Below are 144,179 nucleotides of genomic sequence, written 5' to 3' on the forward strand. Positions count from 1 at the left end.
GTAGTTGGGGTCACAGAGAGCTCATAAAGCTATCTTGTTTAAATACTTTGCTCGGTTTGAATGGCATGAAGTGCTCATTATCCAATTCAAACACTTTTTCTCATATATAAAAATGAGTGGATTTCACTGCTCTTCCCAAAATGCCAATTTCAGGTTTATTTTTAATAGAAATTAAAGCAACATGTCACATGGCAATGATTGGCTGGGCTAAGTAGTGGCTGTGCTCTTGAGATGGTGGCATGAGCTCTCTAGTTTGCCATAGAACTCACGTCACCCTTGAGTTTTCCTGCGCATTCCCTGTAGGAATTTGGTTTTGTGACCTCTAGATGGAGGCTTATAGAGGTAGTTTATTAATTTCCCCAGTAAACATTAATTGAACACCTAAGATGGCTAGCCATCCATGCAAAAATCCCTGTCTACATAGAGCTTAATTCTAATGTGGGAAGACAGACAATAAATAAGCAAATTATAGAATATGTTAGAAGTTGATCCATTGAGAAAATAAAGCAGAGAAGAAGATAGCAAGTGTGCATAGGGGGCAATTTTAAAATAAGAAGGGCAGACTGGGCACGGTGGCTCATGTCTGTAATCCCAGCACTTTGGGAGGCTGAGGTGGGTGGATCACTTGACGTCAGGAGTTTGAGACCAGCCTGGCCAACATTGTGAAACCCCATCTCTACTAAAAATACAAAAATTGGCTGAGCGTGGTGGTGTGTGCCTGTAGTCCCAGCAACTTGTGAGGCAGAAGCATGAGAATCCCTTAAACCCAGGAAGCAGAGGTTGCAGTGAGCTGAGATTGCGCCACTGTACTCCAGCCTGGGTGACAGAGCGAGACTCTGTCTCAAAAATAGGAAGTGCAGGGAAAGGCTCACCATAAAATTTAAATCAAGATTTGGAAGAGGTGAAGGAACTGTCATGCAGATATGGGAAGAGCATTCTAGAGGGAACAGTAAGTGCTAAGGCCCTGAGGCCATGGGAAGTTAGGGCAGTAGGGCAGCTGTAGAAAGAGTGATGGCTGGGGTGACAGATGCTGCTGTGTGCTCCAGATGAGCCAGTAGCCCACTCTGAGCCTTACCTTCTTCACATGAAAATGTGGGCTTGAGCAAGATTTCCAAGATTCTATTCTCTCTGACATTTGGTGATGGTAGGGCAAAGCCCTTCTCTTAGGGAAAGCGGGAAGCTGTTTGCCAGTGGGAATGTGCTTACGGAATTAAAGAGTCTTTTATTATTTCTCTTAGAATCTGTAAAAGTTGGCTTTGGACTCCTCTAATAAGGGAGAGCCAGGCTAGGGTTTGGCAGCTGAAATGCACATGCTTATGCTCTTCGAGGGCTGAATTTCCGATGTACCTGGGGCACAGATAGGTTGGAAATGAATGGAATCAGCAGAAGCGATTGCTATCATTTTTTATTACTGTTCAGTGTTTGATTTCTGCTGTAGCCCTGGCAGATGACAACAGATTGCTGGGCATGAACAAGAGAAGATTATTTTCTATCTGATCATTCTTTGTGTGTATTTGGGGTGACCGAAGGTTTTTAATATTGAAAAGTCAAACAGCCTGGACTGTTTCACCCACCATCAGCTTAGCCTATTATTTACAGTCCCATTCCTTTAACTTTCCAGTTCTTGGGGAAAAAAAAAAATCAACTATCAACAGTTTGGACAGATAATGTGGGAAGATGAAAGCTGGTGATAAATACACATCTTCCATTGCTCTTAGATATTTTCTGGAGTCTTGGGTTGACATACAGTCTCCTATTTGTGCCTTACATGGGTGAGCCCCATGAGAAAGGTTGATGGAAATGGCGAGTATTCTTTAACCATGTCATGCCAAAGGTTTGGATGCAGCAAGGGACAAAGTGCCTGGAAGAATTATTTCTGCATCTGGAGAGTTCTTTAAAATATACAGATAATTACTTTGAGATTTCTATAATTTAACCACAAGTGTTAAAAATATATTTCTGAGGATTGATTGGATGTTAAGGACCCGGTGTTTACATCTGGGAGGTAGGTCAGGGACAGGGTTGGTGACAAGGAAGAAAGGGACATTAAGACTGTGAATGGTCTGGGATTTTACCCCACTTGCCAGCTGACCAGTTAACCTGCCACAGTTTCATGGATGCTGGTGGACTCCTGGGTCAGAGACAAAAAACTTTACTACATTCCACATTAGCAGAAACCGGAATATCAACATTTGTACCAGGGCAATGTGGAGAAGGCCAGGTAATGCCTGTGCATGCGGTGAATTGTGTTACAGAGGTACCCTGAGCTCAGGGAATCTAAATCTTTCCTAACAGGCAGTGAGCATGGCTGGGCTTAACTCCAGAGGCAGATGTCATCTTTATGACATGGGCGATAAACAACCTTGCCCTTTGCTCTGGAGGGAGGCACAATTTCTGTCATCCAAGGCTGTGCTCTATACAAACATCCTGGGAAAAGACAGTCTCCAGCAAAGGCAGTCAGACACATGGAGAATTGTTTTCCAAGAGGGACTTAGAAATATTTTGGCCATAAAGATGCAATTAACTCCCTCCCTGCCAGCTCCCTTAGGTGAGTTTACCCTTTGGATCATGGTAGCTTTTTTTCTTGAACTTCCAAGGAAATCCAGGGAGACACATTTCTATCCGAACTCAAGGCACAGTTCAAACCCTTCCTGGGGGCAAAGGCTGAGAAGAAATGTGAAAGCTCTGTCCACTTCATGACCTGTATATCTCTTTTACTTCGCTGCTCATTGAAAGGTAGTTGAACATTCTGGCTATTAGAAATGCTAATTTCACATCATCTCTAACCTCGAAGACACTGCAAGTTGTTGCCTGGGTCAGTCCTTCTTGATTGGGACGGACTTTACATTTTGGGCAGCTAAGGTTTGGAAGAATTAAGTGTCTTCCTCAAAGTCATTCAGTAAAGACCTAGTGGAACCATGATTCCAAGTCAGGTCCACGGAAATGGAAAATTTCCTGTCATTTTCCTCAAAACCAGAGTTTTGACTAGGGAATGTTTTCAGACAGGATCAACCAAGAAAAGTTGAGGGGAAAATAAGATGAAAGATGGGTGATGGTCCTCAGAATATCTTTCTTTAGCAGTTGTCCAGAAAGCAGTGTGTGAAAGAGATTGCCAGTTGCCTACCCAGTATCCATGTTCTCTCTCTCTCTTTTTTTTTTTTTTTTTTTTTTTTTTTTTTAGGATAAGGTCCCTGTATATTTGAGTATGGCAATTTGTTGAACTTTTATTTAATTTTTAATTTTAAAATTTCTAATCTTTAAAGATTTTAATTTGTTTTTAATTGAAAAATAAAATTTGTATATATTTATCATGTAAAATGGGTTTTGAAATATGTGTCCATCATGGAATGGCTAAATCAAGCTAATTAACCTATGTATTGTCTCATGTACTTATCTTTTTGTGGTGAGAACATTTAAAATCTCTCTTTGCATTTTTCAAGATACCCTGCTTAAAAAAGCAAACATATTTGTTAGCTTTCCTTGAGGTTGGGGTGGTCAATGAGGTGTGAGTGGAAGTCATTTCCAGCAAAGTTCCTTCAAGGGGACTCACCTGGCTGGCAGGAGGCCCATTCCTTTTCCCCTCTCCCTCCTCCCTGCCTGGAACATGGCTAGGATAATGAGTCCCAGCGACAGTCCTGGGATGGTGAGGAGACCTCATGGATGGAATCTGAGTGGAAGACGGTGGAGCAGAAAGTGAGAAGAAGCCTGGGTCATCGCTAACACCACAGGGCACCACACCAGGCCTGGAGAACCTGCTTTTGGGTTTCTTCTGTGTGAGTGAAAAATGATGCCTTTTTTTTTTTTTTTTTTTTTTTTTTTTTGCCACTGTATCTTTCAGGAGCAGATGAATGTTAATTTTTAACAGACAGTGGATGCTTACTGATATCTAACTGTGATCCCTGAATGTTCATTGTATCCAGTCAAGTTTCTTAGTTGCAAGTAATAGAAACTTTGGCAGCCTTTAGCAAAAAACGGACTAATAAACTTCTAAGAAGGTTTACAGGGTCAAAAAATGGAAGTGGTGGCTGAAGAACTTGGAGCAGGTGGGCACCAGATTGTTCCAGAACATCTTTTAGTGGGTTCTGCTCATTGTTCTCTCCAGGGCTCCATAGGAATCAATGGATCCTAATTTCTTGTCTGTCCTTGTGTCACTGTCAAGATTCAACATCTCAGGGAAGCAAGTATTCTACTGGCTGAGCCAAGGTCACAGGACGGCCCTGTATCAAGCTGCTGAGAGGAAGGACAGAGCTGAAGGAGCCTCATGGAGGACAGCCCTGTATCAAGCTGGTGAGAGGAAGGACAGAGTTGAAGGAGCCTCAGGGGGCCCCTCCAGCTTCCACTCTGGGAGGGCAGGCACGTGGTTTTATTGTCCCACAAAGACTGCGCACAGTGAGGGCCAAGGTGACTCCCTACAAGGAAATCAGAGCATGGTTGGGAAGTGACACCACTGAGCACGTCCCACCATTAAACAAGATTCAGTGTAGCAGGTTTGGCGCTTTCTGTGATGAGGTGAATTGGTCAAGATAAAAGGCGAAGATTTTTTACACCATGAAGGCTTCAGGGATGAGCAGTGTCTTACAGACCTGATAACAGCAGTGCCTTTGAGGAGGACAAATGCTTCATGCAAAATAATTCTTTTAATCTTCTCCGGTTGATGTAGATGTAAGCAATATTTCATGGTAAAAATACTAACACATCTATTTCCTTGGTTGCCTCTTTTTCTTCCTCTAACTGGCTGCAGTTTCTAATTCACACTCAGGAACCTGCCTGCAACAACTACAGGTCTTCATGGATCTCCCTAAGTGGGGGCAAACAGTCTTGTTCCTCTGTGTTGGGAAACTAGAACTCCGGAAAGATCAAGTGCTGTCCCCAGGGCCACAGGGTATGAGGGTGGGCTGGGGAGGTAAAAACGAATTACAGAGTCTGTGGCTAAGGTGGCTGTAGGTCGTCAGTTAAGTGCTGGCTGCCAAGGAGAGCTGGCCTCAGTGTGAAGAGGCTCATGAGTAGAGAAATGAATGTGATTCTCTAGCCTCAGAAAGTCTAGGTTGTCATGAAATATTAGTGAAATATGTCAAGGAATGTAAAAACTTGGAAACTTAGACCCTTAGGGGCCCCACCAGACCTCAGTTTCTTGTTGCAGCTGTCTCAAATGCAGCACCGGGATGGGTATCGACAGGAAAGCAAAGGCCGAAGTCTCTATCCTGCTGAAAACTCTTCACCGGCTTCCCAGAGTCAGCAGAATAAAACCCAGTCTCCTCATTCCGGCCAATGAGATTTAAAAATTTTTTTTGAGACGGAGTCTCGTTCTGTCACCCAGGCTGGAGTGCAGTGACATGATCTCGGTTCACTGCAACCTCTGCCTCAGAGGTTCAAGCGATTCTCCTGCTTCAGCCTCCCGAGTAGCTGAGATTATAGGCACATTCCACCACGCCCTGCTAATTATTTGAATTTTTAGTAGAGACGGAGTTTCACTGTTTTAGCTAGGATGGTCTCGATCTCCAGACCTTGTGATCTGCCCGCCTCGGTCTTCCAAAGTGCTGGGATTACAGGCATGAGCCACCACGCCCGGCCCCAATGAGATCATTCATGACCTGTTGCCTTCCCATGTGCTCTCCTCTTTCCCTCTGACTTCCTTGCTGCTGCAGCCACTTTGGCCTTCGTTCCGTTTCTGCAAGCTTGTCCCCGCCTCTTTGTATTTGCTGCCAGGGAACGCTCTGCCCCAGAACCCTGTCTGGCTGACTCCTCCTTGCCATTCTGGTCTCAGTTGAGATGTTGCCTCCCCTAAGCGGGCTCTACTTCCTGGTTTCCATTCTTGGCTCTACCATGGGCTGACTGTGCCATATTAGCCAGTCCTTAACTGCTCTGTGCCTCATTTTGCTCAGCTGCAAATGGGAATCATGTTAGCCTTGTTATATGGTTACTGTGTTCTGGTTTGCTTCTGTTATAGTACTAATCACTGTTTGAAATTATTTTGTTCGCTGATTTATTGTCTGTCTCCTCTAGGCTATTAGCAGGTTGAGTAATTGGATCTACATAGAACCCAAAGTTTATTCATTAGGCAGGCAATGATGGAGCAAACCCTTACAAATGCATCTTCATATGTCATCCTGGACCCTGGATTTCCCGCCTGAGTGGTGAAGGAGTGGGCCACACCAGTGGTTCTGTGGATCAGAATCACCCTGGGACCTGTTAAAACTAAAGGTACCAAATAGAATTGCCAGATGATCCAGCAATCCCACTTCTAGGTATACATACAAAAGAATTGAAGCAGGACCTCAAAGAGATATTTACACATCCATGTTCATAGGGGAAAAAAAAGCTGAGAGGCAGAAATAACCCAAGGGTCCATCGACAGATGAATAAACAAAATGTGGTATGTAACCAGGTAACTATTGTTCAACCATAAAAATGAAGGAAATCCTGTCTCATGCTACAACACGGATGAGCTTTGAGGACATTATACGAAGTGAAATAAGCCAGTCACACAAAGACAATATTGTATGATATATGAGGTACCTAGAACAGTCAAATTCATAGAAACCGAAAGTGGAATGGTGATAACCAGGGGCCTGGAGAAGGTGGAAGGGGAGGAGTTGTTTAAAAGATAGTTTCAGTTTTGCAGGAAGAAAAAGTATTGGAGATCTATTTCATGATGATGTGAATATACTTAACGCTACTGAACTGTATGCTTGAAAATAGTTAAGATGGTAAATTACAATAAAGGTAGATTAAGTTAAAAAAATAAAGATGCGGCACCTAGATTCTGAGTAAATAGATTGGAGTGAGTGGGACATTGACATTTGCAAAACCTCCCAGGGAGATTCTGACACTGCTTAACGTTTAAGAAGCTCTTGGCCGGGCGCGCGGTGACTCATGCCTGCAATCCCAGCATTTTAGGAGGCCGAGGTGGGCGGATCACTTGAGGTCAGGAGATCACTTGAGGTCAGGAGTTCAGCCTGGCCAACATGATGAAACCCCGTCTCTACTAAAAATACAAAAATTAGCCGGGCGTGGTGGCACGTGCCTGTAATCCCAGCTAGAAGGGAGGCTGAGGCAGGAAAATTGCTTGAACCCGGGAAGTGGAAGTTGAAATGAGCCGAGATCCCGCCATTGCACTCCAGCCTCGGCGAAAAGAGCGAAACTCCGCCTCAAAGAAAAAGGAAAGAAAGAAACTCTTAGTTAATACTAGAGTTGACCCCAAAGTTAAAGGTGAGTCTGTGGTTTGGATTTGGGGCATTTAAAACTTGCATCACCCCTGACATAAAAAGCCTTAATTATACGGAGAAAAAAAAGTTCCCCAAATCCTCACGGGCTAATTTTGCCGGATGAATCCACTTCTCACCTGCATTCACGCCTCTTGCCGTCTTTCTGGGGCGCAGAGATTAGGTGGGCAGAGAGCACTGGAGCCAGCCCACCGGCGGTTTTACTCCTGGTGTCCACAAGGTGGCAGGCCAGGCACTTGGATTTGCGCAGCTGAGGGCGTGCGTAGCCGAGGGCGTGCGTAGCCCGCGGCCGGAAGTGCCCGGGCAGATCGCAGACGGGACCCTGCGCTTGCTTTTGCTTTTGTATGATTTGGGGGCTGGTACCTGGGCTAGAGCTGAAGCTGGTAGGTCAATTTCCTGGGAGCAGGGGTGCGTCTGTTCTCAGAGAAGGGTTTGAGCCGATTCCCACGTACGCCCTGGCGGCCATAAGAGCGTCTCAGAGGGACGCAGGACCTCCAGCGTGTGCACGAGTGTTCAGGGATAATGTGAACAAGCTGTTCTGGTTTTTTGTTGTTGTTGGAGGGCAATGTTTTGGTGATAGTTTTAAATAGTAAAAGGTAAAAGGTAGAATAGATGTTTTGTGTGGTTTGAAAACTCCTAAGTGGAGGGCAGAGGACTCCAGTTAACATGCACTTGCTGTTGGATATTTTATGGGCATTTAAAATATATAGACTTGCTGACCCACTTCAGGGCTTGACCCAGCAAGGGGGCGCAGTCCATAACAGTAAATAAGTCAGCGAGTGTCCTGGTGACACGTTGGGATGAAAAGTGGAGGGGGAAGTTTTATATGCTTTTAATATGCTGTTTTTTCCTACCTCAAGCTAGGACAGTGGTTTCCCATGGGTACAAAATGCTTGCACGTGGTTCAGGGCTCCTGAAGACTGGGAGGAGAAAAATGATACACGAGGAGGCAGCCCAAAGAGCAGAGGTTTGGGGTTAGATGGGCGCGGGCTGCACCTCCAGCTCAGCCTCCCACCAGCTGTGGGATTTGAGACTGGTCCCTCACCCTGGCTGAGCCTGAGTTCACTCCTCTGCGATGGGGATGAGAATGCGGGGGTGGGGTGAGGAGTAAAGGAAATGCAGTCCGTCTGTTCCCTCATTGAGCACACGCAGCTTCACCGCCTATGTGCCAGGCACAAGAAGGATGCTAAGGCAATCAGGCATGGTGATGCCTCCCGGGCAGATATGCTGAGGGGTGTTTCCAGTTCAGCAAGAGAGACAACGGTCTGCATGGGGTGCCCCGGGGTGGGGACTGGCAGGGGAGGCAGCAGGACAAAGGCAGGGAGGGTTAGAGGGTGTGGATGTTCAGGGAAGGAGTGGAGAGAAACACAGATCAAGCGGAGGTAGCAGATCGGAGACCAGGGGATTTGGAGTGTACACTGTTTGCATCATAAATAGAATTATTTACCATGATTTTAAAAAATGCAGAGCTTTCCCTTGGAATTCCAGGTATTCAGCTCCTCTGGAAAAAAATAGACTTGGCTACACCGAATCAAAATTTCCACATCAAACAATGGTCTGAAACGATGTAGTGGTTGCCTTCTTTCTACAGCGTGTAGGCTGCAGTCCCCACCACACCCTATTGCACAACCAACTCTACCTGCTTCCCTTGTTGACTTGTAGTCCTTTCTTCTGTGCAACCTCTGCTATAGGCTGTCTAGAGCAGCTGCACACAGTGGGTCCTTGATACCTGTTGTTTCCCTTCGCTTCTTGAGGGCCCAGATGGCCTCACAGGTTGCTTAGAAGAATAAAGGAGCCACAGGTGTAGTCAGGATTCCATTTACTGGGTCTTCTCTTTCACTTCGGGGGTATTTTCACCTTTGCAGTGAACTTCTGGCCACAGCTAGGTGTTTGGTGAATGTCAGGGAGGCTTGCTGAACTTACAGTCTGTAGGGCCTTTTTTGTCAGCCATGCTTGGCTCACTTGAGAGAACCACATGCAAATCCCTCTCCAAAGCACCATTTCCCCACAAATAATAGAGGACTGTTGTTGAGAGGACGGAGACCCTGTGGTTCTGTAATACTAGCATTTTCATGAAGGAAAATCACAGCCCCACCCTGAGCACAGCTGAGAACATGGAACCTATTACTGAGACATTCTGGTTAAAATAGAGCATTATCCCATAAGATGGGTCTGCCTGTGGGAGTCTTTGGAAAACCAGGTGAGAGGGGTTTGCAGGTCCTGCTGGAAATGAGTCCGTAAAAAAACATCCTTCCATCCAAGGATGATTAAACTCAATCATGAGGCTCTTAGGAAGCCCTAGCCTCACCTTCCTAGTGGGAGGTAAAAGTGGATAATTCACTGTCACAAAAGAAAGCGAGGAGTGAGAATGGGGTGAGGGCGGTAAAGTAGAAGAGGGAGGGAGGAAAGATGGCTTCATTGTGGAGTCCAGGGTCACTGGAAGAGTCAGGGGGAATAGCTACAATCAAGGGGTCCTTCTCTGGGCTTGAGGGTGGTGCCATTTGTAGGGGACAGTGGGTTGATGTGGTTGTGCCATTGAATGTGAACTGCACCCCAAGTCAGAAACCAAGAGATGGGGAGACAGCTGCTGGCAGATGAGGCTGGGACCAAAGGACTTGGGGGAGACCAGCAAGCCCTTCATTCTCAGACAGTGTGGGAGGCAGGGGCTGCCCCTCCTCTTACACTTAACTACCCTTTCTTCCCCGATACATTAAAAGATATTTTTGTTTTGCAATTTATTAAATCTCAGAAGTATAGAGAATAGTGTTTCCTGCATATTAGAATCACTTGGGGATCTTTAAAAAATTCCAAAGCAGAGTCACTTTCCCAGACCATGTAAATCACTATCTCTGTGGGTGGAACGCAGGTTTCAGTGTCTTTGACACTCCCTGGCTGGTTTTGATGCACAGACAAGTGTAGGAAGCACTGGCGTTCCTGCCTGTTCCTGTCACCCAGCCTCCCCCATAACCAACATGTGGCCAGTCTCGCTGATGCCGCAGCTTTTGTGTCCTAGGTCCCTAATTTTCCCACTGCCCACCTTCCTTCCCAGATTCTTCAGAAACAATACCAGGCTTCATGCTACCTCATTCTTACATGCTTCAATATATAAAAGCTTTTTAAAAAGTGTAAAACAACCTTATCACTCCCCGCTCCACAAAATTAACAGTATTCCTTAGGATCATCTAATATTCTGCCTGTGATGCTCAGTTTAGCTTTGGAGACATTTATTCATCTCCTTTACCTTTGATTTTAATTTGATTCTGAAGGGATAAAGTTTCCCCCTTATTTGGGGGGTAGTGGTGTTGGTGAAAGGGACTGGCTCACCCCTGATAACCTGCCTCTTTTCCTTAGGGTGCCTGAGGGTTCCAATCCCTTCAGGGACAGCCCTGCCCACATTGTTGAGGACAGTCATTCAGGCACAAGAGGCTCGTACAGTCATTCGGCAATCATTGATTGGGAGCCTCTATATATTCAGACACTGTGTTAGGTCCTGGGGGATTGAGTCTGTCTTTGTCATCATTCTGTTTAGCACACTGTAGGGACTCAAGAAGTATTTAGTTCAGTGATAAAAGTATATGTTTTTGTTACCATGATGGTCAGCAGCCAATCCATTGCTGATGTATTGAGTCTGGGTATGCAATGCCACTTTATAAATCACATATACACAGAACTTCTACATCGTACCTCTTTACCTCTGGAACTTCTACATTGTACCTCTTTACCTGGGAACCTATGAACATTTTTTTCTATTAAGTAATTTTCACAACAACTTCATATGTGGTTCCCAAATGAGATGAAACAGCATGGCAGAGTTAAATCATCGTAGCAGGGAGTGAGGGCAGCCTGAGTGGTTGAAATGCAAACACGTTGTCTAAGCCTTATTCCAGCCACGAGGTTTCAGCCGTCTCTTTCTATCAAATCCTTTCAAAGGAGTGCTAACATGCAACAGAAATTGGTTGGTTTGAAGCTGACCTTCTTGTATTTCTTTTACCCAGCTTCTAAGTGTAACACTTAGAAACAGCAATAAAATGTCCAGGAGGCAACCAATGTAACCAAGGGAGAAAGTGGGATCTCACTGACCCACACGTTTTTCTTTTAGACTGTATTTTTCTGCTTAACACACTACTATGTTTATTATTTAAAAATTCGAAAAATATGGAAGGAAGATTTGAGGAACTGAAAATCACCCATATGTTATCATTCAGCGATAACTACCATTGTCTGCCAGAGATAATTGACTGGGTGCATTTCTTTCTAGTCTTTCTTTTTTCCTGTGCCTAAATATGGACTGTGTACTCTGATTTAATTAGAGTTAGTGTTAATTTATTTAAATATTAGAACTTTATGCTTTCATTAGCAATTTTTGTTTTGTTTTCTCCTTTTTTTTTTCTCTCATTATAATCTTGTAAAGAATGTAAGGAAAGTATTATTCTAATTTTACAAAAGAGAAATCAAAGCCCATAAAGAAGTGGTTTTTCATCAATGGCCCAGAACTCCTCACTCTTTTTTTTTTTTTTTTTTTTGAGGTGGAGTGTCACTCTGTCGCCCAGGCTGGAGTGCAGTGGTGCCATCTTGGCTCACCACAACCTCTGCCTCCTGGGTTCAAGTAATTCTTCCGCCTCAGCCTCCCGAGTAGCTGGGACTACAGGTGTGTGCCACCATGCCTGGCTAATTTTTTTGTATTTTTAGTAGAGACGGGGTTTCACCATGTTGGCCAGGCTGGTCTTGAACTCCTGACCTCAGGTGATCCACCCGCCTTGACCTCCCAAAATGCTGGGATTACAGGTGTGAGCCACCGCCAACTCCTCACTTTTAATTCAAAGGTCTTTTATCTTCTCTACCCCCTTCCTGCCTCCACATTTAGACTGTTCTAGAAGGTATCTGACTTAAACCTTCTGGAGATGGGAGGAGAAATAACAGTAGGTCCCACTTCCATAAATAATCCTAAGGATTTCCCCACTGATGGTTCATGCCTCTTGTATCCAAGACGAAGCAGGTTTAGAGAACACATCTGACTGGACTGTATATTTGCTGGGCAGAAATGAATACAGCAGATTGCGGTGATTGTTGGTTTGGATTCTCTAAACCATTTTTTTCCAGCAATATAACCGGGAGTTGACTTGAGTGGAATAGGAGGGGAAAAGGACTTCAGAACTAATATTTTAGATGGATGGTATGTAAGTCTCCATTCTTTTATTTTTTTAATATACTATTTTGTAGAGCTATTTTAGGTTCACAGCAAAATTGAGCAGAAATTAGAGATTTTCCATATACCTCCTGCCCCATACATGCATAGCCTCCCCCATTGTCAACATTCCCTACCAGAGTGGCACACGTTACAACTGATGAACTGACATTGGCAAGTCATTATCACACAAAGTCGGTAATTCACCTTAAGACTCACTCCTGGTTTTGTACATTTTATGAGTTTGGACGAATTTATAATGACAGGTATCCACCATTATGGAATCATACATAAAATTTTTCTGCCCTAAAAATCCTCTGTGTTCTGCTTATTCATTCCTCTTTCTCCCTTTAATTCCTGACAACTACTGGTCTTTTTTTTTTACTGTCTCCATAGTTTTATCTTTCCCAGAATGTCGTATAGTTGGAATGATTCAGTATGTAGCCTTTTAAGACCGGCTTCTTTCACTCAGTAATAATATGCATAAAAGTTCCCCCTATTCTTTTCAAGGCTTGATAGCCCATTTCATTTTAGTACCAAATAATATTTCATTGTCTAGATATACCACTGTGTATCCATTCCCCCATTGAGGACATCTTGGTTGTTTCCAGGTTTTGGCAATTATGAATAAAACTGTTATACACATTTATGTACAGGTTTTATATGAGCATAAATTTCAACTCCTTTGGGTAAATACTAAGCACAATTGCAGAATTTTATGTTCAGGGTATATTTAGTTTTGTAAGAAACTGCTAAACTGTCTTCCAAAGTGACTACTATTTTACATTCCCACCTAGTAATGAATGAGAGTTTCTGTTGCTTCACATCCTCGCCAGCATTTGGTGTTGTCAGTGTTTTGGATTGAGGCCATTCTAATAGGTGTGTTGTGGTATTTTATTATTGTCTTAGTTTACATTTCCCTGATAAAAAATGATGGGTAACATCTTTTCATATGTTTATCTGTAATCTGTGTCTCTTCTTTGGTGAGGTATCTGGTTAGGTCTTTGGGCCATTTAAAAAATTAGGTTGTTTTGCTTTCTTATTGTTGAGTTTTAAGAGTTCTTTGTATATTTTGGATATTAGTCCTTTATGAGACATGTCTTTGACAGATATTTTCTCCCAGTCTGTGGCTCTTCTTACTCTCTTGATGGTGACTTTCACAGAGCAGAAAATTTGAATTTTATTGAAATCCAGCTTATCAGCCCTTTCTTTCATGGATTGTTCCTTCGATGTTGTATCTAAAAAGTCTTTGCCAAACCCAGGTAATCTCGATTTTCTCCTATGTCATCTTCTGAGAGTTTTACAGTTTTGCATTTTAGATTTAGTTCTTTGATCTATTCGAGTTAGTTTTTGTGAAGGTTGTAACGTCTGTGTCTAAATTCTTTTTTTTTTTTTCATGCGGGTGTCAGTTTTTCTATAACCATTTGTTGAAAATATTATCTTTTCTCCATGTGTTGTCTTTTATTTTGCCATAAACCAGTGACTGTATTTATGTAGGTCTATATCGGAGCTGTCTATTCTGTTCCACTTATCTATTTATTTATTTATTTATTTTTTGGCCCATACTACACTGTTTTGATTACTGTAGCTTTGGTCATCAAGTTCACTTGTTTTAGTTTACTTTTACTACTGTAATTCTTGAAGCTGAGTAGTGTCATTCCTCCAACTTTGATCTTCTTCAGTATTATTTTGACTATTTTGGATCTTTTCTCTTTTTGTGTAAACTTTAGAATTAGTACCAAATAATATTTCATTGTCTAGATATACCACTGTGTATCCATTCCCCCACTGAAGGATATCTTGGTTTAGTTGCTTCCAGGTTTTGGCAATTATGAATAAAACTGTTATATACATCTATGTGCAGGTTTTTGTATGAGCATCACTTTCAACTCCTTTGGGTAAATACCAAGCACAACTGTGGAATTGTGGAATTGTTAATATCTTCAAAATAGTCTGCTGAGATTTTGATTGAGATTTCCTTGAATCTATAGATCAGTTGAAAATAATTGATATTTTGACAATATTGAGTCTTTCTATCCATGTCCATGAACATGGAATAGCTCTCCATTTACTTAATTCTTTGATGTCTTCATCAGAGTTTTGTAGTTTTCCTCATATAGATCTTGTATATATTTTGCTAGATTTGTACCTAAGTATTTCATATTTTTGTGTGCTAATGTAAATGTATTGTTTTAAATTCCACTTGTTCATTGCTGGTATATAGGAAAGTGATTAACCTTTGTATATTAACCTTGTATCGTGCAACCTTGCCATAATTGCTTATTAGTTTCAGGTTTTTTGTCAATCCTTTCAGATTTTTCTACATAGACAATTATGTCATCTGCATACAACAACATTTTATTTCTTTCTCATTCTTTATGCCTTTCATTTCCATTGATTGTCTTATTGCATCAGCTAGGACTTTCAGAATAATATTGAAAAGCAGTGATGAGGGGGAGCATTTTTGCCTTGTTCCCAATCTTATTAGCAAAGCTTCAAGTTTCTTATATCCATTTTTTCAACAGATATTTATTGAGTGCTGTGTCAGGGAGAGCCAGAGAGACAGAACCAATTCATATATATATATAGCATATATATATGAATTAGGGCTCACCCTAATGACCACATATATGAGAAGGGATTTATTAGGGGAATTAGTTCATGTGATTATGAGACTCAGAAGTTCCATGGTAGGCTTTCTGCAAGCTAGAGACTTGAGGAAGTTGGTGGCATGACTCAGTCCAAGTTCCAAAGCCTCAGAACCTGGGAAGCCAATAGTTTAACTCTCAGCATAAGGCCAAAGGTTTGTGAACCTGGACTTGGGGCAGGGGAGTGGGAAAATTGCTGCTATTGGAAGTCCTAGAGTCTAAAGGCTGGACGACCTAAAGTTCTGATGTCAAAGGACAGGAGAAAGAAGGGTGTCCCAACCCTGAGCCGGGGGTGGGGGGTGGGTGTGGGCAGGAGGGCAGGGAGACAGAGAGAGGGGGAGAGCACAAATTCACCTTTTCTCTGCCTTTTTGTTCCATCCAGGCCCCCCGCCAATTGGATGGTACCCACCATGTTGAGGGTGGATCTTCTGTACTCAGTCTACCAACTTACACGCCAGTCTTCTCAGGAAACACCCTCATTGTCATGCCCAGAAATAATACTTTACTAGTTACCTAGATATCTCTTAATCTAGTTGAGTTGACACCTAAAATTGACCATTACAAGTGTCAATTCTGTCCCAGGCATTATTTTACGTGCTGGGAAGACCACAGTAATCCAACCCTACAAAAGTCCCCATGCTCCTGGGCTTATATTCTGTTGGAGTCGCAAAGTTAGTAAAAGGAAATGTGGCATGTATTAGGTTGCCATGGCTGAAATAATAAAGTACTACAGGCTGTGGCTTAAGCAACAGACATGTATTGTCTCACAGTACTGGAGGCTTGAAGTCCAAGATCAAGGTGTCAGCAGGATTGGTGTCTTCTGAGGCCTCTCTCCTTGGCTTGTAGATGGCCATCTTCTCCTTATGTCTTCACATGGTCATCCCTTTGTTCATGTCTGCGCCCAAGTTTTTTCTTCTTATAAGGACACCAGTCATATTGAATTAGGGCTCACCCTAATGACCATTTTCACTTAATTACCTCTTTAAAGACCCTATCTCTAAATACAGTCATATTCTGAGGTACTTGGGGGTTAGGACTTCAACACATGAATTTTGGGAGGGACACAACTCAGTCATGACATGGCATAAATTAAAAGATGGTTTTGATGCATAATGATTAACCATATTTAAAGCATAAAAGTTTTTGTATTGATTTTTCAAGTTGGGAAACAGTTGCTTGTCCACTGACAATTGTGTATGGCCCATGAGGGCTTGGTAGGAAGACTGGCCTTGGCCAGCAGAATGGTATAGGGTTGTGTATGGAGTAGCTTTTTTCTCAACTTCCCAGGCCACATAGTGATTGAATCTATGGCCCGGACTTGGTTAATATGCTAGTCTAAGCATTGTATTTTAGATGTTTAGATGGGACTGTTTAGGCTATATTAAGTCCAGAATGAATATATATATATATATATACACACACATATATATATATATGTATATATATATATATATGCGCCATATATATGTAATATATATGGCCTAGCTTGCCAGAAATCAGTAAATTTATTTTCATAAACAGCTCAGGGAAGAACTGCAACCATACCACAGGAGTGCATTAAAGCCATTTTTTTCCCCCTTGTAATCACCTCCTATTTTCCTAATGGTATTGGAGTGTGTGTGATTCCTGCTGTTTTATATATTTTTCTTGCCATGTGGCTCATTGGTTTCTTTTTTTGTTTATGCTTTTGTGGTCTTACTGAACAAATGACTTTCTGTGACATAATGAGTTTCTGGGCCTTGACATACTGAGCATAAATCCACCAAATCTGCAACTCCTTGCTGTGGAAGATTCCGCTTGGCTTCTGAAATAAGATGAAGGTGCTGAAATAGTTGGTTAAGTACATAGGAGAAAGTCTCATGGTCCTCTGGAGGCTTTAACACAACAGATGCCTGGACTGACTTGTGGTGCGTGAACTTGGTCCGTCTATCAAGTAGGAAAAACCATCCGTCTGCCAATCTAACAACAGGGGCTTCTTTCAGGGGAACTGAGAGACTAATTTGTTAGTGAAGGGCTTTTCAGGGCACTGAGTGATGAACAGGGGAGTATCAGTGAAGCACCACATGGGGTTGCAAAGGCTGTGTCAGTTTTTTGCCAGAGGAGCTAGTTGAAAAATGAAGGATTTAGATAAATCAGGGGAAGCAGGTGGGTTGATTTTAGAGGTAAGGTTAGGAAGAGAAGTTTCCTTTTGTGATTTCTGTTTTCTTTTTATTGTCTTGAAAGTCTTGATTGGAACTTTGTCTCTATTCATTGATTGATTCCCTCATTTCTGTATTTATTCATTTATTGAACATCTGTTAGATACCAGCAACTGAGCTAATAGGTAGGCCCTTCTTCCAAAAAGCCTGTGTTAGTCCATGACTTCTGGAAGCAGACACCAAGACAGGGCTAAGTGTGCAAACATTTTATTAGTGGAACTGCTTCACCCTCTTAGGCACTCAGGCTAGACACCCTAAACATTTTCTTCTTACCTCTCTTTTTCCCTCAAAAATCCATGCTCTCCCCTCAGTGAACCACAAGCTCCTATCATTCTGTGTCTTCCCAATTTATCCTTTCTATTCCCATGAACACTCCAAGTTCAAGGTTTTCTCGTCTCTTGCCTGGATGATGTTACAAATGGCTTTATAACTGGTTTCTCCACCTCTAATAGCTTGTCTCTTAGGTTCACCCTCCACAACTGGGGTTATCTTTCTCACCTACAGCAACAGTCATGCCTCTACCCTGTTGGAGTCTTATCAGTGACTTCCCACTGGCTATAGTTTGGATTCCTTGGCTTGGAGGTTGCATCATTCCCCAGCTGGCCCCATCTGCATCTTCCACCACACCTCTTCACAAACTATGCTGTCGTCAGTTGGAGCATGATGGCCTTTTGCATCTTCGTGCCTTGGATCATGTGATTTCTTTAACCTGTCAATCTCTTCCCCGCCTTCCTTGCCCTTCAAAATACTGTGTTACCCAACAGGCTTCAGTTCAAGGTCCACCACTGTTGTGAAATCTTGGTATGTAGTCAGTATAAATTGTGATTCTTTACTGTAAATCATAGCTTTTCTTTATATACTGCTGTACAGTTGGTGTTCACATTTTCTAGACTGCAAGCTGTTGAGTACATCAATCGCCACCTTTTATTTGTCTTTGTGTGTAGCCTCGCGATTAGCATAATTCTTCTCATGTATGCATTGCTCAGTGAGGGTTTACTGGGTGAAGGGACTACCATCCTACCATCAGACAACTCCATTTCTCCCCTGGGAGGCCCCACCATCCACCTTAAGCACAGCATTTTCGAAACTGAACTCCTGAGTTCTGCCCACCTCACAATAGTCTCCCCTCCCCAGCTCCCTAGTTCTGTCAGCTGCTACTGAGTCACTGCAGCCCAAAGGCTCAGCCATCCTTAATTTGTCTCTCCTTTCCACCATAACACTTGTTAATTCCAAGGCCTTGCACATTTCACCTAAGATGTGATAAATATGTGGCCCTTTCTTTCTGATGAGCCTTGCCCTTATCATTTCATCTCAGCTTTTATTTTATTGATTGATTGATTGAGATAGAGTCTGGCTCTGTCACCTGGCTGGAGTACAGTAGCTCAATCTTGGCTTACTGCAACCTCCGCCTCCCTGGTTCAAGTGATTCTCCTGCCTCAGCCTCCTGAGTAGGTGGGACTACCGGCGTGCGCCACCATGCCCAGCTTATTTTTGTATTTTTAGTAGAGACAGGGTTTCACCATGTTGGCCAGTATGGTCTCCATCTCGTGACCTTGTGATCTTCCCGCCTCAGCCTCCCAAAGTGCTGAGATTACAGGTGTGAGCCACCGTGCCTGGCTCATCTCAGCTTTTCTTAGTAGTGTTTTAAGTAGTTTCACCTGGTTCCGTTTCATAGCCATGGTTTAGAGTAGGTGTATGCTGAACCAGTCTAGAGCAAAGAACATAGAACAGGCCGGGTGCGGTGGCTCAAGCCTGTAATCCCAGCACTTTGGGAGGCTGAGACGGGCGGATCACGAGGTCAGGAGATCGAGACCATCCTGGCTAACAAGGTGAAACCCCATCTCTACTAAAAAATACAAAAAACTAGCCAGGCGAGGTGGCGGGCGCCTGTAGTCCCAGCTACTTGGGAGGCTGAGGCAGGAGAATGGTGTAAACCTGGGAGGCGGAGCTTGCAGTGAGCTGAGATCCAGCCACTGCACTCCAGCCCGGGCGACAGAGCAAGACTCTGTCTCAAAAAAAAAAAAAAAAAAAAAAAAAAGGAGAACATAGAACAGAGCTCTCTGAGGACCAAGAACCATGTCTATAATTCAGTGAGCATGGTAGGGCCTCATTATCAAAAAATGGTTTTTATAACTTTATTTCCATGAAAACAATACATGTCCACTTTAGATAATTTACAAAACACCAATAGGAAAAAAGAAGAATACAAAAATGACATACAATTTAAGCTCTATACATTTTGGTATATCCCCCACACCCTTTCTTCCATAGCATGTATGTGCATGTCTGTGATGTATGTGTGTGTGTGCACCTGTGAATGTACATGTGCTACCGTGGGTTGCATCTGGCTTCAAGTGACAGAGAAACCAACTACAGTGTCTTAAGCAAATAGAAGTTAATTTTTCTCAACTAACAAGAGATCTGAAGAGAGTGAGAGTTGGCAGGTTTAGTGGTTCATCACGTCAGTGCTGAATTCTCTGCAGTTCCCTTGCCATTTGCTCAAGAGCTGAAGATGGGGGCTGAAGTTCTAGCCGTGGTAGCTGCATCAACTTCAAGAGGAAGGCAGAAAGACAGCATCTGCAGACTTGTCTCTCTTTCATTGATCAGAACTCTGTCATCGGACCAGTCCTAGCTGCAAGTGAGGCTGTGAAATGAACATTTAGCTTTTACACCTTTACTGTACAGCAGACAAGAGGCCTGAAATTGGTGCTGGCTCTATTGAACTACAATATCTGCCACATGGACAATGCTGCATTTGATACCCTTCTTGCTAAATATTTATGTATAGTCTGGATTGTAGAATTATCACAGGATAAATTCTAGACATGATTCTTTCTTTCTTTCTTTTTTTTTTTTTTATTTTTTGAGACGGAATCTCACTGTTGCCCTGGCTGGAATGCAGTGGCACCATTTCAGCTCACTGCAATCTCCGCCTCCTGGGTTCAAGCGATTCTCCTACCTCAGCCTCCCAAGTATCTGAAATCACAGGTGCCCACCATCACGCCTGGCTGATTTTTGTATTTTTAGTAGAGAGGGATTTCACCATATTGGCCGAGCTAGTCTTGAATTCCTGACTTTGAGTGACCCACCTATCTCAGCTTTCCAAAGTGCTGGGATTAGAGGCGTGAGCCACTGCACCCAGCCCTAGACATGAATTTGTGGGTCAAAAGATGTATAACATTAAAAAAAAAACTTTAAAGGATTACTTTTGAACTGTGTTGATAGCAATAGTGAATCATGGTTTTTATTGAATGTCCAACAAACTTGACTTTGTGGATATAATCAAATATAACTTCATTGTTATTTCTCACTGCCTTTTTAAATTTCACTGGGTATGCTGGGGTGGGGAGTAAATTTCTCTTGCCTATGATAAAAATTTGGGCAGGTCTGTGGCTTTTCTGCTCACTCTTAGGCAGCAAACCAATAGTTATACTAATTGCAACCACAATTCAGAAAGTAGAATCTCCAGACCTCAACAGTAATCAAATCTCTGAATATAATTAGCATGAGATTTTGTGCCTCCTGCGGCTGGACCCCCACTGTGGCTGACCCTTTGCAAGAGCAGAGCCATGTCCTTCTTGCTTCTCTGCTCTTGTCTCTATACTGGATAACTGCTGTTCCCAATCACTGGAGGGGGAGGAGAGGGAGGAGGCACAGCAAATCTCCTTGCTGAACTGCCATCTTTGTCACACTCCCAGGCCTGGCAGATATTTTGAGCTGACTCTCACTCCCACGGATGTGAAGATGGGGGCTGCAGTTCTAGCCATTGCAGCTGCATCAACTTTGAAAAGTTATTTTGTTGATTCATTGAGACAGAGTCTCGCTCTGTTGCCAAGCTGGAGTGTAGTACCTTGATCTCAGCTCACTGTAACATCCGCCTCCCTGGTTCAAGTGATTCTCCTGCCTCAGCCTCCTGAGTAGCTGGGACTATTGGCATGCACCACCACACCAGGCTAATTTTTGTGTTTTTAGTACAGACAGGGTTTTACCATGTTGGCCAGGCTGGTCTTGAACTCCTGACCTGGAGTTTTCTGGAAACCCCTCTGCCTGGGAAGCCCACTGACACTCCCTTGATGCAAGCTGTGCAATTCCTTCCCGCTATGCTGCCCTCTTTCCTGTTCTCTGAAATTCCTCCACACAGCATCTCACACTCTCCACACACTCCTGGGCAGCCTTTGGGCAGGATTTAAAATGGCTCCAGGCTAGCTTTCCCTCAGGGTCTGCATCCTGTCCCGGTAAACCCTGGAGGTTCAGGCCAAGCCCAGCTGTGTGCTCTCTCTGGTTGCCACATGCCAAATGCAGCGGCTGCCTGCTCAGTTTTCTGTCCAGGGCACAGTGTTTCCTCACTACAGGGATGCTCTTCATGGTCTTTGAATCGATCAACAGAAGCACCTTCTCCAGAAAGCAAGTCCTGCTGCCTCTGCATGGAAGGGTTAGGGTGGGACTCCCAGCATCGTGATAGTTCTCTTCCAAGCAATTGCTTCACACATTTCCCCCTTCTCCTCTCTCAAAATTTTATATTCCCAAAGCAAGTAAAGGGTAAGGGTAAGGGGCTCAAGAGTTACAAAACTGGTTCTCAGCCATTTCCTGTAAATTCTGTATTGGAGGCTGCTCCATACTCACTTTGCTATCAGATATCTATGATATTGGCATTTTGGTTGGAGCAAACAGGAGGAATTTCAGAGTAGCGTCTTCTTCCAGTGGAATGCAAGGCTGTAGAGATGAGGACCCCCTCCTAGAGATGGAATGCTTGTGTCCACCCAAGCTCATGTGTTGAAACCTAGTCCTCAATGGGATGGTGTTAAGTGGTGAGGCTGGTAGGAGGTGTTTAGGTCATAAGTGCAGAGCCCTCATGAATGCAATGACTGCCCTTATCAAAGAGACCCAAAAGTGTTCCCTTGTCCACCACATGGGGACACAATAAGAAGACAGTCATCCAGAAACGGGCATGGTCTTTCGCCAGACACTGAATCTGGTGGTGCCTTGAACTTGGACTTCTCAGCCTCTAGAACTGTAAGAAATAAATGTTTGTTGTTCATAAGGCACCCAACCTTTTTTTTTTTTTTTTTTTTTTTGAGCTGGAGTCTTCCTCTGTCACCCAGACTGAAGTGTAGTGGCACAATCTCGGCTCACTGCAAGCTCTGCCTCCTGGGTTCACGCCATTCTCCTGCCTCAGCCTCCCGAGTAGCTGGGACTACTGTGCCGGCCACCACGCCCGGCTAATTTTTTTTGTATTTTTAGTGGAGACGAGGTTTCACCGTGTTAACCAGGATGGTCTCGATCTCCTGACCTTGTGATCCGCCTGCCTCGGTCTACCAAAGTGCTGGGATTACAGGTGTGAGCCGCCGCACTGGCGCACCCATTCTTTTGGTATTCTATTATAGCAGCCTGAACGAAGCAAGATAACTCCCCCGCCCCCCGGCTCCCTTCAAGGCTTCTCTAAAGCTCAGACCAAAAAGGTTCCCACTCTCCCTGGAATCGAAAAAATAAAAAGCCAGCAATTGTCCTGGCGTAATAAGTATGTGTAATGATTTACATAATCCAAATGGCCGTGAGAACTGGAAACCAGCTCGTACAAGAGGTTAGGCAAATCCTTGCTAAGGAGGATAATGCTGCAAACTGTCATTGTCTATTTAAACGTCACGGGAAGTGCCTTATGGAAGAGGCAGCTGGAATTACTATGTTCTTTCAGGGAATGGAGTGTGATGGCTTCTCACACGTATGGTTGTCCAAATGCAAATACAGTGGCTGTCTGCATAGCCTGGTGTTGGAGGGTGTGCTGAAAGCCCAGGAGTGGATTTCTGCATCATAAAGGAAGGTGTGATTTGGCCAGATCAGTGGCCCTGCCTTATGGCAGTTCAGCAGCTCCTGCCAAGTTTCTACTGTTGAGTTTGGGGAGCTTGCTCCACCTTGGACAGAATGCTGCCTGCAGGACTCTGACGGGCTTTCTGCCAGAAACCTGGAGCAAGGGGCTGCCGTTGGGGTAGAGGGCTGAAGTGGTCTCTCTGCATGCGAGCTCATATCCTGTTCCCTTCCCAGGAATCCTGATGTGTTCTCCCTCTATCCACACAGCCTAACCATTTTCCAGGTCTTCAGCTCAATTCCCCCTCCTCCATTAAGCCCTCCTTGATCACTGCCTGGAAGCCCTCTCCCCTTGAGGTCACACAGCAGCATTGCTACTTCCTTTCGTTGTTGCTGTGGCCCTTGAGTAAGGGCATCTCTGCTGTTACCTTATGCGCCTTCTGGGAGGAGCTGAAGGTACCCATGTGATAGGTAAGAGCCCTGGGGGCCTCTGATCAGAAATCAATTGGAAGCTGGGCCCTCTGCTGTGGGATTCAGTTTGTTAGATATTTGAGCCCTACCCAGCTTGAAGTTTACAGATTGATTCTTTCTTTCATTCTCTCTCTCTCTCTTTCATTCTCTCTCTCTCTCTTTCCTTCTCTCTCTCTCTCTCTCTCTCTTTCTTTCTTTCTTTTAACCTGCAGCAGGTGTTAACTGAGCACAAACTGTGTGCTGGGCTCAGGGATAGGCCCTGAGACACATTAGGAAGAATGATAGTACTTGTTCCTCCAAGAACCCAGTGTTGAGGGAATCCTGCAAGATGTATGTGAAATGAAGTAGAGAATTTCATCCATTCCATTCTAGGGGGCACTTTCTGGCAAGATGAGAATTCAGAGGCTTGCACTGGGCTGTCCTTCCCTAAGAGGTGAGGCCAGGAAATTCTCTCATCAGAAGCAAGGGTGCTGGAGCAGAGAGGCTAGTGTGCATGGGAGAGAATAGTATAGCAGGGAGGGAGGATGAGAGAAGGAGAGATTTTTGGCAGGTGCTGTGGGTGGGAAGCTTTGAGGAGAGGAACAGATATCCAAAGAGGATTTTTATGAGGGTTTTCTGTGGATTGTGTGGTATAATCCCCAGTTTCCCCAGGCAGTGTCCTTTAAGGAAAATGTGGTAGATTTGGGGACTTGCAAGTCCAGGCTGGGCTCAGAGAGCTTCACAGTGGTGACGGGTGGTGAGGTTGATCAGATGACCCTGGGCTGCTCACCTCTGTGCTGGTTTCTGTATTGCAGCCTGTATTTCCAGTATTACCCTTTGGTTAAAATGTGCTTTTAGCAAAATTTATGCATCCTCAATGATTTTATTTCACGATTTAATCTTTTTAATATGTTCCATTAGCTAATATTATTTACTTTTGCCTTTTTATCTGTAGTTTTTATTGTATTATTTGTCTTTTATGATGTGATCTTAGTGTTTATTTTATCTTGGCTCTCTTACAGCTCTAACATTTTAAGTGCACTGTTCAACTCATCAAATTTATTTTCCAGCATTTTTTGATTTTATTGGTTTTCATTCCAGCGTGTTTTAAGCTAATGTTTACTTACAGCTTTTTACTTTTTACTCCTTTTCAAAACTGTTTTTATCCTTTTAGCTTATTTCATCTTGTTACGTCACAGAGAGCTGTGCTGATGTCTTGCCTCTTGGTCCTACCTATTTATTCTTCCACAGTCCCTGGCAAAGCAGGTGGCCCTAAATCTTGACAGAGAGAGTGACTGAATGCATGACTCATTCATGTTGAGTCAGTCACTGAGTTCTGGCCATTTCACCTTCTGAGCATTTTAGCTCCGTCCCTTCATCCGCTCTGCCACTGGGTTGGTACAGGCACCACCATTCCTCACCTGTGGCCCTGCTGAGGCCCCCTAATGGCTCTTATCTTCTGTCTTTCTCCCAATTTAGTCTCCATCCTGCAGCACAGTGATAGTTTTTAAATGTGGAAAAAATACCCAAATACTCTCCCATTCGTTTTTGGCTACTAAATTAGGATATTTAACATTGAAAAAAAAAGTATGAATTTAATAGAACTTCTTCAGTTCTTTTTTTAAAAATAATTCATGTGATTAAAAATACATCTACTATGAAAAATTTAAACTTACACAAAAATAGAGTGAATAATATCATGAACCCTCACATACCCATCACTTGTCTTCATTATCAACAGTTCATCATTTTTAAAAAATCAGTCTCCCTTTTGGTTTTTATATTTTGCCTGAGTAGCATGTTTTTATATTTTGCAATACCCAGACATCATGTCATTTCAGTGCCATCGTTCTTAAACACAAACCTGAACTTGGCACTGGCCTGCCTAAAACCTCTCAATGTCCCTCCAAAGCCACCAGATCAGGTATCAACACCATCGCCTGCACCTGCCAACCCTGGGTTCACAGCAGCCTGGTCTACCTCTTCTTATGTCTCCCACACCCAGGCCACGGAACCCTTTGCTTCTCAAACTGCCATCCCCTCTCTGTCTGCAGCCTTTGCGCTTGTGGATATCTTTGCCTGGAGTGTCCTATCTCTCCCATCCCTTTCCACCCCTGTGCACTTAGATGTGGGCATCGAGGCCCTGGGCTCAGGGGAGCCACCCTGACACCCCTTCTCTGACTCCTCTCCCTCCTTCCTAGTCCCCCTATAACACCCTGGACTCTCCTGCCATAGAACTTACTATGCTTTTGCAGTTATTTGTTTACATATTTATTTCCCATTTAGGCTCTGAACTCCGTGAGGGCAGGATGTTCATTTCTCCCCAACTTTTAATTATGGGAAATAATAAATGGAGGGGCAGCTGATAGTATCCTCAGGGTTGTTCTGGCTGCCGGGGATTGGGATGCTCCAGTTTCGCTTTGTTACTCATTCACTGCGCATCTAACCATTCATTGTCATTCACATATCACCATTCACTGTGCCGAGCTCGGACAAGTTTGGTGAGAAGGGAGGGTGAGCCAGATGCATCCTTGGGTATGCATCCCTGCTTTCCTGCCAGGTAGGGGACTTTCTGAGGCGTGAGAGGCCTCTGCAGACCCCAGTATGTGGGGCTTCCCTGCGCCAGTGCCTTGTCCTGGAACCTGGGAATTGGGGTGCATGGGTGGGGTCTGCACATGCAGGAGGTGACGGGCAGAGACACAGCCTGGCTCTTCCTACAAGATGTTCAGGGCTGGCCTCTGGAAGTCAGTCGGCAAGTCTGACAAATAGCTCGTGGGTCTCTGTGGAATTGCTTTTTGTTAGAGGCATAATCGTTGGACCACTTTGCTGTTTTAGCCTTTGTGTAAGAACAGAGCATGTTCCTTCAGCGGGGCTGCATCTTATCCATTCGCCCTGCACATATGTATATCTGGATGGATTCGGCGAGGCCAGTAAATGGTCTCTCTGCTTTTCCAAGATAGGGCAGATTTTTACACCCACATATAATCTCTTTTCTGAGAATATTGTCCGAAAACTAGGTCATCTATTATAAAGAAAATTAGTAATTAAATTTAGCTGGAAGTTACAGTATTGGTGGTTTCATTTTAGAGAGAGTGTGCTTCCCTCATTACTTTATTGCTACAGTTACACTGGTTGGTTTTTATTTTTGGGGGGGTCATGGGGTGGTGGTGGCAAAGGTTGTATTTCGTGAGTTAGATGATGAATTCTGGACTTGAATTTTTAGTTGGCAGAGTCCCACGTCCACGGGCAAGTTTTCTTTCCTCTGTGCCCTTTTCAGGTCTGCCTGTCAGAAGTCAGCTCTACTCCCTGTGCAGTCATTCAGCTCAGCCTCCTCGGGATATCTTTTGACAAGAGAGCCATATAGACAGACGAGACTAGGCTAGCGAGAGGCAGCTGATTTCAGTGGGTTTTCCTGTATACGGTTCCTGGTTCCAGCTGGATGGGACCTAAATGATCTCACACTGTATCCCTCCCTTCTCGTTTTCCGATTAGAAAGGGCACAAAGACAGAAGCCCGGCAGAAGGTCAACTTGCTAGTGGAGCGTCAGAGGTCCTGGGAGAGCCCAGGTCAGATGATGCCCCCTTCAGTGACCTGTCATTTGCCACGTCTGATGGGTGGCCCTGAGGTCAGGGAAGCTGGGAAGAGTTGGCCCCAGCTGGGATTTGGCGTCATCATGCCCACAGGACATGCTGAGTGACAGGACAACCTTGGAACCAGGCTAGCAGGCCCTTGGTACGTGGGTTACATGACCTCTTCACTTTCTCTTAGTGCTGAGATTCACATAGATCACCTGACCCCAGAAAGCAGGCCCAAAGTGCTCATGGCTCACCACTTGCTCTCCTCCTTGCCCCTCACCGTGAATGTCTTTGACATGAGGCTAGCTGCCTCTCCCTCCTTCTGCTTAAACATTCCAGAGAATCATCCAAGTAAAGACCATTAAAGTTCCCAGAGGTGACCATTCACCGTCTCCTGTAGCTTCTTCGCTGGGTACTATTATCGTTAGTGTTGGTGAGGAAAGCCTACCATGAAACTTGTTGCTATGTTCCTTTAAAAAAAAAAAAAAAGTAATTTATTTCTTCTGAAAGCCCACAAGTATGATCCAGTGTACTGCTTCCTAATAAGTACTTTTCATGCTGGCTAACTCTTTCTTAATTAGGTGGTGCAGGAAGTAAGCAGCCAACCTGGTGAAGCTGTGCTTGTGTCTTTGTGTGGATGTCACCTGTTCACTGAAGCTGGAGGCTGGCTTTGGATTGAATCCTTGCCCAGCAAGGAGGACACCAGGGCTGTGCCTCAAAGTCCCATCTCAGTGTGGTTCATGTGAGGTCCTTGTAAAGCTCACAGTTTAGGAGAAAATAATAAACAGCGGAATAAGAGCTCAGCTCAGGAGATTTCTTAAAGAGCGAAGAAGGATCCCACAGAGCACATTTTAGCTGGTTAATAAGGAAGCTAGGTACAAAAGGTCCGTATATAACCTGTTCCCACACTATATCAATATATAATTACCACATATTTTCCAATCTGCTCCTGGGAAATGTGGCAGGTAAAATAGATTGAGAAGAAAATAATGGTGCTTGCTGCACAATTTACTAGATTGATATCTGTTAATAGTTGAGCAGGCTCCTTGTAGGATGAATAGAAAGCCCCGAATGCTCCAGTTCAGTCGAAACAAAGTGACTGTTTAAGCTCTTTGTTCTTTTAAATAGCTGGTGTGCACTCGCCTGCATAGGGAGAGCATAACATGTACATTTATTAAGACTTCCCTGTCTTAGGGGTGGCAGGTCTTGCTAGACTTGATCAGGCTACGGGAAGCCCTGTGTGCTATGTGGAAAATGACCCCCTTTCCATTCCCCGCCCTGCCCTCCCACCCCAGGGACAGGAAATGGAGACTTTCCCCATTGGGCCGGTGGATGGAGGCCTTGGCAGGGATCTGTGGCGCTCGAATTAGTCTTGCAGGTTAACTACGACCAGACCAAAACAGTCTGGAATCTCCATTTTGCCCCCCTCTTTCTTCTTCTTTCTTATTAAGGAATACAAACAAGAATATTTGGAAAGCCGAACTGCAGCCCTCTAGATCCCTACTACTTTTTTTTTTGTTTGCGTATTACCTTTTGGTTTTTGTTCTTACGAAAATAATAATATAAAGATATGTTTTTATACTTACAGTTAATGTACACATGATTTTTGGAATTCTAATCTCTTTCTGCCAGATAATGTATCAAATTTCCCCAATGTTTTACCCAGATTTCACACTAGTAATTTTAAATTAAGACAGCCTAACATTTCATCATGACCGGAGGTCCCCAACTCCTGGGCCATGAACGGGTACAGGTCTGTGGCCTGTTAGGAACTAGGCCATACAGCAGGAGGTGAGCAGCAGGTGAGTGAAAGAAGCGTCATCTGTATTTACAGCCACTCCCTATTGCTCACATTAGTGCCTGAGCTCCGCCTCTTTTCAGATCACTGATGGCATGAGATTCTCATAGGAACATAAACCTTATTGTGAACTGTGCATATGAAGGATCTAGGTTGCATGCTCCTTATAAGAATCTAATGCCTGATGATCTGTCACTGTCTCCCATCACCCCTAGATGTGACCATCTAGATGGAGGAAAACAAGCTCAGGGCTGTCGTTGACTACATGATGGTGAGTTGTATAATTAGTTCATTATATATTACAATGTAATAATAATAGAAATAAAGTGTACAATAAATGCAGTGTGCTTGAATCATCCCAAACCATCACCCCCCACCCCCAGTCCATGGAAAAACTGTCTTCCATGAAACTGGTCTCTGGTGCCAAAAAGGTCGGGGCCACTAATCATGATGATATATAAGAATTTAGCCAGGTGCGATGGCTCATACCTGTAATCCCAGCACTTTGGGAGGCCAAGGTAGGTGGATCACCTGAGGTCAGGAGTTCGAGACCAGCCTGGCCAACATGGTAACACCTCATCTCTACCAAAAATAAAAAAATTAGTCAGTGGTGGTGGGCGCCTGTAATCCCAGCTACTTGGGAGGCTGAGGCAGGAGAATTGCTTGAACCCAGGAGGCAGAGGTTGCAGTGGGCCGAGATCGTGCCACTGCACTCCAACCTGGGTGACAAAAGCGAAACTCCATCTCAAAAAAAAAAAAAAAAAAAAGAATTTAAATAAACAAAGACTTTCCATGAGATGCCCAGCGTAGTGACTGTCATTTATTTATTAATTCCTTTGTTTAATAATTCACTGGATAAACATTTTCCTAAACATCCATTCTGTGCTAGGCATTGGGGAGAAGGAGGTACATAAGGCATGGTCTTTGCCTTTTTGTTTGTTTGTTTGTTTTTTTGTTTTTGAGATGGAGTTTCACTTTTTTGCCCAGGCTGGAGTGCAGTGGTGTGATCTCAGCTCACTGCAACCTCCACACCCCCATCCGCCTCCCACCCACCCACACCCCCGATTCAAGCAATTCTCCTGCCTTAGCCTCCTGAGTAGCTGGGATTTTAAACACCCACCACCATGCCTGGCTAATTTTTGTATTTTTAGTAGAGACAGGGTTTCGCCATGATGTCCAGGCTGGTTTTGAACTCCTGACCCCAGGTGATCCACCTGCCTCAGCCTCCCAAAGGGCTAGGATTACAGGCATGAGCCAATGCACCTGGCCTGGTCCTTGCCTTTAAAGAGTTCTCTGGCTAGTGACACACAAGCATAGGATGGCCATCCCGGCAGGTATGCTAGAGGACAGCACTGTGTGCTCTTAGGCTGCAGGTCAGTGGTTTAAAGGGTGGAGGAATGATCTCACTTGAAGTAATTAGCGAAGGTCTTGGGGGCTGTGTTTGAGCTGGGCTTTGGTAGGTAAGTGAGGTTCAGCAGATACAGGTGGGGGCAGCAAGAGAGGAAAACATGAAACAGCATGGCTCACTCTGACTTGGGTGACTAGCTGCAATGTTGTCTGGACTGGGACACTCTTGAGGGGAAAGGGCAGTGCCAATAATAACACAGGACTCTGGGTGTATACTGAGCCTACTCCTGGCAAGTAGGCTTTGTGGATATTCTTAGTGGAATCCTCCTGCCAGAACCACCGGTGTATTAGAGCCTGGGGGTGGGTGGGAGTGTCAGAGAAACCTGGAGAATCTGCATTTTAACAAGCATACCAGGTGATTCTGAGGCAGACAGTTCATGGACTATATGTGTCTCTGTGTGTACACACACACACACACACACACACACACTGTTAAATTAGAAGCTCATTTAAGTTTACTTTTAAAACTTTTCACTGTGAAAATCTTTCAAAAGACATAAAAAGAGAGCAGAATCAAGACCCCATAACTGCTCATCCAGCTTCAGCAATTAGCAACACATTTTCCTAATCTTGTTCATCTGCTTATCCTGGTACTCTTTTTTTTTAAATGCTAGAATATTTTAAAGCAATTTTTAGACATGATTTTACCCATATCCAGTATAGACTGTGTTTTTTTTTTTTGTTTGTTTGTTTTTTTTCTTTGAGACAGAGTTTTGCTCTGTCTCTGTCGCCCAGGCTGGAGTGCAGTGGTGCGACCTCGGCTCACTGCATCCTCCACCTCAGGTTAAAGTGGGTCTCCTGAGTAGCTGGGATTACAGGCGCATGCCACCATGCCCAGCTAATTTTTGTGTTTTTAGTAGAGATGGGCTTTCACCATGTTGGCCAGGCTGGTCTCGAACTCCTGACCTCAAGTGATCTGCCTGCCTCGGCTTCCCAAAGTGCTGGAATTACAGATGTCAATATAGACTTTTTTTTTTAACATAATCACTATTTATCACACCTAACAAAATTAACAGTGATTCTTCACACCCTCCAATTCCCCATCATTGTTCAAATTCCCCTAATTGTCTCAAATGTCTCTTTGGAGTTGGTTTTTTAAGATCTGAAAAATATGCACACGCTGAATTTGGTTGTTAAAGTTCTTAAGTCTCTTTTAAGAAACTTTTTCTCCCCTGTGCTGTTTATTGAAGAAATGGATCATGTGTCCTGTACTGTTTCACGGATCACACTGGTCTGATCTTTCTTGTTTAGGTTATTAGCTCTATTTTGGAGGATTCTCTGGTGGCTTTGGGTAGTCCCTTGCACAGGCTCCTAACTATCATGAGAGAGGACATCAGCCAGGTGGTGAACATGATTCTAAGAAAACAAATGGTTTTGTTTTTTTTTTTTTTGAGACGGAGTCTTGCTCTGTCGCCCAGGCTGGAGTGCAGTGGCCGGATCTCAGCTCACTGCAAGCTCCGCCTCCCGGGTTTACGCCATTCTCCTGCCTCAGCCTCCCGAGTAGCTGGGACTACAGGCGCCCGCCACCTCGCCCGGCTAGTTTTTTGTATTTTTTTAGTAGAGACGGGGTTTCACCGTGTTCGCCAGGATGGTCTCGATCTCCTGACCTCATGATCCACCCGCCTCGGCCTCCCAAAGTGCTGGGATTACAGGCTTGAGCCACCGCGCCCGGCCAACAAATGGTTTTAATAAGTGACAGTCATGCTACAGATTCAGTGATGTGTGAAAGAGAGTTCTTGCTTTCAAGGAGTGAGAAATCTAACCGGGGCAGCAAAAATGCAGTCAAAAATTCTGGCTGCTGAGTCTTACACACCCAGGTGGGGAGCAGGTAGGTATCTGGGAATGTATATCATTTTTCCACCTTTATATGCTTTTTACTGTTTGATTCTGTCATGACTTTTTAAACCATGATAAATATGTAAACAATTCAGAGCTGAATAATTGCAGTGTTGACAATTTGCCTCTAGCCTCTTTTAATCTCAACTTTGGGAGGTCATCAATATCAATAACTTGGTGTATATCTGTCCACATCCTTGAACTGAATCTTGTAAGCAGAGAGGGCCTTCTCCAGGTGGCCAAGGCAGCCAAGGGCCTTTCTTGGGAGGAGGTTTCTAGGTAAGGAGGATTCCCTTCCCCCTGGAGCACTGGGGACCCCCTGAAGGATGAGCTAGAGAGAAGCGTGCTTGGATTTATGCTAGGACTTACATGGCCACAGCGTGGTCCAGGGAGACAAAGAGCCCAGGAGCCAGGCTGACAGCTGTGGGAATGGAGAGAGGGACACACATGGCAAAGGGGGTTAGGAGTATCTTTTTCTCAGAGATACTGTCTTCCCCACTATGAGGAAAATGGCATTTGCTGGCCTCCACTTCCACTTCACCCGCTACTAACCAAGTGTGTCCATTATGTTTGCTCATGCAGCCCTCAGATGGGCTGGCAGCAGCTGCTTACAAGCATGGCTCTCAGCAGGGTTCTGCAGTGGAGGCTGAACCCAGCAGGATGCATGGCCATGAACTCCTGACTAATGAGCACGGGAGGGGAGCAGCAGCCTGTGTGTACTCTTCCTGCCTAGATACCATGAAGAGTGATGGCTGGGAGGACCCAGGTTCCTTGGGATGCTGCAAGAGCTGTGAATAGCAGCACTGGGGATAAAAGCATAAGCTTTGGAGTTGGAAATAATCTGAATTCAAACCCTGGCTTTACCAACTATGTGATCCTGAACGTGACTAAACTCTCCTGATCTCCAGGTTTTGCATCTGTGAAGTGAGATTGGTGAGACCTGCCTTATTGGGCCCCTGGGATAATGAAATGAGAGTATACACACAAAGCACTTGGCATGGTGGATGGCACATGGTGAGCGAGGTGGTTCTTGTTATATTGAGACATGAATTTATGCAGTCCTCCCAAAGTGGTGAAACAGGATGGCTCTGGGGCAAGTCTGCTGAGTTGTTGAAGGCAAGTGGGCAGCTAGGCATGGTTCCTGACTAATGCTACCCCTCTGAGCTTCTTTATCATGTTGTGGCCATCCTTTCTTACCGCCCAGGCTGGCTGTGGCTCTGCGTTTTACTTTCTGCCCCTGCCGTGCAATCTTTGATGTGTGCTTTAATGAGATTTCACCCAGGCAGGGCCTGGCTGAGAGGTTTGCATTTCATATTTGTCTGCCTGTCAATCCATCAGGCCCCAGAGCGATGGGCACCCACCATGTCTCATGTAGCCCTGGGCTTGCTATGATCCATGCCTCGGTGCCCAAAGGGACACTGTATTTATAGCATCATGTCTGTTTGTCTCCTGCCTTAACCTTGAAGTGGTGGCTTTAGCTGATTTTTGTTAACCCTGCCTGGGGAACAAACTGCCGATTCTTACCATTCCTTTCTCCTCCTGTTCCATTTCTCTGCAAATGAAGCCTCTTTATCTCTAGGGAAGAACTTTATCATCTCCATTCACTCAAACCCTGATTGGAAACACTGCCTGTGGGGGTGGCAGGCTATCTGGAAGTAGAATATGCCAGAGATTCCTGGGTCTGTTTTTCCTGAAGCAGTTGCTTGTGCGTGGAATTGAGGAGAGGAGGAAATGCTAAATAGCCATCTTTTTCCTTGGGGTGGTGTGGTGTCAGCTTTGTTCATATTAAATCATTTTGATGCAGCTTCTTGCTTGGCATTTTTTGGAGTTCAGCATCTCTTTCTGGTTCCAGAATTCTGGATATTAAATTAGGCCCCTTGTTGGCCTTGCCCACTTAGATGCAAAGGTTTTCTGGGACAATGTTTGGAGGCTAGAATGTAGCCAAAGGGGTAGCAGGAGAGCGTGGACAGCACATTCTCTGGCTGCCCCTTTCTTATAATTACTTTTAAAATGTATTGACGTGATGGTTGTTAAGACTATGTTGAAAACATCTTTGGGAGCCACGTGAAATAAGCAATTGAAACATCCGTGGGAAGATGGGCAGATGAAGAAAGAAGGAAGCCTCTGGGGCACAGTATATTGAAGTGCTGGTTTTCTCCACCAACGCAGGATGCAGGCATGGCTCACGTGCTCTACCCACAGGTTTGTGCGTACCTGTTTTTGACAGTGGTCTTTATCCATGTGCTTTTGTAAACATTAGGACACAGTAAGCTTTTCTTTTGTATTTTCTTTAACAGCAACTTGACTTACACCTGACATTTTGTATTATCCTCATGTGCTAGAGAGTATACATTCAATAGAGAAGGAGGGTGGGCACAGGAGGTGGGAGGGGTGGGAGATACAGCTTTCAGTATTGATTGTATTCTGTGGTGATCTATGCATATGGGCCACCAAGCTTTGGGATAATTTGTTAACTAATACAATGTCTATTGATTAAGAAGAGGGTATTCAGTGTCAGCCACACACTATGATCAGAAAAAGAAACCTCTAACCCCAGCCCAAGACAATGACACTAATTTCCTCCTTTTGCCAGGTGAGCCTTCCCTTGGCCGTGGGTGGTGGTAGTTGTAGTCAATCAGTCAGGATAGGGTAGGTTATGCTGTGGTAACAAACAATTTCCAAATTTCTGTGCCTTAAAATAAAGAAGGTTTATTCCTTGTACTTGTTCACACTATGTGCCTTTTGCAGGTCACAGGAGTAGCTCTGCTTTTACTGGAATTACTCAGGGCCCCAAGCTGACTGAGCAGCCACCACCTAGAAAGTTGCTGATATAGGCGCAAAAAGCCAAACTCTGTAAACTATTTAATGAGGTTTATTCTGAGCCATTATGAGTGATCTTGACCTGGGGTACAATCTCAAGAGGTCCTGAGAAAATGTGCCTGTTGTGGTCAGGTTACAGCTTGGTTTTATACATTTTAGCGAGACAGAAGTTACAGGCAATGACATAAATCAATACATGTAAGGTATAGATAGGTTTGGCCCAGAAAGGTGAGACATCTCAAAGCAGGGTAGGTCATAGGTAGATTTAAAGGATTTTTGATTGGCAATTGATTGAAAGAGTTAAGATTTGCCTAAGCAGTTGAAATCAGTAGAAAGAAATGCTTAAGATAAGGAGGCAGGGTATGGAGGTCAAGGTTTTTGTTATGCAGACAAAACCCCTAAGTAGCAGACTTCCAGAGAGAATAGATGGTAAATATCTCTCTTCAGACCTTACAAGGTGTCAGACTCTTAGTTAAATCCTTCCTGGATCCAGAAAAGACCTAGAAAAAGGAGGAGATTCCCCACAGATGCAAATTTCTCCCACAAGAGATGGTTTTGCAGGGCTACTTCAAAATATGTTAAAGAAATATATTTGGGGATAAAATATTTTTATTGTTTTCGAGGCTTGCTCTCATGTGATGCTATACCAGAGTCAGGTTGAAATATGGTATATTTTATTGCTATACGGAGTCTGTTTTGTCGGTCTTAGGATCTCTATTTTAACCTTAATGCTGTCAGTAGTGCCAAACTCCAAAAGGAGGGAGTATGCTGAGGTGTGTCTGACTTTCCTTTTTGTCGTGGGCAGGAATTCAGTCTTTCAGGTTTCTCTTGGTCCAGAGAGGGTCCATTCAGTCAGTTGGGGGACTCAGACTTTTATTTTTGGCTTACATTGGTCAGTGTACCAAAGGGAAGAGTTCTGGAGGGACTTGCACTGGTAACTAAATGTTTCAGCTTAGAGGTGAAGGGGATCTGAATATGCTACCCCCAAATGGCTACTTTGGCATAAGAATTATTTTGATCTGAAGGCAATTAAGAAATAGCAGACAAAGGAGGAACCCTCTCTCCTCCACCCTTTCTTTCTAAAAGCAGGACATACATTTTCCTTTGTGAAGGTGTTCCCCCTCCTCTCTCCCATACCAGGAAAAGGGGAACAATCTTAAATCACCAGAGATTTACCAACTTTTATCACTGGAGACTCACCAACGACTCTGCATAACCAACATTACTAACATAACCTTATCTTCCATTAGTTTCTTCCATATATTTATTTTCACACAATTTATAACCCCTAGAAGCCCAGACCCTTTTTCCTCTCTCTTGTCACTGTTTGAAAATTTATTGCCCTTTGTTAACATGGTATATAAGCTCCCAAGCCTTTCTTTCTTTTCTGTAAAGCTCCTGTGAGCATAGGAAATAAAATGTTTCTCTTGTTAACCTGCCTTTTGTCAGTTTTAATTTCCAGGCCCCAGGCACTGAATTTAAGAGAACAGAGAAAAAGTTTTTTCCCTCTCCTACAGAAGTGACATCATGTCATTGACTAGAACGAGTCACATGGCCACACCTTATGCCCAGAAATTAGACAGAAATATGTGTCAAACAGTATTCATGACTACCCCAGAGGACATTTGTTGCTCTTTTTTGTCCACTGATTGTAACCACCCAATGGATTCACCTTTCCCACTGCTTAGAGCTAACTTATCAAGATAAGAATTGCAATAGAGAAAGAGTAATTCCTGCAGAGCTGCCTGTGCGGGAGACTGGAGTTTTATTATTACTCAAATCAGTCTCCCTTAGCATTCGATGATTAGAGTTTTTAAGGGTAATTTAGTGGATGAAGGGGGTTAGCCAGTGAGTCAGGAGTGCTGATTGGTTGGGTTGGAGATGAAATCATAGGCAGTTGGTGCTGTCTTGCACTAAGTCAGTTGCTGGGTGGGGGCCACAAGATCAGATGAGCCAGTTTATCTGGGTGGTGCCACCTGATCCATCAAGTGCCCAGTCTGCAAAATATCTCAAGCACTGGTTTTAGGTTTTACAAAGAGTGACATTATCCCCAGGAGCAATGTGGGGAGGGTCAGAATCTTGTAGCCTCCAGCTGCATGACTCCTAAAGCATAATTTCTAATCTTTTGGCTAATTTGTTAGTCCATCAAAGGCAGTCTAGTCCCCAGGCAAGAAGGGGGTTTGTTTTGGTAATTTACGGTCTTTGTTTTAAACTATAAACTACAAAGTAAGTTCCTCCCAAAGTTAGTTTGGCCTATGCCCAGGAATGAATGAGGACAGCTTGAAGGTTAGAAGCAAGATGGAGTTGGTTAGGTCAAATCTCTTTCACTGTCTCAGTTATATTAATAATTTTGCAATGGTGGTTTCATGATAATGCAATAGCAATCACATTTTATTAAGTATTTATTATATGTCAAGCACTATGTCAACCACTTGATATAAATTGTCTTGTTTATCTTCCCAACAGCCCCATGAAGTAGATACTATTACCATTTTCCCTATTTTACCAAAGGGGAAACTGAGGCACACAGAGGCTAAGTAACTTAAGGTCAGACAGCAAATGGTAGAAACTGGATTCAAACTCTAGCATGTATATTCAGAGTACCAACTTCCTACCACCGCAATTTGCTGCCTCTCTAACCTGAACTGGAGCCATTAGAACCATTAAAGATATTCTAAAAATACTGAACCTCAAGAGAAACATGGTTCAGCATCTTGGTATCTTCTCTCCTGGGAACTCCTTAGTTTCTAGCAAATTTGCTGAATTTCTACCCAGAGGTCTTTAGCTTCAAATATCAAGTGGTAAGGGGAGTATGGTGGGTGCTGGGATGGCAATTCTCAAGTCCAAAGAACATTTCATTTTGACAAAATGAAACAACAATAGCATATAACATTTATTAAAGGCTTGCAATATGTTAGACATTGTAAGTCTCCATTACATTTATTTAATCCTCATTACACTCCAGTCAGTATAGGTACTATTTCTATGCCCATTTTACAGATGAGGTAACTGAGGCGCAGAGAGGTTAGGTAAGTGGGATAAGTTCACATGAATGGTAAGCAGAGGGATCAGCACACCTTTTGGAAAGGTAGGAGATTAAAGAATGGTTGGATTTTATTTTCTTGCCAACCCCTTACCACAGTATCAAATGATTTTTAGGAAGAGTATCAACCCTTTCATTGGGTTGTGTTTCTTAATCTTCTAATTTAGAACTAGAGGCAGCAGCAAAATGGAAAAGGGGAAATGTGGAGACATGAAGAGAAATGGCCACTGAAAACTCAAAGTGGTGCTTCATAGGGGACACCTACTTTAGTGTTTAGAGACGGAGTGTTTGCATTTGGCATATCAGTTGTCAATGAGTGCTTAACAACCTGAAAATGTGTTCTCTTAGGTATCTTAAGTGGCTCCCATCCTGTCTCATTTACTTTACTTTGCCATACCTGTTAAGAAAGGGCATACTTGGCAGTGCTCACTCACAACAGCCTCGCTGTCCAGTTTTCCTAAATTCTGATTTGAAGGCTTTGGAATCAATGAGGTTGTTTGTTTATTGAAACAATTTCAAAATTAAACAAAACTTCCAAGTACATTACAAATAACTTTTCTTTTCCCGAACCACTTGAGAGTAAATTGCTGAACAACATCCTATGGCTCTTGAAGGCAGTATGCTTTTAAAAAGATAAATACAAATATTCTCCTTCATCAGTGTCTCTCAAATGGTCTCTGAATCAACAGCATTGGTGTTCCCTGATAACTTTTCAGAGACACACATTTTTGGGTCTCACTGCAGACTTCCTGAATCAGAAACTCAGATATGGGGTCCAGCAATCTGCATCTTTTAACAAGTCCTCTAGGTGATCCTGATGAACACTCATTTTGTAGAGTGTCTCATATTATCTCAATAGAACAATCAAAATCAGGAAATTAATACCGAGGCATTACTGCCTCTACTCCTCACAATGCATTTACATTCTGCCAATTTCCCCAGTTTTCACGTCCTTCATAGCAAAAGGATGACAGCCGGAGTTTCCCATTGCATTTGTTTTGTCCTTTCAAAACCCTTTAGCTTGAAACAGTTCTTTAATCTTTTCTAGGTTTTTATAACCTTGACATCTTTGAAGGTGACAGGACAGTGATTTTGTAGCATGTCCCTCAATTTGCCTTTGTCTCATGTTTCCTCATGATCAGATTCAGGTGATGCACTTCTAGCAGAAATATCATGAGTGTGATGCTGAGATCTTCTCATTGTATCCCATCAGGTGGTGGATGATTTCAATTTCATGTCTCATTTCTCATGATGTTTACTTTGGTAACTTGATGAAGGTTAAGCCCATCAGGCTTCTCCACTGTGCAGCTGATATTTTCATTCTGTAATTAACAAGTATTTTGTGGTGAGAAATGTTGAGATTATGTAAATATACTCCTTATTAAACCTTCCATTTATTTATTTGTTGTTTGTCCATCCCTCCATTCATTTGTTTATTTGGGCATGGGACTCATGGATTTCTGTTTTATTAAATGGGTTGTAATCCATTACTATCATTATCCCTATGTTCAAACTGTCTCAGATTGGGGTAGTGGAAGCCCTTTCAAGCTTGTTTCTGTGTCCTTTTCACGTGTCCTCATTTGCTGAGCCCTCCCTTGCCTTCTGGTGCAAAAAGATATTCCAGGATCATGTTACATTTTCTCTGCCCCAGCCCTAGAATCAGCTATTTCCTAAGGAGCCCTAGTTTCATTTTGTTTCTTTTCTTTTGTTTTAGTGGCAGATGATATTTCGAAATCAAGATCTGGGCACTAGATGTTCTCATTGCTACTGGGGTGTTAAACTGCTTCCAGACCCACTCAGTGGACAGAGCTAGAGACTATATGTATGTGCGTGTACATACACATGCAAACACACTTATATCTATATTTGCTTCAATATCTAGCTATACATATTAAAGACTATGAGTTCACACTGCTATCTCCAATTCCAGTCTAATACCACAGAGTTTATTCTAGTTTTCTCTGTTTCTGTATTTGTAGCTTTCTGCCGTGATGGTAAGAGAGATGATTCCCAATCTCTTTACTATGTTATATATTTGATCAGCATCCCAATCTACACCAGTCTCCCCTCACCATGGCCACTCCACTCTGCATAGACACCCTCCTCTCTTCCTGCTGGGTTCCGACACTGTGCCACACCTGCCACTGCTCTGGACTGCACAGATGTCCCTCGTCCCACGTGTGTGTCTTCTGATGCTCTGGCCCTCTGCCTGGCTGTTCTATTCACTCCACTTGGGCTCTGACACCCCACACTGGACCTCTTTCCTACATAGATATCATTCTTACCCTGCCCAGACTCTGACGGTATGGGCTGGGCTGCCCCTCACATATACCCAAGATCTTCCTCCTCATGCAGCTAGGGCTCTGATTCTCTGCACCACCACCCTCCTGGCTGCACTAAGTCTCCAGAATCAGAGGCTGGGCTGGGCTGGGCTGGGTTGGGCTGCCACCCCTTCTCCTTCTCCTTCTCCTTCCTCACTGCACCTGGGCTCTACAAAGCATCCTGCTATTCTCCGCTCTTTCCCCTCCTCACACCCCCACACACTCATGGGGATGCTGTCTGCACCCTGGGAAGGCTACAACACTTCACTCTGGGGCTTTGCAAATTTCTCTTCCATCTGGGGCTTTTGGAGTGAATTCTTCAGGTCAGAATGGAAAGGGGGAAAAGGGGAAGAGAAAGAGGAAAATACAGGAAGGCTTCAATATACTTTTAAAATGGTCTTCTTTATCCACAGTACCAGAAGAATTTAATTTTAGCATTTGTTTAGGAAGGCTATAAAGTCACTCACATTTTAACTCAAAGCTTATGAACCTTATACTCTCCTAAAATGATAATTTCATATCTACAGAGAGATAGATATATAGATATAGATACATGTCAGGTTTCTAGAGACATTCCAAGTGTTTTTATATGCTTACAGCTAATATGGTAGGGTAGAAGCATTTTTCTTTCTTCCTTTCTTTCTTTTTATTTTTTTATTTTTTTTGAGATAGGGTCTGGCTCTGTTGCCCTGACTGGAGGGTAGTGGTGTGACCACGACTGACTGCCGCCTTGGCCTCCCAGGGTTAAGCGATCCTCCAACCTCAGCCTTCCGAGTAGGTGGGACTACATGCACATGCCACCATGCTGGACTGCTTTATAAAATTTTTTTGTAAAGACAAGGTCTCACTATGTTGCCCAGTCTGCTCTCAAACTCCTGAGCTCAAGTGATCCTCCTACCTCAGCCTCCCAAAGTATTAGGATTACAGATATGAGCCACCACACCTGGTATGAGAATTCTTGAATTTCAAATCTGCACAGTGTTGCAATTCTTGTTTTTGTTGTTCGTGTCACAGTTGGATTATATCTGTGTGTTTCTCTTCCTCACTAGACTCATTAATGTCTCCGATGCATGTCCTGAGGGTTTTTCCCATTCCCAGCACTCTGATCTGTGGGCTTGCACTTCAGAAACAGCAACTAAGAGGCTAAGATGCAAAGAAGGAAGCTGCTTGTAAAAGTGTTAGATGAAAGAGTCAGATAAAAAGTTTGAAAGCAGGCTTTCAAAATGAATTTTCCTGTTTCCATAAACTACATCAGTCTGAATTGGGGAAGGAGAGGCACCTTTGAAGGAAGGAGTAGGGAAGAAAGAGTTGGAAACCCTCTGGGTTGGGCTGGTGGCTGGGAATGATGACAGACTTTCTGGGAAGAGTATCAGGGAATCATGTGTAGGTCACTTAGCTGTCCTGCTTATTGCTGTCACCAACAGCCAGTGGTCAGCCTGTTAGCCATGAGTGTCTGGGTTGAAGTAACACTGTCAAGGCTATGGAGAGCCCATCCAGCCTTTTTCCCTGTCCCAATCATAACTTGTGGATACAGATTGGGGAAAAGATAACCCCTGATGGGCTGAGATGATGGTCTGAAGGGAAAGCTTGCCCTTGATAAAGATGGGGCTAAGCGGGGACTGGATAGAACCAGTGGGCAATTGCCACTTGGGCCAGTAGAGTGATGAATGTGCAGTTCCTATTACGTTATTGTTATTATAGTAGATGTATATGGAAATTAAAATATTAGCATAGCACTCTCCTGTGTTAGTCTGTTTTTTTGTGTCACTATAAACAAATATCAAGCTAGGTGCGGTAGCTCACAACTGTAATCCCAGCATTTTGGGAGGCTGAGGCAGGAGGATTGCTTGAGGTTAAGAGTTCAAGAGCATCCTGGGAAACATAGCAAGGCCCTATCTCTACAAAAAAAATAAAAAATTAGCTGGGCGAAATAGTGCATGCCTGTAGTCTCAGCTACTTGGAGGGCTGAGGTGGGAAGATTACTTGAGCCCAGGTGTTGTAAGGCTGCAGTGAACTATGACCATGCCATTGCACTCTGGCCCAGGCAACAGAGTGAGATCCTGTCTCAAAAACCAAAACAAAAAAATACCTGAGACCGAGTAATTCATTAAAAAAAAAAAAAAAAAAAAAAAAAAAAAAAGAGGTTTAATTGGTTCACAGTTCTGCAGGCTGGACAAGCATGGTCCTGGCATCTGCTTGGCTTCTAGCGAGGCCTCAGAAACTTTCACTTATGGCCAAAGGTAGAGCAGAAGCAGATTCATCACATGATGAGAGCAAGAGAGAGAGGGGGAGTGCTACACACTTTTAAACAACCGGTTCTCCCATGGACTAACAGAGTGAGAACTCACTTATCACCAACGGGAATGATGCTAAGCCATTCGTGAGGGGTCCACTGCCATGATCCAATTATCTCACACCAGGCCCCACCTACAACACTGGGATTCACATTTCAACATAAGATTTGGAGGGGACATATATTCAAACCACATCATTTTGCCCCTGGCACCCAAAATCTCATTGCGAAGTACAACTGTCCCTTCTCAATAGTCCCCTGAAGTCTTAACTCATTCGAGCATCAAGTCCAAAGTCCAAAAGTTCCAACTGAGACTCATCTTCTTCCACCTATGGGCCTGTAAAATCAAAATAAGTTATTTACTCCCAAGATACAATGATGGTATAGGCATTGAGTAAACGGTTCCATTCCAAAAGGGAGAACCCAGTCAAGAGAAAGGGGTAATAGGCCCCATGCAAATCTGGAATCCAGTGGAGTGGTCATTTAATCTTAAAGCTCCAAAATATTCCTTGAATTTATGTCCTGTATCCAGGGCACACTGGTCCAAGGGGTGGGATCCCAAGGCCTTGGGCAGCTCCACCTCTGTGGCTTTGCAGGTGCAGCTCATGTAGCTGTTCTCATGGGTTGAAGTTGAGTGTCTGTGCCTTTTCCAGGCTCAGGACACAAACTGCCAGTGGCTCTACCATTCTGAGGTCTGAAGGGCAGCAGCTCCTTTTCCCATAGCTCCACTAGGCAGTGCTCCAGTGGGGACTCTCTGTGGGGCTCCAACCTCACATTTCCTTTCAACACTACCCTAGTAGTTTCTCTGTGGGGGCTCTGCCTGGGTATCCAGGCTTTCTCATACATCCTTTTGAATCTGGGGAGGTGCCAAACCTTCTTCACTCATGCATATTGGGTGCCTGCAGGCTTAACACTAGTGGAAACCACAAAGACTTGTGGGAGACTGCACTCTCTAAAGCAGCAGCTGGAGCTGTACCTGGGGCTCTTTGAGCCATGGCTGGAGCTGAAGTGGATAGGATGTGGATGGCAGTATCCCAAGGCTGTGCAGGGTAGTACAGCCTGGACCCGGCCCCTGAAACCATTGTTTCCTCCTAGGCCTCTGAACTGTGATGGAAAGGGCTGCCTCAAAGATCTCTGAAATGCCTTGGAGGCCTTTTCCCCACTGTCTTGAATATTAGCACTTGGCTCTCTTTTAGTAATGCTAACTCTCTAGCAAGTGGTTGCTCTGCTGCCTGCCTCAATTCTTTCTCTGTCACAGGGCTGCAAATTTTCCACTTTTATCCTGTTTCTGTTTTAAATATAAATTTCAACTTCAGGTCATTCCTTTGCTCCTGCATCTGATCATAGGCTGTTAGAAGCAGCCAGGCAACATCTTGAATGCTTTGCTGCTTAGAAATTTCTTCCATCAGATACCCAAGGCCATTACTCTTAAGTTCAAATTTCCACAAAGCCCTAGGACATGGACATAATGCAGCCAAACTCTTTGCTAGGGCATACGTGGGTGACCTTTGCTCCAGTTCCAAATAAGTTTCTCATTTCCATCTGAGACCTCATCAGCTTGATTTTCACTGTCCATATCTCAATCAGCATTTTGGCCACAACAATTTGACCAATCTGTAAGAAGTTCCAGACTTTCACTCATCTTCCTGTCTTCTTATCAATTTTTTGAGACTGAGTCTCGCTGTATCGACCAGACTGGAGTGCAGTGGCATGATGTCAGCTCACAGCAACCTCTGCATCCCAGATTCAAGTGATTCTCATGCCTTGGACTCCCGAATAGCTGAGATTACCAGTGCCTGCCACTACGCCTGGCTTATTTTTATATTTTTAGTAGAGATGAGGTTTCACAGTGTTGGCCAGGCTGGTCTTGAACTCCTCACTTCAGGTGATCCACCCACCTCGGCCTCCTCCACCATGCCGGGACCTTCCTGTCTTCTGAGCCCTCCAAAGTCTTCCAACTTCTGCCTGTTACCCAATTTCAAAGGTGCTTCCACATTTTCAGGTATCTTTATAGCAATGCACTATTCCTTGGTACCAATTTTCTGTGTTAGCACATTTTTGTGTTGCTATAAAGAAATATCTGAGACTAGGTAATTTATAAATAAAAGAGGTTTAATTGGTTCACAGTTCTGCAGCCTGTACAAGCATGGCACTGGCATCTACCTGGCTTCTGGGGTGGCCTCAGGGAGCTTTTACTTATGGTGAAACATGAAACAGGAGCATGCATATCACACGGCAAGAGTGGAAGCAAGAGAGAGGGGAGAGGTGCTACATACATTTAGATAACTAGATCTTGCATGAACTAACTGAGTGAGAACTCATCACCAAGGAGATGGCCCTAAGCCATTCATGAGGGATTTGCCTTCAGGGTCCACCTCCCACTGGACCCCACCTCTGACCCTGGATATTACATTTCCACATGAGATTCGTAGGGATCAAACATCCAAGCCATACCATCCCTTAACCCAGTTCTGTTAGCACCCTGAAAACATAAATCTAAATAAGTATTTACCTCAATTTCTCAATTTTTTGACCTAAATTGTACTAAATTGTTGACATCTTACTAAAAGGAGGATGTAATTCACTTCCATTGCCTTAAAAAAAATCCAATCCCTCTTTTCTCCTTATTGTGATTTATTAAAATTTTAAATCTATACTTTGTAAGATGAGAAATTTAGTGCCTTAACCCTTTCTACTGTATCTCCTTCCTCTATGTCTCAGCTGGCCAACCATACCAATACATTTTTATTGATAAGATTTATAACGTTTGCATCATGTTACATTTTAATTTAGTATAATTAAAATTCAGCAGCATTATAATATTTAATACAGGACTAGTGAGCATTATTAGACCCTTAGAAAATACTATGTAATATGCCACTAAACTTGGGCCATTCAGAGGAAGATACTCCAAGCTTCAGGGTCAACTGGATTTTTTTCAAAATCATGCCTTTTTTTTTTCGCTTTCTATTTGGAATATAATGTTCTAGGAATATGCATTGCCTTACTGAAAGTTTATGATTACCTTCCTTTTTTGTTTCTTGTTGCCTGAAAGAACATATGCTGTCTTCATCATATGCCTAAGCTCATTCAGCTTTTTAAAGCAAACCACTTATTGAGATACATAATGTCTTTATGGGCCTGCTCCACAGCTCTCAGCCTGGGGTTTTAAAAAATTGTATTTTGAGTTGATTATACTGTTTCTAGAATCCTGTATCTTTTTCTGTAATAATTATCTTTTCCTCTACTTTGTTTTAGTGGGGTATAGTCTCAGTTTTTTCAGAAAATGTTTATAGAAGGTAAACTTTTTGAGGTAATGCTCGTCTGAAAATGTCTTATGTAGCTCTTGCACTTGATTGATAGTTTGGCTCAGTGTAGACTCCTACATTCAAAATCATTTTTTTTTTTGAACTTTGAAAGCACTGTTTCATTGTTTTCTAGTATTCCAAATCGCAATAATAAGTTGTCAGTTTGTAAATTTTAATCTATTCATTGCAGGTAACTTGTTTTTCCCCTAATTCTAGATCTTGTTTTTAGATTTAGCGTTCTTAAGTATTAGGTAGGCTGTTGTATTAGTCTGTTCTCATGCTGCTAATAAAGACATACCCAAGACTGGGTAATTTATAAGGGAAAGGGGTTTAATTGACTCACAGTTCTGCAGGCCTGGGGAGGCCTCAGGAAACTTACAATCATAGCAGAAGGGGAAGCAAACACATCCTTCTTCACATGGTGGCAGCAAGGAAAAATGCAGAGTGAAGGGGGAAAAGCCCCTTATAAAACCATCAGATCTCCTGCCAACTCACTCACTGTCACAAGAACAGCATGGGGGGACTGCCCCCATGATCTAATCACCTCCCATGAGGTCCCTCCTCCAACACATGGGGATTATAATTAGGATTACAATTGAAGATGAGATTTGGGTGGGAACACAACCAAACCATATCAGCTGTGATTACTTGCATTTTGGAAAATCTTCGATTATTTCTGTGATTTATTTGTGGCTTCCATAGTCTCAAACTTTTAGTGGAAGTTCCTTTCCAGAACTTCCACTGGATATATATGGCCCTTTTGAATTGATCCTTTTTTATGTTCTCTTTTCTTTTTTTTTAAGCTTTTGACTTTTTACTTTTCAATATAGTAATTTTTAAAATGTTTTGTCCAGTCATTTTACTGAATATTTCAACTATCATATTTTTAAATTCCATTAATTCTGTTCTTATATTATTCCATTTTCAGAAGTATAATCTTATCATCTGGAACAATATATTCTCTAATGTTAATTATACTTTTTTTTTTTTTGAGACAGGGTCTCAGGTGTAGTGGTGAGATCATAGCTCACTCTCAACTCCTGGGCTTAAGGGATCCTTCCACCCCAGCTTCCCAAGTATATATAGCTATAACTATAGGTGTGTACCATCATGCCCAACTAATTTTTTAATGTTTTTTTTTTTAGGGATGGGATCTCACTACGTTGCACAGGCTGGCCTCAAACTCCTGGCCTTAAGCAGTCCTCCCAAAGTGCTGGATTATAGGCATGTGTCTTCTACACCTGGCCTAATTATACATTTTTAATCCTTTAAAACATTTCCTTGCATTAATAGGTCTTTCAGGTTAATTTTTATATTATTTTGTCTTTCTTATGGTCTGTCTGTTTTTTCCCAAATGTCTGGTAATCCTTGGCTATACATTTATATTTATGATAGATTGTTGCTTAATGGATAGTTGGGTAGATTTCCTCAGTACAGAACTGAATGAGAGCTGAGAATACATCTGTTTATGTGGTTAGGTCTTATCTACTAGAAGTCTTCATATTAGGATGTACAAATAGGACTCTGAAAGCAGGCAAACCCTTTTCTTTGACCCCTGATGGTCTCACCTCTAGGCTGCCAGCCCCTACACAAGAGCCTCAGCCTGCACAATTTGGGTTGCTTAGTTTCTTCAGAGAGTATTTCTGTGACTTTAGCCTATGAACAAATGCCATCTGTACAGTTCTTCAATCAATGACTTCAATTCCTGAATTCCTGTCCCTCGTCTCACTTCTGTTCTGCATTGCTGCTGACTTGGAAAAGTTCATCCAAGAAGAAAGGCTGCCTGCTCCGCTGCAGCCTTCCTTAGTGGATGCATCAGGCAGGGCATTTCTGCAAGTTCATCCAATTTGACTTCTTCCATCTTTCAGAAACTTAAGACCTTTGGTCTATTGGTATCCCTCCCTCCAAGTCTTAGGACTTGGAGGAATATATTCTTTTTCTTACTGCCACTACAATCTGTTTTAGGACTAGGGGCAAAAACTTGTATTCAGCCTAAGATTTTGATGAAGACAGGAGATTTACTTATTTAATTTTACAGTTGGCTGGAGTATCTCTTTAAATTTTTTAGTTTTGTGGAGGTTCTATTTTATAGAACCCTATGTATCTAAGAATGTCTTTCTGTTGTTTTCATATCAGCAAAAATTCTTAGTTGTGTATAAAATTCTTAGCTCAAAATAACTCTCAAAATTCAGGACATGTCTCTCCATAGCCTATTTCAGTAGAGAATTTGAGGCCAGCCAGATGTTTTCCTTCCAGGCAACATCCTTTGTCCCCTTCACCCTTTGTTTCTGCTAAGAAATATGTTAGATTTAATTTAATTATTTTTAAATTTCCATTTTTATTTTAGATTCATGGAGTACATGTGCAGGTTTGTTACAAAGATATATTGCATGATGCTGAGGTTTTGGGCTTCTAATGATCCCGTAGCCCAGATAATGAACATGGCACCCAATATATGTAAGATTTTTTAACCTCATTAGTTCAAACATTTTAGCATGTAAAAATGAGGTGTGGGTCTTTCTTAAAGTTATTTTTCCTGGAATGCAATTGTGTTCACCTGCAAAACTTGGCATGCGGTAGGCACTCATTAATAGCAAGTAGATAAATAAATAAATTAATTATTTCAATTTGAAATCTCAGTTTCCATTTTTTAGGCATGTCTTCTTATTTGTTTATTTATTTATTTTGAAACAGAGTCTTGCTCTGTCATTTAGGCTGGTGTGCAGTGGCACAATCATAGCTTGCTGCAGCCTTGAACTGGCCTCAAGTGAAGTGATCCTCTGACCTCAGCCTCCTGAATAGTTAGGACTACAGGTGGGCACCACCACATCTGGATAATTTTTATTTTAGATGAGGTCTCACTATGTTGGCTAGGCTGGTTTTGAACTGCTGGCCTCAAGTGATTCTGCCTCAGCCTCCCAAAACCCTGGGATCACAGGCATAAGCCATGTGGCCCAGCCTTTATTATGTTTTTGATATTTCTTGTTTTTCAGTTATTCTGGTTTCTTTCCTATAAGCTGTTATAATTCTTGGTTTGTTCTCTTAGTCATTGATTTGATTTTATACAATGTGCTTCTGTTATTCATTGCCTCTGTTGTGGGTTTAAATCCTCCTATTGCATTATAGTGTCCTTGCCACCTTTCCTCAAGTTATCATTTTCATCTTATTCTGTTATTCTTACATCTCAATCTTTCTTCTTACGGCTTTTTGTTCTGTTCCACAAAGGCTGTGTCTCTAGACATTCGAATTAGAATGCCAATTTTAATAATTTTCTTCTAGTTTTAGTAGTTGCCTTAGTTTGTGCTGATGTAACAAAATATCACAGACTGGGTAATTTGTAAGTAATAGAAACAGTTCTGGATACTTGATATCCAAGATCAAGATGCCAGCAGATTCAGTGTCTGGTCAGGGCTCTTTCTGCTTCCAGTATGTCACCTTGTTGCTGGATCCTCCAGAGGAGGGGAGCACTGTGTCCTCACATGGCAGAAGGGACAGAAAAGCAAAAAAGGGCCTAGCTACTTCCCTCCAGCCCTTTTACAAGATCATTAATCCCATTCATGAGGTCTTCATTCTCATGACTTAATCGCCTCTTAAATGTCCCACCTCTTAATACTGTCATATTGGCAATTAAGTTTCAACGCATGAATTTTGTGGGGATGCTCAGATCATAGCAGTAGTAAATCATCTTCAGAGGTGTTTAGTTTTTCTCCAGGTGTTACTTTTTCTTGTTCTGTAGTAATTGTTCCTAAATACCATTTCTTACCCTTCTGCTTTCTCACCTTCAAACAAAGAGGGATCTATGCAGAGTCAGTTTTTATCTACAGAGAGCTCTGACCTCAGCTTCGTAGTCTGCCTACTTTGGTATGGATCACATCTCCTTCTCAGTGGGGTTTGGGTGTGCACAGCCCCTACACCCAATCCGGGTATATCAGGGCTTCCTCTATTACACTTCTCTTGGCTGGATTGGGATTCTCACTTTCCTTCTCTGCTTGAACTAGTAGTCCCCTGAGTGCATTTGCACTGGGTTTCTACTTTTCTTTATTCTATCCTCAATGTTTCAGTTGAGGGGACTTCATCTCCTAGAATTTAATATGCTACCTCACCACCTTGAATTCCTCTGTCTTCTCCCTAGCTGTTATTTGGGAGTTACTTGAGTCATTTGAGCCTTAAGTGTTCAGTCATCTGTATGAACATTAATTTAATTTGTACACTCATGTTTATAGCAGTATTATTCATAAAAGTTGGGAGCAACCTATATGTTCATGAATGAATTAACAGATAAAGTGTGGTATATACATAAAATGGAATATCAGTCAGCCTTGAGAAGGAAGGAAATTCTGACATATGCTGTAAGATGCATGAGCCTTAAGGACATCATTATGCTAAATGAAGTAAGCCAGGCACAAAAGGACAAATACTGAATGATTCCACTTACGTGATAGACCTATAGTAGACAAATTCATGGAGGTAGGAAGTAGAATGGTGGTTGACAGGGGCTGGAGGTGGGGATTAAGGAGTTATTATTTCTAATAAATTCGAGATAGAGGAAACCCAGTGTAGCTATTATTGACTGGTACTATTGTTTCTGGGATGTACTGTGGAGAGATACAGGTGAAATACAAGGCACACACCTGGCACTGGAGAATCTTTTGTGTACTTGGGAAAACAGGATATACATGTTTAGAATAAATCAGACCTAACTATGCACCTGTGGCAGGTGCCTAACCTCCCCAAATCTGTATTTCCTCACCCATAAAATGTGTATACTATAGTGGGTACGGGGGCTAGGATCAATACCTTCGTTGGGGAGTTGCAGTAAAAATAATGTATAGGTAAAATAGCTGTATTTGGCACACAGTAGGCACTCAACTATTGTTATTTTCCTTTCCCTTAAAAAGTGAGATTAAACAATGAGAAAAGCTAGAACTTAAACCAAACATTTCAGTAAGACTAGAGCATACTACTCTTTCTCCTAAAAGGCAAATGTTCCGAAATGAAGGAGGCAGAACTAACATCATCTATGAGTGCATTTTACTATGGATTCTTGCCTGTGTGGGCAGGTTGATGATTGTCTCTAAATATGTGAGAATACTAATATGTTACACAAGTGTGGGTTGTAATGCTTATTTGATTAATTCTGTCAACCTATGCTTTAAATGTACAAAGTACCTGTTATCTAAGCTTACATTTACCAAGCATGCATTTACACATGCGCATGCACGTGCGGGCACACACAACACACACAATTTTTCTGCTTTGATGATTCAAAGGCTCATATAAAATCATTTTTAAATAATTTGATGAGGCATAAACTACTGCAGTCTTTTTGGGTATGAATTTATAAGGAGCAGGAAATTTAATAATGATTCTAATTCTTATGCTCCATCAAGACCCTTTCCTTGGGTTGGATGTCCTTTCACAGATTTCCATATTATCCTGTGTATATATCTATTATTTCACCAGGTTGTATTTAAGTCCTTATGAGTCTGTTTCTCTCCATGGATTGTGAACTCCTTGAGAGCAGGACTGTCTTATGCATTTCTATATCTATACCATCCTGTATGACACCTGATTATAGTAGGTGATCAGTAAATGTTTGTTGAGTTAAATTGAGCCTTGGCATATTTTACTTGGCAAATTCTTGATGTTAACTTTCTTCCCTTTCTCCCGATATTAAAGAGAATTATCACTACGCTATACAAATCGAGCTAAAACCTTAAGTTGGATACCAATGACTATAAATCAAATGACTCAAGTAACTTTGGGGTATAAGAATATTTTTTCTTAGTTAGAAATGTTATTGAGACTGTTCCAAATATCATTCATGTTGATGATACTTTTTTTCCTCTCAGCCTCTCTGAAAAAGCAATTGAATACAGACAGCTCCAACTTATAATGGTTTGACTTATGATTTTTTGACTTTATGATGATGTGAAAACAATATACATTCAGTAGAAACCATACTTCAGTACAGTATTCAATAATTACGTAAGATATCTAACAGTTCATTATAAAGTGGGCTTTCTGTTAGACGATTTTGTCCAACTGTAGACTCACGTGTTTTGAGCATGTTTAAGGGAGGCTAGGCTAAGGTATAATGTTTGGCAGGTTAGGGGTACTAAATGCATTTTCTACTTATGATATTTTCAACTTATGATGGTTTTTTCAGGTTGTAACCACATCATAAGTTGAGGAGCATCTGTATATGGATTTATTGTGTTTCCAGAAGATCAATTTCAAAGCTTCAGGATCATGACATGGCATAGTCTACCTTGTGAGACCACATTAGATAAGGTCTTTTAGGCTTTTCTATAATAATATCCCACAGGATAATGTGCCAGGCTAGAAGCACCTCATCCTCAATTCTACTTACTTCTTACCAGTTTTGTGGAGAGATCTAGAGTCCTGACACTGAAGAAAATTCAGAATGTTGTGATTCCTCCTTTTCTGTTACTCCCCTTGCAGAATAGGAGATCTTGACAAGGAGGGGCATGAGATAATGTTTGGTGACAGAATTATGAGGACTAATGTCTAGATGGCTGATTTTTCACAAAGGAGCTGAGACTGGAAAAAGTCATCAATGAGAAGGCATGTTTTTTTCATTTCTTGTTTTCAACACTAAGCAAATACTAAACCTGCAAAATTGAACAACAACAACAAAAATCTTAACAAAATCAAAAACGTCTCCCCACCCCAAGCAACCTATGTTTTAAATTCATAAAAGTGAGATGTACTGGGTTTTGGTATTGGCAAAGAAATAACTTGTTTCATCAACATCTGTAGCAAGGAGGGCAAGCAAAATAGAATCCACCTTGGTAGTGTCTGGTAGATGTGTTAGAGGAATTTACTACTAAATTGTAGGTAGGAACTTTCATAAATCCCAACCTGCCAGCCTTTTGACCCCCAAATTGACTAAATGGATTCAACTCAGAGAAATGAGGCAATTTCTTCTGAGAATGCAATTTAGGGAGGTAGCCAGTACAATCCTGGAGACAAGGGTTATTTACTGCATGCCATTGCACAAACAATGAAATCACAATTGATCAAGGGGGGAAAATTCTATCAACAACTCAAATAAAGATGCAGGAAAGGGTAAGGGTTAGATAGCGAGAGGAAATAATCCATCTTTGCTGGAGAACACTGGGATTTAATAAATGACAAAATAAAAATTCCAGACTGTTGTCCGGTCTTAGCAAACGGCACACCAGGAGATTATATGCAGTGCCTAGCGTGGTGGGTCCTACGCCCATGGAGCCTTGCTCACTGCTAGCACAGCAGTCAGAGATTGAAGTGCCCAGCAGCAGCCTGGCAGGGGGAGGGGCATCTGCCATTGCTAAGACTTGAATAGGTAAACAAAGCAGTCAGGGAAGCTCAAACTGGGTGGAGCCCACCGCAGCTCAGCAAGGCCTGCTGCCTCTGTTGACTCCACCACTGGGGGCAGGCCATAGCTGAACAAAAGGCAGGAGAAACTTCTGCAGACTTAAACGTCCCTGTCTGACAGCTCTGAAGAGAGCAGTGCTTCTCCCAGCGTGGCATTTGAGCTAAGAGAACGGACAGACTGCCTCCTCAAGTGGGTCCCTGACCCTGTGTAGCCTAACTGGGAGACACCTCCCAGTAGGGACTTAATGACACCTCATGCAGGCAGATGCCCCTCTGGGACGAAGCTTCCAGGGGAAGGATTAGGTAGCAATATTTGCTGTTCTGCAATATTTACTGTTCTGCAGCCTCCGCTGGTGATACCAAGGCAAACAGGATCTGGAGTGGACCTTCAGCAAACTCCAACAGACCTGCAGCTGAGAGATCTGACTGTTAGAAGGAAAACTAACAAACAGAAAGGAATAGCATCAACATCAACAAAAAGGACATCCACACCAAAACCCCTTCTGTAGGTCACCAACATCAAAGACCAAAGGTAGATAAAACCACAAAGATGGGGAGAAACCAGAGCAGAAAAGCTGAAAATTCTAAAAACCAGAGCATCTTTTCTCCTCCAAAGGATTCCATCTCCTCACCAGCAATGGAACAAAGCTGGAAGGAGAATGACTTTGACTTTGCAAGAGCAAACAAATTCAAAAGCTAGCAGAAGGCAAGAAATAACTAAGATGAGAGCAGAACTGAAGGAGATAGAGACACACAAAAAAACCCTTTAAAAAATCAATGAATCCAGGAGCTGGTTTTTTGAAAAGATAAACAAAATTGATAGACTGTTAGTAGGCTTCAGAAGGTCAGTAATAACAAACTTCTCTGAGCTAAAGGAGGATATTCGAACCCATTGCAAGAAAGCTAAAAACCTTGAAAAGAGATAAGACAAATGGCTAACTAGAACAAACAGTGTAGAGAAGATCTTAAATGACTGGATGGAGCTGAAAACCATGGCACGAGAACTATGAGATGCATGCACAAGCTTTAGTAGCTGATTTGATGAAGTGGAAGAAAGGATATCAATGATTGAAGATCAAATTAATGAAATAAAGCAAGAAGGAAAGTTTGGAGAAAAAAGAGTAAAAAGAAATGAACAAAGCCTCCAGGAAATATGGGACTACATGAAAAGACAAATCTGCGTTTGATTGGTGTACCTGAAGGTGATGGGGAGAATGGAACCAAGTGAGAAAACACTCTTCAGGAGATTATCCAGGAGAACTTCCCCAACCCTAGTGAGGGAGGCCAACATTCAAATTCAGGAAAGACAGAGAACACTACAAAGATACTCCTTGAGAAGAGCAACCCCAAGACATATAATGTCAAATTCACCAAGGTTGAAATGAAGAAAAAAATGTAAAGGGCAGCCAGAGAGAAAGGTTGGGTTACCCACAAAGAGAAGCACATCAGACTAACAGCAGATCTCTTGGCAGAAGCTCTACAAGCCAGAAGAGAGGGGGGCCAATATTCAACATTCTTAAAGAAAAGAATTTTCAACCCAGAATTTCATATCCAGCCAAACTAAGCTTCATACATGAAGGAGAAACAACATCCTTTACAGACAAGCTAATGCTGAGAGATTTTGTCACCACCAGGTCTGTCTTACAAGAGATCCTGAGGGAAGCACTAAACATGGAAAGGAACAACCAGTACCAGCTACTGCGAAAACATGCCAAATTGTAAAGACCATCGATGCTAGGAAGAAACTGCATCAACTAACGGGCAAAATAACCAGCTAGCATCATAATGACAGGATCAAATTCACATATAACCATATTAACCTTAAATGTAAATGGGCTAAATGCCCCAATTAAAAGACACAGACTGGCAAATTGAATAAAGCATCAAGACCCATCAGTGTGCTGTATTCAGGAGACCCATCTCATGTTCAGAGACACACATAGGCTCAAAATAAAGGGATGGAGGAAGATCTACCAAGCAAATGGAAAGCAAAAAAAAGGGGTTGCAATCCTAGTCTCTGATAAAACAGACTTTAACAATGATCAAGAGACAAAGATGGCCATTACATAATGGTAAAGGGATCAATTCAACAAGAAGAGCTAACTATCCTTCATATATATGCATGCAATACAGGAGCACCCAGATTCATAAAGCAAGTCCTTAGAGACCTACAAAGAGAATTAGACTCCTACACAATAATAATGGGAGACTGTTAAAACCCCATTGTCAATATTAGATCAATGAGGCAGAAGGTTAACAAGGATATCCAGGACTTGAATTCAGCTACAGACCAAGCAGACCTAATAGACATCTACAGAACTCTCCACTCCAAATCAACAGAATATACATTCTCAGCACTACTTTGCACTTATTCCAAAATTAACCACATAGTTGGAAGGAAAACACTCCTCGGCAAATGTAAAAGAACGGAAATCACAACAAACTCTCAGACCACAATGCAATCAAATTAGAACTCAGGATTAAGAAACTCACTCAAAACCGCACAACTACATGGAAACTGAACAACCTGCTCCTGAATGATTACTGGGTAAATAACAAAATGAAGGCAAAAATAAAGATGTTCTTTGAAACCAATGAGAACAAAGACACAACATACCAGAATCTCTGGGACACATTTAAAGCAGTGTATAGAGGGAAATTTATAGCACTAAATGCCCACAAGAGAAAGCAGGAAAGATCTAAAATTGACACCCTAACATCACAATTAAAAGAACTAGAGAAGCAAGAGCAAACAAATTCAAAAGCTAGCAGAAGGCAAGAGATAACTAAGATCAGAACAGAACTGAAGGAGTTAGAGACACAAAAAAACCCTTTAAAAAATCAGTGAATCAAGGAGCTGGTTTTTTGAAAAGATAAAATTGATAGACCATTAGCAAGACTAATAAAGAAGAAAAGAGAGAAGAATCAAATAGACACAATAAAAAATGATAAAGGGAATATCACCACCGATCCCACAGAAATACAGACTACCATCAGATAATACTCTAAACACCTCTACACAAAAAAACTAGAAAATCTAGAAGAAATGGATAAATTCCTGGACACATACACCCTCCCAAGACTAAACCAGGAAGAAGTTGAATCTCTGAATAGACCAATAACAGGCTCTGAAATGGAGGCAATAATCAATAGCTTACCAACCAAAAAAAGTCCAGGACCAGTCAGATTCACAGCTGAATTCTGCCAGAGGTACAAAGAGGAGCTGGCACCATTCCTTCTGAAACCATCCCAATCAATACAAAAAGAGGGAATCCTCCCTAACTTATTTTTGAGGTCAGCATCATCCTGATACCAAAGCCTGGCAGAGACACAACAACAAAAAAAAGAATTTTAGACCAATATCCCTGATGAACATCGAAGCAGAAATCCTCAATAAATTACTGGGAAACCGAATCCAGCAGCACATCAAAAAGCTTTTCCACCACAATCAAGTCAGCTTCATCCCTGGGATGCAAGGCTGGTTCAACATACTCAAATCAATGAATGTAATCCATCACATAAACAGTACCAATGACAAAAACCATGTGATTATCTCAGTAGATGCAGAAAAGGCCTTCAACAAAATTCAACAGCCCTTCGTGCTAAAAACTCAATAAACTAGGTGTTGATGGAACATATCTCAAAATATTAAGAGCTATTTATGACAGACCCACAGCCAATATCATACTGAATGGGCAAAAACTGGAAGCATTCCCCTTGAAAACTGGCACAAGACAGGGATGCCCTCTCTCACCACTCCTATTCAACATAGTGTTGGAAGTTCTGGCCAGGGCAATCAGGCAAGAGAAAGAAATAAAGGGTATTCAGTTAGGAAAAGAGGAAGTCATATTGTCCCTGTTTGCAGATGATATGACTGTATATTTACAAAACCCCATCATCTCAGCCCAAAATCTCCTTAAGCTGATAAGCAACTTCAGCAAAGTCTCAGGATACAAAATCAATGTACAAAAATCACAAGCATTCCTATACATCAATAACAGCCAAATCATGAGTGAACTCCCATTCACAATTGCTACAAAGAGAATAAAATACCTAGGAATCCAAATTGCAAGGGATGTGAAGGGATGTGAAGGACCTCTTCAAGGAGAACTACAAACCACTGCTCAATGAAATAAAAGAGGACACAAACAAATAGAAGAACATTCCATGCTCATGGATAGGAAGAACCAATATCATGAAAATGGCCATACTGACCAAGGCAATTTGTAGATTCAATGCCATCCCCATCAAGCTACCAATGATGTTCTTCACAGAATTGGAAAAAAGTACTTTGAAGTTCATATGGAACCAAAAAGGAGCCTGCATTGCCAAGACAATCCTAAGCAAAAAGAAGAAAGCTGGAGGCATCATGCTACCTGACTTCAAACTACACTACAAGGCTACAGTAACCAAAACAGCATGGTACTGGTACCAAAACAGATATATAGACAAATGGAACAGAACAGAGGCCTCAGAAATAACACCACACATCTACAACCATCTGATCTTTGACAAACCTGACAAAAACAAGAAATGGGGAAAGGATTCCCTATTTAATAAATGATACTGGGAAAACTGGCTAGCCATATGTAGCAAGCTGAAACTGGATCCCTTCCTTATACCTTATACAAAAATTAATTCAAGATGGATTAAAGACTTAAATGTTAGACTTGAAACCATAAAAACCCTAGAAGAAAACCTAGGCAATACCATTCAGGACACAGACATGGGCAAGGACTTCATAACTAAAACACCAATAACAATGGCAACAAAAGCCAAAATTGACAAATGGGATCTAATTAAACTAAAGAGCTTCTGCACAGCAAAAGAAACTACCATTAGAGTGAACAGGCAGCCTACAGAATGGGAGAAAAATTTTGCAATCTATCTATCTGACAAATGGCTAATATCCAGAGTCTACAAAGAACTTAAACAAATTTGTAAGAAAAAATAAAACAACCCCATCAAAAAATGGGCAAAGGAGATGAACAGACACTTCTCAAAAGAAGACATTTATGCAGCCCAGAGACATACGAAAAAATGCTCATCATCACTGGCCATCAGAGAAATGCAAATCAAAACCACAATGAGATACCATCTCATACCAGTTAGAATGGCGATCATTAAAAAGTCAGGAAACAACAGGTGTTGGAGAGGATGTGAAGAAATAGGAACACTTTTACACTGTTGGTGGGCGTGTAAACTAGTTCAACCATTGTGGAAGACAGTGTGGCGATTCCTCAAGGCTCTAGAACTAGAAATACCATTTGAACCAGCCATTCCATTACTGGGCATATACCCAAGGGATTATAAATCACGCTGCTATAAAGACACATGCACACGTATGTTTATTGCGGCACTATTCACAATAGCAAAGACTTGAAACCAACCCAAATATCCATCAATGATAGACTGGACTAAGAAAATATGGCACATATACACCATGGAATACTATGCAGCCACAAAAAAGGATGAGTTCATGTCCTTTGCAGGGATATGGATGGAGCTGGAAACCATCATTCTGAGCAAACTATCACAAGGACAGAAAACCAAACACTGCATGTTCTCACTCACAGGTGGGAGTTGAACAATGAGAACACTTGGACACAGGATGGGGAACATCACACACCAGGGCCTGTCATGGAGTGGGGGCTGGAGGAGGGATAGCATTAGGAGAAATACCTAATTTAATGACGAGTTAGTGGGTGCAGCACACCAATGTGGCACATGTATACCTATGTAACAAACCTGCATGTTGTGCACATGTACCCTAGAACTTAAAATATGATAAAAAAATTCCAGAGTGTTGTCATATAGGTGGCGTAGGGTCAACAGTGAGGTATCCCTAGAGCTTTTTAAGACAAGCTAGAAAAAGCAACCATACATTGATGAGATCAGATATCTTCAGACAGATCTTAAAAAAACAAAGCCCCAAATCAGAAGAGTGGGGTATGGGTGTAGCCTGAAAGGTGGTTAATATGGGCAAAGACTGCTCTCAAAAGAGAGACTATTGCCATGAGTTTAGAGAGAGGGTATCCAAGGATTTAGAATTCGTTGGTTTATACATGCTGTGCAAATAGAGACAGAACATCTAGGGAATTTTAGCTATCCAGGCCTTTTAGAAAAGTGTGCTCTGTTTTGGGAAAGGCTTTATGAGGCTTCATCATGACCTTGGCTGCCTGCGGTGGCTGGTGCCTGAGACATTTATGTCTGGGAAGGCCTCATTCATCTCACCCTGTCAATTATCCAACCAGGATTTACTAATTATTTCCCATGTGTTACTACGATTATAGCGTTCCCTCCCTCCAACTGAAGACTTTCAACTTGACTGCTGTTCTCAATGTAAGCTTTAAGACATTAAGCATACTTTTTTTGAATGTTTAGATTTTGTAGTGTAGTTTCTTCTAAAACACTTCAAGAAGTATTCCCACACATCGTTACCTCCATAAAAACAATTTTTAATGATTCATTTGTTTATTATTTTACAAACATATATCAAGTAACTGTTGAGGGGTCAGACTATATTAGACAATAGGGATATAGAGACAAAACACAGAGGAGGTCACGATCCAGTTTGGGAGGTGGATATTTACAGTAGAGTTTGAGAAATGTTCTGATAGAATAGAGCAGAGGATACAGTGAGGAGGGAAATTTAGCTGAGATTCCTCTGGGAAGGGTGTTTTCAGAAAATGTGATCTCTCAGCTAGGTTTAGAGGATTAAGTAGGAGTTAGGTGAAGATGGGATGGAAGGATATATAGAGGGAACCACTCACATTAATTGAATCAGTAATCACTGAACATCTGGTGTACACCAGCCACTCTTCCAAGCACTGGACATATAGTATCTGCCTTCACGAAGTTTATGTTCTAGTTAAAGGGTGAAGATGGGTAGACAACAATGAGTATCAAAATAAATAACTGATAAAATTTAGTTAAGAGTGGTGGTTTTTAAAAATTTGTGTATATATTTTATATATTTAGGAGAACAAGGGTAGGTTTCTTATATGCATATATTGCATGGTAGTGAAGTCAGGGCTTTTAGTGTACTCATCACCCAAATAGTGAATATTATATCCAATAGATAATTTTTTAACTCTCACTCCATTCCCACCCTCCCACATTTTGTACCCTCCAATGTCTATGATTCTACTTTGTATGTCCACGTGTACCTATTGTTTAGCTCCCATTTACAAATGAGAACATGTAGTATTTGACTTTCTGTTCCTGAGTTAATTTACTGAAGATAATGGCCTTCAGTTGCATCCATGTTGCTGTAAAAGGTGTGATTTTATTTATCCTTTTTTTATGGCTCAGTAGCATTTGTATATATACATACACACACTATATATGTAGTATAATGATATGTATATACTGTATATACTATAATATATAGTGATATAGATACACATAGTATACACATAGTATGTATGTGTGTATATATATCACTATATATTACAGTATATACATATATATCACTTTTTAAAAGATTTTATGTTATAAATAGTGATATAGTAGTTTAGTGATGGTGTTTATATGTATATGTATACAAGTTATAATTTGACAAGAATAATTTGACCTCTTTTCCAATTTGGATGCCTTTTATTTTTTTCCCTTGCCTGATTGCTCTGGTGAGTACTTCCATTACTACGTGAAATAAGAGTGTTTAAAGTGGGCATTTTTGTCTTATTCCAGTTTTTGGAGTAAATGCTTTTAACTTTTTGACTCTTGGTTTGTCACATATGGCCTTTATTATGCCTAGTTTGTTGAGAATTTTTATTGTGAAGGGGTGCTGAATTTTATCAAATACTTTTTCTGCATCTATTGGGATGATCTTATGGTTTTCGTCCTTAATTCTGTTTATGTGATGTATTGTGTTTACTGATTTGCATATGTTGAGTCATCTTTGCATCTTGGGATAAATTCTGATTGTGGTGTATTATATTTTTGATGTGCTGTTGGATTCAATTTGCTAGTATTTTTTGAATATTTTTTGTGTGTGTTCATCAGAGATATTAGTCTGTCGTGTGTTTGTGTGTGTGTGTGTGTGTGTCCTTGTCTGGTTTTGGCATCAGGGTGATATTGGTCTCATAGAATAAGTTAAAGGAAATTCCATCCTTCTTGATTTTTTTGAAATAGTTTCAGGAGAATTGGTATTAGTTCTTTGTATATTTGGTAGAATTTGGCTGTGAATTCATCTGGTCCAGGGCTTTTTTTTTTCCCCCCTTTAAATTGGAAGATTTTTTTTTTATTGCTGATACAGTCTCACTACTCATGTGTTCCATGTGTGGATGAAAAGAATGTATACCCTGCAGTTATTGCATAGAATGTTCTGTAAATGTCTGTTAAGTCCATTTGGTCTAAAAGTCCAATTTAGGTCCAATGTTTCTTTGTTCATTTTCTGTATCAATGATCTGTCTAGTGAGTGGAATGTTAACCGCCCATCACACACTATTGTTACACAGCTGTCTATCTTCTTTTTTTAGGTCTAGTAATATTTATTTTGTGTGCTCCAATTTGGGTGCTCCAATGTTGGATGCATATATATTTAGGTTTTGTTATATCCTTTTATTGAATTGCATCCTTTATCATTATATAATGACCTTGTTTATCTTTTTTTCCTTTTTTTGATTAAAAGTCTTTCTTACCTGATATAGGTATCTGACTTTGATTTAAAGTCTGTCTTATCTGCTCACTTTTGGTTTCTGTCCATGTGAAATATCTTTCTCCATTCCTTTACTTTCAGTCTATAAATGTCTTTAAGGGTAAGTTGAATTTCTTGTAGGTTGCATATAGTTGGATCATGTTTTTTAATCCATTCTGCCCATCTGTATATTTTAAGTGGACCACAGAATCTGTTTATACTTAAAGTTAATACTGATATGTAAAGCTTTGTTCCTGTCTTCATATTGATTGTTTTCAAGTTGCTTTATAAATTCTTTTTTTCTTTTTCAGTGTCTTTTTGTCTTTGTCGTTTGATGAAATTCTGTTGTATTGCCATTGGATTCCTTCCTCTTCCCCCTTTGTATCATGTTTTATATAAACTGTGAGTTTTATAATTCCAGGATTTCATGATGGTGAATATCAACTTTTTGTTTCCATGTTTAAGACTGCTTTGAGCATTTCCTCTAGGGACAGTCAATGATGACTAATTCCCTTAGCATTTGCTTGTCTGGGAAGAACTTTATTCCTCCTTTGTTTATGAAGCTTATTCTGACAAGCTACAAAATTTTTTGCTGACAGTTTTTCTTTCAGCACTTTGAAAATTCCACCTCATTCTCTACTTGCCTGTAAGGTTTCTGCTGAAAAGTTCACTGCTAGTCTGATGGGGTTTCCTTTATAGGTGACTAGACACTTTTCTCTGGCTAATTTTAAAATTCTTCCTTTTACTTTGACTTTAGATATTCTGAACATTCTGTCTTCCCCCTCAGAAATACTAATAATTGTACGTCCAGTTACTTTATGTAGTCTCAAACATTTCACAGGTTTTAAAAATTCTTTTCAGTTCTTTTGCCTTTAGTTTTGTCTGACTGGATTATTTCAGAATTCAAGTTCTGAGATCCTTTCTTCTGCTTGACCTTGTCTATTATCGAAGTTTATCAATGTATTTTGCATTTCCTTCAATGAATTCTTTAGTTCCAGAATTTCCTCTTGGTGTCTTTAAAAACTTGTCTTATCTCCTAGATACATTTCTCATACATATATTGGATTTATTTTCTGATTTCTTCATATTTGTTTTGAGATTTCTCTTGAATCTCATTGAGGTTCATTAAAATCAATATTTTGAGCTTTTTATCTGGCATTTCAAGGAATTCTTTTTGATAGAGGTCTATTGTTGGAAAATTGTGGTCCTTTGGTGGTGTCATGTTTCCCTGCTTTTTCATGTTTCCTCTGTCCTTTTGTTGATTTCTGCACATCTGATGTAGCGCTTGCTTATTCCAATTGTTTGAAATTGCTTTTGTAGGGGATAATTTTTTCCTAAGTAAGTATATGTGTGTTGATGTTACTGAAGTTGTGATGGATTGGTTGGGATAATCTCCAATCCCATAGCCACCCATAGCAGGGTGGTTGGTATTGTCCTAAGTGTGCTTAGGAGAGCTGATTGTCCCCTGTTCCTCCATAAGCTGGGTGGTGGCTGCAGCCACATCATCTCAAAGTTGGCCTGAATGTGGGGCATAGCCCAGTGTTAAACTCTCAAAATGGTGCCAGCTGTGGGCTTGTGGTCAGAGAGGGCAGGGTCCCTCTCAGGCGAGCAGCATGGTCAAGAAGCTGTGGGGAGTGCAGTCAGCATGAGTCTCAGTTTCACAGCAGCCCACAACAGGGCATTGGGTATTATCTTAGGTATGCATAGGAGAGCCTGGCTTCCCTGTCTGTCCTCTACAGGGAGGCAGCCACAACCATGTCAAGTCAAACTTGGCCCACAGGTAGGACGTAACCCAGCATTACACTCACAAATGGTGCATGGGGCCTGTGACCAGGGAGGATGTGACTCCTCCCAGGCAGGCAGCATCGCATGGGCCAGGAGCTGTGGGGACTGTGGTTCATTTGTGACTCAGTATCAACAGCAATCCATTGCAGAGCCATGGATATTGTCCTAGATGTGTATAGAATAGCCTGGTTTCCCTGTTGTTCCTTGAGTGGATGGCAGCTGCAGCCATGTCAGATCAGTCTGAGTCTGAAGGTGTATTACAGCCCAGTGTTAAACTCTCAAAATGGCACCTTGGTCCTGGGACTAGAGAGGGAAAGGCCCCCCTCAGGGAAGTGGTGTGGACAGGAAACTGTGAGGAGTGCAGCCTGTTCACATCTCAGTCTAAACAGCAGCCTATTGCAGAGCCATGGGTCTCACCTTAGATATGATATGCATAGGATAGCCTGGTTTCCCTGTTTCTCCTTGGCTGGGTAGTTGCTGCAGCTGTGTTAGCTCAACCTCAGGCTGGGGGTAGGACACAGCCCAGTGTTAAACTCACAAAATGGTGCCTTGGGCCTAGAAACAGAGAAGGTGGTGGTCCTTCCAGGCAAGCAGTGTGGGCAAGAAGCTATGGGGAGTATGGTCTGCTCTTGTCTCAGTCTCAGCATCAGCCCACAGAAGGGTGGCAGGGACCCTCCCAGGGGCATGTGGGAGGGTCTGGTCTCCCCTCCCCATCCTTGGGACAGCACAGTGGTAGCAGCCATGTCTGTAGATCCCCAGTATCAAGGCTCTCAAAATGGCTGCCAGCCGAGCCTTCTCCAGGCTCAGATGCCTGTGAGATTTTGTCTAGGTTCTCATTCTGGAGCAACATCTCTGCAAACTTTAGGCAGCTCCGTATGTCAGGCCCAAAGCCTAATGGGCTGAAGGTTTCTTTGGTAGCCAAGATTGTAAAAGCCCATTTTGGAACCCTGGGGTTTTCTCTTTTACTGTTTCCCTGCATCCAGAAGGCTTCCTTGGCTTTCAGTTGGTTCCTGGCTGGGTGAGCTGCCTTGAACCCTCTTACTTACTTCTGTGCTTTCCATCTCTTCTCTGGTGAATCCCAACATTCTCTCCTACATGATCTGTTCAGAATCTGAGTTTCTACTTACTATTCTAGCTCTTCTCTACAGAGAAGGCATACACTACCTTCATTTAGTCAGCCCTCTTGATCCCTCTCTCCTGTAATGATTAATTTTATGTGTCAGTTTGGGCTAAGGGTGCCCATGTAGCTGGTAATTATTTCTAGGCGTGTCTGAGAGGGTGTTTCTGGAATAGATTATGATTTAAATGGGTAGACTGAGTAAAGCAGACGGCTCTTACCAATGTGGATGGGCATTATCCAACGACTGAGCACCCTGGTGGAACAAAAGGTAGAAGAAGAACAAGTTGTCTCTTTCTCTCCTTGAGCTGGGACACTCATCTTCTCCTGATCTCAGGCATCAGAGATCTTTATTCTTAGGCCTTTGGACTCTGGGACTTACACCAGTGGTGCCCCTGGTTCTCACGCTTTGGGCTTAGACTGAATGACACCACCAGCTTTTGTTGCCCCATTATCTGAGCCCTTATTATAATCCCATCATTATAATCCTCATTGCCATCTCCAACTTGCAGATGGCAGAGCATGGAACTTCTTGGCTTCTATAATAGTGTGAGACAATTCCCATAACAAACCTTAAATATATGTATTTCATATTTGTTCTGTTTCCCTGGAGAACCCCAACGAATACCAAGGTACTAAGAAGAAAATGAAATGTGATACAGGACAGAGAATGACTAGGAGAAGTGTCAGGGAAGGAGCTGGCACTTTAGCTAGAAAGAATGGGAAAAGTTCCTCTGAGATGACCAAAGGATGAAAAGAAGGCTTGCAGGAAGAGTATTCTAGGCAAGTGAGCCAAAATTGCATGTTTAGAAGGGGCAAGGAGAAAGACAGTGGAGGGGATTGGGGATACAGGGGAGGGGAGACTAGTAGATGAGGTCAAAGAGGGAGCTCTGGTACTGGCTGACTTTGTGGGTCATGGTCAGAGCTAGGATTTTACTCTAAAGTCAATGGGAAACTTTGGAAGTTTTAATCAGAGGAGTGGTAAGATTGGATTCATCCTTTAAAAAGATCACTCTGGTTGGCATATGGCAAAAAAGGGTGTTGGGAGTAAGAATGGAAGCAGAGTAAGTAAGTAAGTGAGTAAGTAAGTTGGCAGGCCCTGCTGGGGTCCAGGCCAGATATAACGATGGCTTGGACCAGAATTTGAGCACTGGAGGAGGAGAGATGTAGTCAGAATTCAGGATGTATGTTGGAGGCAGATTCATTTTGTATGGGGAGTAAATAAAGACAGTGATCAAAGATGAACCCCTGGGTGTTTGGCAGAAGTAAAAAGGCAAAAGCAGAAAGTAATAGGGACCAGCAAAGAGTTGATTTAGGGTACCGAATACAACATTAACTTTGGAATCAGAAAATTTGTTTTATTCCTGACTGTGTCACTTCCCAGCTGTGTGTCCCTTGGACAAGGGACTTACGTTCTCTGGGTGCTGGTGTCTTCAGGGTGACAGTATTTATGTCTTCCCTAGATTGTTGTGAGGGTTCAATAAGCTAATATATGTCAGCTGTAATTGTATCTGGCATGTAGTAAGTACCTAATAAAAGGTAGCTCTTATTATGGGTTCAAAACTGTGCTGTGTTGTGTCCTCACAAAAGGCTTGTACATTAAAATATAAATATAAACATCATATCCAGGTTCTTCTGTCTTCACATGTATAAGTGGTTTGGTTAGAGCTCAGTGAAGGAGAAATCAGCTCTCTAGGACTGCTGATTATTTATTATAAACATTCTTTCTCTTTGTGCAGTTGAATATTCCCCCTTTCTGCTCTTCTCAATCTTGCCAACATTTATTTCTTTGAATGATAATGATTGGTCTCATCAGGAATTAAAATATTTATTGTGCATTGAACACTCATAGGTGGGTTCTTTTTATTAGCTGGGAATAGGAGACCCGTGCTGAGTACATCCTAGCACTCCTGATGTTAAGGCTAATTTACAAAGGAAAAATAGTCACCTTTTCTCTTTTTACTGCTGGTTAAGAAGCAGCTTACGAAGGCAGTGCCATGAGGAAGGGTGAGAGGATTAAGTGATTAATAACTGAATGGGAGGGGCCTGCTATTGGGCTGCTGGCAGGCTCTGAAAATGTTGCTCTCCGGATAGCGGAAGCCAAGCACTGAGTGCTTGCTGTGCCTGTGCAGCATGTAAAGGGATAGGCACGAGGTTGAAGAGATTGACTATAGACTTGAAGGAGTTGGGTAGAGCTGGAGTTGGGCAGGCATGGCATAGGGCAGAGACTGACATACAAAGGGCAAAACACAAGGGGATTATAATGAGGGCTCAGATAATGGGGCAACAAAAGCTATGGGGGCACAGAAGAGAGAGCAATTCATTTCAACCTGTTGATCTTAGAAGCTTCTTGAAGGAGGTAGCATTTGAGCAAGGCATATAGGCCAGTGGCACTTTGAGCTGTGCGTCTGGTCTGAGCACAGGCATGAAATGTTTTTTATTCTTCTTTCAGCCCTCAACATGGTACCTGACACACAGTGAGCTTTCAGAAAACACGAACTGACTAAATTACTATGAAAGGTGTGTATGTGGAACCACAGGTAGTCAGGCAGGTCTGGGATGTGGTGAGAAGGAGTATTTTGCTGTCCTTAACTTTGTATTTTGATTTCACCTCCTTGTGTGTGTATGTGTTTTTTTTTTCATTGTGGTAAAATATATATAACATAAAATCTGTGCTTTTAGGCATTTTAAAGTGTACAATTCCATACCATTAATTAAATTCACAGTGTTGCGCAACCATCAGCACTGTTTCAGAAACTTTTTATTACCCTAAACGAAAATTCTGTAACTGTGAAGCAGTGACTCTGCATTCTCCCCTACCTCTTAGCCTCTGGCAACCTCTCATCTACTTTCTGTGGCTCTGAATTTGGCTATTCTAGGTATTTCATGCAAGTGAAGTCATACTGTATTTTCTTCACCACCTCCTATTTTTATTATTAACCTGGAAATATCAGAGAGTTTTGAGGCATTTTCTGCTTTAGCATGGCTTCAGGCTTTATGCAGGTCATGTTGAGTATACTGTCTTGTGACTGATTTCACAAAGTAAAAATCTCTTACAAAATGTTCAACCTCACTTTTTGCATAGTCATGGGTGTGCTCATCTCTCTCTCTTTAGACTGCGGGCTCTGGGCAGCCAGTCAGGTACTTCATTTTCCTTTCTTTTTTTTTTGGATGTTACATATCTCTCTTAATGATGACAGTGTAAATAAATATAAAATAATACAAATTAACTGAATTTGATACACAAGGTATAATCAAAGAAAAGATAAAAGTGATGGAGAGTAATGTGTGTTTATAGTAGAATGATTTATAATCCTCTGGATGTTATATACCCAGTAATGGGATTGCTGGGCCAAATGGTATTTCTGGTTCTAGATCCTTGAGGAATCACCACACTGTCTTCCACAATGGTTGAACTAATTTATACTCCCACCAACACCATAAAAGGGTTCCCATTTCTCCACAGCCTCACCAGCATCTGTTGTTTCCTGACTTTTTAATAATTGCCATTCTGACTGGCGTGAGATGGTATCTCACTGTGGTTTGGTTTGCATTTCTCTGATGATCAGTGATGATGAGCTTTTTAAAATATGTTTGTTGTCCACATAAATGTCTTCTTTTGAGAAGTTTCTGTTTATATCCCTCACCCACTTTTTGGTGGGGTTGTTTTTTTCCTGTAAATTTGTTTAAGTTCCTTATAGATTCTGGATATTAGAACTTTGTCAGATGAGTAGATTGCAAAAATTTTCTACCATTCTGTAGGTTGCCTGTTTACTCTGATGCTAGTTTCTTTTGCTGAGCAGAAGCTCTTTTGTTTATGGCAGCACTATTCACAACAGCAAAGATTTGGAACCAACCCAAATGCCCATCAACGATAGACTGGATAAAAAAAATGTAGCACGTATACACCATGGAATACTACGCAGCCATAAAAAGAATGAGATCATGTCCTTTGAAGGGACATGGATGAAACTGAAAGCCATCATTCTCAGCAAACTAACACAGGAACAGAAAACCAAACACCGCATGCTCTCACTCACTCATAAGTGGGAGCTGAACAACGAGAACACATGGACACAGTGGGGAATAACACACATCAGGGCCTGTTGAGGGGTGGGGGGGGGCAAGGGGAGGGAAAGCACTAGGACAAACACTCAATGCATGCAGGGCTTACAACCTAGATGACAGGTTGATAGGTGCAGCAAACCACCATGGCACATGCACACCTATGCAACAAACCTGTACATTCTGCACATGTATCCCAGAATCCAAAGTAAAATTTAAAAAAACTTAACGAAAGTTAGAGGTCAAAAAAAAATTCTTCCCTTTGGGAAGGATTTTTAGCTCCCAAATTACGAAATGAACTACCAAAGATTATGCATTTATTTTAGCTTTATAAATATGTTACTAGTTTGACCTCCATTGCAATTCTAGAGTAAGCTAACAGTGTTTTAATTACAATAGTGATTTTGTAGTATATTTTAATAAAACTGGAGTGTTTCATAAATTTCCCAATTATGACATTTTGAGGCAGTATTTAATTGACACTTTATTAAATTGGAGGATTACACAATTAGAGCTCATTTTTTGTTGATTCTGAAAATTTATTTTTAAATAAATATTTTTATTTCTGCATCAGCATTATTCATTTTATTACAAAGACTAACATATTTTTGCATGTAAGATAAGCTTTACTTTATTTCCCACTGAAATATCCTATTATTCCAATTTTATTTAATAAATGGTAATTTTTTCAGTACTATTATATACCAAGTTCTGTATACCAACATATATATAATTTGTAGACTCTTGATTCTTTTTTTGTTTTGTTTTGTTTTAACTTTAAGTTCTAGGGTACATGTGCACAACCTGCAGGTTTACCACACAGGTATACATGTGCCATGCTGGCCTGCTGCACCCATTAACTCCTCATTTACATTAGGTATTTCTCCCAGTGCTATCACTCCCACAGCCCCCCACTCCCTGACAGGCCCCTGTGCCTGATGCTCCCTGCCCTGTGTCCTTGTGCTCCCGCCCTTCAACTCCCACCCATGAGTGAGAACACATGGCGTTTGGTTCTGGGAACACACAGGTCTGGGAAGTCCCATGCACTCAGTCATGTTTGCTGAATAGAAGCATGAGTCAATGCAGGAAACAAAAAAAGAAAAAACCTTTTGCAAGAGAATGTTTAACAGTGGGGACTGAGAAGGACTGGTATTCAGACCAAAGATACAAGAGTTTTAAGAAAGAAAAGAGGAAGCACACAAGAACATATCTAGAGCCCAGAATGACACAAAACTCATCTAAGCAGTGAGATAACAAGGTAGTAAGAAAAGCCCTTAGTAGGCCGGGCGCGGTGGCTCACGCCTGTAATCCCAGCACTTTGGGAGGCCAAGGCGGGCGGATCATGAGATCAGCAGATCGAGACCATCCTGGCTAACACGGTGAGACCCCGTTTCCACTAAAAATACAAAAAAAAAAAAAAAAAAAAAAAAAAAAATTAGCCAGGTGTGGTGGCGGGTGCCTTAGTCCCAGCCACTCGGGAGGCTGAGGCAGGAGAATGGCATGAACCCGGGAGGCGGAGCTTGCAGTGAGCCGAGATCGCGTCACTGCACTCCAGCCTGGGTAATAGAGTGAGACTTTGTCTCAAAAAAAAAAAAAAAAAAAAAAAAGGAAGGGAGGGAGGGAGGGAGGGAGGGAAAGAAAGAAAAAAGCCCTTAACAGTATCTTACAAGGCAGGAGGACATTGACAGGTGAGACCAGTGAGGATAAACATTAATGGTGTGACTGATTGGAGTAACAGCTACCTTTCAATAAGTCTGCTATTAAACCTTCCATAGGGTATCTGTTTTCTTCGTGGCAGTCTTGTGATGTGCCATTAATCCATCTTTCAAGTGACAAAGTTGAATTTTACAGATACTGAGTTACCTGCTCTAACTCATAAACTCTAGTCAGTAACTGAGTTGGGATTAGAATCAAAGTCTGTCTGGCTCCAAGGCCCAGGTTTTTTCCACTATGAGAAAAGCTGTCTCTCACATTTGGAGTGTGGACTGGGGGAGAGACTGAGAAAATGACTGTCCAAGAATGAGATTAGTAAAGCATCGTAGATGAGTTTCTTGAAGACATTGGTCCAAAGTGCACCACAGGGCCCCGAGAAATACTGGATACTGCAGTGAAGGAGATTAGGGAAAATAAAACAAGTCTTATTCTGCTCACAGCAAAGCTAGGAGAAAAATGATCGTGAGTGCAATGCTAGTATAAACACTGGAAGGGTGAGCACTTATAATAGCACCCACCCCTGCATGTTCCTTGTCATCATGTAGTGCAGAAGCAACACATCTTATTAAAAATAGTTCTGAAGTCCATGGTAGAGCAGCCACTTCTCTTCCTTTTAGCTCACGCAGGCTAACACATGCAAAAGAAAACTCGTCAATTTTTTACAAAATGCACAGCAGGCATTTACCCTCAGATGCTTTAAAAACAGAGATATTTGTACTTACAGGCTATTAGTTGCTATAGAGTAATGTCTGCTAGGACTGTTTTTTCCATCAGAGGAATCAAATTTCTTGTTGTGCTATCAGCTTCCCGCTATATCATTTTTAAAGGCGAGTCATAAAATGTTTTTTCTCTACTGTGGCAGCAAGGGGGAAACTTTATTAGGGAAAAAGTAATGCTGTTGGAAAGAGTCCTGTAAACTCAAAATCTGTTTAGGGCACTTAATTTTGGGCTTTAGAGGGCAATTGCATCTTTATTTGCAAATAAACATGCAGCTCTTCAATGCACATGTCAGGCAGAAAGAATGTTCTTATGGGTGTTTGGGCTGTGCTGATTTCATGGCATGGTGGAAAATTTGGGGATGAGAAGGTGGGTTGGTAGGATCAATCAAATAAGGACTTCTGTTTGTTGCTCATTTTGTGACTGGAGTGGGTGTGGAAGGTCAGGGTGTCTGAGAATGATTGTGGCTTGATGTTTCCCTCTTTCCTATCCCTTGACTTCATTTCCAATGAGTAACAACTAGTCTGGTTGTTACTCATTGTTATTCAATGATTAGTAGCAACTGATTTTGACTTGCTGTTTGCCCCACCATGAAAATAACCACAAAAATACCCTAAGCATTATAAAAACAATATACATTCATCACAGAAAACTTGGAAAATATAGAAAAGCAGAGAGAAGAAAGAGAACAATTAATCATCATCTTTTTCTTACCACTCAGAAAAAGTAAATGGATTATCTGTTGATGTTTTTGCCTATTAAAAACATAGTTACAATCATATTGTATATACAAAATTACATGTACTGAGTTAAGCATCTATTTTTGTTCTTGTGATCCATGTGCTTTGCAGAAAACTTGAAAAATGTAAAAAGAAAAAATAATTACATAGAATTTAACCATCCAGAGATAAATGCTGTTGTTCTATTTTAATGTATCATCATATAGTTTTTTCTATGCATTTAAAAATGTATTTGTTTCAAAGTTTAAAATATAGTAAATGCAGGGACATTTGTAACTGTGAGTTCGATGATGGGATAGGGTTTGAAGGAGATGATATTTTCCATAGACTAGTTTTTATTTAGTTTTCACCAATTAAAAAGAGACAACTCTGAGACTTAGGTCATTCAATATGAATTTTAAAGTTGCAGAAAATCATTACTTGAGTTCTTTGAGAGTGAAAATGGTTATTATATTGCTCTATGTAGCTCTGCTTTTATGGAAGAAGAAAGAAAAATATTTTAGTAATTCTCCCAGCACAGCATCTTAACCATGTAGAGAGTTTAGCTATTATTAGAGCAAGTGCTGGAATAGAGTAATATAGGTCATTTTAAGTGGCACTCAAACATGGCAAAAGCTTTTATTTGAACTCTGGGATCAAGAACAGAATTCAAGAATGGATGTTTTCTGGAATTGATAAGGGAGAAAAAGCAGCCAAGAGTAGCACTGCTAGGCCAAGCTTCCCTGGGATGTGAAATCCATCTGAGGACATGGAATCCAACAGACATTCTTAAGTTTGTGGCCCAAACAGAGTAAGGGAAGTGATTTTATTCCATAACTGACATATTTTTGAGCTCTTAAATATGAGTCTTCTTTTGGTTCCTACAGTACATTGTTGGTGACTTCTTTTTCCACAATAGAATGTTTGGTAGCCTATTTCACTTTTGCCTTGGGAAGCAAGTTTGCTGGGTATAAAATTCTTGGCCTAAAACCTCCCCCTTTGAAATAGTAATTGTAAAATAGTTTTAAAACCTAGAATTCTAATATTAATGTTAATAGTAAAACACCAAAGTTTAAGGTTTATTTGCTTTTTTTTACTTTTAGAATATATACCCCTAAGAAGGTACAGTCATAGTTTTGTACTCAAAGAAATTTTAAATACTGATTTTCTCTGTGTGGTTACCAATTTTATATGCAATTGGACTCATTTGTTTCCGATTGTGTGTGATTTTAAGGCCTATTTTTACATAAAATCTTTTAAATTATTTACTCCTTTTTCATATGAGGTAAACATTACCTCTATTTGATAGATGAGAAGAAAGAGAGGTTGAGTAATTTTACATAGGCTTGTGAGCACTAGCATCAGGACCAGTGCTCATGGCGTCTACTGCTGAGAAGGTGAGTATTCAATTCCATTATCTCTCTCTGAAATCCACCTAAGGGATGGTAGATGGTTTTTATCTGCTGGCATCCAGTGCTGTTTCTTTGGCAAGGAAACAAGACCTCATATTTTCTATGGAAAATTTAGGCTTATTTTTTATTTAATTTTTAAATATGTAAAATATGTACATGCTTCAAAAATCAAAATTGTATACAAAAATATATTTTACAGCAGTTTCTATTCCTTTCTTTTTCACCTTATAATCACCACTCTCTGTAAACAACCATTAGTCAATATTTATGTTTCTTTAAAAAATAAGCAAAATTGTGTGTGTGTGTTTGTGTACTCATTCCCCCATTTTTCTTATAAAAAGGTGCCAAGCTCTAATGTTTTATACTTTGATTTTTTTTTTTTTTTTGCTTAACAATGCATTCTAGAGTATATATTACTCCATATTTATTCGTAGAGATCTTGATTCTGCTATATGGTTACATGGTTCCCTATGGTATATCACAGGCTACTTAACAGCCCTCTATGGAGAGACATTTGGGTTTCCAGACTTTGGCTCTGACAAATGCCACAGCCGTAAGTAACCTTGTGCATAGGTAGTTATTTTTAGGCTCTTTGCCATTGTATTTTTGCTCGCGTGGTTTCTGTCCCGTGGAGAAGCCCATGGTCAGATGTTCTCATTCTAGTTCTACTTGCTTTATAGTATAAGTAAATTCATTTTGGATACATGGTGTTAGGTTGATGCCAGTTTAGACATCAGTATTTTGTCTTTTTTTGTCATAAGCACAAGCTGTTCTTTCCTTTCATATATTCTTGAAAGTTTGTACAAGGGTTGAATGTGGAAAGCCAGACAATAGACTTATTTGATATAAAAGAGGTAGGAGTTCCATTCCCAGAGAGCTAAAAGGGTGATGAAACCGCTAATTACACCTCTGTTTTTTAAACACAATCATTTATGATTTATTGTCAGCATTTGGTACATGTTCTTTAATTGTGTTCTGTTCCTTCACAATTAATTGAACATGCAGTTGACCTGTCTGAGTCTAGTAAGAATCTGATTAAGGTGAAAGATTCTCTGTCGTTAGGCTGCTTAAGCGATTTGTGTCTTTGTCTCAATTGTGTTAAGTTTATATGACCTGTACTTCTTATCCCTGGTATCAGCACTTTCATTTTTCTGTTTTTGACTCATTTTTATAAAACAATTTGACAAAATACAATAAACAAAAACAATTGCATAAACATTGCTAGACTGAAGTAAACAATGGATCCTCAGGTAACACCACTATGTGATAGCTTGAATTGATTATTTCTAGGCAGTTGCATGACAATCAGAATTTAGCATACACAGAGAGGTTTGGAGTGATAATATCTAGTGTTTGGAATGTACAGACTGTTTGGAAGGCAAAGTAATGAAAGCTGAGCAGCCTCTGTACTTTGTGAGAAGTTGGGAGAGTTTGCATGGGCAGCTGCTATGTCAATGCCATTTAAAATTGAACAATAAAAATGCTGAGAAAAATGTGTAGGCAGCCTTCAAATTATGACCTAATAGGAACACAAATTGCATTACAAAGTTGGTTATTTGATAGACAGTTCTAATTCTTGCCCTCACTTCTATTTTACCCTTTCCTTCCATCCCCACCTATCCCCAAGTTTTACTTGAATCCTGAGAGGTCTCTGAGAAGGGAAACACTGAGGGCAGGAGCCAACTAAAAAAATGCATGAATGAGAGGTGCTTTTGTTCTTGGCTTCGTCCAGGTCCTACTCACTGAGTTTTTATAAGGCAAGTGATTTTACCACTGCATCTTGGGGGTGAATCATGGCTTATCAATGGCATTGAAATATACATACCAACTCTGGACAGTGCTTGAAGAAATAATTCGACTGGCTTTAGAAAGCCTGCAAGGGATGGCAGGACACCCCTGCTGACTTCATGGGGAAGAAATGTGTGGCCTGGAGCAGGGTGCCAGTAAACGCAGGACGAATCAGCGAGCTTCAGGGTGTGCATAAGATGAAACTGCAAGCCAGGGTCAAGTCATGAGTCCGAGACTGAAAAACATTAAACGAAGTCAAAAGAAAGATTTTGGAAGAGGCCAAGAACAAACCCCGAGGGGTGGAGGTGGGATCAAAATGGGATGCTGAAGAAGAGAGGGTGATACCAAACCAAAAGTTTTAAACAGGATAAGAACCAGAATGAACTGTCGTTAACATCGGAGTTCCTGGGGGGTGTGGCTTAGAGACTGAGAGCCAGCTGTGCAACCTGCATGCCTCTTTTCCAAAAGGCACACACATAAGGAAAGGGTTAGTTAAATAGAAAAGCAAGGAGAGAAAAACTGGATGTATAGGATGAATGTCCAGGGAATTAAAGCATTGGAATAATGACTATGATGAGGGTTTTTGTGTCATGCGCGTCCGTGTGAAGAGACCACCGAACAGGCTTTGTGTGAGCAATAAAGCTTTTTAGTCACCTGGGTGCAGGCAGGCTGAGCCCGAAAAGAGAGTCAGTGAAGGGAGATAAGGGTGGGGCCGTTTTATAGGATTTGGGTAGGTAAAGGAAAATTCCAGTCAAAGGGGGGGTTGTTCTCTGGCGGGCAGGAGCGGGAGTCACAAGGTACTCAGTGGGGGAGCTTTTTTGAGCCAGCATGTGCCAGGAAAAGGATTTTCACAAGCTAATGTCATCGCTTAAGGCAAGGACCGGCCATTTTCACTTCTTTTGTGGTGGAATGTCATCAGTTAAGGCGGGGCAGGGCATTTTCACTTCTTTTGTGATTCTTTGGTTACTTCAGGTCATCTGGGCCTATATGTGCAAGTCACAAGGGATGCCGTGGCTTGGCTTGGGCTCAGAGGCCTGACATTTTGGAAGATTGGTTTTCAGACTGTTTCATGGAGCAGCTTTGGTGGATGGGGAGTTTGCCTTCAGAGTTCCCCGCCGATAGGAAGGGAGAGGGTGGGAGAGGAGAGATGACTTGCAAGGGAAGGGAAGGGATGGGAGGCTGCTGCTTCACAGTCCCACTTGACCACAATAGTTCTCCTTTTACATATTGGTGGGGGGAGCTGTGTAAGATTTCATTTGAAAGAAAGGTTCTGCTGTGTATTAGTTTCCTGTGGCTACTCTAACAAATTGCCATAAGGTTGGTGTCAATCGCAGAAATGACAGAAACTTATTCTTTTATAGTCCTGAAGATAGGACGTCTGCAACCACAGGGTGCCCAGGATCACACTCCTGTGGGAGGCTTTAGGGGAGAACCCATTCCTGGCCTCTTCCAGCTCCTGGTGGCTGTCCACATTCCTTGGCTTGTGTCTGCCTCTCTCTGCTCCATCTTCATGTCATCTTTTTCTCTGTAGAGGTGTCTAATGCCCCCTGCCTGTCTTTTGTAAGGATACTTGTGGTGGTGTTTAGGGTTTACAGGGATAATCCAGAATCATCTTTTTATCTCTAAATCCTCAATTGAGGTACATCTACAAAAGATTTCCAAGTAAGGTGACATTCACACATGGCAGGGATTAGAATGTAGACATATCCCTTTTGGGCTCACCATTCAGCCCACTACATGCTGTTAAAAAAGGTCTGAAACTTAAAATCTTAAATGGTGAACCTGAAAGAATTGATTAAAGAAAAAACAGAAAAAGCCTCAACCTTTTGGAGGGGAAGGAAGAGAAATACAATTATGCTGCCATGTGATGTTTGAATATGTAGATAAAACAGGAAGGGAAAGTGGTGTAAGCTGCACAAAAGGAGTAGAATGCATATTCATCCGGGACTGAACGTGATGGTAGCTCCCTTGAGGACCATTGGCTTCATTACAGCTCATCAGTAAAGGGTTAGTTTACTCAATTTCAGTCACTCAGTCTCTTTGTATCTTGACACTGAACACTGAGGTTTTTGAAGAATGATAGGGTAAGGGCTTACCCGTTGTGGTATGGTTCTCTAACAAAACCTAGGTGTATGAAAACTGTCAAAGGAGTAGTTAGAGATGAGCTACCCCCATGTCCATGTAACTAGTGCATAATGTAAGCATAGCATATATAATAAAGGTGTATGTGAGATAGCCAATGAGGTTCTGATTTTATTTTCCATTTCCTTCTCAGGAAGGAAGAATTGGGAATCTTTAGGCATGTCTAAGGAAATGGTCTTTGTTTTGTCCATTTTCTCTACTGAATAGTTACCATTTTTTCTTTTGTAAATTAGTAATTTGTGGGGAGAGATTTTGAACCCAAATAAATATCCTATTCCTTATTACATTTTCCTTCCTAGATTTAGCATTCATTAATGATTTTTTTTTGCCTCAATTTGTGCTTTGATGGTTGTAAAATAGTTTTACTAATTCTATCATTCCCTCTATATTTATTACTCAACATTCTATTACAAGGAAGCATTTTTCCTTCTTTCATGTTTACTTATTTATTTAATTTCTTTAGTATCTGTATAGACTCTTAGATTCTTTTTTTATTTGATAAGTTATGGCCCATTACTGTTATTTCTTTTTGTTATTTGAATCGTCCCAAAGTTAGCCAGTAAGAATTCCTTAAAGCTGGCCGTCATGTCCGTTTAATATGTCCCTATTGTTCTTGAGCAGATCCTTACTTTTTGGTACAGTAAGATGTTCCATGATTGTCTTGTACCTTCCCTGCCACACCCTGGAGTCAGTCTTTCCACCAAGAAGCCTGATCCCTTTAGGGGACAATCCCTTTAGGGGATCCCTAGGTAACCCTTGGTTACCTTGTCTAGTAACCAAGGTCTGGACAAGATCTTTTTTTAAAAATTTTCCATCACATGGATACTGTCTAAAAAACAATTAAAAAAATTTTTTTTGAGATGGAGTCTCACTCTGTCTCCCAGACTGGAGTGCAGTGGTGTGATCTTGGCTCACTGAAACCTCCTAGGTTCAAGGAATCCTCTCTCCTACATCAGTCGCCCCAGTAGCCGGGATTACAGGCATGCACCACCATGCCTGGATTTTTGTATTTTTAGTAGAGACAGGGTTTCGCCATGTTGGTCAGGCTGGTCTCAAACTCCTGGACCTCAGGTGATCCACCCACCTCGGCCTCCCAAAGTGCTCGGATTATAGGCATGAGCCACTGCGCCTGGCCTAAAATTAAGAAAAAATATAGGTGGTCTGAGTTTAGAAGCGGACCCTGAGCCAAGAATTAAAGGGGAAGCTATTGATGGGAGGAGCATGGGCGCTGCTAGGTGAGGAGAGAGTGAGATAGGAAGGGTGCTAACAGGCTGGTTCCACAGGGGACACTTTGGAAAATGGTGTAAAACACAGACCTCAAAACCATCCTTGTCAGGAATGAGAAAGCTGGGATATTTTTCCCCCTCACCTGTCAGTTGTAGGTCCAGGGCTGCTGTTTGTGGGTAGGGGAGTCCAGAGAAGAGGGGTAAATGGGGGTGGGAAGGTGCATTCACTCCCAGGCCCCTCTAGTCTGGATCATGGCGGGAGTCAGGTGGGCTTGCACAGACATGGTAAGGGGGTTGGAGGGTGTGAGCACTGACAATATTGGCTACAAGTGATGACACCACCAGAAAAGGGTGGTGAAGCTGAGTGAGAAAACAAAAGAAGCTTGGGTCCTCTGAAGGAAGGTGCGCCGAGGGGCCTGGGGCTTCCTGACTTGGGTGGTACATTTTAGACCTTTAGGTCTTTCTGTACAAAAGCCACTCTGGCTTGGTTGTTACTACTCTGTCCTTCCTTCCACAGAAACTTCCCACATGCTTGACCTCCTTCAGTATTGGCTGCTTTCTTTGATCTCTGTTTGTACTGCTGGGCAAGGAACTTTAAAAAGGACTGGTGGTGGGATTGTGGGGGTGTGGAGGGATCGCTCATATTGGCTGGAGAACAGGAGGGAAGGAGAGTAGGAGCCATCCTTGGTTTCTCATCTTCTTTCTCACCTCACATCCAACACTTTAGCAAGTCCAATATCTACATCCCAAGTCTGGCCACCTCTTACCACCCTCATTGTTCCATACTAGCTAGGATTGCCAGGATCTTCCCTGTGGATCATTGCCATGGCCTCCCACCTGGTCTCAGTCTCCCCCCAAGGCCCCTGTTCTTCACATAGCAGTTGGAGTGTGGATGTGCCCTGCTCACAACTAATAGTGCCCGAGGAGGTTCCAAGTCCTTCCTGTGGCAGACAAGCCCCATGCAACCTGCCATCTGGCTTGGCTGCCTCTCCGATCCCCTCCCCCAGAACTCTTTCTCTCCTTTCTTCTCCTCGTTGGTTCTGGAACATGCCAGCTTATTGCCCATCCCAGGCTTTGTGTTGCTATTCCCGCTGCTTGGAGTGCTTTTCTATCAGAGTCACATGATTCCCTCCTGCCCTCCTCTCCCTTCCTCCCTCCCTCCCTCCCTCCTTCCCTCCCTCCTTCCCTCCTTCTCTCCCTCCCTCCTTCTCTCCCTCCCTCTCTAATTCCCTCCCTCCCTCCTACTTTATCCCTCCTCCCTCCTTCTCCCTTTTCAGGGCTTGACTCCAACACCACCACCTTCCCAAACTATTCCTTTCACCACTCACCATCCATTCACCACTCTATTCCTCTACTCTGCTTTATTTACTTTCAGAACCCCATGGAAATAAACGAAGACCACCCAAATGAGAATAAGCAAAGGCTGCTTACTCAGAGCTTGCCATAGCAAGGCAGCAGCCACCATCACTTCTGTTGGGCCGAGACTCGCAGGCAGGCAGAGGGTGGGAAAGCTTGAAAGTAGAGAAAAGGGAAGGTCTCAGGTGCACCCTGAGTGGAGGTTGTTGGTGTGGAAAAGCTGTAGTCAGCTCACTAGAAGCATAGCATCCCATGTGATTGAGTGAGGGGTGCATATTTGACTTCCTCCTGCATTCTGGCATGTTAAAAATTGGTCAATTCGGAGGTGATGGTTTTTCAACAAAACAAAGACGCCAATGTCTACAGGAGGTAGGCAGGTAAAAGGGTGAGCCAGCCTGGTGGGGTGGGACCATAGCAATGAAGATTCTTTGTTTTGTTGAAAAACCATCACCTCCGAATTGACCAATTTTTAACATGCCAGAATGCAGGCCTCCTTTACTTCACTTTCAGAGGAAGCTGGCACCCTGGAGTTTCATGTAAATGCTTCTAATATTTAAATGTTAGCCACTCATAAAACACTATGCTATGTACTGGTATGAGGAAGGGAGAGGGAAAGTAATGTGTCAGTAGATTGCATTCAGCCCTTGGGTGGCCAGGCTTGGACTTTGTTCTAGGCTGTTTCCTCAGATACTCTCTGGAAGTCTCTTTGAGTTTTCCCTTCTTTCTACTTTCCTTGACCTTCCCCTGCATCAAGGCTGGACATTTGAGAAGAGGAAAGCTGGTGTGAGCCCCCAAGCTCCAGCCACTAGATATTGCACACTGGGTCTTAGCATACCCATTTCCTTTCAAATCATTTTCTTCACTAGGAGTCATCTGTAGATTTGAGGAGGGTGATTGCGGGAGGCCGTTTTGGCATCGAGCTGATTGTAAGTGAAGCTGCAGGAGCCAAATCCCTGATTAGAATTGAGATTCTGAAGCCAGATGAATTAATAATGAGGTGATGGGGAGAAGGAGAGACTCCGTGACAGCTCCCTTGTTTATGTTAAGAGAAGTTTTAGTTGTTTTCACTTGCAAAAAGATTATTTCTCTAAACTTTAAATCACTGATGATGCCTAGAGCAATTAAGCTCATCTTCCCAGAGTATGACCCTTCAGGAAAATCATCTTCCTGAGCACCATATTCATTATAGGTTGCATAGGATCGAAAGGTAAGACTTCTGGGTAATGCAAATTATAAAATGAGAGAGGAAAGCGCAGAGACTTATTGCATGTCATCAGAGGTATCGCTTAAGAGCCCAACAAAAATGATACTCAAAATGAGTTTTTCCCCTCTAATTACAGAAAAACACCAAAATGCAAACCATATAGGTTTGTAATATTTAAAAAGCTATTATTAGGCTAAATCTAAGCATAACAAAACAGCTATCCACTGTTGTTAGAAGTGAGAGCTAAATCATAGTTTTAAGTTGTAGTTGTAAGGTTAGCATTTTGCCAAATTTTGTGGTGGTAGCAAACCCCATACTTATTTGAAGTTGCTTGAATTTTTATTCCCCCAGCCCTGATTGAGCTAATTAGAACCCACTGGGAATTACATGGGTAATGGCAGGAATTGTGGAAGTATAAATATGCAATGCAATTAGCTCCTGCTCTTTTTCTGTGTGATGCAATCTTGGCACTTATGGGCTTGCAAAAGGCCTGGAACAATAGGAACCATTGATACTCAAGCTGCTGGGGGAGTCCATAATTATGATATAATAACTTGCCAGCCTCTTGCATGCACGGAGGTAGAATGTAATATGAGTAAATAAAACCCAGCAATTTTCTCCATTCGTAATTCTTTATATCAATAGCATATTTTCTCTATTCTCTCTCCTATTTTTTTCCCCTAAGGAAGATAGAAACTTATTTGTGTGAGCATTTTATATACTATTGAAAGACTTCATCTCCATGGGAATAAATTTGGTTTGCAATCAGTTAATTGAAAGTTTTTCTCAGTGTTATTACGAATTGAAGAAAGCTATTCTGCAATGCCCTCTGCCTATCACATGCAGATTTCTTTGACTTTGCTTTCTACTGTTGTGTAAGTTCATGCCAGGAGAGACTTGAATTTTGTGATGTATTCCTTAATTTGTTAGGACTGTACCCAGGCTGGGCCAACTTCATGGGCACGTGACTTGTGTTGTCTCACTCTTAAAGTTTCATTTAAAACTAACATTATACAATATAAAGATGTACAATAAAATCTTAATTTCAATATTTCACTTTTTTTTTTTTTTTTTTTTTTACTTAGAATGACATTAAATAGCAAATAAAAGATCCCATGACAAGTCAAGAGAGAGACCACAGAACAAAGGAAAAATATTTATATTTTAGTACCTTTAGTGTATTTGTCCATGTTCATAATGCTATGAAGAAATATCTGAGACTGGGTAATTTATAAAGAGAAAGAGGTTTAATGCACTCACAGTTAACATGGCTGGGGAGGCCTCATAATCGTGGTGGAAGGTGAATGAGGAACAAAAGCACATCTTACATGGCAGCAGGCAAGAGGGTGTGTGCAGGGAAACTACCCTTTATAAAACCATCAGATCTCATGAGACTTATTCACTATCATGAGAATGGCATGGGAAAACCCACTTCCATGATTTAATTACTTCCCATTGGGTCCCTCCCACAACACAGGGGACTATGGAGCTATAATTCAAGATGAGATTCGGGTGGGGACACAGCCAAACTATCATGCAGCATTACTTTTTCCTGCTTTTTGAACAAGGGGCCCCAAATTTGCATTTTTCGCCAGGTCCCATAAGTTATGTAGCTCGCTCGGTACCTAGGTACAGATAGGTGGAGTTCAGAAATTGAGGCATTCATTCAGCAACATTGACTGAATACCTGCTCTGTATATCCATAGTGCCGGGTGTAGAAGATGCAAAATATGAAGGAGCTTCTCGGTTGCCAGAGACATACCTGCAACATAAGAGTCAGTTCTTAAAGATGCTGGGTCTTTGGGAGTCAAGGCCCAAATGAGGGAGAAGGAGTGAATTCCCAGTTGTGCCTGGTGTTGGGAGGAGTCTAGAAAGAATGCAGACTCAGAATACATCCGAATATTTGAACTTGTAGACATTTTATTATTTTTTAAATTATTTTTTGTCATTTTTTTGGTGAGAACATGTGAAAATCTCTTTTGGTAATATTTAAGTATAAAATACATGGTTATTAACTGTAGTCACCGTGTTGTACAATAGATCTCTAAGACACTTTAGAAACTCTTTGTTAAGATGTAACCAAATAATTAGAAGTAACATTTCAGAGACTCAAGCCTTTCTTGTCCTTTACTCTATCCTCATAGGTTCATGAGGAATGTCCACCAATTATCTTTATCCAGATCTGAGATAGTGACTATATTCTGCTGGTAAATATCAAAACTAGGGTTGAAGCCCCTGTCATCTGATTTCAAATGTTATTCCATTCCATTCCTATTTTCTATTCCACCTCAATCCTCAATTTGACAACTGTTAATTACTGATACTAAGAAGTTAGAAAATGATATAATATTTTATAGAATATCTTGCTTTTTACTTCATAGCAAAACTTATGTAAGAGTTCTCTTACAGAGAAAATTCTAGCTGGGCTTGGTGGCTCATATCTGTAATCCCAGCACTTTGGGAGGCCAAGGAGGGCAGATTGCTTGAGTCCAGAGTTCAAGATCAGCCTGGGCAAAATGGTGAAACCCCTCCTCTACAAAAAGTCCAAAAACTAGGTGGGTGTTGTGGGTCGTGCTTGTAGTCCCACTTACTACAGAGGCTGAGGTGGGAGAATCACCTGAGCCCAGGAAATGGAGACTGCCATGAGCCATGATTGCACCACTGGACTCCAGCCTGGACAATACAGTGAGACCCTGTCTCTCAAATAAACAAAATAAATAAATGAAAGAAAAATTCTATTAGTGTGCTTAAATAATAATTTGTTTTAGAAAAACCAACTTCTCCCTAACCACTACCACCCTGACTGAGGAATGGCTGGGATCTGGAGCCAGCCTTGTGGTGTGGAAAGAGCACAGGCTTTGCAGTCAGGCCTGGGTGGAATCTGAATCTGACTTTGAAGAGCCATATAGCCTAGTGACCATCATTTGCCTCCTTGAGCCTCAATTTCCTCATCTGTAAAATGGGGGCAGCAAGGACTGCCTCACGGTGATATCAGAGGAAGGCTTAGTGAAATGAGGTTGTAGCATACCCAACAGCTACTGGGTCCTCAGGGAATACTGTTTCCTTCTTTTAAGAGACAAAACATCTTTTCCATCTTTTCTATAATTCTCTTAAAGTTGTTATCATGTGAAATTGCTTATTTTATTGGGTATTTTATCTGTTTTATACCTAAAAATTTTATGTTACTTTAAACTTTCTATTAATCTATTGATACAGAGAGACCAAGATGATTCTTCAATTTCAGTATTTTCTTCTGTGTTCTCTTCCCATCCCAACAGAGAAGTCCCAGGATACTAAAAATTTGGGAGGAGATATCAGAGTCATAGAGCTGAATAATTTTACAATTGAAAGGCACTTTGAAGATTATCATAATAGCTTACATATAGAAAGGGCTTTACTCTGGGTCAGGCACTGCCCTGGCACTTTCCATGTACCTTCTATTAACTCTCGGGTGGAGTCTTTGAGGGAAGTCTGTTATTGTCTCCCATGTCACAGATAAGGAAACTGAGGGACAGAATTAAGTTATCCAAGGTCACCTTGGCTGGCCCAGAGACCACACCCTGATCACTATGCTAAACTGCCTTAATTATGCTGCGTTCCACATTTTTTGTATTTTACAGATGATAAGCTGTGGCTGCAAAGAATAACTGACTTCCCAAGGTCATCTAGGTGCTTAAATGCAGGTTTAGGACTGGAACCCCAGGATCTTGACTGCCCAGTGCAAAGCTCTTTCTACTACCCCTAGAATTACTGGCAGGACAGGCTCATGAGAGGGTCAAACTGGGAACCATCTGAGCTAGATAATATTTCTATTCCTGTGTCTCTCATTAAAGATGCATGATTTTTGTAATTCTTTCCTTTAACAGTAATTGCTATGTTTTGTCTTTCAGGAACCTGGACAGGAGGATATAAGCCAGTATATCTGCCTGTTGAGCCTACAGTTAAAAATAATTGTAAGAGAACATGGTGATGCTTCAGATGCTGTAAGGTGGTGGGACATTTTCAAATCATATCTTTTCACATTATTCAGTTCTAGTATAGAGGAAAAACCTGTGGATGGAATGGAAAGAGAGTACGAAAAGACAAGCCAAATGTTGTCCACTAGTTTCCTTCATGAAAAATGCCTGATCAAAGTTTGAGGCCAATGAAATTTGGATCTAGAGATTCACCAAAATTATTTGACTACGCTCTCACTTTCCCAAAGGGAATTTGGTATGTACATGAGATTAGTAAACCAGGTTCATAACCTATCATGTAGTCTGAGAATGAAGAGAAAGCAAGGAGGCCAGCTGTAAGGGGCGATGCTGTTGTGGTTGGGGAGCAGAACATTTCGTCTGAGCTTCCCAGCTGCCAAATGAGAGGGAGGCATTTTCATTTATCAGAAGGGAAGGAGCATAGGAACAGTGATTAGGTGAGACAAAATTTATTTGAATGAAATTCAAAAGGCAATTTCTTCCCAAAGTAGCAGAACAGAATTTACATTAATCAGGGTTCTCAAGAGAAACAGAATCAATCAATCAATCAATCAATCTATCTATCTACCTACCTACCTACCTATCTATCTAATCTGTCTATCTACCAAATCTATCTAATCTAACCTATGAATCTATCTAATCTAATCTGTCTATATCTATCAAATCTATTTAATCTCTCTGTCTAATCTATCTAATCCTATTGGTGTACACACACACACACACACGCACAAATGTAAGGACACATCATTCCTTATAATCTCTTTTGGTCTCTCTATCTTTAAATAGATATTTACATTTAGATATAAAATTAGATTGATTATAAGAAATTGGCTCATGTGATTATGGAGTCTGAGAAATTCCAAGACCTGCAGCAGCAAGCTGGAGACCCAGGAGAACTGATGGTGTGGTTCCAGTCCAAATTCACAGACTGAGAAGGAGGAGAGCTGAAGGTGTATGTTTTAGTCTGAATCTCAGTCTGAAGGCTTCTGCCTTCTGATGTCCCAGCTCAAAGACAGTGAGGCAGAGAGAGCAGATTCTTTCTTACTCAGTCTTTTCATTCTATTCAGGCCTTCAACAGATTGGATGAGGCGTGCCCAGCTGGGAGGGCAATCTGCTTTACTCAGTCTACCAATCAAATGATAAGCTCATAAAAAACACCCTCACAGACACACCTAGAATCATGTTTAACCAAATATAGGAGCACCCTGTGGTCCAGTCAAGTTAACACATAAAATTAACCATCACAATCCCCTTCTTTTTCAAACATAACCTTAATTCACTACACAGATAAGAATCAGGATTCTGTCCTAGTATCAACCTCTGTAGTATCAAGAGTTCAAGTTGATAATTTACTTATTGTAAACAGCCAATGAGGGAAAATGAGACTTTTGGTGAATACGGAAATATGGAATCTGGGGTTATGGAGGGCAGTTGCAATCTTACATCAGCCTTCTGCCTTGTGACTTGATTGCATGATACAGAAGTCTCACAGACAAGTAGCTATGAAATGTAACTTTTTATGTGTGGCTTGCCTTGATATAGCAGAATATGTTTCCATTAAACTCATTTGGAAGATGAAAAGAGGAACAGTAGGGAATGTTTGTTTCAAGGTTAAAGAAGTGATGATATGGGCTCATGTTTACTTATAAGTGTCATAAAAAAGCACTGAGGACTTAAAACAAGCTGTAGAGAAACTCTACGTTGTCACTTGTCATCATGCAGCTCTCTCAGTTGGATCTAGATTTGAAGAGATGAGCCCGGCTGGCGTGGCGCTTGAGTGATAGACATGTGGACTGCAGCGGTCATATCATTCCTCTGATGTGGTTTTCTGTCCACAGGGTTGGAATTTTTCAAAAAGTGCAATGTAAAACAATACTTTCTGGTTAGTGACATAGTTGCTATTATTACTAGCTAACAGTTTACTACTATTCCTTACATGTGCTGGACACTTTCTTGAGTGGTGGACACCTTCTCTCACTCACTCTCACACACACACATCCACACACCTACACACCTACACATACACCTACACACACACACAAATATAGATGCTCTTTATTCCACAGTGGGGTCATGTCCTGATAAACCCATCATAAGTCAAAAATATCACAAGTCAAAATGCATTTAATGCCTTGATAAAACCAATAGCTTTAAAAATTGTTAAGTTGAACCATTCATGTCCAGATGCTCCTCAACTTATGATCGGTCACATCCTCCTTGTAAAGTTGAAAAATCTTAAGTCAAATCATTGTAAGTTGGGGACAAACTCTATGTAACAGTAGGACCTCAAATGTTATTTTGCTCAATGTTGTTTCATCATAACGTCGATGAGAAAAAAGAATCAATTCCTGCTGGGCCACTGTCTGTGTGGAGTCAGCACATTCTCCCCATGTCTGTGTGGGTTTTCTCTGGGGACTCCAATTACTTCTCATATCCCCGAGCTGTGCACATGGGGTGAACTGGTGTGTCTGCATGGTCCCAGTGTGTCCAGAATTGGTGGGTTGTTGGTCTCACTGATTTCAAGAATGAAGCTGTGGACCCTCACAGTGAGTGTTATAGTTCTCAAAGATGGTGTGTCCAGAGTTTGTTCCTTCAGATGTTCAGATGTGTCTGGAGCTTATTCCTTCTGGTGGGTTCATGGTCTCGCTGTCAGGAGTAAAGCTGCAGACCTTCATGGTGAGTGGTACAGCTTTTAAAGGCAGCGTATCTGGAGTTGTTCATTCTTCCCGGTGGGTTCGTGGTCTCGTTGGCTTCAGGAGTGAAGCTGCAGACCTGCCCGGTGAGTGTTACAGCTCATAAAGGCAGCACGGGCCTAAAGAGTGAGCAGCAGCAAGATTTATTGCAAAGAGCAAAAGAACAAAGCTTCCACAGCGTGGAAGGTGACGCACCAGGTTTGCTGGGGCAGCCTGCTTTTATTCCCTTATCTGACCCCACCCACATCCTGCTGATTGGTCCATTTTACAGAGAGCTGATTGGTCCATTTTGACAGAGTGCTGATTGGTGCATTTACAATTCTTGAGCTAGACACAGAGTGCCAGACAGAAAAGTTCTCCAAGTCTCCACTAGGTTAGCTAGACAGGGAGTTAGCTAGATACAGAGTACCGATTGGTGTATTTACAAACCTTGAGCCAGACACAGAGTACTGATTGGTGTATTTACAAACCCTGAGCTAGACACAGAGTGCTGACTGATGTATTTAGGATCCCCTAGCTAGACATAAAAGTTCTCCAAGTCCCCACCAGATTAGCTAGATACAGAGTGCTGATTGGTACACATACAATCCTCCCGCTAGATATAAAAGTTCTTCAAGTCCCCCCCAGCTGTGCACCGGCACTCCTCAGCCCTTTGGTCAATGGGACCAGGGCCACGGAGCAGGGAGCGGAGCTCGTGGGAGGCTCTGGCCTCTGGAGCCCGCTGCAGAGGGGAGCTCAGACATGGCGTGGTGCAGGTCCCAAGCCCTGCCCCGCAGGGAGGCAGCTAAGACCCGGCAAGAATTTGAGTGCAGCACTGGTGGGCCAGCACTGCTGGGGGACCCCGGGCAACCTCCGCAGCTGCTGGCCTGGGTGCTAAGCCCCTCACTGCCCTGGGCCTGGTGCACCCGGCGGCTCTGTGTGCGGGGCCCATGAGCCCGCACTAGCGGGAACTCGCACTGGCCCACGAGTGCCTCCACGCAAGCAGAGGGAGGCAGCTCCGGCCTCAGCCAGCCAGAGAGGGGCTCCCATGGTGCTGTGGCAGGCTGAAGGGGTCCTCAAGTGCCGCCAGAGTGGACGCCGAGGGCAAGGAGGCACTGAGTGAGGGCTGCTAGCACGTTGTCATCTCTCACCAGCGTGAGTGAATGTGGGTGTGTGAGAGTGCACGCTGTGATGCAACCGTGTCCTGTCTAGGGCTGCTTCCCACCTGGCACCCTGAGCTGCTGTGATAGGCTCCAGCCATCCTTGGCCCTGAGCTGGAATAAAAGGGTAAACAATTATCTTACTTATTTTTACCAATCTTTCTTAAGTGTATATACAGCTCCCATTTATTTCAATGTTTAATATTAGAAGTGTTTTGGTCTTCATTCGGAAGTTTGGTGAGGTTTTCGTTCCTGGAAATATGACATAGGAACTAAACTCTTGTTTACATCAATTAGCTTGCGGTAAAATTGGTAAAGTTGCAGTTGCCAAAACCTACAGATGACCTTAAGAGAGGACTTAATGTATATTCATTTGCTAGGGCTGCTTAATGTGCACCAGAATACCACACACCCGGTGCGTGTAACAACAGAAACTTACTTTCTCACAGTCCTGGAGGCTGGAAGTCTGAGATCAGGGTGTCAGCAGGCTTGGTTTCTTGTGAGAGCCGTGGAGAAAGGATCTGTTCTAGTCTTCTCTCCTTGGTTTGTGGATGGCTATCTTCTCCCTGAGTCTTCACGTTGTCTTCCCTCTGTACGTATCTGTGTCCGGATTTTCTCTTCTTATAAGGACACCAATTGTATTGAATTAGGGCCCATGCTAATCACTTCATTTTAACTTGATGACCTCTGCGAAGACCTTATCTCCAAATAAGGTCACCTTCTGAGGTACTGGGATTTAGAATGTTAATATATGAATTTTGGGAGAACATAATTTAACCCGTAAGTACATATATGGTTATATATGTGTGTGTATATATGTGTATTTGTGTGTATACATGTGTTTAGTATATATACATATACATATACATGTCATAGGCATGTATACACACACAAACTCAATCCTCAAAACAAGCATTTGAGGTAGGTACCGTAATTATTTGCCTTTCAAATACGAGAAAAATGAGGCACAAAAAGGTTAAAGAACTTGGGCAGTGCCTCACAGCTACAAAGTTCTGGAGCTAAGATCTGAACCCTGGAAACTGGCTCCTAAGATTGTGACAAGGTTCACAGAACAGTGAGCTTTCCTAGCAGCACATGGTAAGACATCAATAGAATGCAAAGGGTGAAAAATCAGGGATTTATTCTACTGAGTTTAGAGCATCTAGTTTTCCAAATATGTTGCAGCACTTCAGAAGCAAGATGTGGCTTGGAAAATCTCATCTGCTTGGGGTACTTACTAGAATTCACTTATGGCCTGACCCAAGCAGTAGGTCATCTGCACTGACCTTCTGTCTTGCTAGCCTGGGCTGCCAGATATCTGTGCACTCAGGATCAGCTGGCTGTCATGTACATGCCCAACCCTACGTATTTCTGAAAATAAATAAAAGCAATGAGGAGTCATTGTTGACCCAAAGTGTAAAGACCCCATTTGGGACATGGTGACTGAGGTCATGGGGTAAGAGAAGTGTGGCCTTCGCCTGGTCCAGGTATAGGATCATAGACAGAGGTTCATGTTCTCTCCTTCTACCAGTGGGTGACTCTTCCTTCAGAATACCATCAGGATGGCAGGAAAGAAAGTGCAAGCCACTAGAGATATGACACTTTAGGCTACAGTCTGCTCCCCAATTGTCTTTCTAACCTTGGAGATGCTATGTGACCTCACTGTGTTTCAGTTTCCTTATAGTGATAACTTGTGACTAGGTCATTTGTCTGTTGAAGAGTCTTTGTTGAGGGCCATCCATGTGGTGGGCGTTGCAGGGCACACAAATCTAAAACACAGAGTGTCTGATGGTTAAGAGCATGGTCTTGGAGTCAGCCTTTGTAAGTTCAAATCTCAACATGGAAACTGATAAGCTTCCACCTTGGCAAGTTACTACATTTATCTGTGTCTCAGTTGCCTCATCTGTAAAACAGAAATCCTAATAGTAACAACCTCATAGAGTTGTTATGAGGATTTAACAAGTTAATGTTTGTAAAGATTTACAGCCACGATTGGCACAAACATGCTAAGTGTTTATTAAATAACAATCTCTGGCTTTAAATAATTTACCCTGTTTTTAGGTTGAAAAGACGTATACTGATGGAGGGAGACAAAATTGCTAAACCGAGACCATAATGTTCTAGGAAAGAGCATGAAGTGGCGGTCTGGAAGAGTCATGGGGACTCATAGAACAGAGAGAAAAAGCTATTGGGTGTTCACTGTGTGCCAGGCACCGAACTAAGGACTGTGCATGCATTTTCTCTTAATCTTCAAACAATCTTTGATTGGATAATGGCCAATATTGTCTTCCCCATTTTACAACTCAGAAAACATGTCTTCCCCATTTTACAACTCAGAAAACAGACTTCAGAGAGGTCAGGCATGTCATTCAACGTTCTGAGTGGCAAAGCTGGGATTTAGGAGGAGGGGGTGGCAGCTGAGTGCCCCAGGTTGTGGGCAGGCACCTATTGGCCAGACACTAATGGCTGGACTGTGGGTCTGGACATGCTCCTGCATTTTAAAGAGTCCTGAACCAGATGCTCACATTGCCCCCTTTTGAAACCCCCTTTAGACCGAGGGGTCCTCAGCAGGTCTCACTGTGTTGCTACTGGGATTGTGCTCACTGCCGCAGCAATAATCCAGTGTCAGTATTTTATGCAGTGATTTGATTAGACTTTGTTCCTGAGACTTTAAAAGAAGAGCACATTTTTAACATAAATAAGTCAGTGTTTTGGCTTGGTGATATTAACCACACTTGATGCAGATGAGGCTTTCCTTGAAGAGTGAAAGAATGATGCTCCATGCTCATGAATTTCTGAAGTCAGTTACATTTTCATTAATTGGTTTTGCTTCCCCTTCTTTTGGCCTTCTCTTAACATAGAAAATAAAATCTGGGGTTAGTCTTCTCTCACTGATGGATGGCACCCAGGGGCAATACAAGCACTTTTCATTCATCTACTTTGTTTTTCCAGAAGTCTCTGAGCAGCCATTACATAAGTCTAAGGGACCCAGGGTCAACTTTTATTTGTGGGACAGATTCTTTACGTTTGTTTATTTCACCAGAAAATCTAACCCAGAGGTAATGTTTCAGGATATTGACCTTTAAACACGATGCTTCTTTTCCATGCCTAACAATAAAAACTACCTGTACAATTATTATCATTATTATTTTTTGAGATGGAGTTTTGTTCCTGTTGCCCGGACTGGAGTGTAGTGGCATGATTTCGGCTCACTGCAACCTCCACCTCTGGGGTTCAAGGGATTCTCCTGCCTCAGCCTCCCAACTAGCTGGAATTATAGGCACCTGCCACCATGCTTGGCTAATTTTTGTATTTTTAGTAGAGATGGGGTTTCACCATGTTGGCCAGGCTGGTCTTGAACTCCTGACCTCAGGCGATCCACCTGCCTCGGCCTCCCAAAGTGCTGGGATTACAGGCGTGAGCCACCATGCCTGGCCACCCCTACAATTAAGCAGTTACTGAATGTTTAACATATTCCAGGGACCCTATTAAGGAGTTCTCACGTATAATCTCACTTAATTCTTCCAGTAACCCTGTGAGCTAGATGGTGTGTTAATCTCTATTCAGCAGATGAGGAGACTGTGGTTTAAGGAAGTTAGGTACCGGGCATAGAGTCACAGGGCCAGTGGCTTGTTGAAATGAAATTCCAACCCCATCCTTCTGCCTTAGGAATCAAATTCCTAAATCTGTAAATGCAGCTCTAGCAGCAAGTGGGGCTTACCTTCTGGAACAATTCATGTAACACAATGTTGTATGTTTGGGGTTCCAAAGCAAAGGAGGTGGGCCCATCTCAGCTCAGAGGCTTTGGAACATCCACCACAATGCCCAGAACCAGCACCAAGGCACAGTGGTGTATCACATGACCTGACTGGCCAAATGGCCAGCAAACGAAGCTGGGAGCTTTTAGTACATCACAGCTGGAGGAATCACCTGAAACCATCAGTTCTTACGTACACTGCCTTCCCGCTCGGCTACCTTTCCCAGGTGTGAGTTGACTCCAGTGGAGTGGTGGTCACCTGGTCCCTCTTTGTCTGGGCTTTCCCTGTTTTAGTGCCGCATGTCTCACTCCCTAGGAAACTCCTCAGTTCTCTGCAAACTGGGAATATTTCTTACTTTTCCTTTAAGAGAGAGTTCAAAATCACTAGTCTGGGGGTCTACCTCTTGTTATCAATCCAACCTCCTGCTTTTCCTTGTTGCACACTGTGTCAATACTGACCAGCTGGCTAGAGCTGCTCACTGAGAAGACTCCCACTTTGATCAAACTCTAGCCAGGCTCCTCTGAGCCCCCTTCTCAACCAGGCCTCAACCTTGGTCTATAAAGACTTGATAGACACTAACAGAGTTTCTGACAGGTCAAGGCTGCATCCCTAGGGTGACCCCATTCCCCCTTAAACATCCTGCCTGAGAAAACTCAAGGCTGCCAAAAGAATTTATGTTTGTTCTAGCCAACACCCAAAGATATGGCCCCTGTCTCCCAGCCTCTGTGGGAGGCTAGGAGACTAATTCTGATAGTGCCAGTTAGCACACCCAGATGGGTTTCACATGGGCTTAGCTCCTGTTCCCCCTTTTTGTAATTTTTAACTTCCCTGACTCTGCTGAGTCCCTGCTCAAACCCCTCCCTATTCCTTCCTGCTCCCTTCATAACTCCCAGTCACCTCTGTATAAATTAAGTTGCGTTCCATTCATGCTGTACTTTTTCCTATTGGAATAATATATTACTGATTAAAATCTGTCCTTACTACTCCCACCAGTGTCCAGCTTTACATTCTTCCAGTGTTGCCCCCAGTGCCTGCCTCCATTGTCCCCACAACATGCACATAGGATCCGGCTTGTAAGGTCCTGCTTCATCCCCATGGGTCTGCAGTGCGTGCTCCACCTCTGTTCAACCAGTTCCAGCTCTTGATGGCCTTTCTTTGACTTCCTGTGGCATTTGTGTTTGGCATGTCTCTCTGGGAAAAAAAGATACGCCATGTCATATTGCTTTCTCTGCAGACATTCTATTTCTGCACCTAGTTTTGGTCTCTTGAGGGCAAGAACAATGTCTTGTGGCTCTTTGTATATCCAAGGCCTCAAGAAGGCTTGAACAACAGCAACCAAACTGTGTGTTGTCAGTGATGACTTATAGCAGGTGACTATCCAGTTCTTGCGTTACCTACCTTCCTTTAGAAAACAAGGACTCTGTTTTTTAAGAACTGTCAGCCCACAGGAAGAGACATACAGATACACACACACACACAAAATCACAGGAGAGATATTATATATATATATTACATATATATATCTTATATGTGTATGTTATGTGTATGTATAAGTGTGTATACATATATATGTATATATACGTGTGTGTGTGTGTATATATATATATACACACACACACACATATATATATAATGGGACTTTAGAAGGGTGATCCTATATGCATGTTGAGGCATGGGGGTGATGGAGGCAGGCATTGGAGGCAACACATGTAGTATATAAAGCTGGACACAGGTGATAGTGGACAGATTTTAGTGGGTGGTTAGCATAATGAAGTAGCTAAGAGCACAGTCTTTGGAGTTACATTGGCCTGGAATTTCATCTTTTTAAAAAAATCATAGATGAGTTTACTTCCCTTCTCTGAGCCTCATTTCACCAGCTGTAAAATGAGTATATCACATTCTTCAGTGAGTGATGGTAGTTGTGAGGATTAAATGTCACGATAGTACATGCCACATGGGAAATGCCAGTAAATGGAATCAATGTAAAACATTCACCTAACCACACAAAACATAACTGGGATAGATAGTTACAAACATGTGAGATTTGAAGGAAGAAAAGGAAAGGAAAGGGAAGGGAAAGGGGTGAAACAGAAGCTGGAGCAATTAAAGTCTCTAGAACTTAGGTCAGGGGATCTGGAAAGACTTGGAAGATTAGGTTGGAAAAGGAAAAGGAAAATTGTCTTTAATTTATTGGGCTTCTATTTTGTGCACTAGATATTTTGCATACTGCGCTTCTTTTGCATATTGCGCTTCATTGAATTCTCAGAACAATGCTGTAAGATATGGTATTCATCCCGTAACTTACAGATGTTGACACTTTTGTGTGGTCACAGAGTTAATAAGAGGCAGAGCTGAGAAGGACCCAAGCCTCTCTCATTCCAGAGGCCTGTTTTCCTCATTTGGCTAACTTCCCTCCTTCACCCAATTAGGAGTGTGCCGGTACATTAAAAACTTTGAGCTTTCTTTTCAGCTCCAAAACAATTGCTCTATCTTCTCTGATTAAAAAATCTGAATGGGGCTGGGTTAAGACACTGGCTTCTCCCTGGAAGCCCCTCTAACCTGCTTTGAATATATTGGCTTGTACAAATAAAAGATATGTTTGACTGTAAGGAACAGAAATCCCACTTAAAGTCATTTAAACAATGAGGAAATTTACTTTTCCTTGTAATGGAAGAAAGGAGTTAGGGAAGCTTCCAGACACAGTACCTTAATCCCCTCGACTATGGCTTTGTTTCTCTGCCAGTCTTTGAATTCTCCCATAGGCTTTATGCAAATATGGGCTTTGTCCTAAAGGGGGCTGCCCTCAGGATTTCAAGAGGACTTCTATTAACAAACAGCTGGGACAAGTGGCTGCTTCAGTCTATGTGAGTGAAAGAAAGATCTCTCCCTCACTCATGGACCAAATATTCCTTTTCTTCAGTCTGATTGGGCCAGTTTGTTTGTAAGTCCAATCCTGGACCAATAGCAATCAACAAGGGTAGTGCTCTGTACTAATTGGCTCAAGCCAGAGTACCTAAACCAATCAGGGGAAAAAAGGATAGGATTATTGTGATAGGCAGATGCTAGTCAGGACTCGTATCTGTAGTCAGGACTGGTACATAGACTAGTGTGAAGAGAAGCAAAATTCTAAATATGTCACATCTAGTACAGTATGGACATGACCAATCAGAATGAGTACTCGCCTTTAACAACCAGTGTAAGTCTGTTGTGAATTAGCTGATTATCAATCCTGAATATTTAATCACAGTGTGAGTTTTCATAAGGAGGAAGAAGGAAGAATGAATCCTGGATAGGCATCCAACAGTGCCTGCTAAGTCTTCTACGTGTCTACCTGAGTGTTAGGCTTAATGGACAGCTAAGATAATCCCCAATGTCAGTTTTCTAGTCTGACAGCTCAGTGTCTTTGGCCACAGTGATTAGGCAATCTTTATTTGTAACTTGCCCTTTAAGTTGGTCTCATCTGAAAGGTGAGCCTACATTTCACCTGACCCACTCAACACCAACTCCCTCCTATGTATAGGGATGTCATAGCAAGTTAATTCAAGTTACATCTCCGTTGATGGCCAGGGCAAAACACATAGGCCAAGCAAGTAAACCTAGGCTTTGCCTAGAGTGATCTCCCACGCCAAGTAAAAGTTTTAAGAAGTCCCTAACCTGTCTTTTCTTTGGTTTACTCAGTCCTTACAAATTCTAATTGGGAGCATAGGCAGCTTAAGCCGGTGGAAGGTCTGATTACAGGGGCTTTTGAGAGATGTGCAGCATCACTTTCAAATGCAGGCAATAACCCAAATTAGATTATAGAGGGATATCTTGTAAAGCCCCTAATATTTGTAGATAGGAATGATTAATTATGGGCTTATCAATTATTTGCGCTTAGTTCTTTGCTTTGAAAGTGTTTATGGTGGCTTAATACTAGTGTGTTCTGCCAACTACTTTAACCTTTCCCCAGAAATCTTGTTTGCATTAATGATTTGGACTATCAATGCCAAGTCTGAAATAATAGGGTTTTGGCCTATTCCTGATTTTGCAAGGAAGACTGAAATCTTATGTGTTCATCAAGTCAATCTTTCATTGGACACACAAAAGACTGGTCTTTGAGTGCTATTGTTTGGGAAGTCACCTGGAAAGGTGAGGCTTTTTTTTTTTGATATAATTAGTTTTGAAGGGGAAAAGTCAAAATTTGATCTTTAAGATATATATTTTTATTTTTCAATTAAGAAGTATAATTTATACATTTATGATGTACAGTATGATGTTTTGATATATATATACACATCTTGGAAAGGCTAAATTAAGCTACTTAATATATGCATTACTTCACGTGTTTATTTTGTGTGTTGAGAACGCTTATGTACTCTCAGCAATTTTTTTTTTTTGAGACGGAGTCTCGCTCTGTCGCCCAGGCTGGAGTGCAGTGGCCGGATCTCAGCTCACTGCAAGCTCTGCCTCCCGGGTTTATGCCATTCTCCTGCCTCAGCCTCCCGAGTGGCTGGGACTACAGGTGCCCACCACCTCGCCCGGCTGGTTTTTTGTATTTTTTAGTAGAGACGGGGTTTCACCGGGTTAGCCAGGATGGTCTCGATCTCCTGACCTCGTGATCCGCCCATCTCAGCCTCCCAAAGTGCTGGGATTACAGGCTTGAGCCACCGCGCCCGGCCAACTCTCAGCAATTTTTAAGTACATGCACAACATATTGTTATTAACTGTAGTCATGATGTATGATAGATCTCTTGAATTTATTTGTCTTGTATAACTAAAATTTTGGGTCTTTGACCAATATCTCTCCAATCCTCCCAACCCCCAGCCTCTGGTAACCTCCATTTTACTGTTTCCTTGAGTTTAACTCTTTCACATGCCATGTGAGTGATATCATGCAGTACTTGCCTTTCTGTGTCTGGCTTATTTCACTTAACCTAATGTTCTTCGTGTTTATTTATGCTATTCCAAATGACAGGATTTCCTTTGTTTTTAAAGGCTGAATGGTATCTTATTGTGTGTATATACCACATCATCTTTGTCCATTTGTCCACTGATGGACACTGGTTGGTTCCGTACCTTGGCTAACATGAATAGTGCTATAATAAACATGGGAGTACAGATATCTCTTTAACATTTCACCTGACCCACTCAACGCCAACATACTGATTTCATATCCTTTGGATGTATACCCAGTAGTGGGCTTGCTGGATCATATGTTAGTTCTATTTTTAATTATTTTGAGAAACCTTCATACCATTTTCCATAATGGCTGTATTAATTTACATTCCCACTAATGGCATCAGCATACAAAGGTTTCCTCTTCCCTACAGACTTCCCAACACTTATCTTTTGTCTTTTTAACAATAGCCATTCTAACAGGTGTGAGGTAATAGTTCATTTTGGTTTTAATTTGCATTTTCCTGGTGATTAGTGATAGTAAACATTTTTTCATATACTTATTGACCACTTGTATATCCTCTTTTCAGAAATGTCTACTCAGGTCCTTTGCCCATTTTAAAATCAGGTTATTTGTTTTCTTACTGTTGAGTTGTTTGAATGCCTTAGATATTTTTATTTTTACTCCCTTATCAGCTGTGTGGTTTGCAAATATTCTCTCCCTTTCTGTAGGTTGTCTCTTCCCTCTGTTTATTATTTCCTTTGCTGTGTGGAAGGTTTTTAGTTTGATGTCATTCCATTTGTCTATTTTTGCTTTTGTTGCCTGTGCTTTTGTGGTCATATCCAAAAAAATCTTTGCCCAGCTGTGTCGTGGAGCTTTATACCCTTGTCTCTGAGATACATTAAATGAACACACAGAGGAGCAGTTTGCACAATCTGAATGTAAACAGTGAAATCAGTCAGGAGAAAAGTATCCTCAGGACTGGCAGTGTGGCCAAGTGGGAGGAGTGCTGAAATACATGGAAACCTGAGTTCTGTTCCTTGTTTCGCACTCGTTAGCCATGTGACCTTGAACAAGTCACATAGCTTTTCTGGGCTTTAGCCCAGTCTTAGTGTTCTCACTAGACCAGCAGTGGCAAACATACATGCCCACAGGAACAATACAGAAAATACATGTGAATAAAGAGGCCTGGGAAGGAAACACAACAATGAAACAGCCAACAAAACCCCAGCTTTAATATGAGGCTAAGGGGCTATAGGGAATGGTGGGGTCTGTGGCAGAGCACAGCTCATTCACAGGGGGTATTCCACTGAAGCTGAACACAACCTCTATGTGGCCAGATCTGATTTTTCTTTTAAAGAGAAGCCAAAAAATCCAGATTTTATGTGAAATGTATTATTTGTTAAATATTGGGTGAAACAATAAACCCTATAAACTCTGTGAACAAAATGACATGTTTTTCCTGGGCTGAATTCAGCTTGGGGTTGCTAATTTGCAACCTCTAGACAAGACGAACTGAGAAATACGTTTTAGGTATGGAATGCTGTGGCTCTGTGAGTTTAAGGCGAATGTCTCCTTGAAGTCACGCCATCTCAGAGTTGGAAGAGGTCTTAGCAGGTGTCTGATTTGTCTCTCAGACACCTCTCACACTATCCCTGACATTTGTTATTTAACATCTGGTAGCTGTTCCACAGGATGGACTTTTCTGCTGGAGGAATGGACTCTGCTGCAGGAAGCTCTTTCTTGTATTGAGAAGAAACCCTTTGGCCAATGTCTTCTCTTATTGATCATAATTCTGTTGTCTGGAGTAATACAGAATACATCTTTGGTCTCTTGGGGCTTTAGATGGGGACAAGCCTGCTCCTGTTCCCCCACACAAGCCCAAGGGCACTTCTCTGGGGATAGTCAGGACTCAGAAAGGTCTTAGAACCCAGAACCTTGGATGAGCTACAGAAAGTTTCCTAAATGAGAATTCAAACAAAACCCCTTCTACCGTTACTTCATGCCATGGGGGAATACAACTTTGGGTTATTTCTGATGGAGTCAAATTTCCCTCCCTTGGGGGAAAGGGGAGGAAGCTGGGCAGTATGGATGGCAGATCCACAGCTAGCCTCTTGGGAGGCATGAGGGAAGCTGGGCTGGACATGCCCCCTTCTGAGGGTCACCACTGGTGGATCTTTGTTCTCTAGGACAAGTCAAAATGGGGGAGTCTTTTTGTCTCAGAAGGGTAGCACTGGGACTGTGTCCACCTCTCACCTCAAGTGTAACCTTAGAACATTTCTGCCTCGCACAGGACAGAGCCTGGAATCACTTTCTCGTACTCAGTGTCTTCCTATGCTCTTGCATACAATAGCAGAGATGAGGGTTTTTCCAGCTGGAGGGAGGTGGGTGAAGTTTCTGCCACCTGTGACTGCACACGTGTAGTTCAGGGACTGCACGGGAGCCAGTGTCCAGACAGTGGAAGCAGACTCTTTCAGAGAAGTGGAGGGGCTCAGCTTCTGTTCAGAGCTGTTCTGTGGGGGGTGAAATACTTCTTTCTAAATGTGACTCTGCATTATAGTGGAGTCTTCATGACATATTACGGGGATAATCTTTCAGATGCTTTGTGATTCGACCCATAAGGCCAGAACAGGGAAATTAACTAGGTGTAATAAATAATATAGAATCTGGTGAATATTTAGGTTCTGGTAATGATGATAAATCAGGTTTGAAATGTTCCTTGAGGAGATTGTGAGATTCTGAGAAATGAAGCCAGGAAGATTGATTAGAACCTATTGCTGCTCAGAAAATCTACTGCAAAAAATACAGGGAGGTATTGCTAGGCTAATAGGAAAGGTGAATACAATCCACCTTGGCCTCTAAAAACCAAATGGGTGTAATCAACAAATGTCATTGCACTTACGGGCTAATGCATAGGAGAGCAAAAGACCCCTCAAAGCACCGGAGAGTTTGATCTGTAATACAAACAAAACACATCAGGCTTTCTGTATGGTCATAATTACAACGAAGCCTCATTTATTTACTTATTAATTTGTTTGTTCATTTATTTATCTGTCTGATTTCAAGGAATGACCCCTATTGAAGAAATAAAGATTATGTTCTTGAGAGTTTGTGTCACTAAAATCTGTTCTTAGGGGCCACATACAGTAGGTACTTAAATAATGTCATTTGGTTCATTGTAATTTTGTCATAACATTGATGAGAAAAAAGAACAATTCTAGGCGGAGTCACTGTGTGGAGTTGGCATGCTTTCCCCATGTCTGCATGGGTTTTCTCTGGGGACCCCAGTTTCCTCTCACATCGCAAAGCTGTGCATCCCCAAGCTACATGATACCAGCGTGAGTGCGTGTGGGTGTGTGTGAGTGCGTCTTGGGATGGAACACGGTCCTGCCCAGGGCTGGTTTCTGCCTGACATCCTGAGCTGCTGGGATAGGCTCCAACCACCCATAACTCTGAACTGGTGCAAGTGGGTCCATCATTATCTTACCTGTTTTTATTAATCTATCTTTAAGTATATATAGTTCCCATTTATTTCAGTGTTTAATATGAGAAGTGTTTTGGTCTTTGGAAGTTTGGTAATATTTTTGTGACCAGAAATATGCCATAGGATCTTAACTGTTGTGTAATGTTAATTCACCTACGGAAAATTGGTTTCTTTAAACACTGTTTTGCTTAAAGTCGTAGTTTCCAAGAACCTAGAGACGATGATCAGTGAGAACTTTACTGTACTTGTTTCTCAGCATCTGGTGTGAAGATTCATATCTTACATTTGATACTGAAGCTGTACTGAGTGGGGAGATTATGTTAAATGCTTTAGTGATAAATCATCCCTTTCCTTGCAAATCTGTCCAACTTGATTGATGAACTTAACAGTAATGTAAAATATCAAAGCTTTTGGAAATTATCTGGGAAGGGAGTAGCCCTAATTGTGTGGTATTAAAAAAAGAGGCAGAAAAGCCTTGAGCATTTGTGAGTAGAGGAGGAAGCATAAAGAATGAAAATGTGGGGAGAAAGCTGTAGTTAATTGTCAGCGGACCAGGGGTAAATTTGTGATACAACAGAGAGAAGATAGGCTTTAGGCTCAGATTGACCTGAGTCCACAGTGAGCTGTGTGACTCTGGGCAAATTATTTGACTCCTCTGAGCCTCAATTTCTGCCTGGGCAAAATTCTTGTATCTTGGGACAATTGAAAGAGATTATGTATGTCAGTGCCTTGTGCTGAGTATGACACATGTTGGCCCCTTTCTCCCCACCTGGTGGCCTTCTAAATCTCCACATTCACCTCTGTGATGGTTAATTTTATGTGCCAATTTGGCTGGTTTATGGGATTCCTAGACATTTAGTTAAATATTATTTTCTGTGTGCCTGTGAGGCTGTTTGGATGATTAACATTTAAATCAGTGTGATCAAGTAAAGCAGATTGCCCTCCCTAATGTGGTGGCCTCCTCCATCAGTTGAAGGCCTGAATAGACTAAAAAGATGGACCCTGCCCCACGTCAAAGAATTCTTCCTGCTTGACAGCCTTCAAACTGGGACGTCGGCTTTTTTCCTGCCTTTAGACTCAAACCAAAACATATCTTCCTGGGTCTGGAGTACTGGCCTTTGGGCTAGGATAAAACCATTGACTCTCTGGTGTCTCCGGCTTGCTGCCTCACCCTGCAGATCTTGGCATTTGTCAGTCTTCATAATTATGTGGGCCAATTCTTTATAGTAAATTTTTTCTCTCTCTTTCTATATATATATATATATATATATGAGATTTATAAGTATATCATATTTATAAATACACACATATATAAGTGTATCCTATTGGTTCTGTTTCCCTGGAGAACTCCAATACAACCTTGTTCAGTCCCTTAAACGTAATGAGCTTTATTATTTGTTGGTTAATACACAGAGCCTGGGAGCCAGAGAGCATACTCCAAAATCGAGATGACGGGCAGGCAACCTTACACTGCTGTCTGAGCTCTTCATCTGGAACCTAGGGCCTTTTGTGGGAGCTCGGTGGAGCAGCATGCTGCAGGGAAGGTGTACAGTGCAAGACAGATTCTTCAGTCTTCTCCCACACATGTGCACACACGGCACCGCATGCCAGGCAGAGCTGGGTTTGTGTGTGTTCCAGCATCTTCCCTTTTTTCTTTCCCCCTCCCAAAGTGAAGAGAGCTGATGGTGGCAAACCAGGTTCCAAATTAAAAACGAGAGACTTAAGAAGTGTTTCTTTCTTCCTCCTTTTCTTAATGTGAAGTATGAATTAGAAATGCCAATTTTGTGTAAATTATCTGATTAAACACGACATCCGTGTGCTCAATGGTTAGACTTGCCAAGAAACGCAAGGCAAGCTGGTAATGGTTTTCCTAATTTACTCGAGGATAAATAATGCAGGAAGCTCATCAGATAGGTCTGCAGATAGATTTGAATGAATTAGATCCTCAGTGCTTTGGAAGTGGTGATGAAGGAGGAAAAATATTGCTACGAAACTGGTTTAACTGCTAGAGAAATTTGGAACTGCAAAAAGCCACGTTAAAAATCACATCACAGATTTGTCTTCAGCCAAAAAAGGAAGTGGAGAGTTAAAGACAAACTTCTCTCTCAGACTTGGTTCTATTAATCAGCTTCCATACTGGGCAGTCTGTTTAAAGTCTGGCCCATTAAGGTTATTGTGCGCTAATGAGACCCTTCCCCAATGGGCCATCCTGGTGTGTGGCTGCACTGTTTGACAGGAAGTAGATTATCATAAGAAGGAGTCTCGTAGATGAACAGTGGTATGTCACCGCAAGAGTTTCTAAAAATATGCCTGCTGTCTTCAATTGGCTGCAAATTACCAGCGATTGAAGGCATCAGGAGTATTTTATGACAGATAAATATGCAGTTAAGACGCCTGCTATTCCTGAAAGGGGATGGAATGGACAACTACCTTTGGAATGTGTTTTGTTCTCAAACATTTCCCTGACTGAATCACCAGATTGCAGCCCTGAAATCTTTCTACTGGTTACTTCTTTAAGGTGTAAAGGGGTAAAACCATGATCACCCATGAAAGTCTGAGAACAAATTCATTGATTAGCTCTGTCATCAGATGGGTCCTGAGGGAATGGCATGAATGTGAGACCATCACAGTATCTCATTATCTTCCCTCTCTTCTCCATTCCTTTCTTTTCTCCCTCCCCCCCTTCCTCCTTTTTTCCTTTCCTTCTGCAAATATGAGTCAAACAATGTTCTAGGCTCTAATACAGCAGTGAACACCACAGAAAAAACCACTGCCCTTGTGTTACGGTGCTTGCCATTCTGTGTGTGTGTGTGTGTGTGTGTGTGTGTGTGTGTAGGGGAAGACAGACACCAAAACAAATACATATTTTTTGTTTATGTACACATAATTGTATATGTACATGCCAGATTTTTTTTTTGCCATTTAAAAGCTTATTCTGTGATCAATCAGATATTAGAAGACTAAACTGAGGCATTTAAGGCCCCAGAGATTTTTCCAGAACTCCCCACTACCTCAAAGAGTGGTAAAAGGGCACAACTACAAATTATCTGTTGTTTGTTCTCCAAATTTATTGCCCTGGGAGACCTCTGAGGAGGAGAGTAAGATGGCAGGCTGGGGGACATGAGACAGTTGTTATTTCAAATTCTGAAAAACTCCTGAAGAACTGAAGGACCCCCTAAAGGACAAATAGGTCTTTAATGGCAAAAACCTTCTAAGGTTTAGTTCAGGGCAGGTTGGTCCTGGAGGCCACTTGAGGCTCAGAGTCACCTTTATTTGGGTCATTGGTTCTCAAGGTATCTAGGGTAAGGTCTGCTCACCTGCCTGTCACCTAGAGGGTTAAATACCTGTTGCTGTGGAAATTTGAGTCACCTGGTGTCTTTATTTCATGTTGCTCTGTAATTAATTTCCACAAACTTAGCAGCTTTGAACAACACACATCTGTTATCACAGTGTTCGTGGATGAGGAGCCTGGGTGCAACTCGGCTGGGTCCTCTGCTTAGTTCCTTACAAGACTGTGACTAATGATAGGCTGCCTGGTCTGCATTCTCTTCTAATTGTTAGGCTGTGGAAGGATCCCCTTCCAAGTTCACTCAGGTTGCTGACGGAATTCGTGTCCTTGTGATTGTCCAGTGAGGGTCATGACTTTTTGCTAGCTGAATGCGGGAAGCTGCCGCAGCTACCAAAGACTGCCTGCGGTTCCTAGAGGCTGCCTGTAGCTCCTGACACATGGGCTTTTCCAACATGGCCTTTTAATTCATCAAACCAGCGAGGAGGATCTCTTGAGCAAGGGTCTTCTAGTAAATGGAGTCTTATATACCATAATCTAATCACAGGAAGGAGACTCTATCACCTTTGCCCTATTCCATTGGCTAGAAGCGAGTCCCAGGTCCCACCCGGGAGTTATACCAAAGTGTGAATACTAGAAAGGGGGTCTGCTTTGTTTGTCATAAATGCAAGTTCCTGGGCTCACTCTGGACTGACTAAATCAGCATTTCTGGGGTGGGGCCCAGGAACTTGCATTTACTCAACTCCCCAAGTGCTTTCTTGTGCACATTTTGGTTGGAGAAGTTGAGGGAAAACATGGACTTGGGATAGCTTGAAATTCCACTAAGCAATGTGGGATACCTGGTGTTCCTTCCTGCTAGTTCTTCTGAGGGGCCCCCAAGCCAGTCATAGTGCTGACCGGAGGCCATGTGGGGATGGATCTGTGAAGCCATCGCCATCTTGACAGATAGCTCAGCATCTGAGGGATGGGAGTGCATTCACAGCTCATCTGTGTGGAGTCACTTCAATGCTTGGTGGCCGTTTAAAAACACAGCCTGTCCGAGAATGTGGTCTCTAAATTCCATATCCCTGGGCATTTAAAAACCTGTACATGAATATGTTTATAGCAGCCTTATTCATGATAGTTGAAACTGAAAACAAATGCCCTTCAGTAGTAAGGAGTTAAACTATGACACATCCATAGCATAGAACACTGCTCAGCAATAAACATGAACTATCAATACACCAATAAACTATTGATATACACAGCAACTTGGACGAATAGCTAGGAAAGCATTCTGAGAAAACACAGCCAATCCTGAGAAGTTACTGTATGACTCCACTTACACAACGTTTAGAAATGACAAATGTTAGAAATGGAAGACAGGTTTAGTGGTTGCCAGAGGTTAGCAACTAAGTAGAAGGGGTGGTGAGAGAGAGATGGGTGAGGTCATAAAAGGGCAATGCCAGGAATTCTTGGTGTTGGAACTGAACTGTCTATTACTATGATTGTGGACATGTGAACCTACACGGGTGGCAAAATTGTATAGAACTTAAAATCTGCACACAGATGGGTACAAATGAACTGGGAAATCTGCAAAAGATTGGCACATTGTGTGAATGTCAGTATCCCGGTTGTGATAGTACAGTAGAGTTTTGCAAAATGTTACCTTTGGGGGAAACTGAGAAAAGTATACAAGGGGTCTTTCTGTATTGTTTCTTACAACTGAATGTGAATCTATAGTTATCTCAAAAAAATTTTAGTGAAAAAAAGTAGGGCCTGGACTTGCCCTTATTTTTGCTGGCCCTTGCCCATCTGGAGTAGGTATTTGTTAAAATTTACCTTTTCTTTCTTCCTCCACAACCCCCTCCCCCGCCGGGGGGAGGAGTTCTCAGCTTTAGATCAGTTGCTCTCCTTTTTCTACAGGAATTGTTCTCTTCAGGTGACTGCCATTCTTGGGTGAGAGCTTTGGAAAACTCAGAAATCTGAGAAACGAAATTTCTTGAGTTGGGGGTAAGTGGGACCTTGCCTCTTCTTATCCCAGGGCCATAGCCTGCAGCTTCAAAAAATCGAGAGAAAAAAACATGACTCCAAAGGCACACCCCTTGCATAGCTTTCTCTCAGTCTCCACTGAAGAATTAGTATGTTGTACCCATCTCAAGATAGACTCACTTCTATAGCCTTATTCCACCATGTGATGACAAGGTTAGTGGCATAGTTATCCGTCTCCCTAGTTACATCAGGAAATTGTGGATTGGCCATCTGTCCCATTCCTCTCTGTACCCCTTAGCACAATGGTGTTCAATAAATGTCTGTTGAATGAATGAATGTTGAACCTGACTTCACTACTGTTCAGTTCCACTGAAGGGAGGAGAGGGGCAGACACAGTGGTTTTTCAGGAGACATGCTATGTGGCTATTCTTGTCAAGATTTATTTCTCAAGGCTGGAATCAGTGTCAACATGATAATTGTTTTTTTTCCCCTTTGATTTGCATTTCAGGAGTAAGTTCCTGCTGAGCAATTCTAAAGGAATGGTTAAGGGGAATTTGGGGCCAGAGACTTGAAGAGGAGAGTTTTCTTAGCCTTTGGAGTCGTGGCAAGCTGTCCCTTCTGATTTCTGAATATTTGGAAAAGAGTCCTGTAAGAAAAGTTGAAGTAAAGGATTGGGCCCTGTGTGTCTGACAGCCTCACCATTCTCCCCAGGCCGACTGTCTCCACCCCTCCTCTGAGCTGTTTCCAGGGGATTGACTCATCCAAGATATTTTGCAAATTCTTCCTGATTGATAGGTTGAAGCTGCACCCTATCTTCTCAGCATCTCTGTAAGGCCAGCACTGCATGCAACAAATTGCTTCATTCCTTCAAAATTTTGAAAGTTTCACTTCATGAATTCTTGAATAAAACGTCTTCAGCCAAGTGAAGAATAACAGCAGAAGTATCAACCGGCCTGTTGTCAAGGAAAGAGGGTTGGGTTGGGTCCCCAAGGATGCATCCTCCAAACATCAAAGTTTAGATCTCTGGCCCAATCACCCTAATATCTTATCTGTGAGCACTAGCCTACCCAGGCAGTTGCACTATTTTATTTTATTTTTAATTTAATTTAATTTAATTTACCTCAGTGGGACAGTTATTCTCCAGCTGGCAGCTTCATGTGATTAGAAGTGGAGAGGCAGGAGGACTTGCCCCTCATTACTCCCCTGGTGTTTGGGTAAAATGACATTTCTCCTCCCTCCTCACTGTGCTTCTCCTTGCATTGCTCCAGGGTGCAGGCCTGCGGGTTTCCTTACCTCCATGGCCATTAGGACCAGTGGTACCCTGGGCAGTCTGATTGGTCATAGGGAGCAAACTCTAGTGTGACAGGTTCCCGTGCATGGGGGAATGTACTTGTTCACCTTCTGGATTTATGTAGATGAGGTCCTTAATGGAGAATATGCAGTGTTATTGTAGGACAGTGATAATAATGGTGCATCTAAGTGAAGTGTTAGGAACCCAAGTACCAGATACCCACAGTGAGCACTAGCTGGACTATAGATCCCAGTGGGGTGGGAGAAGGAAAGGAGGCTGCCTAGAGTTGCTGTGGGAGATCTGTAAGGAAACATTATAGGTCAAATGAGCACTATGTGAGACATATGTGTGTAAGTCATGTAAAATCCTAGCATCCAGAATAATGGGGATGGGAATTTCAGGACTTGGCAGTCTCTTTTGAAAATGCCAAAGGGTGGATGTGGGGTGGGTGGCAAGCATATCTGGTCGGAAAATCTTTCTCTTTGCTCTCTGTAAATTCCCCCAAGCTTTCTCTGACACTTTGCCTGGAGATAATCTCTCTCCACCAGTCTCTGCTGACGAGCTTATTACTGTGTGCATCAACTCAGCCTGTCTCACTTCTTTGGGCTGAGTCAGCTCTGCCGCCCACTGCTTAGTCCTGACTAGGAATTTGCCAGAGGAGAGCGCAGGGCTGGACCAGCCGGTTATAGTCTTTGCTCTCTAGAGGGTCCATGGTTTGGGGATGTAAGAGAAGAGGAGGAAAGATTGAACCCCATATAATTTAAAATATTTTCTTTTATCCCTGATACATGCTTGGCTGTATCTCAAGTGTGTGTAGAGTACTGTTCTGATTAACATAATAGAAAGCTATTTAGAGGGTCACTGAATTTATAGAAACTTTTCATGATTTACATTTTTCTAATCAATAGGTGTTGAAAGGACAAGCACTATCAAGGAGGAGTGTGTGAAATTTTTAGGTATTATGGTAACAGTTTTCTGTTCTTAAAGGAGATGGGGAATGTAGGTTGAAAGCTGCCACTTTTATTTTTTTGGAATAATTTTCGGAAGTGTTTCTTGTGCTTTTAAAAATGTTTTGAACTTTAGCTTTTTTTTTCTGACTTAGTGAAACCAATTTGAGGGTAAATAATATCACTCTGTGATATCCTTGTAACATGAGAGGAGTGATTAATCAAAATAAAGTCCCTAATGAAATAGTGGCTCTAGGCAATGATTGTCAATGGCCACCAAAAACACTGGGTGAAAGTTCGTGTGAGAGACTTTTTTTTTTTTTTTTGAGACGGAGTCTCCCTCTGTCGCCCAGGCTGGAGTGCAGTGGCGCGATCTCAGCTCACTGCACGCTCCGCCTCCCAGGTTCACGCCATTCTCCTTTCTCAGCTTCCCGAGTAGCTGGGACTACAGGCGCCTGCCACCGGGCCCGGCTAATTTTTTGTGTTTTTAGTAGAGACGAGGTTTCACCGTGTTAGCCAGAATGGTCTCAATCTCCTGACCTCGTGATCCACCCGCCTCAGCCTCCCAAAGTGCTGGGATTACAGGCGTGAGCCACTGAGCCCGGCCCATGTGAGAGACTTTTAATGAATGGACTAGGCTGGCATCATCTGAACCTACCACTGATTATCTCTAAAAGTTAGACAATCAGACGTTCTGTGCCTTCTAGGCACAGACCCAGAATTGGGTCAGACCCAATTCTGACCCAATAGGAAGTCACAGCATTATCTATGTCATCTTGTGACTAAAAATATTGAACCTAGATAGAATTAAGTTTCTAGATCCAGCTACCAGTTATATGGGAGGCAGAGGAAAGGGGAGCATGTTGGATGGCACTCCAAGGATGCATTCAGCCACTGGGCAAATGACTATTCAAATAATAAAGGGCATGGGGAAGAATGGGAGAGAAAACTTTTGGATAAATAGAGACTTAAAAGGCTAACAAAACAAATGCTATGTGTGGACTTTGTTTGGATCCTGATTTGAACCAATTAATTATAAAAATATATTTCTGAGATGATGAAAGATTAAGACAAGTTAGTAGATGATAGTAAGAAGTTCCTATTAATTTTATTAGATAATATTGTAGTGATGTTGAAAAGAAAAAAGTTCCAATTACTTAAAGATACTTACTGATATATTTATAGGTAAAATAATAAAAGTTCTAGGATTGGCTTTGAAATACAATAACAAAAAAAGGTGGTGTAGAGATGAAATCAAAATAGCAGGACTAGCCAAACATGGTGGCTCACACCTGTAATCCCAGCACTTTGGGAAACCAAGGTGGGCAGATCACTTGAGGTCAGGAGTTTGAGACCAGCCTGGCCAACATAGTGAAATCCTGTCTCTACTAAAAATATAAAAATTAGCCAGGAGTTGTGGTGGGCACCTGTAATCTCAGCTACTCAAGAGGCTGAGGCAGGAGAATCACTTGAGCCTGGGAGACAGAGGTTGCAGTGAGCCGACATTATGGCACTGTATTCCTGTCTGGGTGAAAGGATGAGACTCAGTCTCAAACAAAAACAAAAGAGCAGGATTGTTCATAATTATTGCAGCTGGGGATAAGCACCTGAGGGTTTATATCCTATTTTTTTTCTATTCGGTGACACATGCTGAAAGTCTAATTGAAACAAGTTCTAGTTTTTATTTATAGGTCTCAGAGAAATGAAGCAGAGGACATACGTCATAGAATCGGCTAGGCCTCTTATCGATGCTTTTGTTTTTCTTTAAGAATTACGTTTTGAAGGTGTCTATAAGATTAGAAGATGAGAATGCTATAGACACAGGCTTTGGCTATCTCAGGTGAGGGGAGCAAGGGTCCTGAGAAGGTGGTGGTAATGGTCAGATGGCCAAGTGCAGGAGGGCCAGTGCTGATTTAATCGAGGATAGTTGGGGGCATATTTCTTTCTAATATATTTCCTTTTTCTGCTAAACCTGAGGCTGGGCACTATGTCTCAGTTACTGACCTATCCTTAGCCCTTGCCAGAGTGGTAGTGAAAATTTTAGGCACTTAATGGCAATATTGACTTGATAAATAATTAAATTTTAATGAATTGGCATCAACTTTTTGTATGAGTGATGTAGCTAAGGTTTTAACAAATGGTTAATGCAGTGAGTAGGCTGTTCTGAACAAATCCTTAGTCTTGAGCAAACGGCCACTATTAGATGTGGAGAACATTATGCCAGATAAATATGTCATTTTCATTATGGTTAGGCACGGGGCTGTTTTTAGATGGAGTCACGGGGCTGTTTTTAGACGGAGTCACTGTACCTGCTTTTCAGCCTCATGAATTCCCATTATGATCTCCCTGGTTATGACAAACACACATAATGCTAAAGATACTACTTTCTTAGGGACAGCGTTACAGCATGGAGACACAAGATTACTTGTAAACGAGGAGACAAAAGGAGCTTCAGTAAAATTACTTCCTATCAAGTGTAATAAACATGTACAATAAGTTATTAAGTACCTTTAAGGCAGCTCCCATTAATGATCCATCGAGACAACTAAATGAGATTTTAAGTAAAATAGAGAAAGAGAATACAGATGAATGTAAAGAAAAGAGGAGAATGGAAAATGAAGAAAACAAAGAGAAGCAGATATGATGGAAATTGCCCTGCCATCCTGAAGCAAGAGTGAAAGCAAATCTAATGAGTTTCTCTGCTTTCAGTTTTAAAAATAAGACACATTTCTCAAATATGAAATGTGGTCCATTATCTGTCAATGGTGTACTGAGTTGTCTTCAGGCAGCAAATATGTGCCATAAAATAAACTGCAAACTCCCCACTCCCTCCTTTTGAGGGGTGGCACAAATGTAGCCTGTTTGGAAAATTGGTTATTGATGACAGTTTTTATAGTATAACTGGAGAAATTCATTGACAGATGTGATGTGATGTGTGTGTGTGTGTGTGTGTGTGTCTGTGTGTACGTTACAGTTCATAGATTTTATGATGAACACTTTTAACATCTCTGAAACCAAGGTGTGTGTTAGCAGGGTTTAATTAGTAGCATTTTTTTTCTTGATGAATTACAAAATTATGTAGAATATTATAATCAGCCACATCTTATATTGTAAATTTGATCTTGATGAATTATAAAATTGTGTAGAATATTATAATCAGCCATGTCTTCAATTATAAATTTGATTTATTTGAGGGGGGAGAAGGAAGAGTATAGAAGAAATGGGAGAAAATGGGATGTCCTATGTAATGACATAATTTAGAAAAACTTTTTAAAAACTTTAATTCCTACTTTTTGTTTGTATGACTATTTAGGGATAAAAGTTCCATTTGCTTATATTCCTTAGATGGATCCATGAAAATTGTTCAGTTCCTCCTTCTGAATGTTCCTTCACTTTTTTCTCTTACATTTTCTTTGCTTCTTATATACTTGTAATTTTGGCTTGCCAAGCTTCACATTCACAACTTTCCAAAAGGTGTTTATGACTTAGATCAACCATTAATTTGAGAATTAGCTGTGACAAGATATAAGGACAGCACCCAGATCTGTACCATAAGGTGGAACACAGATGCCCCTTAATATCTTCATGAATACCACTTCAGCTACACCCAAACTCGCGTATGTGTGGCCTACAAGCTGTGCTTCTGCTTCCATTTCTCACAACTGATTTTGGGTTTTCAGGGTACTTACTCATGCTAGATGCCACACAGCTGCAAAGTTCAGTTCAGCAGCTATGAGAAAAAGGGGCCTTGGCTCTGCCCCACCAGAGTGAATAGCTTTTAACCCTTTAGAGCAATTCCTTTTGTTCCTTTGCAGCTGTAGGTCTTTTAGATTTCCACTGAGAGCTGGAGACATTAACTGTCATGGGCTTGGTTGGCAAGTCATCAGTCACACGGAGAGGAAGTGAAGTTGGAAACCCCAATGCCTGCCACCGTCAGGTCAGGAGGCTTGAATGTTGAGTTGTGATGTAGGTCCAGGTTTTGTGAGACAATGAGTCTCAGATGAACAGGTGATAAACCATAGCAGGGACTGGCTCAGCAATGTGGAACTGCCAGAGGGTCTAGGGGAGAGGCCAAAGGCATCTATTTGGATACTGGTTGCTGAAAATCACATGAATTTGGACAATAGATAAAGAAAGCAGTATCAGTCTCTGGCTGTATGTATCACCCAAACAACTGGCAAAAATTCAGTGAAAAATATTCATTGAGGCAGTTGAACAAAATCAGTGTATGCAAGGCTTAAGAGTTCTGGGCATACACTCATTGCAGACAGTGGATGCTTTCTAAAGCATCTAGTTTAGAAATCTAGCGATATTCATTTGTGTTCTATGCAAATGTCCTTTATACATCCATATAGTTACTGTTTCATCAGACCCAATCATTCCTCTCCAGAAACCAAACAAAATGTCACCTCCCCCTTGGAGAGATTTAGTCATTGACAGAAACATAATTTCACTTATCCAGCATGAGAAATGTTGACACTGACAAGAAGATAGTACCTTTTACCTTCAAAACTGTTTTATAGGAAACCATTTAAGCTAAAATAGCTTTTTCTTCCATTTTCTCCATTTTATCAGCAATGGCAATGATTACTCCCTTTGCTGTTCCAGTGGCCCTGCCATGTCAACCCACAGTCACAGTGCCTGAGACTGATCTGATTGATCTCTGGTTTAAAATGAAGATTAAACACACATGGGCCAGGTCTTAGGGTTGGGGCATCTGTGAGGATCTTGGGCAAAGGTTTAGTATCCTGACAAGGTTAGCTTTGTAGCTGTGAGGGGATGCTCATGCGAGGGAAACATGAAAGCTCAGTGCACTGACAGCCCCCAGACCGGGGCTGCCTCTGTATCAACACTGCGTTGAACAAAGTCACTGCAAGGAGAAGAGCTGTCCCGGGTCCTGAAAAAGGACTCACAAGAGAGCAGGAAAAAGTCAAGGAGAGTAGCAACAAAGCAGGCCATATGTCTGTGTCCCCGCCTAGAGCCAGATACCTTTGTGGTTAGGAGGGCACCTTGGGAGTCCTGTTGCCTATCTTTAAATCCCAGTGCACTATACCACACTTCCTGGGCTCTGGGAACATTGGTGAGCCTCTAACTCTTTTCGAGCATCACCTGTAAAATGAGGATAATAATGATTCCTACTTCACCCGGGGCTTTGATGATAATGCACGTACATCATTTAGCTCAGTTCCTGTCACATAGTAAGTGCTCAATAAATGTTACACTAGCTTTTTATCCCTTCATCAATCATATTGGCCTTTCTCATCAGTCTGTGAACTCTGCTGGAACGAGCATTCTATCTTATTCATCATTTTACTCTTGCATCTTCCTTCACCTCTTCACAACCTTAGAACAGCCTCGAGGCAGTCTCTCTCCTTGCTTCCATAACATGGCTGTCTCCTGGTTCATCTCAGACCTCACTGGCTATTCCTTCCCGGTTTTCTTTGCTGCATTTTTCCTCCACTAGATCTCTAAATGTCAGCTTTTTCCTTGGACTTCTCCTCCCCCTTTATTCACTCTCCAAATTCTAAAATAAGTATTTTCTGAGCTGAAATCTTCTCTGGATCCCAGACTCACTTAGCTTAATTTTTACGAGACACCTCTGCTCAGATGCCTCTTAGAGCAAGTTGAATTTCAGAAACTATGGGTTCAAAATCAAAATTATTTTTCCTTTTCTTCCCTTATCAAATCATCTCAGTACCTGGCTCCACTATCTGTCTAATTTCTGAAGCAGAAACCTAGTAGTCTGCTTCTTGTTCTCTCCCTATAGCTAATCTACTAGCAAATCCTTGTGGTTCAGTCTCCAAGGACCTCAGAGCCAGCAACTTCCCTCCACCTCTCTGCCACCACTCGAATCCAGGCTGTCTTCATCTCTCTCTCGGAATGTGCAGGAGCTCTCTAACTGTTCTTTCTGTCTCTACCCATGACTTGTGACAGTCCACTTTCCATGTGCAGACAGAGTAATCTTTAAGATAGCAATCAAATTACATCCTTACCTTGATGAAATTCATTATGATTTTCCATTGCATATAGCGTAATGCCCAGGGTCCCCAAAAGGGCCTACAAAGGCCCACAGGCTCTGGCCCTGCCTATTTCTCAAGCATCCTGGCACTTGCTTCTTCCCCTCACTCCCCATTCTCCAGTCTGGTGAGCCTTCTTTACACTGGTTTCATGTCTGGAATCTTTTCATGGTCCTGCTGCTTGGAAGCCTTTTCTCCCAGCTGCCATGGCTGCTGCTCTGGCTCTCCAGATCTTGTCTTGAACGTTGTCTTCTAGTGTGGCCCACCCTTCTCCTAGTGTGTTCTGTTCCAGCCTCCTGTTGATTGCCTTCACAACACATTCCACAATTTGCAATTTGTAATTCTTTTATTTAATTGGCTTGTGTCTCTTTCTCCCAGTGAGACCCACTGAGGTATATCTGGTGCCTAGCATAATGCCTAGCACATAGTAGGACTCCACAAATCCTTGGCAATTGAGTGACTCCAACAAAGTGCTTTGGAGAGGTGCTTCGAATGAATGAGTGAAGTTAGTGATATCTAAAAGTGTGTGGTTCTTTTTGGGTGATTGCGTTGTTATCAAGAGATAAAAGTGTCAAGCCTAAGGGAGGCACATGGTTTAAAGGAAAGACTGGAGGCTTGGGGGGTATAGCTTGAGTCTGACTCTTATTAGCTGTGTGAACTTGGGAGTGTTTCTTCACCAGTCCCAGCTTTAATTTTCTTATCTGTAAAATGGGGGTTAAACATATGTACATTAGAGAGCATCATGAGTATTAAATGAGATAATATATGTAAATCCACTGGCACAGAGCTGGCACACGGAGGTACTTGATACCTGGGCATTTCATTCCTTCTACCAAATAAAAACTCCATGGAGTTTCAGGCATCAGTGAACTGGGAAGAAAGGTACTTTTGGAGGAGAGAGGCTGTCTGGGTGCCAGCTCTCTCCCAAGCCTCATCCTCTGCTCTTGCCCCCCAGTCACATGTACAGGAAGCACATTTTGCCAGCAGTGAAGATTGCCAGTCATTGTAGGACACATGGGCCAGATAATTGCCCTGGTTACTCCTTCCTTGAAGTTGCAAATTTCAAATGTAAGGTTCTCAGATCCTTCAGTTTGGAATATGATTGTATTTTGGGATGAAGCCCAGCGTCATTTTTTTTCCTATTTTTTTTTCCAGCTCAGTTTTACAATACCCTCCAACTCCCACCTCCATTGTTTGAAAAGCCTGCTCAGGTGAATGCGAGGAGGCCTCTAAGAGCTCCTAACCATGTTTCACTAAGTGGCTCTATCCGCTATTGTTTCCATGTCTCCTTTTAAAGATGTCCCCTTTGTCCAAAAATCTGCTCCTTGCTCTTCACCTTGTTCCTTGAGCAGGTAGAGAGAATTTTATTTTATCTTTCTGCTCTGTGGTCTTTTTTGATCGATAGTTGGTGGTGTGGATGCTTGGGTGCCCCGTGCCACATCCCTGGGTCTACCTGTGATTTCAACTGCAGATGTAAAAGATGCTTTTAGACCCTCCTTGCTCTCTCTGCTTCTAGGCCTCAGGGGCTTCTCCAATGCGCAAGCGAGTAGCTCACCTCCAGCAAGTGCATTCTGAAAGTACAGGGATTACTCTCAACCAGTGGGGGATTGGAGCAGTGACCCTGGGTCTTGGTGACTAATTGGATTTTGCATTGAGGGAGATGGAGGAATCTGAGGTGACTGCCAGGTTGTTGAGACTAAGGAGACCAGCAGAGTTACAGGGATGGTGCAGACTGTCAAAATAGAGGGTACAGGAGTGACGTCAGGTGGAGATGAATGACCTCAGGGCAGGGATCATATTTTATCTCTGTATTCCCAGCACCTAGCATAGTGCCAGCACTTGTGTTCACAAAAGGTTTGCTGAAAGGGCCAACCCATTTCTTCATGTGCTGTCCCTTTCGTGAAAGCTGTTCTGTTGATATTGGGAAGCCAGGTGTGGCTACCCGTGCACCTTAATACTGTCCTCAAGATAGTGATAGATTTTTTTCTCTTTTAGTATTGGTTCTGTTGTTGCACAGAGCATCAGCATCAGATTCATAAAACTGCTATTTCCTTGTAATTTGTCAGGCTACTTTGGAAGTCATTTGCTTTGGGGGAAGATTAATCTTCTGGAATATCAGTATTGCGTGGTATTTCAATAAGCATCCTAAGTGGCTCAGCACATGTAAATTGTTTAGCACTTATATATCACTTATATTCTCCAGGAGCTCAACATTAGTTAATTCTCATGATACTTAAGAGATAAGTGTCATTTCAAGTCATGATTTGTATATCTTCAAGTTTATAAGTGTTCTCCGCTGCTTTTTTATTCAGTACTTGTTTCATTTCCTATCACCAAGACTTTAATTTTGTTTACTGCTCTCTTTGTGGACTTGGAACATATAAAGACTTTTGTTCAACAAAATGTGCAACAGCTCAAAGAGACCTACAGGGTCCTTTGTCCACGTTCCTCAGAATTAGAGGTTTGTAACAGGGAGATACGGCAGCAAGGGATAAACAAGGACGTTGCTTCATGAATGGTAGAGTTGTCCTAAGTTCTAGCTGTTTCTACACTTGGGAGGTTATCCAGGAGGCTTCACAAAAACATCCACCACCAAACCTTCCCACCACCATTCCAGCCCCTCAAGTGGCAAGAGTGTGAGCATTAGCTTGGGAATGGGTGCCAGCATGCTGCCCTGGAAGATGCCTGAGTGAGTAACGGGGTGCACACCAAGGAGCAGGGCACCCTGATGGAGCATGTATCTCTGGCGCCAGCCACAGGGACCCTTCATTGTCCACTGAGGGTCTGTATACTGAGAGGCCAAGAGGCAGCTGAAAGCTGCCAGAGAAGGCTGTGCACCACCCAGCAGGCAGCACCAACACTAGATCAACCCAGATATAGAACAGGGAGGGTTATTCCCCGTGCTGGGTCTGGTAGTGGCTATGGCTGGCATGGACCCTTCTGGCATGGACCAGAACAGATGTGGACTCCTACCATGGGAGCTGAGCAGACAGATACTGCCCCCACCCTAATACCCTGATCTTATGAAAGAATCCCCTTGGACCTGCTTGCCTTTCAGGGATGGGGAAGTTTGAGGGTGAACCCTGAATTTAAGTGACTATGCCCCCAAAGAAAGTCTTAAATTAGAAAGGACCAAGTTACCTCATACTGAAGGGTTAAAAGTTTTCCACTGTCAGCAGAAATGAAGGCTCGAGAGCTAAGCTGAGATTGGTGATAGATAAATTTTTAAAAATCAATTTTGCAAATTTTATAGACTCTCATGACTATCAAACATTCCATCACGTATTTTATTATCTCATTCAGCAAATGAGGAAATTGAGGCTTAGAAGTATTGAATCACTCATGCAAAGACACCTGGCTAATAAATGGTGGCAGCGTTTTCAAAGCCAAGTCTAGCCTTTGCTCTCAACCCTTACCCGAATGAATTATATATGCTTCCTAAGCTTTTCCACCAAATGCATACCCCTCTCTCAGCTGGAAGCTGAGGTGGGTGGGCGGGGCTGGGTAGAGGTTACACTGGACACTGCAGGGAACTTGGAATTTCTTTGGGTGTTTTTTTTTTCTTCTTCTAAATAATCATGTTTGATACGAAGAAATCATGCATTTTATATTCTGCTACATATTATTTTGTATTTTCTCTACTTTTAAAATGTTTTAAATTATGTAACATTTAAATAAATGAGCCATTTTAATCTTTTGGCACCTACCATCCCTCAGCAAACCTGGCAATCCCGGCAAACCCTCCAGGGCACACACATCCCAATTTGAGAGCCAGTGGGTGGCAAAAGTCTTGGGGACATAAAATACATTTATTTATTTTTTAAAAAAGAACTAAAGCAAAATAGAAAACATTTTTAATACTGTATGAGGAAACAAGGAAATAAAGCACACACACGTGTGTGTGTGTGTGTGTGTGAGAGAGAGAGAGAGAGAGAGACAGAGAGAGAGATGGGGTTGGCGGAGTGGGGAGAGAGAGATTGACTGGCCCAGTAGGGTGCTAATGAAGCCTGAGGCTATTGGCTTTATGCCCATGGCCTGTGGGACTGATTAATTTTGTAGATTAGAGCAGAGACTGACATTTTTTGATCATGTGGCTCATCCATGACCATAGACCCCTCTCCTGGCCAATCTGTGAAGGGAGCAGGCCTTTGACTTGGCTTGGTGAGAGCGATTGTCCTCAAGACAGCAAGAGCCAGAGAATGGATCCTTCAGTGGCTGTGGACCCCAGCTTTGTCTGCAAATGTGTTCTGGGCTCTAGGAACCTCTCACTGCTTTTCTATGTCTCTAGCATTACATTTATAGTCACCAAGCAACCTTATGATTCCTTGTTTTCTAGAAGGGAGTATCATAGGCATTGGTCCCAAATATTCCCATTGTTGTGAAAATTATACTTCTTCACCTGTGAGTTGGTAAATTAGCATCCTTGTGTAGCAACCATCTCTTGTGAATTTTCTTGGCAAACTTCTCAGAGCTAGAGCACACTTGGGTGAACAGAAGAAGACAGGTTTTACATCTGCAAAGCTGAGGTGCAGCCCTTGGGATCTCTATTAGTCTGAGGCTGGGTCTGAGCAGCCAATAGCCCATCTCACCTCCTTCTGTGCTGTCTCTTCTGCCGGGGACCAATCTTATACTTAGGGGTTGTGAATGCACTTAAAAGTGTTCAATCTCTTTAGTAAGTAGAAGAATGCAGATAGGAAAGTGACATGGCATTCATTTGCTTAGCAAATCGGCAAAATCATAATAATCCCCAGAGTTGGGAAGCATAGAGAAAACTGCCCTTTCAAGCTGCCAGTGAGAAAGTAAATTGGTGCACTTTCACTTTTTCTCAAAATAGTAAAAAGATTTTAAAATGCCCATGCCTTTTGATTCACCAATCCTATGTCCAGGACTGAATCCTAAGGAAATAGATCACAAGAATTGCTTGTAACAGTGAAAAAATTGTGTCTACCCTATTGCACCTGCCTTCCGGTAGGGGAGTGGTGAAGTAGATCATGGTTTGTATACATGATGGAATGTGTCACACCACTAATGTAATCTGGTTGCAGCACATGCACAGACATGGGCAGATGCTCCTGATCCAGTTGAGTGAAAACATACTGAATGACATAAATATGGTATTTCATTCTTAATATTTGAGAATGTATGTGGGCATATGTATATGTCCATATATGTATGCTTATATGTATGTGCCCATGCCCATCAACAATGGCTATCTCTGAGCGGTGGGATGGTGACTGCCTCCAACAGAAAGCCAACTGACCAGTTGGCCTTACCCTTGTGACATCAGAATACTCTTGGTGTTATTGCATTTAGACTTCCTAAGTCTGACCACCATCCCTGTGTTAATGATCTCCTGTTTCTGGACTTTTAGACCTCGGTAGTCTTTTGGTCATTCCTCTCAACTGCTGCCTTCTCTGTGTTCCTGGCTCTTCCACCTCTGCCCTACAGAACCCCATTTCTCCCCCACCAACCCCAGCCAAGCTCCTCATGCTTCTGGGGTGTAATTCTTCAGTAGTCCATTAATGCTGTTCTTCAGTTTCTGGCAGTTGTTCTTTGCCAAGCCTAGTGCCTTTGGGACTCGACTTCTTTGCCCTTTCCTGGCCCATGTAGTCAGCTTGCTGCTGTAGCTCCTGCAGCACCCACAGAGAGGCCACACCATCTGTCTAGCTTTTGCTCATCCCTGATGTGTTTCTTCTGTCTCCCAATTTTATCTCCACTGCCCCCAGGCCTTTGCCTGCTCACATGGCAGGGCCTGCCACTCATTCCTGGAGAACGTCCAGGGCAGTGGGGTTGAGTGGCAGTGAGCTCGCCTTCCATGTGGGAGGACTGGCTGCGATCCAGGCAGCTTTGCTGATGACCCTGCCCTGCCATTCTTTATTAAGCAGGACTTGTGCCTGGCATGGATGACATTGTCTTTCCACAGAGAACTAGGCTTAACATGTGCTTGGAAATGGCTTCAGTGGTGGCTAGAACAGTGGGATTTAGAAAAAAGAAAGTTTCAGAAACCAACAGTAATTCAATGCTGTACTTTGAAGTCAGTATCCAAACTCTCTCTCTTTCTCATTTAGGATCTCTGTAGTTTTTCCAGACAGCCATGAGATATTATTGGAAAGAAGGTGCCAGAATCACTGATACTCTTATGTAGGTATACCTGAGTTTTCATACTGATTCTATTACATATTATCTGAAAATCATGGGCTAGTCATTTAGCCTTTATGGTCTTCAGTTTCTTCACTTGATAAAAGGAGGCTTACTACTACTAATAGTGACAATGGCTATTTATTGTGTATTTACTATAAGCCAACTACCATGCAAAACCCTCAAATTTAATCCTCCTGAAAATGATATGGTAGATACTGTTAATTTCCATTTTATAGATTGGGAAAAGGAAATTTTAAGGATGTTATATATTCAAATCCACACTGTTTATAAGGCGTGGAGCCAGTAACTGAACCCAGTCAGCCAACTATGCCCCTATGCTTGAAGTCCACACTATTTATTTCTCCCAGTGAACTGGCGTAGGTGAAACACCTCCTTCAATGTCTCTCACATACTAAATGCTCAAAACTGCCTCTCCTAGGGGCATCCTGGGTCAAGCTTTGGAGTCGGGGGCTCTTCTCTTCATGGACATTTCAGGGCTTTACAACTAAAACCCAGAAGCAGGCTGGCTGCCTGTCTCATATCTGAGGCTGTAGGCTGAATCTTTCATTCCCTTTGTGACAGTGAAGAATGAAACTCTAATTTATGATCTCCCACTCTCTTTATGGAGCCTCTGTTCCTATACCTCATCAATCATTGTCACTTTGAATTTTGCAGTGTCTTACAAAATCAACCTATGTTGATCCACCCATTGGTTTAAAGCTTCTGCAATGAAGATCTGTGTCTATTTTGTCTATCTGAAATGGGCTTCATACCACATAGAATCTCCAACAACAAACCCTCAATAACAGCAATGAGGACAACAACAATCACATCAGCCACCACCACCATGATTAATGTCATCCCAGATCCCACCTGTATTAATCTGTTTTCACCCTGTTATAAAGAACTTACTAAAACTGGGTGATTTATAAGGAAACAAGATTTAATTGACTCACAGTTCTGTATGGCAGGGGAGGCCTCAGGAAACTTACAATCATGGCAGAAGGTAAAGGGGAAGCAAGGCGTGTCTTACATGGTGGCAGGAGAGAGAGCATGAAGTGGGAAGTGCCACACCCTTGCAAACAATCAGATCACATGAGAACTCACTATCACAAGAACAGCAAAGGGGAAGTCCACCCCCATGATTCAGTCATATCCCACCAGGCCCCTTCTCCAACACATAGGGATTACAGTTTGAGATAAGATTTGGGTGAAGACACAGAGCCAAACCATATCACCACCATACCGGGTACCCACTGTTAAGTGCACTATGTGCTGAACTCAGAGGTCTCAAATTAGAATTCCTGCTGGCCTAGGCAGGAGCATAAATGAAGAGTCAGGCAAGGTGGACTACAGTGAACCAGAGCCTGTGGCCTCACCAAGGAGGAGGCTGTTACTTAGCTATGGTTGAATGTTGCCATGCTAGACTGCAATCTCAGTTTTGTCAGATCTTTACGTCTCTCAAAAGAAATTGTAAATATGGATTGTTATGTGCAATTTCCCAATGTAAAAATATTGGCAAGGAGTTCACATTAAAAAAAATCCTTATCTGTGGGATGCATACCACTTTCTTTTACAGCCTCTCATCTAACTCTTGTAGGTCACTGAGTGAACATCATACAATGATCACAGCATAAGCCATGATCATGGGTAGTGGATGTAATCAATGGTTTTATGTCCTAGAGGTCTCTAAAGGGCTATTGCAAGGCCACTGCCACTTTAAGGGGCAGCCCAGGACTCCAAAGGGGACATCAATGTGACTATACTAATTACAGTGGCTTGTATGCCAATCCCAGGCTCCCATCCTGGCTTCCACACTTTTTTTTTGTTGTTGGCTTTAACACTCTTTGCTCTCTACTTGGCCTGATCTCCTACCAGCTGACCACAAGTTTGGCCTGGTTCTCCTTTTGGCTCTGGTGTGCTCCGTCTTCTTCTTTGAAAGGAACTGAGCTGCCCACCTACACTGAAGCTCTGCTATAGGTGAAGCTTTCCTCACCTGGGCTTCTCTCTTGATACCTGTGCTGTTCCTCCTACAGGGCCAGCTTTCCATCTATTCTATTGGGAGTCTTGGAAGCAGAAGCCAACACATAGATCCTAGCCATGGAGTACAGTCTCTATGAGTTTCTGTCATCCTGAAAAATTCATATGTTGGGGTCCTTAACCCCCCAGTGCCTCAAAATATAACTGTATTTGAATATAGACTCTCATTAAAGAGGTGATTACATTAAAATGAGGTCATTAGGTCTAATACAATGTGACTGGTGTCGTTATAAGAGGAGGAGATTAGGACACAGACACACACAGAAGAAAGCACATGTGAGGACACGGTGAGAAGGTGGCCATCTGCAGACAAGGAGGGAGGCCTCAGAAGGAACCGATCCTAGGGACAGCTTGATTCCAGACTTCTAGCTTCCAGAACCCTGAGGAAAGTTCTGCTGGCACTTTGTTATGGCAGCCCTAGCAAACTAATGCAGACCCTGAGCAAACATGTCAGCCAAGTGTTTCTTTGTTCCCCATGGTCATTGCTACATGCAGCCTGACCTCACCACTACAGTGACCCATGTCACGCACTTCACCATTTGGTCTGGAATGGGAGTGTGGGCACAGATAACTCCTGGTCTGCTTGGGCTCCTACCCTGGAACTGAGGTGAACACAGTGGGATTGTTAGGTATTAGAGACCTGTATTACCAGGGAGAGTTTATGACAGTGGAGTTAAAGGGAGAATCCAAGCTTAGTCAAGAGGGGAGGCAAGGTTATGTTCTGATGGAAAAGTCTCACCAGAAGCCTGTGGGGTCAGGGGGGATTTAGACTCTGGTTTACAGATAGGTTGGAGTAGGTGGTTTAGGATCAAAGCTGTGAAAAATGAGAGGGTATTAGGGCCCTATTTTTGTATCAACTTAAAGGGACTGGGTAAGGCCAACTTAAAAAAAAAAATCTCTGGTCTGTGAGATTTGATTATATCATCTTGGTTGATTTTCTGTCAGATGAAACCTATGTATTGAAGTGTCCGGTATGAAGAACATTTGTAGCTTCTCAACATCTTCCCACATCTTCATCTTATTATTTTTCATTGAATCTGGAACTCTTACACATATCGACCAGCGCCGCAGTAAGCAAAGCAAAAACATATTAGTTGATACTTGTGAAATTCATATTTTCCAGGAAAAGAAAAAAACCACTGTGACATATTATTTTAACATCTGAGAATTTCCAACAAATAAAGGCCTTCTTCCTGGCAAAGCTATGGAAGTCACTAAAGGCTGCTAGCCTGTGGCCACGTGGCACAATTAGCAGACGATGGCTCCTTGGCTTTGCCAAGTTTGACAGAAGCGGTGTCCTGTGATGTGTGAGGTCTGCCCTGCTGGGCAGCTTCCCCATTGATCTCGTCTTGGCTCCAAGAACTGGAGGAACTGGGAGGGATGGAATCTCAGCCTTACAGAGCCTGCAAGTGTCAGGTTTGCATTTCCAGCAGCTGACGATTCTTGTTTTTGACAAGTTAAACAGTCTTCTTGGTGTATTGGTGGTTCACTGCAAATCATTAATGCAAGTTTGTTTGGAATAGAAAGTTCACAACATTGATTTGTTGAAATGAGGTAAGAGAAATGCCAGATTGTCAGATGGGTGAGTCTCTTTAGGGCCAGCAAAAATGGTGACCCTGGGCTCAAGAAAGGGAGACTGTTGAACTATGCTAGGTGGAACCTTTTTTCCCCCCATTCAAAGGCAATCAGTGGCAGCTGAATCTGGACCAGCACACTCCTTCACTGAGACTTCAATTATTCATTCCTCCAACATTTATTGGCCACCTACTATGTGACAGGGACTATTCTAGATGCTGGGAACATAGCAATGAATAATTAACATGGTCATTTTTCTTGTGGCTCTTTCATTCTAGTTGTGGGAAGGCAATAGACATATGATATATACCATAAAGAACATTAAATAGGTTAATGAGTTAGAGAAGGTGGTGGAGGGCTGTCTTTAGGGCTGGTTAGGAAAGGACATTATTCCAAGGAGGTGACATTGAAGCTGAGACCTGAAGCATGAGGAAGAAGCAGCCCATGAAGGAAAAGAGCAACTAGTGCCAATGGAAGAGCAGCGCAAACACGCTGAAACTTGCCATGGTTGTGTTTGGGGAAAGAGCTGTGTGCCTAGAGCAATGTGAGCAAAGGATGGAGTGGAAGGAGCTGAGGTCACTAGAAAGTCTGCTCAGGTGGCACATTATAGGCAAGGTAAGAAATTTAGATTTTATTCTAATTGCCTCTTTCAACTAACACCGATAAGGCACTGGGTTTAGAAAAGCAGTGTTCATCATAATCTCATGGAGCCAGACGAATGTCCTTGTTGGTCACATGTCCCAGGTGTACATCAGGTTCACACCAGAGAGTGGTCAAATCAGTGTGCACACCCAGGCCTGTCTGCCTCTAAAATGGGTGCCTTTCTGGCCCCTCTCTGACTTCCTTCCTACCTGATACTGAAGGCAGGGGTTATGCATTACAAGGGACATAGTTGTAGAGCTCCCCTGGAGCCCACTACCTGTGACCACATTAACACTCTGAGACTCAGCATTTTTATCACACAGAAAGGCCTCAGCTGAAAATGAAGCCCTTGTCTGGACATTACATGGGAGGAAAGATTTTATAGCCCAGGGGTAACAAGGGTGAGAGAGGATGTATTAGTTAGGGTTCTCCAGAGAAACAGAACCAATAGGGTATCTCTATCTCTATCTCCACCTCTACCGCCTCTACCACCGCCTCTGCCTCTGCCTCTGCCTCTGCCTCTGCCTCTGCCTCCGCCTCCGCCTCCGCTCTGCCACCGCCTCTGCCTCCGCCTCTGCCTCCGCCTCTGCCTCCGCCTCTGCCTCCGCCTCCACCTGGCTATGGAGATTCATTACAGGAACTGGCTCACATGTTTATGGAGGCCAAGAAGTCCCATGATCTGCCATCTGCAAGCTGGAGAACCAGAAAAGTCAGTGATATAATTCAGTGTGAATTCAAATGCCTGGGGACCAGGAGCCAGTGGTGTAATTTCCATTCTGCGACTAATGGTCCCAAACCCAGGAGATCTGACATCTGAAGCAGGAGAAGATGGATGTCCCAGCTCAAGAAGGGAGAGGGAGGGTTCACCTTTCCTCTGTTTTTTGTTTGTTTGTTTGTTTTTGTTTTGTTTTGTTTTTCCTATCTGAGCCCCCTCAGTGGATTAGATGACAACTGCCCACATTAGTGGGCACACAATCTGCCCACATTGGGTAGATCTTTTTCAGTCTACAAATTCAAGCATTATTCTCTTCCAGAAATATCCTCACAGACACACCCAGATGTGTTGCATCAGCCATGTGGGTATCCCTTAGCCCAGTCAAGTTGACACAGAAATTTACACCACAGTGAATTTCATCATAGTTCCAAAATAACTGAAGTGCATTTTATGAGGAATAGTAAATCCTACCTATTTTCACTGGGGACAGAACAAGACAGTAGGTTCTTTTTAAGTAGAAGTTCTTGACAGATGTCCTTAGACCTCTCAGGGACCCAGAAAGGCAGTTGTTGGGTCCATAAGCTATTTTTCACATTTCAAAAATGTCTAATGTCTAATGGAGCCACTTCAGCAGATTGGCAGAATCTATCTACTAAAGGTGAATATGCACATATCCCAGGGCTCAGCAATTCCTCTACTAGGTATGGGTACTAGATACAGAAATACTTACATATATTCCCCAAAAGATATGAACCAAAATGTTCAAAGCAGTGCACTTGGAAATGGACAACACAGGGAAATTATCCAAATGCCCATCAACAGTAGAACTGATAAATTGTAGTATACTTATGTAGTAGAATATGAGCTAAGCACTGAGAATGAATAATCTTTAACTATGTGTAACATAGATCTTAGTGATGGTGAGTGAAAGTAGCTAGACATAAAGAATGTATACTGTAAGAATAATTTACACAAAGTCCCGAGACTGGGAAATCTATACTGTTGGAAATCAGGATGGGATTATCCTTATGGGAGCATGGTGTGTAGTGACCAACAGGGAAGTTGAGGGTGCTGGTAATCCAAGGTGCTGATGATGGTCTGTTTCTTGATCTGGGTGCTGGTTATGTGGGTATATTTGGTTTGTGAGGACGAATTGAGCAATACGTTTTTTGGTATGTGTGCTTTCTGTAGTATATTACGTAACACTTCAAGTAAAGTTTTAAAAATGTGGAAAATTTAAAAATGGGAATTATACTATGGCTATTGGCGATTTTTACTGTAAACGCAGTTGAATGTAATTATTCATAATACATGATGGGAGAGGAAGGTAATTGTTGCTGGAAAAACTGTTTATAATGCTTTTAAAATGTGGGCTTAACCCAGGGCAGAGAATTATGAAAAATGTCCTTGGGGAACACACTTGTAAAAAAGTTTCAGGGCCGGTAGGCTAAACTTTTAAAGCAAATTGTCTGCCTAGTAGTGTGTTTGTTACCAAAGGTGTCCAGAGACATTTTGTGGCATTTTCGTGAAAGATATAAGAGAATGTTATCATTCCAGGATGACTTAGATTTAGGCCTTGCAAGACACAGGGAGGTGAGTTAATGCTTGCTTCCTGTGGACATTTTTAGATTGACTTGTTATGAGTTTCCTGTTCAGTGAAAATGAGGTGAGAGGCCCTAGTTAACCTGGTCTTTTCCCCTTTGCTCCATCCAGAGAACTGCAGGTGGCCAGCTGTATTTTCCAAGGCTCAGATGTCACCTCCAGTCAATCAATAAACTAGGAAGACGTCAGAAAAGAGGAAGAATGGTTTGCTTGATTGAAAGTGAGTTTGTCATGGTATCAATGAGACAAAGTGCTTATGCTCTTCTAGTACTAGGCTTTACTCTCCTCTTGGCAACCAGACAACCTTCCACCATCTCCTAGCCACCTTTTGCCACCATCTTCCGGCCACCAGCCAATCCAGTCTCCTACCTGCTGTGTGCATCAGTTGGGGGGAGTCAGGGAGTCCTCATCACTAATCTAATTCATCTCAATTTTTACAGAAACTTTGCCAGAGCAGGGTTTGCTGCAGTTGGTGGTAAGGAAGTGAGAAACTGCTACCACTTATTACTTTGCTCTACTGAATTAGTTCATGAATTAGTTCAGGTAATGACTTCAATCTGGGTGCCTGGAGGAGCTGAGGGTCAGCTGTCTCACCTGGAAGGACTTGGCAACCCAGGTTCTAGACAGCAGGGGGAGGGGCCAGCAGCTAGAAGAAAGCTCTCTTCAGCAGGAGTTGTGTGACAGTGAAAACGGCTCATCAAGAGCCATGGCCTTGGACCCCAAGACTCAGCCAGAGATGCAAGGTGGTGAGATGCCCTACCCAGCAGCCATTCTTATTCTTCCTCTTGAGTGTCCACTTCTCCTCTTGGCCCAGGGGGTAAATCTTGATTAATTTAAGCCAAACTTAGGAGTCCAGTTCTTCTTGCCAATGACTGATTTAAGGAGGAGATTTTATCCCAAATCTAGCCAAGTAGAAGAGAGGGGAAATACACTGGGGGGTGTCTGGTAAATATTTCTTCTTTGTCATGCCTTGATGTGACTCCTGAAATGCTTGCAGCCATGCTGTGACTAAGAAGGCAGCAGGCCTGGAGATAAGCCAATGTGTTTAGGTTGCTGAGGGGAAGATGGTAAGGGCCTGGATCCCTCAGGCCACTAGAGAGCTTTTGAAGTAAGTAATACCAGACTGAATTTCCATTATGGGAGCTAATACATTTTTTTAATCGTTTATTTAAGCCAGTTGAATTTGAGTATTTTGTTACTTGCAGCCCAAACCTCCCTAATTAATCTGAAGCTTCAGCCCAACTTTTTCCCATCTCCCTATACATATTGTCAATTTCCAGCTAGAAAATTTTACTTGGATATGTCCTGTAAGGCATTATTTTTCAGCCTAAAAACATTTAAAATTTAACTACTTGTCTTTTCCTCAAATATACCTCTCAAATTTTTACTAGAAATAATTAGAAATCTTTGACTTATCCTACTTGCAGTTAGTTAATGCGCCCTACACATACACAAAATTATACAATTTGATTTTAACAAGCATAAAAAAATTTAAATCTTTTATGAATGCTCTTTGTATGGCAGGCCCTGTGCTAGGAACTTTTTTGTAGATTTATATAAACTATTGCAAATTCTTAAAACAATATGGCAGAATAGATAATTTTATCCCCATTATATATCTTAGGAAAATAAAGCTAGAGCTGTTAGGTAGCTTGCCCAAAGTCACACAGCTTGTCTTGGCTGAAAGGAGACTGGAACATAATACAGACATTCCCCCTTTGGGTGTTCCTCTTGTCTGGCCACCACTTCCTGCAGACCTGTCTTGCATCTATATTTCCATTTCCTCTCCCACTATCGCTTTTCAGGTTTAGTCCTAAGTGTTCAGTGCCTGGACTATTGCAGTGGAAAAACCTTCTGGACTCTCTTGCCTCAAACCTTAGCTGCACGTTACTGCTGTACTGACTTCCCCAAGATACAGCTCATTCCACTTTCCCACCTTAACATCTTCCGTGATTTATTATCATCTGTAGCAGCAGTAACAGTGGCAGGCAAGTAATATAAATATGTGAAGTCTGTTGAAGACACTAGGCTCTAAACTGCTTATGTGGGGACAAAATGCCTTTGGAACACTGGGCAATTTAAGTAATAAAGCATAAATTGGCTACCAGTTTGTAACCAAGTGCCCTGAAGACAAAATTCATTATTTTTCTCACAGCATTCAAGGGCATCTAAAACTGAATCCCAAACTAATATCTCCCTCTTATGTCTTAGTCACCACCCCTCTGAAGGCTCTCATTTAGATACAAGGCTAAGTCCCTCCATTCTCCATATGGACTTGACCGCTATGCTCTTTCTCATGCCTTTGTCCCGGGAATTTGTCCATTCATTCCTACCTACTCTTTGATGGTCACAACCCAGCTCCAGTCCCTCTTCCTTGACAAAGTATTCCTGGGATCTCATAGAAGGGACTCTCAGGTGTGCAAGAGGCTTGCAAAGCCTGCCGGCCAGGCTCCTAGGTGATCCTTGCTGGGCATTTGCTGGGCCTGAGTTTGAATACTTAGGTCACTACTCCCTAAGACAGCTTCTGCCACTACTGGGCTTCACTGGCTGTTCAAAGACCTGTGTCAGTTGAGCCAAATGTTATCACCCTAGTGTCTGCCTTTTGAGGTCAGGTATGACAAGACTACTTTTACCTTTAAAATATTGAAAGAGCAATCGTATGTCTTCCATCTGTTCAGAATCCTCCATGTTCAAAACTCTTGAAAGGGATAGTTTTAGACAGACATATGAAGAGCTTCAGAAACAAATCAATGAATTTATGGCTGGTTTTTATGTAGTACTGAATACATTAAAGGAGAATTACCAAGTGCTTGCTTTGGGAGGGGATGCCAAACTGGAGCTTGTAGGAACCTCAGTCCTTTCTCTGAAGGAATCATGTTCAGTGTTTGACTACTTATGAAAAGTTGGAAGAACATCTTCAGCCTTTCAGGAAGAGAGAAAATGCTTCGTTCATTGGCTTTGTTTTTATTTATTTGTTTGTTTATTTCTTATTTTATTTGAAACAGTCTCGCTCTGTGGCCCAGGTTGGAGTGCAATGGCGCAATCTTGGCTCACTGCAACCTCTGCCTCCTGGGTTCAAGCAATTCTCCTGCCTTAGCCTCCTGAGTAGCTGGGATTACAGGTACCTACCATGCCTGGCTAATTTTTGTATTTTTAGTAGAGATGGGGTTTCACCATGTTGGCCAAGCTGGTCTCAACCTCCTGACCTCAAGTGATCCGCCTGCCTTGGCCTCCCAGAGTGCTGGGATTACAGGTGTGAGCCATCATCCTCAGCCTTGGCTTTAGTATTAGCTCTTCCCCTCTACAAACCCACTCCCTTTTACTTCAGGGACAAGGTTGATGCAGCCCTTGATTTAAAAAATGTGTCCACTGTTGCATTTTATAAATAGGAACAAACAGAAATACCCAGTTCATAATAATTTCTCTTTGAAATATTAATATGTTTGAGATTTCAGATAGACTAAGTGGAATTTACAAAATCTATAATATAACAAAAGTGTTCCAGTAAACCCAGAAGAAACTGCATCTAAAGGACTTTGTTGTACTTGTTTATTCTTCAAATAGAATTGGCATAGATTTGGTATATTGTATTACTCATTTCCTATTTGTAAGGGATTATGAGTTATATGGAATACACATTTTTAAACTGGGAAGAAACCCTTTAGATCTCTCTCATATCTTGCCTGTATTCTACATGAGGATCAGATGCAGTGTTTGACTGTCCAAGTGCATTCTAAAGCCCTCTAAAGAAGCATTTGACTTTGAGTAATGAACAGGTGATCAGACCAAAGGGGACAAAAGTGGACAGAAACACAAAAGTGGTATGGATTAACTGTTCAGGAGCCATACTTTGAAAACTCTTCCCTGCACAACGATTGTGTGTGTGTGTGTGTGTGTGCGCGCACACCTGTGTATGTGTATGAGGTGTTGGTATGGGGTGCAGTTGGGGACTTGAGAGTGGGGTAGAGATTTTTCTGAAACTTCTGTCTGAGGGAACTGGAAAACTGTTTTCCTGATAGCATATTTAATCTAAATTTGTTAGGAAGCAGCCACACTGAATTTTGGTATATTCATCCATCCCTCTACTGAATTTCCACAGCACTAATCGTCTGCGGCACTTACTTGCCAGTAACCTCCCTCCTTGTAATGCTGTGAGCTTGTGTGTCATTGCAGGCCGCCTCACTGGGCTTCCCATGGCTGTCCATCATTTGCCCAGGTAGAAGCCAAACCCTTCAGAGGGAGGGGCTATGGTCCTGGCCCAAGTGTCCCTCATAAGTCTTCACAGAGCGACAACAGAGCATAGGTGTCCATAAGCATTTGTTGTCAGACCCACAGAGAACAGAAAGAACCCTAAATACAATGGAAGAATTACCAGGTGGGCTCCTCAAGTTAAATCAGGCTATTACCAATGTCATCACATCTCAGCGTTCAGGGGCTTTAAAGACCATCTGTTTGAAAAGTCTCCCTCCCATTTAACCAAAAAATGTTTCCCTATGGCTTCTACCAGTTAGTCTGCAAAGAACAAAGATTTTTATTTCTTATACAGCCATTATATTTCGTCTCATACATGTAACATGGGTAATGAGTACGTGTGAATATGTGTGAGCACATGGGCATGTGTGTGTGCCTGGTGGGCACATTCTCTTACCTGTAGTAAACAGTTGTAATAATGGACCATGCCAATCAGAAGGTCTACAAGTAATAAAAATTTTTACAATATAAATGTACTGTACAATTCATACATTTGAAAGAAGACTATGAAAAGTAAATGTGATTTTGCATTTAGTTAAGGTGAGGTTTAGTTGTGATTTTTACTTGCATTTTCTCTTTCTCATATCTACTGGTATAAACTAAAATTATAGGCTTTTAAGTAAAACTTTTTAAAATCTCAAAAGTAATCTCACTGTTATCCTGCATTGATGATGGTATGTGGAACCCTGGCAAAGATTATTATAGCAGACGGAATTCTGGCAGAAGAAGGTTCTATTCTTTGGAGACCCCATCCCAGGAAGGGCCTCAGGCCAGGCAGTAATTTCTATTTCCTGTCTCTTGTCTTCACCTTCTGGGGACTCCCACACAATCCAGTGCCCCATCTGGACACCAAGATCCATAAGGATAGTTTATTGCCAGGTCCCTGCTGAGCTAGAAACATTCTTCAGACAGTGCTCAATCCTCCAAAAGACATCTAGAGTGCGCATTTCAGCCTTGATTTCTGCATCAGATGTGAGCTGGGGCAAGAAAGGCTGTGAATTAAAAAGGAGCTATAACTTGCTCGTCAGTGATAAGGAAGAGGAGGGCCTACTTCCCCATTCATTGACCATTAATTAAAAAGAGTAAGTTTATTTTTTAAAAATACTTTCTTATGTACTCTTAATTTTACAAAAATGAGCATACAGTCATATTCATTTATTCACTCTTCTGCCAAGCATCTATTGAAATATTTACAGTGAGCTAGGTGCTGTGCTAGGGTAAACAATGGGTAAAAAGTGCTTGCCCATGAGGAGCTTATCATCTCTTGGAGCAGTGTATTTTATTGAGTAACTACTATGTGCCTGGCATTGCACCAAGTGTTTTACTGACACGATCTCATTTAATCCTCATCATAATTTCATAGCATAGTAGTAATCATCCCCATTTAATAGATGAAGATTTTGAGGCTCAGAGAATATAAGCAACTTTACTAAAAGCTATTAAGTAGCAGGGACAGGGTTGGAACCTGTGGTAAATAGTTTTTTCCAGTCACCCATGTTTAATGACCCTTCCTTGTTTTATTGACTTTGGGTGTGGGTCTGTGGCCAACTTTAACCAGTGAGAGGAGAGTGGAGGGGTTGCCTTTTCTGAACAGAAGCTTGAAGATGAGTACGTAGTTTGCCTTGTTCTCCGCCATGATGACAATTCCAGGTAGAGGCTGCCCAGGTAACCTGAGTCCCAGAGTGAAGAACACATAGAGTACAGCAGCAGCCCACCCATGGCGGGCATGCAGAGGGTGTGAAAAATCAACTGTTGCTGTTGTAAGTCAGTGAAACTCTGGGATTATATTTTCTGCAGCCTGGCTGTCCGACCGGTGCAGAACCTTTAAGTCATTATACCAGAGTGCCTTATTTTACATTATTTCTATAATTAGAAGTGAAAAAAAAAACCAGTTGAAATTGGAAAAAACATTAATCTGGGCCAGATTTTTTGTTCTAAAAATGTTTATATGAATGATGATTTTTTTCTTCTGCCTTATCTGCCACCCTTCCTCCACTGTTAAAATCTTCTGTATCCATGAGGATGACTATCTACAGGACTCATCCTGCCCCTTGCTGTCTTAATGCCTTAGTGGATACCTCTTCCTGCAGTACTTATAGCTGAATTCAATTCCACAAGCACTTATTGAGCATCTTTTGAAATGTCTATTATCCCGCTTCTTCGAAGTACCAAGCTCCTACCCGCTCCGTGCAGACATCCCGATGTCCCCATACCTATATGATCTCTCTCACTCTCCCCTAGACTCTAATACATTATTTGCCACACACTATATGTTCCCTTAAACTATTTATTATCATTTTTGATTGGAATAAAATTCCAATAAGACAAAATTCACCATTTTAAAGTGGACAATTCAGTGATTTTTAGATATTTACAATGTTGTGCAACCATTACCACTATTTAATGCCCCAAACTTTTCACTACCCACAAATAAACTTCATATCTATGAAGTAAGCACTCCCTATTCCTTCCTCTCTGCAACCCTTGGCATCCACTAATCTTTTTTTTTTTCCTCTGGATTTCTCTCTTCTGGACATTTCACGTAAATAGAATAGTGCAGTATGTTGACTTTTGCATCTAGTTTCTTTTACTTACCATATTTTCAAAGTTTGTCCAGTTGTGGCATATATCAGTATGTCACTTCTTTTTATGGTTGAGTAACATTCTGTTATTTAGATATACCACAATTTGTTTATCCATTTGTCAACTGATGAACAATTTGGATTGTTTCCATATTTAGCTTTTGTGAATAGTGTTGTTGTGGGTGTGCAAGTTTTTGTGTGGATATATGTTCTCATTTCTCCTGAGGATATACCTAGGAGTAGAATCGTTGGGTCATATGGTAACTTCATCTATGGTAACTTTATCTTTTTAAGTTTCCTTTTTTGTTTGTTTGTTTTCTCTAAGACACTGTGAGCTCCTAGCAGAAAGTTTTCCAACTCTGTCTGTGCTGCCACAGTACACACATTCATTCCTTTGACAAATGTGAGTCAAGGGCCTATTTTTTGCCTGGTACTCCTCTGGGCGTTTCTGCCAAATTGATTTTCATAGAATCCTAGCCTGTGATCTGAGAGGTCATTTGGTCCCTTTTCCCATCCAGTAGAAGAATCCTATATCCAAATCCTCTGGTCTTTGTATCAACTTTCATCCTCAAACCATAGAGCTTAGCTCCTTAAATGTAATTTCAGTTGCATTTCATGACTACAGAAACAACCTATACTTATTGTGGAAAACTTCAAAGTACAAGAACATGTTAAAGAAACAAAAATTATCTATAATTCTATAACCTACCCCTAACATATTGCTAAATTTCCTTTCAGACTTTTTGTCAGTCCAATAATGTGTTTCACGTAATTGGGATCATCCTGTATTAATCAGATACCTCTTGTGCATGGCTTCAAACCCTCTCATCATCACCCCATATTATGAAGGCTTCTACCAGTTTCCCACAGGCATCAGCCAACAGCACCTCACCTTGGGGAAGACCATTGTACCTCTTGCTTCTCTGACCTAATGGTGTCAATGTGATGTGTCTAAGGGATCTGCTCAACATGTGCAATCTAAACCTTTGACCAAAGAGAAGTGACCTTTTGTTCCTTGGGCATCTCAGAAAGAGATGGAACAATCAGTTTCTCCCAATAGTGGTCAGTGGTGTGATTCATCTTTCGATTTTCTCTCTCCTTCTCTGTTCAGTCCTCTTATTCCTCCACTCTTACTTCCTGGAATCATCATCCCGAATAAACGACCCACGCCTCAAACTTTGTTGCAGATGTTACTTTGCGGGGAAACACAGGCTAAAGTATTGTATATGCAATTTTAGACACAGATTTAAACATTACGCCATGAGTTTAGAATATACGCACAAACACATATGTATGTATGTATACATATGTATTTATAAATTTAAATAGTATGTGAATTGCTGTATAAGTGTATATAAATTTATATTCCTGTATATGTAAATTCAGATATATATTTAAATACTTTTTATATATAATACGTGGGCATTCATCCCTCTTCCCTTCTATGATTTCCTGTATCAGAGATGCTGGAAGCCTAGGACGCCATTTCCCAGAATCCTTTGCCAGCAGGTTTCTAATTTAGACTGCTACACATAAATGAATGGATGGCAGAAAGAAGCAGAAGGTAGTATTGTTTCTCTAGCACTGATTGGCGAGTGTTGGGCTTTACATATGGTGAATGTGAATTTTTTTGCAGTGGCTTCTTAGATTCACATGCAGTTGTAAGGAATAATATAGAGAAATATTGTATACATTTTACATAGTTCCCCACAACAGTAATATTTTGCAAAATAGTCATATGGTATCACAACTGAGATGCTGACATTGATACAATTCACTTATCCCATTCAGAATTCCTTGGTTTTACTTGTACTCGTGTGTGTGTGTGTGTTTAGTTATATACAATTTATTCACATTTTTACTGGGATATAATTCACAAAATATAAAATTCACCAATTCAGAGTTCAATGGCTTTTAGTATATTCACAGAATTATCCAGCTTTTACTACTATCTAACTCTAGAACGTCTTCATTACCTCAAAGGGGAAACCCTACCCATAGCAGTGACTCTCTATTCCTCCCTCTAGCCCTAGGCAACCAGTAATCTACTTTCTTTCTCTAAGGATTTGCGTATTGTGAACATTTCATATAAACTGAATGATATAATATGTGGTCTTTTGCAATTGGTTTCTTTCCCTTAGTATAATGTTTTCAAGGTTCATCCATGTTGTAGCAAGTATCAGTACCTCATTCTTCTTAATTGTAGATAATATTTTATGGTATGGACACTTTATCCATTCGTTGGATGATGACATTTGGGTTATTTTCTCTTTGGTAGTGTTATAGATATGCTGCTATAAAAACTGTGGAAACTTGATGTGAAAGTTTTTGTGTGGATATATGTTTTCATTTCACTTCTGTGTATACCCATGAGTGCAATTGTTGGTCTGTGTTAACATTAAATAACCTTTAAACTGTTTTCCAGAGTGGTAGCACCATTTTACAGTTTTACTAGCAATGTTTCAGGGTTCCAGTTTTTCTACAACCTGGCCAAAATTTGTAATCGTCTGTCTTTTTGATAGTTCTGTACAATTTTATCAAATGTATAGGTTAATGTGTCCACCACCATAGTCAATATACTGAACAGCTTCATCAACACAAGGATCCCTCGTGTTGCCCTTTTAAAACTGCACCCACCTCCCTTCCACATCCTCCCAACCCCCTACCAACTCCAGAAACCACTAATTTTTCTCCATTTCTAAAATTTTGTCATTTCAAAAATGGAATCACAGGTAGTAATCAAAGGCTACTTAGTATATAAATAGACTAATAAAGGCTACTTAGTATATAAATAGACTAATACATTAAGTAACCTTTGGGGATTGACTTTTTTCAAACGATTGATACACACAACATGAATGATGTCCTGTGGATATACCACAATTTGTTAAATTGTTTAAGCGTTTATTCATTGAAGGACATCTGGACTGTCTCTAGTTTTTGGCTATTACAAATAAGGCTGCTATAAACACTTATGTGCAGGTGTTTGTGTGAACATAAGTCTAAATTTCTCCAGCATAAATGCCTGAGAATGCAGTTATTCAGTGGTTGGATGGCTATCGAAGGTTTAGTTTATAAAAATTGTGAAACTATTTTTCATTTTCCACTCCGGCCAGCTGGGTATGAGAACTCCAGTTTCTCTGCATCCTCATCAGCATTCTTTTGTTGTCACTCTGTTGTTTATTTTTTAATCTTTGCTTATTGTATCTTTATGCAAACTTTCAAAAATTTACCTTTTTTAAAAAGTCCTCTTTTTTTTTTTATTTATAGCAGTGATCTTCGTGTTATGGTTAGGAAAGTCTTTTTCACTATCATAAAAACTATTTCTTATATTTTCTTCTGGTATTTTTATAGAGAGGCAACGCAAGATGGAGTAGGTCAGAATGGTTGGAGTCTGTCTGCAGTGAGATCTGCTTTGTTTAAGTCTTGGCTCCATCACTTGCTACTGTGCTCACTTTTAGTTGACATGTATCTCTATACTTTCCCTGTATATCTCCTCTCCTGATATCTCCTCTCCTTCAACTGTTTCTTAGGTAATGCTTTTTCATCCTGGTCAATCTCTGCTGGAAATTCTCCAGTATGACAATGTCTATCTCAACTTGACATACCCAGATCTGAGCACTCCACTCCAGATAAATTTTGACAGTGCAGAGAAAGTGGATCTTACCGTGCACAGTTCTGCACACTATTAATGTTAGCAAAGATTGCAGTGACTTTTGGAGGTGACCATGTTAACTCCCTGGCCATTAGGAAACTTCTGAAAGCAAAACATCATCATTTTCACATGAACTGCTATTAAAGTGAGTCTCTTCCATCTCACATTTCTGCAGGCAGTTTGATGATTTCTGCAGGCAATTTGATGATTTTTATCTGTTCCTTCAGTAGTTCTTTTGATTAATGTGTAGTGGCCCTATTTGTTCCTAATAATGCTTTTCACCTTAAAGTCTATTTTGTCTTATAAAAATGTTGCCATATTAGAATTTTTTTTTGCTAAGGTATTTCCTGAATATCTTTTGCCTTTATTTTCTATTTTCAGTATTATTTTGTTTTAGGGGTGTCTCATATATAGTATATAGCTTGATTTTTAAAAAAATCTTATTTGATACTCTGAATGTGAATAGGTGAGTTTATTTATATTTGTTGAAAACCTAATATAATTGGACTCACTTATGCCATCTATTTTGTACTTTTATTCAGCTTTCCTGTTTTCTGTTTTTTTTTTTTTTTTTTTTTTTTTTAAGTTCCTATTCTGTTTTCTTCTGGTTGAGGTTATAGATTGTTTCCAGTTGTTAAGTACTTATCTTTAACAATTTTAACATTCCTTCATAACTTTTTTAAAGCCTATATTTATTTAATATCTTTGTCCTATTCCATACTGTATTTCTTCTGTTCTTTTTTTTAACCTTAAGACAGATCTTTATATTTTTCTAATTAAAATTAATCTCATTAGTTTCAATTCATCCTGATGGCCTGTTGAGTGATCAAGAGGTCCTGATCCAGTCCTGAGGGATTCTCCTCCTGTTTTTTGCCATCCTAACTTTTATGTTGCCTGAGTCTATCCAAGTAATTAATTAAAAAAATATGTATTAGCGCTAGGTTCAGGATCCTTTGTTTTCTATTTAGGAACTCCATGCCTTGGGGCTGGAGGGTGGAGAGTCAAACATAAAAATCTACTTTTCTAAACTGCTTGAATTGTTTCTGACTATGACCAGTTTTCTTTTTCTTGACTATTACAGACAATTTCATCACTTTCCCCCGCAAGTTCCTATCACTTCCACTCCATTATTCAAGCCAGGCTGTTGATTAAAATTAATTGAGGTAAAGCCGCTCCCGTGGGGGCTTCCTCAGTCTTCTGAGTGATGAAATTGTCAACAATGCGAGGCAGGAATCCATCAGATTCTCATCAAGTGAGACTGCTGGCCGATGTGTAGCTAAGAGTCCTGTAGCTGTGATGGGGTGGGGGTGGGGAGAGTAAGGGGACACAAAAAGACACTTGCACGTGGCATGGCATGGTAGACGAGTGACAACTGGGAGGCAGTAAACCTGGGCTCTCGCATCATACTTTAGGAGTTGAAAACGCCACACATTTGAACACATTCAGATGCTAGACCATTATTTAGTTACCTTGGAGATTTTCCCTCAGTCTGTCACCCACACACTTCTTAACCCCTTGCAAGCTGTTTTATTTTCTTGCTTCTATCAAAACTATTTTTTCCTTCTTGCTTCTATCGAAACTGTTTTCTGTTCTTATTCTAGGAACCTGTCTTTTCTATTCGGCACCACAGACCCTCTGCTTTCTTAATGAAATTATTTCCTTTTTCCATTTCTCTGTTGCTACCTTCTCATGTTGCCCCCCCTACCCTCTTTCTTTGCTGATGTCACTTGTTCCTTCCCCTTTTCCTTGAATGTGTGTCCCACTCCACCCCAGGCACAGCCACAACTTCCTGCTGGGTGTCTTCTTTCTGCTCTTTATTTATTTATTTATTTATTTATTTTTTGAGACGGAGTCTCGCTCTGTAGCCCAGGCTGGAGTGCAGTGGCCGGATCTCAGCTCACTGCAAGCTCCGCCTCCCGGGTTCACGCCATTCTCCGGCCTCAGCCTCCCGAGTAGCTGGGACTACAGGCGCTGCCACCTCGCCCGGCTTTTTTTTTTTTTTTTGTATTTCTTAGTAGAGACGGGGTTTCACCGTGTTAGCCAGGATGGTCTGGATCTCCTGACCTCGTGATCCGCGCATCTCGGCCTCCCAAAGTGCTGGGATTACAGGCTTGAGCCACCGCGCCCGGCCCCTTTCTGCTCTTTAAAACTTAACGTGCCCTGCCTTGAATTCTTTACATTGTTCCTAAGAGGAGTTCATCCTTGATTTCATTCTTTCTGTTAATGGAACATCATTTCCCCAGGGACACTGGCTCAAGGTCCTCCTGAGTCCTAGAATGGAGTGCTGAGCTATCTCCAATCATACTGCAGTTTAATAAGTATGTACTGAGTACATTTGACGGTGCTGGGGTATGGGCTTTTTCATTGAAGAGCTCATTGTCTAGAGGATTAGAATGAGAATACCACATAGCCGGGGCTGCAGCAAACAGGTACACAAGTTCTGGTAGCCCAGAGTAGGGAGGGAGGGGAAGATGATGAATATTCATGAAAGACCTGCTAGGTGCCAGTTTTTGTGCTAGGCTCTCCATATATATCATCTCAGTGGAAGCTTATGACCCTCTGAGGTAGATATTACAGCCAAAGAAAGGCAGCTCAGTGGGGTCAAGGTCGAATGACTGCATAATAAATGCTGGAACCAGGATTCAAAGTTGAATCTGTTATTTTTCCAGAGCACTACATTGCACCCTAGGCTGTTACAAAAGAGGGTACATGTGTGTTAATCATTTAAGGATGAACTTTTCTTGATAGTTAATACACAGAAGAGAATTCCTGGCACAGGGAATAGCATATAAAAAAGCGTAAAGATTATGTATTAGAGTTTTAAGTAGAAAGAAGGAACAAAAGAGAAGGAGGAAGTCTAGGGAGAAAGATGCTTTCTCTTTCTAAAGTTTTTCTGAGGCTTTAGACATGTTCAGTTCCAGGCATTTATAGGCTACCCACATTGTCAGTTCAGTGAATAGTTGGAAATACGAGTTTGAGAAAGTGATAGGTCCCACAGAAGGAGAGAAAATACTTGGAAATCATACATCCAACAAGGGGTTAATACCTAAAACGTATAAGGAACGCAAACCAATAGCAAGAAAACAAATAACCCAGTTAAAAAAATGGGCAAAGGACCTGAACAGACATTTCTCAAAAGCAAACACACAAATGGCCAACAAGTACATGAAAAGGGCTCATCATCAGTAATCATTAAGGAAATTCTAATGAAAATCACATGAGAGATCACCTCACACCTGTTAGAGTATCTTCTATTAAATGAAACGAAAGATAATAAATGTTGGACAGGATTCAGAGAAAAGGGGACCATACCTTGTTGGTGGGAATGTAAATCAGTACAACCGTAATGAAAAATGTTATGGAGGTTCCACACAAAACTAAAAAGAGAATTGCTATATGACTCAGTGATCCCACTTCTGGATATATATCCAAAGGAACTGAAATCAATATGTTGAAGGGATATTTCTACTCCCCTGTTTATTGCAGCATTATTTACCAAGGTATGGAAGCAACCTAAGCATCTATCAGTGGATGAATCTATAAAGAAAATGTTATGTATATACAAAATGGAATGCTAGTTAGCCTTGAAAAGGGGGAAATTCTGTCATTTTTTTACAACGTGGATGAATCTGGAGAACATGATGTTAAGTGAAATAAATCAGGCATAGAAAGATAAATGCAGCATGATCTCCCTTACATGTAGAATCGAATAAAGTTGAACTCATAGAAGTAAAGAGTAGAACAATGGTTACCAGGGGCAAGGAGGGCAAAGGGAGTTGTTGATCAAAGGGTACAAGGTTTCAGGTAGAGGAATATGTTTTGAGATTTGCTGCACAGCAGGGTGACGATAGTCAATAATAATGTTTTACAAATTTCAAAATAACTAAGGGGGTAAATTTCAAATGTCACATCATAAAAATGAAAGGTAAATGAGGAGACACATAGGTTAACCAGCTTGATGTAATCATGCCGCATTGTAGACATGTATCAAAACATCACATTTTAGCCTATAAATTTATACAACTATGATTTGTTAACTAAAAAGGTAGGAAACTAGAAATTTAAATCTACGTGTTTTCAGTGTCAATGTAAGGTAGGGGTTGGAGTTGTGGAGGCGGTAAAATTTTCTAGGTAGACTGTATTGTGCCAAAAAAGAAAAAGAAAAAGAAAAAAGAATGAGCAAGGCGTTACCAAGAACCAGGAGATTGAGACGGAGCTTCCAGAGAGAGGGAAGCAGGAGACAGCTGATGAAAACCAGAGAAGAATTTCAATCAAGAAGGTCAAGATCAACAACAGGGTTTCCAAAGAGATAATTTGGGGTCAGGACTAAAAATGACAATTGAATCAGGCAACTAGGAGGTCACTGGAGAATTTGTTGAGAACAGTTTTAAGTTAGAGGTGAGGAATGGAATGCAAGTTTCAAGGGAGATGTGCAGGGGGTACAGAGTAGGAAAAAAATGTCTTCTCCCATTTTCAAGGCCAGCTCAAATATAATCTTATCTATGAAATTTCTCCCCATGTCTCTCTTTTTCTCTGTGTTTCCAGGTCATTCTTATCTCCATTGTATCGCTTGCCACCATCCAATCTGTGTTTGTGATTTGGGTACAGTTTCTAGGACTGGATTGCAAGCTTCATGAGGTGTGAGATCCTTTTCTCACGACACTAACCTGGTACTTGGTGGGTGTTCACGTAGTACCTTGGAAACCATAGGCATTCACAAAATAGTTGCTACATTGAAGTATTCAGATACCAGCATTACAAAAAGTAACAAAAAAATTCTTGTAATAATTCCAACGAGGTTTACTTTTTTTTTTTTTTTTGAAGGGAAGGAGTTATGCTGAGTGAAAGAAACCTGAGTAATTCTTCTGTCGAGGTAAATGGGATGTGCATTCTGAAGATAGATAACTCAGTCAACAGTTCTTTCAGAACTGTAAGCATTTTGTCTACATGAAACCAAACAATTGGTATGAAATTTTTGTCAAAGCTGACATTTTCTTCAATTTGTTAAACTTTGTTCAACCAGTTGCAATTTTTAAATGAACTTATCTGGGAGTTTTGACTTTGTCTAGAAATGAGCTTTTAGGGTTTCTGAGCAAACTGTGTTCTGGATAGTTTTGGAGTAGTGAAATGAAGAAAAAAAAAAGCATGCTAAATAATATTAGCCAAAAAGAGGAACAGCAGTGCTGGGCAGCATTCTAGAAAGAGCACTGGACTAAAAGGTAGGATATATCTGACTTCTGCTCCTAACCCTGCTCCTAACAAGCAGGGTTACCTCACTTAATGACTTTGTGTTTTGGTCTCCATATCTGTAAAACAAGGTAGAGAGACAGGATGTTTCTAAGATCCCCATTCCTGTTTTAACATCTTATGAATCTAAGAAAAACCCTTCTACAGTCGTAGTCTACAAAATATTTACACCCTCATGATCTCTACTTTCTGACATCCATTTGGCAGTGAACATGGAATTACTGAAGGAGAAAAGCACAAAATTGGCTCCTTTCCTCCCTCCTCTTCTCCTTAATCCTGACTTGCTGCCATTACAGAAAACTAAATGCAACTTGATGGCCCCGGCTTGATTATTGAACTGTAAGTTCTGCAGAGAAAGGAACCATGTCTAATCTCCTCTGTGTATCACACCAGAACCATGGTTCCGTATCCTACACACGCTGTTTGCTTAACTGACCATTTGAGAGCTTGGCTGTGTTGAATCTGTGTAGTGACCGCTGAAGGTGAATTGCTCAGCTTGGTAGGTAATTTATGATTCCTATTTGTTGCTATTGATCTTAATTATGTGCTGTATTTCTATAAATATTCTACATAGACCCAGAAACTTCAAAAGCACATGCATATATATATATATGCGTGTGTGTGTATATGTGTGTGTGTATATGTGTGTGTGTGTGTATATATATATATATATATTTAAAGATTAAAAATGAAAACCAGCAGAAAGCAAGAGAAACTCTAGCAGTGGCCTCTTTGTTACATTTTCTGTCACAAACCAAGTGACAACTTCCTCTGTTCTAGCTTCCTGAGTAATTTCTCAGCTGAGCTCTGGAGGTAAGGTAAGAGTGGGTGGATGGTAAGGCCTTCTTATCTGATGTGACAAGACTGGTAGTTGTTTTAAAGATTGGTTAAAGGGGGAATCTGAATAAATGGTGCATACATAGCTCACCATTTGATTTGAGTATAAAATTCTGTGAATGTGTACCCCTTTTCCAACCTTTTGATATAAAGTCGAAGTCTTTTTCCGTGGGATGGGAGGGATTTGGGAGGATTCAATACTCTTGCATACGCATTGCCTACAGCACCCAGTTTCTATCTCTTGAGATGCAAGAAAAGCTTAGACCTTTGTAAAGCAATCTGAC

At 41.8% G+C, this 144,179-nt stretch overlaps 1 long non-coding RNA gene and 1 pseudogene across 5 annotated transcripts; both read left to right on the top strand.

Moving 5' to 3' along the window:
- Positions 1–7,507: 7,507 nt before the first annotated feature.
- On the top strand, positions 7,508–108,887 carry LOC105492579 (uncharacterized). Of its 5 annotated transcripts, XR_011609711.1 has the most exons (6): positions 7,508–7,606; positions 29,095–29,150; positions 83,317–83,379; positions 85,063–85,125; positions 106,288–106,374; positions 106,862–108,887. It is a non-coding gene; the product is annotated as an uncharacterized lncRNA (long non-coding RNA). The 5 variants fall into 5 exon arrangements; XR_011609712.1 differs by lacking the exon at positions 83,317–83,379; XR_011609714.1 differs by lacking the exons at positions 106,288–106,374; positions 106,862–108,887 and adding an exon at positions 102,510–105,053.
- Positions 108,888–128,029: 19,142 nt separating this feature from the next.
- On the top strand, positions 128,030–130,887 carry LOC105492642 (structural maintenance of chromosomes protein 4-like; annotated as a pseudogene).
- Positions 130,888–144,179: the final 13,292 nt, after the last annotated feature.

The sequence above is a fragment of the Macaca nemestrina genome, chromosome 11 (genome assembly GCF_043159975.1).
Source record: "Macaca nemestrina isolate mMacNem1 chromosome 11, mMacNem.hap1, whole genome shotgun sequence".
In the NCBI taxonomy this organism is placed as follows: Eukaryota; Metazoa; Chordata; class Mammalia; order Primates; family Cercopithecidae; genus Macaca; species Macaca nemestrina.